This window comes from Aspergillus candidus (assembly GCF_002847045.1).
Source record: "Aspergillus candidus strain CBS 102.13 unplaced genomic scaffold BDW47scaffold_57, whole genome shotgun sequence".
Lineage (NCBI taxonomy): Eukaryota > Fungi > Ascomycota > Eurotiomycetes > Eurotiales > Aspergillaceae > Aspergillus > Aspergillus candidus.
Window position 1 is genome coordinate 18,272 of NW_020194062.1, and position 125,159 is coordinate 143,430.

A 125,159-nucleotide genomic window follows, 5' to 3' on the forward strand; every position below is an offset into this window, starting at 1 on the left:
CTTTAGAATACCTGTGGCAAATATATATATATATATTCATGTTAGTATTCAAACTACTATACATGTTTTGTATGAAGTCATGTAATTTATGTATATCTCTATATATTATTCGGTACGGATTCGGTGCGGATTTTTTGGTTTGGTGATGACACTCTACCTGTGATTCAGCCATGTATATATATATTCCTTACAAAATTCCTACCCGCCTCCACTACTTCTCCCAACAACACCCGCCCCATACACAACCACGCGGATAATTGGTGTCATAATGCATGTCCTTCTTGCGGAGGACAAGTCAGCATCCTGTTACTCTATACTATGCTGCTTCAACTAATCTGATATGTCTCAAATAGCAATGTCAACCAACGTGTCCTCACCAAGTTTTTTAATAAATTCGGCTGCTCGTTTGCGATCGTCAACAATGGTCGTGAGGCCCTGGATTACCTCGCCAGTCCGGCTTGCCCACCTCCAGACATCATTTTGATGGATGTAAATTCCCTAATTTGACATAATTAGAGTGCCCATTTCAAAGACAAAACCAAAGAAAGAAATAACTGACACATCCTCTAGATCGCCATGCCCGTCATGGGCGGTTTCAAAGCCACAGAGACCATCCGAACACAGCTACCATTTATTAATAACCCTAAGCTCCAAATGACTCCCATAATTGCCCTCACCGCTCACATTATACGAGGTGACGGGGAAAGACTATTCCAGAAAGGATTCACTGATGTCTTGTCCAAGCCCGTTAGATGGACACACCTCACCCAAATTCTGTTACAGTATCTTCGGTATCAGCCTACTCCTGTGGGTCCTGGCTCCCCGATGCTCAAGATGATGCCTGTTTGGGGTCCTTTTCCATTCAGAAAATTCCAGGGGCCTAGGTCTCTTCTTTGAATTTCAATGCTGCATGTCTTTTAGTGATCCGGGATTAACATTCTGTAAGATTGATTGGTCATGAGACATTTCGTGTATGAGCGGACAGTGTTATTGATGGTCACACCTGTACTTGTTATATTTGTCTTGAATATTGCCTTGTAAGAGGATCTTACATACAGCGGAGCATATGATACTATTTGGCCGTGGTTAGGTGCATTCGCGCGCGAGAAATCCTTGGACATGGGGAAGGCTTCTGTCCCAGCTTTGGGTACTGGGGGCTGAATGTAGAGTGTCTTAGTTTTTTCCGCTATAAAAGATGCAGCAAATCATAATAACAAGTCTAGTAAGATGCAGAGATTTGTCCAAACAGGTGCGAGCAAGTCGGAAGCCATTCGGCCAATCGTGGATCTCATCCCCGGGGGCCGCTACACATCTGTGATGTGTGGGGGTGTCTGTTTCATACAAGGGATACGTACTCCCATGTTTGTTTTGGATGTCGGCTTGCTAAATACCCCCCAAATCAATCACGCCATGAGGTAGTCTCGGTTGTTGGAGTGGTGCCGGAAAAGGTCACTATTGCAATGTGCAGAGCTATGCAGCTCAGAGCCTAGTCTCCAGGGAATAACCTCTTAAATCTACTCAAACATCTCAAGTGCCATAGAAGCGATCATATTACAAATGGAGCTTGAGTGACAAAAGAGTCTTCAGGGAATCAAGTTCATGCTTGTCTAGTTGTTTCAAAACTTCGTGACAAACAATAAAAAATTCACTGACTCCCAGCGAGATGTGATTCTTCTAAACTCAATTAACTGTTTATAAATGATTTAGAGACCTCTTAATGCAGAATTAATACATAGCCTCTTGTTACCGCGCGGACAACCTATCAGTTAATTCCTACAAAACTCGGGGGTTCTGTCTGGAGACAAAGCACGTGATAAAGAGATTTGTCAATCTTCTTGAATAAAGCAGCAGTATTGTTTAAACTACTACCCACTAGTAAATCTCGAATATTAGAAGTCACTTGATATGTCAATGATAATATGAAGGTTTTCATGCCTGTCACACCTGCTCCCACGCTCGCGGGTTCTCTAAATAAACTGATAAATGTCAGCTTCAGCTCTCACATCAGACAGGGCACACACATGCTCATATTATTAGTTACATAAGGATGGTAAGTCATCCACAGATTTTTTCCTTCTTATGTGAATAGTGGATTTTGATTGATTTGCTGGGACAGAAGACATCGCAACACTTATTCTTCCTGATAGGACTTACCTGGTGGCCATGTCTGGGGATTTTCATCAGGCGCCCTGATCTGTTGCTGGGGCGTCTCTGTCTGTCATTAATAGCGAAATTTCTTGCTATCATGATAGAAAAAGATTATACACATGTCCTAGTTAGAAAATGAGAGCAAAGGGTCAAGACTACGATGGTTTAAACTCTGAACTTTCTTGAAATAATTAAGAGTGTAAGCAATCCATAATCAAGTTTTGAAGTCACAAAAAAGTAATCATACAGAAACAACCAGCAAGTAAACTAGGTATATGAATACTCTCTCAACTCCAGGCTTTGCTTTGTTCTGGGGCTGGCAGTACTTGCACATCAACTCCGTTATCATGTGATAAAAATAATTGCCAACAGGCTCTTCCGCAATTGACTGCAGCCTTTGTACGACACGAATGCAAATTGGGTGTCGTCGTTCTGCCTTGTAAACCTCCTGTTTTTGCGTGCATTTGATTGGTCACATGATGTGGGCCCAACAATAACCTGGGCCGTCCTGGATTCGGACGGAAGCCTGATGTTGCTCAGAGGCAACTTCAGCCAGGTCGCAGTCAGGCGGTTCCATGCATCAAGCGCTGGCCTCCAAACTTGCAAATCTCGTTCATCAAGTTTATCAAAAACCATGATCGCTCCATTAACCCCGGCATAATTCTTTGCAAATTTAAATTGGTCCGTGGTACACATACCCGGGCCAAATTCATTATCGTAATTAGTCGAGCAGACCACTGGCACAAAAAAACTCAGGCACCGTTCCAGGTTGGACAGAGATAAGCCCATGAACATGAGCCCGTTCTTCTCAAGAAGCCCGTCGACGAAAAGCCTCTTCGCGTTCAATACAAACCTTTCCGGGTCTTTGTGATGCTTGCATTTAACACATCTTACTGCCTCGTTAATTCCCAACGGCCGGCAGTTGGGAAATAAATCAATAAGCCGCTGGGTCGCCACGGATGTAGTTACCTGGCGGGGAATTGCAACTGCTGCCACGGTTCTTACTTGCAGATTTATAGGTATTTTCATGGGGACCTTCCCCTCTTCCTCGTACCGGCGCAGGAGGAATGCAGCGGGGTCGCATCCGTATGGGATCAGCACAATCTCATCTTCCAGGACATATGCCGGGTCGTCAAAAAGCCGGACGATATCCGGCCGCCCGCATAAATGGAATATCGTGCGGGCAGGCCCGACCATTTGTGCATGCAACCCTAGGTGTCGTTAGGCTTCAGGAAATAGTGCGTCGGTCTGCTATGTTACCGCAACTTACTATCAGGCCCACCTTCTGGGAAATATTCCAATATTTCCTCTGGGATTTCCCCCGGGTATCCCTGCCCCTGATACCAAACCGGCTCGAAATTGTCACGATCAAAGTCGGTATTATCATAATAAACCTCTTCCTCTTCCGAACTGCTGGGGGAAGAAGCCTCCATTTGCACAACTTGCTCGGTAAACCTCCGAGGCTGGGGGGACACCGAAACAGGTGCTACACGGTCCAAGAGCGTTGTAATTTCGGATGCGTTTGGACTACTGTACGTGGTAGGGGTGCTAGGGATCGCACGTCCGCGCCGACGGGGAAGGTCTGCAACTGGCGACGGCTCGCGTCCGGAAATCCGGCGAGAGCGGCGAGGATTGGTCATAGTGACTTGATTTGACGTAATTATTATGGGACGGTCAGAAATGACAAAAAGAAAAACTTTGTTGGCAGTGAAGTTGTGAATTTTTTGATGCAGTTTTGTCTAATCCATCCAAGTGGCCCGGTTCGACTAGCTTATAGACTCTAGGGGCTCCTTGTTAACCACTGTAAAAGAGTTCAGAGACCTCATCGTGCCATTAAATTTGCAGTGACGATGAGCCGAGGGTTGAAATGGCAGGAACGTATTGGACACCCGCGGGGGATGCCTGGTTACTAGGTCACATCCAGGCCATCTAAAAGGGCCAAAAATACGGGACCACTAATTAATCAGGATGTTATGGCATCTTCGCTTTAGGTAGGGTCCGGGGCTTTTTACAGCAGCTGAGCCGAAAGTATCTGTGGTCCTCTTCCAGGCTGTTGAGCCTTGTAACGTGCGGGAATCGAAGCTAATTTGCTTTACTCGGGCCAGGTCCGCCAGACACCATTGATTCCGTCCACTAGTTTGTCCAAGAAAATCCAGATTACATGACAAATATATAAACAAGTTACTAGAGTACCAGATGCCCATACCCTGGGTAGCTCAGGTCCGTATGATTTCAGCCAATCCTTCACTGGTGCGTAAAGGCTGTTCAAAGGTTCGGAACACACCTTGCGTTCTCACAACCGGGAGGCCTGGGACCACTGAAACAGTGAGCGACGGTGGGCATCCACTTCCGTGTCTTGACCTTAGACGCCGGCAGACTTCATAAGCTTCAGAGTGTACTTTATACGTTCAGATGACCGCATCGTGACGTTACGTCGCTGCCAGCCAATCTCAGTTGGCATGCGTTCATTCCCTACCAGGATAGAGTCATTAGTATTGATGGAATAGACAACCCCATTTCCGCAGGGGGTAGACTTACGGAACCAGTAGTCGATGAACCTCTTGTCCACAGTGCCAGTAGTTCCATCTGCCATAATCTCAAAGAACGAGGCACATTCACCCCAGCTGAAACCGTCGGCGAGCTGAGATAGATCATGCTCGGGATTTGCCTTCTTCGACGTCGCGAGCCGGGCCATGCGGGCTTTGGCAAGCTGGTCCACAGTGATCATTGGTGTGGTAAAGTACGAAGCTGTCTCAGCCCAAACAGTTTCATTGAAAGGGTTTGGGTCAGCGAAATACTCGTCAGAGCGGCTGTTCAATGGCCAAGTGTTAGCAAGAGCATAAAGGTCAAGTCACTGCCAGTAAGGTGCACCTAAGACTAATATCATGCTCCAAGATACCATGGCGGCCAAGATCGGCAAGGTCAAAACTTTTCGCCCCAGGGAAATCTGGACTAGTCCTGATTGCTTGAGAGAATAGAATCACCGCGTCGGCATGCTCGATGTTGAACCCGTCGAGCATGCCATCTTTAAGGATGTCCAAGGTGATCCCTTTACCATTTCGAGGAAGGTATCCATGGTTTGCCAGAGTGTTCAAGCCTGGACAGGGTCCGCGAGCTGCATTTATCACCTGTCAGCGAGAAAATCATCATTTCCCTCCTCTGTTGTGTATCAACTTACAGTCTCCAGGCCCGGGGACTATCCACTCCTGAGGTTCCCAGGCCTGGCGACGTTCCAAGTACTGTGGAAACGCCACCGCCGAGGCCACGAGGCCAACAGCTCCCAACAGAATTGACGTCTTCATATTTTGGGGTAGCTTCTTCGTGTAGCTGCAAGTTTGCCAAACGGATTGTTAACAGCACGATGGATGGAGAGTCGACCTGAGCTGGGGGCGCTTCAATTTATCTTTTTCATCATTCAACACCCTCGGGACTAATCCTGACTGTGTTATGCCAGAGACCTCTACCATCTTGATCTTGAAACGTCAATTTTGAATCGGCTGCCGATATCTTCATACTGGATAATGAAGCTCTAGACACCGAGGCTTAGGTGCCTGGTATTCAGCCCTGAAAGTATAACATCGGGATTCGCTAAGCGAGCAGCCGAGGCCAACCTACTGCCGGAGCGACATGATGCATAACACAGAGCGATCAATCCAGTGATATTTGATACATGGGTAGGCGTGCGTTTGAGGGGTAGCAGCGGTATTCCCTCCGTTTCTAAAGAGTGGTAGTGGTGCATGGACTACTGCACAGTATTCGAATTATCACCAGGATGGAATATTTCAAACTATAGCTTCAGTTCGGCATTTTGAAGAAGTCCAGCAAGGCAGATCAAGCACTTCGTATCATAAACACGCCCCCAGCACTACCAATAGGTCTCCGTCATCAAGGTAACCGCTGTAATACGTCATAATATGGTACGGAAAATTGATTTGTGGGTTTAATCAATCGCGGGGATACCTTCACGATTCCATCATTGCCGAAATTAAAGGATTCATATTCGAATTTGAATCAATAGACGATGGGCGTGCTGTGGAGGCGGGTGAGATTCAAGGAGAGTGGCAGGCGCCCTGGCTACCCTTTCCCTTCCCCGCTCAACTCTTTTGATCCTCCCACGGTGGAAAAGTCGAGCAGGATTATTGGATCCACCCCGCCCCGCCATCAAGCCGCTACGAAACTACCAATGAACAGAGTTATATTGTAAGAACATTGATGGTCAGAGCACATCCTAACCGTATTTTTGTCAGATATGTTGATTATCTTGTTATTATTAGGTCATATGACACGGACCTGATGTACTGACAGAGGAGTTAGTCTTAAAAGTCCCCATCTCCGGCATATGATTATACAGGCAGCTATTGACCTACGATGGGAGTATCAAATTCCCGTCATTTCATCATACAAATATATATGCATCCTCGATCTTTTTGTTGACCCACCATTTGACTGTATCTGCCGTGTTCATAACGGCTTGCAACAGCCGAGGTCAGGAAGACTGCGGGGTGCCTGATTGTTTCGGGACTCGATAGCACACTCCCGACGGCACTTGACAATCCGAAACATAACCCCACTATCAAACAGACAGGGCTAGTTAGTAGGGCTCTTGGGGGGGAAACGAGTCTTGGACAAGGGGCCTTTTTATTAATGAATCAGAGGGCCTATGCCCTCGTCCAGCACCGACGGAAATAATACTCCCTTCCCCCTAGGCAATCGCGCTATTACATATACTTACCGCTATAAGAGATGGTCGGATGCGAGACATCTCTATAAACTAGAAACAGAGGGGGAATAGACTTGTTGATTAACTCTGTAGGGTTAATGTAGGGCTAGCAGCTACAAATACATTTCGGCTTCGTGCTCTTAATCTACTGATGCCAACGCACATCGGCTACATAGATGTTGTCGATGGTGTCTAACGAATATGGATCTGACGCATTTGTTAAGTGTACATGGACTATTAGCTTGGGAGAACTCGGCTGACCGGTTCAGCTATTACCTTGAGCTATCACCCAGATATCACAATTGTTGGATGGAGCAAGCTTTCTCTAGTCACTCGTTCAAATGACCCTACGCAGAAAAGTAGCCAAAACACATTAGTTTGACCTCAGTCTCCCCTCTCCTAGATTCTCGCTAGACAATTTGCTGTGACTTCACTGCCCTGGGCTATGTCCCCAAGTTTCAGAATGTAGTAAATAGGGTCATATTGAAAGGTCTTACCATTCGGTGTATTTCTTCCTGCTGTCTGGCCAGATTGTTTCCATGTAGATCACATTTTCAACACTCTCAATTTTCGTTATCACTGCATCCACAATCTCTCAATATCTCTCAATAGATAAACAGCATATTGGATCAAATATTGTGTTTCTATTATAGATCTAATCATCCTTGGTAAGCAACAATAATGCTCATCCCAGAGACTCCCCCAGGAGCCCTACCTTCCTGCATGTCAAGTCTAGTATCCTCGATCACTAACCTGCTGTTGATTTCTTCGGTGAAGTTGGTTCGCTCGGCAACAAGTTTCCCATGCGTGGTATTGATGGTGTTAACCGGCGACGGACCTAGGCCACATGCGGGATTTCTCTAAAAACAAAGAATTTATTCACTGCGCTGTGATCACCTCGCGGTGCTCACTGTTGTAGTCAACGACCTGGTAGCATGGATTGACAATAGGCACGGTGACATTAAGATTTCTATTCGCCGTAGGGCTCAGAGAGCCCGTGGTTAACTATTGAGACATCAGCCACCCAGTCCTGTCTATTTGGCGTAATGATTTAGTTATACTACTGCAGTTACTTGGTAGGAAAGTTGTCAGTATACTATCGGATCAAGACCGTACCACTCACTAATAAATGTTTTTGGTCAAATGGTCAAGATAAAATACATACTCATAATATATATATTTGCATTCTACCTATCACCTGGATACTTGTATCAAACAACTTCCACTTTTAACATCACGGATGTAGAAAACAATATCTGGGGGTTGATATACAGGGTAAATCTCACGGAGATATCAGTATAGACCAGGTGTCTATAGTGTCCGCTGTAATGCGCTGTAGAGTAACCAGACATGCACATTATCTCCTAATCAGGTAGTTGTGGTGCCAAGCAAGGACGATCATCCATCCGTGGGCGCAAGAACCGCCAAGATTAATATCCACCCTTGGTGGATTCTGTAACCCTGCCAATTGGATAGTTGAGCCTGTGGACTGCGCCCAAATTTGACTTTTTCTATTGGTGGAGCCAAGGTGCATAATGTCAACGACCACACTACGAAGCCGAACGGCATCTTAATCAGGCTGATATTCCCAACATACAACAAAACTAGCGGATTGTATACACCCAACCGTGTGCGTAATAAGGATGCGGAAGGAGGCTGTTCGTCCTAGCAAAGGTTCGGACTACCTGTAAAAATTTTCGCACGTCTCCTGGGCCACCTAATCAATCTAAGTGGTCAATCAAAGCAATTAGAGAGGGGGTTCTGAATTCTGCATTTCAACAATCCGCACGGAGTACTCAAGGCAAGGAAGCCGGACCAGTGAGCAGGTCTAGAATACAGGCGGGCTTTACAGAACGCCATTCGCGATCTTGGTTTTGCAGCGCGGTGAGTCGACAATCATACAAAATATAATCTCAGGGACTTAGCCGGCCATCTTAATTACAACTGGAATATCATGATCCAGGACCAGGAAGCATAATCAAAAACGGACTGAAAAGAGTGGAGAAGAGCGGAAAAGAGGCGAAGGAAGACAGGGTAAACCTTCATAATGCAAATGGATGAGAAGTCGACTCGGAAGCTAGATCATATTGAGGTATGCTGACCAAAGAGTCAGTTCTCTACGTACCATCTAGGTATTGATTTAATTATAGTAGGTGATAGTCTACATCAGGATAAATGTAAGGGATAGAGGCAAAATGACAGCCAACAAGACATGATACCATTTTGTCACCAGCAAAACTTGGTTACCTTGGATTAGAGGCAGGCGCATGATATAAATAACTGGGAAAGAACCATCAAGACATTCGCAGATCAGGTTATAAGCATTACCAGCCATGGCTGACATCATTGTGATATTTGGAGCCCTACTGGTGCTCTCGGTTCTTGTGGCACTGGGCTCCAGCTTCATTCCTGGACTCCGCAGCGCCAATCTCCCCCCCGGTCAGTTTCCTGACCACTTTCTCCATTTGGCTATGCTTCCACCCTGCCTGACAGTCTACAGGACCACCATGTCTTCCAATCATTGGCAATTTGCACCAGCTGCCCACAACTGGCGCGCATCTCAAGTGACTAATAATAATGACCCAGCCAAACCTACAGCCAAAGCTGACCAAGTTCAGATTCACACAATGGGCAGCTAAATACGGCCCTATCTTCTCCCTTAAGCTGGGATCGCGGACGGCCGTTGTGCTCAGTTCTCCGGCGCTCGTCCGGGAACTAATCGATAAGCAGTCCGCCATTTTTAGCGACCGACCCCGGTTCTATATCGCGGACCACCATATAATGCACGGCGACCACCTGATGTTCCTAGACACGGACCCGCGCTGGCGACGGGGACGCCGCCTGTACCATGGGTACTTCAACGAGCGCGCGTGTGAGCATGACCATGTCCAGCTGCAAGACGCCGAGGCGGTCCAGCTCCTTCGCGACCTGAGCATTCACCCCGAGGACTTTATGCGTCACTGCAAGCGCTTTTCCAACAGTGTTATGATGTGTCTAGGTAGGAAGCAACCGGCTCTTGAAGTCCTCATTGCACAGCGGTAACTGTGGTGCAGTGACAGGAATCCGCACGCCGACTCCAGATGCCATTCATATGCGCCGTCTATACGAAGTCTTGGACGGCCTGTCTGAAATCTTTGAGCCGGGTGCCACCACCCTGCTTGATGTATTTCCTAGCCTCCGGTGGCTTCCTGAGCGGTTTGTTCGTCATTGGCGATCGCGGGCGCAGAATGTCGCCCGAACGATGAACGCTGTTTACCGCCCGCTCGTCGACCAGGTCATGAGGCGGCGACAGCATGGGAGGCCCCAAGCCGTCACCAGTTATCTGGACTCCATTCTGGACAAGCAGGAAAAGCTCCGTCTCACACGCCGCGAGATCGAGCTCATGGTGGGCAATCTACTCGAAGGAGGCTCGGACACGTTGTCAACGATGCTCATCGTCTTCATTCAGGCCATGGCCCGATACCCGACGGCACAGCACACGGCCCAGGCGGAGATCGATACCTTCATTGGGAAGGACCGTTCCCCTACCTGGGCGGATTACCCCCGCCTGCCTTATGTTGCGATGGTGATGAAGGAGACCATGCGCTGGCGACCCGTCCTGCCGACGGCCTTCCCACACGCCTCCCGAAAATCCCACACGACCGTCGACGGGCAGACTATCCCTGCCGGCTCGTCTATCATCCTCAATGTGTGGGGACTTCATCATGATCCTGCCCGATATGAAGACCCTGACGAGTTCGATCCCAGCCGCTATGCCGGTCGCACCGCGCTCGCCACCGTGTACGCCGCCTCGGCCGACTACGAGAAGCGGGACCACTACGGCTACGGGTCCGGTCGTCGCCTGTGTCCCGGCATCCATTTGGCAGAGCGGGGGTTCTTCATCGCCCTGGCCAAGATCTTGTGGGCCTTTGACATTGCACCCCAGCGAGGTCCCGACGGGCGTCCCATTCCGATCGTCATTGACCCGGCGGAGGGATATACGGATGGGTTCCTTCGCTGTGCGAAATCATTCCAGGTGGATATCCGGCCGCGCTCCATGCAGCGTTGGCAGACAATAGAGGGGGAGCTTACAGGGGCGGAACGAGTCTTCAGTGGTTACGATATTCCCTGATCATCTGCTGCGATATAGGGCTGTGTTTTTCTCGCCTCGGGGCAGATCGCGTAGGTGGGGCGGCTACAGCAATTCCGCCCCTCACCACTCCCAATGGTTCGTAGATTATAGTATATAGCGCGGATTTAGCGGTGCGACACAGTCAACACTCGCGGATATCTCTATCTGGTACCACAGGTGGTCTCCGCAGAGCAAGCTGTAGCTCACTGAGATATATTGCCACGGCCCCTATATATTCATCACTATGTACACAAAAGTCATGACTCACACCGTCTTCTGTATCCACTATGAAATCAATATATTTTTCTTCAAGGTGTACAGAGAGTGAAAAGTGACCAGGCGGCACGGAGGGATTGTTCGAGGATAGGAGTTAGAACAGATATCGCGATGGCAATTACCCCTGTAGACAGTGGATCAAACCGTAGGTCATTCATGGCCAGTCTTGAATCCTATGCCTGTTAATTTCGCCTAAGGCGCTGCTAATATTCGCCATACCACCAACTTGGGTCCAGGTGCCGGAAGCCCTGTAAGGGTTGGTCGCCAGTGCTACTGCGAAGTGTCTTTCAAAATATTCTTCGCAGTGTCTGGACCGCAAACGAACCCCGTTGATATACGTCTCGCCCTGAATACACAGCGGAGACCAAGGGAAAGGGTCTAAAAGGGATGATAGGTCATATGCCCACTTCAACGATAGCCACCCCTTACTTTTGAACAAGGTTTGCCATCCTGTCAACTGCAAATATTTCTCCATTTGATCGAGATCGAGATCGAGGTTGATGGGACCGTATTTGTCGATCGACATGAGCCAGTGGTCAGACAGTCCCTTGTCTCTTGAGATATATTGGTAAACAGGGCCACCCAACGAAAGCCGCTGGATATAGTTTTCTCCGGACACTGCAAGGTTCCGCCATCTACAGGCAATAAATGATATCTGCTTAACTATAGGGAGGGTTGGGCACCGTCGAGCGGTGGCATATTGCCATAGTATATGGTGGCTTCAATATTTCTCATTGCGGATAACCATATGCGTCTCCTAGAAAAGTGGTTTGAAAAATGGAAGCACCAAGTGTTGGGTAGGTCTTAATCTCTCTATTGAAAAGTGAGACTGCGTAAGGTTCCCTTACATGAGCAATAGATACATTGGGCCTAGACTTGATATGCAACCAAATATCCGCTTGCTTGATAGTACTGCATATCCCCCACTGCTACCGCAGGCCCACTCGGGCATATCACGTTAGTATCGGTCGAAGGAAAGGTTGCTCTAGAAGGACCATTGTCTTGTGGCCGCGACGACTCTAGAACGCATCCGCCGTGATCCCCTAGCTTCTGTGTATCAGCAAAGATCCCTTCGCTTGGTAGTAGTTGAAAGAATCCAGCGGAAAATACAAATCGCTTCTCCAAGGCACGATACGGGATGTTTCTCGACTGATACATATGGCGTACTGATCATTCCGTAGCCGGAAATGGTGGTGAGACCACCGGACTTTGGAGATTCGGTTGATAGAATATGGTTTGTACAGTAAGAAGAAAGCAATGCTCGCGCTGCTATTGCCCAGCCTGCCCAGAGGGAAGGGCGCGACCATATCTGGTTTCCCACTAGCCACCAATTACTCTCGCCAAGGCTACCCTCAACGTGTGGGGTTAATGGTCATGGGTGGGCCCCCAGCTCGGATTCGATCGCCGAACCCTGTATAGTACGAAGACAGTAGAAGTCACCTGTGGATCCCCTGTCCTGATCCACGCCAATACCCGGATCATCGGTAACACTCAGAGGCTGTACTTGTGGCGAGACACGGTTTCATTAGAGTCATCTTGTCTTCTTTGTCACTCAGCAGGCCACCGTGATCTCACCAACACCACTTCCCCCTCTAGCTTAGGCAGGTTATCGCTGATGAAAAATGTCAGTGCCTTCGTTCCTATACTCGCAATTGTTCGTCGGGCTGCCGATCCCTTCCCATGACTTTTCTGGACAGACCATCGTAGTCACCGGCGGCAACACGGGTCTGGGGCTGGAAGCCGCCCGCCACTTCCTCACTCTGAATGCATCCCATATTATCCTAGGTGTTCGGAGATCGTCACCAGGCGAAGCATTCGTCGAGGATTTGGAGCAATCCACCGGCCGAGGCGACCGGGTGCAAGTCTTTGATCTTGACATGGAGAGGTATGCATCCGTCCAGACCTTCGCAGAGGCCGTGGCGGCCCTTCCCCGGGTGGACGTGGTGCTGCTCAACGCGGGAAAAATTGCCCAAGAGTACTACCTGGCAGAAGAGGACGAGAGTACAATCACCGTCAATGTGGTCAGCACCCTGCTGCTCGCATTGCTCCTCCTACCCGTCCTGCGCCGCTCAGCCGGTGCCTCAGGACGGATACCTAGACTTTGCATTGTCTCCTCAGACCGTCATGTCATGTCTACGGTGCCCCAATGGAAGACCCCTAATACATTTGCCACGCTACGCGCCGAAACCTCAGCTGGCCCCAATGACCGGTAACCACGCTCCCTCCCACTTGATTGTACGGGGACGTGTGAGCTGATGGAACGATCGCTTGACAGATACTACGTTTCCAAATTGCTGGTACTCCTGAGTATGCGCGAACTGAGCGCGCAGACAGCCGGCCACAATCCCCGTGTTGTGATCAATGCTCTCACGCCGGGATATTGCGCAACTGGTCTCGTCAAGGAGGTTACTGGGATCTGGGGATGGCAGCTGTATGTGATGAAGCTACTTCTGGCGCGGACGGCGGAGGAGGGAGCCCGGACGCTGGTACATGCCGCGAGCCTCGGGCTGGAGGGACATGGCCAATACCTCAACGATTGTCAGATTGACGAGTGAGTGAATCCAATATTGTGTCTGTCATCCATGATCGGTGGGCTTACAGCGGTAGGGGGGCCTTGTCGGAATTTGTCAAGAGTGAAGAGGGTGGGCAGGCGCAGCGAAAGATCTGGGGGGAGCTCCTCGCCAAGTTAGAACGGGTTGTCCCTGGCATCTCTGATAATGCTGGCGTTGGCCCTTAGACAGGAGCCCACGATCTGCTGGAAGGGGAGTGCAGCAATGATTTGAGACCTTGTGTGATGTGGGGCAGGCCGGTGGGTCTAGGGCTGATGGAGATCACTAATGTGATGGTCTCGAGTGGGTCCTCCCAATAATATTTGGCCATGCAGCCGCCTATTTCTAGTGAATAAAAAACCAATGGCCGGGCTTCGCCATTTCGTTGAGTTCTGTTCATGTGGATGTAAGATTAGATTCCGCATCGCTGGCTAGCCAGCGTAGATCAGAGTGACATCGTGGTCTGGACAATCCTTGCACAAGGCATGATATATCGCTTCTTGGATTGACTGGTGATGATGTATCACTTATTGTACCCACCCGAACTACGCACGCCGGAATCCGGTTGACTTCTTCCAATATGGCGAGGTAAACAGACTAATGGCTCGCACTATTTCGCACTTCCTTTACTTTACTTCCTGTAATAAGATTTTGATCATGTTTGGGTCTTGCCAAGGCCAGTCAAACGCCCTGTTCCGACCCTTACACCCGACCCTTACAGTCCTGTCGACCGACTCCTTGCGTTGTGTATACAGACAGCTGACATCCACCCTCTCGTCAAAAATAGTCTATTTTAGATGCGAAAGCAGGGAAGCACTGGATACAAACGACGCCGTGAATTTTGCGTCTCCTACAATTAACTCCCTTGGTAGCCAGATGATGCCAAGGGGGGGTCAGCTATTATATGCTTCGAGTGGGTCCGTGGGTAGATCGAGACGCTGCGTAAGTGGGCCGTGAATTTCGTTAGATACTTGGCGAGCGAAGATTCAAAGAGGGAAGAACGGATGACCGCAAACGGGAAAGGTTGCCGTGAATGGCTGTAGAGACCATAGGACGAGATTTCCCATACCTCTGCGTGTCCAACGGCCGAGGGAGAGGGCTTCGCGTAGTCTTTATTTAAAATCAGGGCGTTCGCTACCATCCCGTCGCTCCTAGTCATGATCCAGACTCCGCTCGATCCGCCATGTCCTCTCTGGCCAGTTCATGTTTCGGAAGCTCGGATTTCATGTTGAGCACGGAAATGTCTCAAACCAGTCCATCAGTAAGTTCGACTCTTGGGGCCAAGGTCTTCACGCGAAGCGAGCATACTGACATGGTCGGCAGGAGAAATCAACCGATGTTGCCGTCGTGGGCCTCGGTTGCCGTTTGGCCGGGGGCATTCGGAGCCCGGAGGCGCTCTGGAAGTGCCTCTTGGACAGACGAGATACCAGTGGAGAGATCCCTGCCACACGCTGGGCACCTTACCATGGACGAGGGATTTATAACGCCCGGGTACTCGAGCAGATCACCAACCGAGGTTACTTTGTGGAGGACATCGAAAGCTTCGACTGTCAATTCTTCGGAATCTCCCCCAAAGAGTCCGAGCAGATGGATCCGCAGCAGCGCGTGTCACTGGAGGTTCTCTGGGAGGCATTAGAAGATGCAGGTATTCCCGCAGAGTCGCTTCAGGGCACCAATGCCGCCGTCTTCTGGGGCGTGAACTCAGCGGACTTTTCACGCGTGGTCCTGGAAGATTTACCAGCCATTGACGCCTGGATGGGCATTGGAACGGCATATTGCGGCGTTCCCAATCGTATATCCCATCACCTGGAACTGATAGGCCCGAGTATGGCGATTGATGCGGCGTGTGCCTCTTCCCTGGTGGCGCTGCATCTTGGGGCGCGGGCGATCATCGAGAACGAATGCCAGGTCGCTCTCATTGGAGGTGTGAACATGATAGGGGGGCCGGGTTTGACGCGAGTCCTGGATGTCGCTGGAGTTACCTCCGCAGACGGGCGCTGTCGGTCCTTCGATGACGGTGCAGCTGGATACGGGCGAGGAGAGGGTGCGGGAGCCGTGGTTCTCAAGAACCTTGCTCAGGCGATAGAAGACGGAGATTATATCCATGCGGTGGTCAAAGGGAGCGCCGTGGGCCACAGCGGTAAGACACCGGGGATAATGGCACCCAGTCCTCGGGCCCAGGAAATGGTAGCCAGGTCGGCGCTTCGGGCTGCCCGTGATATCGACGCCCATTCCATCAGGTACGTGGAGGCGCATGCTACCTCGACCAAAATCGGAGATCCCGCCGAGATCACCGCCATGGCCGCAGTCTATGGTGCTGAGAGATCAGAGTCCACAGGCCCGTGCTATATTGGATCTCTCAAGCCCAACATCGGGCACCTTGAAGCTGGGGCCGGAGTGCTCGGCCTTATCAAGGCCATACTAACGGTCGAGAAGGGTGTATTTGCACCGCAGACCAACCTCGACGTTCTGAACAGCTCTATAGACTGGGCCCAGTCGGGTCTCCAGGTGGTACGCCAGCCAATACCATGGCCGGACACAGAGGCCCCTCGGCGGGCAGCCGTGTGCTCTTACGGATACGGAGGAACTGTTTCTCACGCTATTGTCGAGGAGGCCCCGCTTCAGGCTCTATCACCCTCTATCTCGGACAGCGGTGATGACGGCCCGGGCCCACATATGATACTCCTCTCATCCCCACAGAAACGGGTCCTGCCTACCATCGCCAAGTCATTGCAGCAATGGCTAATGCAACAAAGGGGTCAATTAGACATTGCGGCCATGTGTCACACCCTAGCGACGCGACGGAGCCATCATGCGTTTCGCGCTGCCATCACTGTAACTGACCTGAAGGATGCTATACAGACTCTTGAATGTATGGGCAATGGGTCGAGGCACGCGTGGGTTACGGAGGATCGGGTCTTGGGGGATACGCCCCGGCAAGTGTTGTGGGTATTCTCCGGCCATGGCGCACAGTGGACTGGGATGGCACAGGAACTCATAGGTGACTGTGCGTTTCAAGCGGCCGTGCAGCCATTGGACGAAGTGGCCAAGCGCGAGATTGGACAGACACCGACCGAGTGGCTCCGAGAGGGAGATTGGAGCTCTGACAAGGTCCAGGTTCTGACGTATATGATCCAGATAGGAGTCAGCGCGGTCTTGCACGCGCGTGGTGTCTTTCCCCAGGCTGTACTCGGCCACTCGGTGGGTGAGATTGCGGCCAGTGTTGTTGCTGGTGCCTTGACGGCCGAAGAAGGGATGCTGATTGTCACCAGACGCTCCGTCTTATACCAGAGCGTCATGGGACAGGGCGGTATGGTGGTCATCAATAGATCATTTGAGGAGGTCCATCGGACCCTCGAGGGGAGAATTGATGTCGTGGCAGCCATTGATTCCTCCCCAACGTCCTGCGTCATCTCAGGGACCAAGGAGGCCGTTGATCGTGTGGGTCGGGAGTACAGCGAGCAAGGTGTGGATACCTTCACCGTCCGAACGGATATTGCATTCCACAGTCCCCTGCTCCATACACTCCGAGGATCTGTGCACAATGCTCTTCACCAAGAACTTCGGCCGACAAAACCAGGCATCAAGCTGTATTCCACCTCCCTCGCCGACCCCCGAGGTCAAGACCCCCGTGACGCTGACTACTGGGTGAGGAATTTGATCCTGCCCGTCCGTCTGACCTCAACTGTCCGCGCCGCCATCCAGGATGGCTACCGAGTTTTTATGGAAGTCTCGACCCACCCCATTGTAGCACACTCTATCAGTGACACCATCCAGTACAGCAACGTCGGCCAGCATGCGGTGATTCCCACCCTTCGTCGGGGACAGCCCGCAGAGAGATGTCTCCTTCAAGCCATCGGCCGTCTGCACTGCAGCGGGGTGACGATCAACTGGGGTGCGCTCATGAAGGGGGCTTGGACACGAGCGGTTCCAAAATATCCCTGGACCCACAATCCGCTTCTAAGAACGTCGCGGGAGATAGTGACACGCACGCCAGTAGACGCCCAGGACCTAAACTCGCATACTCTACTTGGTAGGCGATTGGCAGTCGCCGGCACAAACGTCATTGTGTATTCCACCTCGCTGGATATGGATACGAAACCCTTTCCAGGCAGCCACCCAGTCATGGATAGTGAGATCGTTCCCGCGGCGTGCCTGATCAATACATTTCTTGCAGCGACTGGTCACCGGTCACTACAGGAGGTAGACCTCAGGTCCCCGGTTGTGATTAACAATCCACGGCAAATACAGGTTGTGGTGGATGAAAACGCGGTGAATCTCATGTCTCGTCTCGCCCAGGACCTGTCGGCCGAAGGCGAGGCCTGGGTGACACATACCAGCGCGCGGACGAAGACGTTGTTGGAAGCTTCCGAGGAAAGTGTAAACCATAGGATACCCGTGACTATCAGCCACGCAGAAAAGTTGGATGATGATTTCACCATCAAATATCTCGCAGGGTGCGGTGTCTCGGCAATGGGATTTCCATGGGCCGTTCTCGAGCATTATGGGAACTCGGAGGAGATGCTTGCGCGGGTTGATGTTGCCCCTGGTATCGACAAGTCTACCCCATCCTCCTGGGCCCCATTCATGGACGCGGCAACATCGATTGGGTCAACCTTTTTTTACAAAGAACCGGGGCTGCGGATGCCCGCGCACATCGCGAGAGTGGATGTACTCACGGATGGACCTCCGGCCAAAACAGGGTGGGTCTACGTGCAGAAGGATCCCGCCTTTCAACATTCGTGCCATGTATACATTGCGAGTGAGCAGGGGATGGTACTGCTTAAGTTATCCGGTATGCGTTTTTCGGGCTTTGAGGGGACACGGGATTCAGGGCGCACCATAGACCGTCTTGTGCACCAGATCGCCTGGCCTCCGGTCCATCTTGCGGAAAATCCCATTACCATTCACCAAATAGTTGTTGTATCCCAGCGCCCTGACCGGATGGAGTGCACCAGGATGCTCCCTAAGAATGTTCGATTATTCTATGTCCCAACGCCAGATGAGTTGAAAGACAAGCGGCCTGATCTTCCGCTCGATGACCCGGACACCGCCGTGGTATTTATACCAGACGAGGTACATTCTGTGAGTGAGGTGGCTATGGCGAGTGAACACTTTGCTTGGCAGCTTCTACAACTTGTACAATTCATTGTTCGGGCATCCTTGCGATCGCGAGTGTTCGCCCTTACCATAAAGACCGCAGAGGGCGAAACAGCCTCGGCACTTGCCCACGCCTCGCTTGTCGGACTGAGTCGAATTCTTGCCAGCGAACATCCGGACCACTTTGGCGGGATGATTGACCACGAGGAGCCCATGGTCCCCCTCACCACGATGAGGTATGTCCAGGGAGCGGATGTGATTCGGATCCGGGATGGGGTAGCCCGAACAGCCAGGCTTCGTGGTCTCGAAGCGAAAAGCAAACATACACAAAGTGGACTAATGACACGCCCAGAGGGAACGTACTTGATCACAGGAGGTCTTGGGGCCTTGGGAATGTCGGTGGCTGAGTTTCTATCAGATCGTGGCGCCCAACGGCTGGTCCTAGTGTCGCGTCGTGGATTGCCACCTCGGTCTGCATGGTGTGAGAACCACGACCTACATACCGTGACATCGGCAATCCTCAACTTGGAGAAACGTGGAATTGCGGTGCATACAATCCCCCTAGACATCAGTGAGCCCGATGCGGCGTATCATCTCACCGGGGCCTTGGAGCAACTGGGGCTTCCCCCGGTGCTCGGCGTTGTGCATGCAGCTGGCGTCGTGGAAAGCCAGGTCGTGCTTGACACTAGCCAAGACGCTCTACGCCGTGTCCTAGCCCCAAAGGTCAATGGTACGCTAGCCCTACATCAAGCGTTCCCGCCCAAGACCCTAGACTTCTTTGTCTGTTTCTCCTCCTGCGGGCAACTGTTCGGTTTCCCAGGCCAAAGCACGTACAGCAGTGCAAACTCCTTTCTCGACACACTCGCCACTCACCGTCGCGGTCTCGGAGATAATGCGATTTCCATCCAGTGGACGGCGTGGCGAGGGATGGGAATGGGAAGCGATAGTGATTTCGTCCAGGCGGAGCTGCACGGCAAAGGTATCACGGACGTCACCCGTTATGAGGCGTTTCTTGCCTGGCTATATCTTGCGCAGCATGAAGTTGACCACGGTGTGGTCGTCCGCACTAGACTTTTGGATGCAGGGGAGCCTCTTCCCACGCCAATCCTGACAGACATCGCCGTCCGTCGCCAGGTAACTACGGTCGAGACAAGCTCTAGCAAATTGTCTCGCCCTCGGGAGACTTTGCCGTTGTCAGAATCGGACCGGACAGCGTACCTAGACCGACATACTCGAGCGTGCGTTGCGAGTGTGCTTCATTTTACGTCCGAGGAAGACGTAGACTCGAACACTGTTCTGGCAGATCTAGGGCTAGACTCGGTCATGGGTGCGGCCCTGCGACAGAAGCTCCAGCAGACATTCCAGGTGATTGTACCACCGACATTATTTTGGAACCAGCCGACTGTCACCCATCTAGTGCGTTGGTTGTCTCAGAAACTAGATCAATGAGTTCCCCTTTACGAGGGTTTATTGTATAAGATCCTAAAGGGAACAACACCATGACAAGAAGGCATGTCACTAATGGCACCATCATCTACTTGCATGATGCAATTGACCGTCATGATAATCGGTTGTAACTACATGGGCGTGGAACTGGCCAGCATGAGATCCCCGTACAATGGGGAAAAACACGCACGGTTTTGTGTATATATAATATAATCCAATGCATGTCTAGTAAATTCGTTAAACTTGAATATCATACTGCCGATCAGTATGGCGTCAGGATAGAAGTTAATAAAGTACCATTACCAATGTTCGCTTTGGATGTTACAGCACTGGTGGATTGCTATACTCTCGCTACCATGATACTGACGCTCACCCATTGATATGTTAAAACAGATTGATATGTCCACCGAAATATCTTCCTCTCATTATTAACTTTCCTCCTCACCTTGTTTTGTGTGACCGGAACGGTGCCCGATGCGGGTGGGGATTGGTCTCTCAAGACCCACACAACAGGCTAAAGGATGCAGCAATGTAGGTGTGATTATAAGCAAGGGGTGGTAATGAAGTGCCAATTGCCATAACAGCCACTGGTTATGCCGATTCAGCCGGGAGGGGGGTGGGGGGTCTGCAGACATCATCTAGTCATTCTGCGCATGTGGATAATGGCCCTGTCGGTCGTCGAGCGCCAATAAGCGTGGTTTTGCATTTAAGACCAATATTTAACCAATGAATTGACTATCCGAGTGCCCAAGTGGCCCTTGAACCTGTATCTGGCCGAGATGGCATCTACCTACAGTGACCCGTTAGTGTGAATGAAGAAGCGGTTCGAGGCTCGACACATCACCGCTATTGCATCACTGCGTCGGATCCCAAATAGCGGGCCCAGCAAGAATATTCACTAGGTTCTGGTCGCTCTGGCATCCATCCCTTCGCATTTTTCCAGATCGCACACACCAGGGAACACGGTGTCCCGGTTGTATTCTTCTAATTACTTCTACTGAGTGTTACATCATCCTGAATTATCCCAACGACCTCAATTAAACACCACAGTGGGAGTCAATCCCATTCTCGACAATGGACCGACCGGGTGCTCTTGATGTTGGAAGAAGGCTTATGCCTCAAGTCATTGACAGAATGGCCGTGGAAAGTCCGCACAAAGTTGTCTGCGTCATGCCCCGCAACAGTGACCATACCCATGGCTACATCCCTCTCAACTTTGAGCAGCTTGCCCACGCCGTGAACTACATGTCGTGGTGGATTGAGGATACCTTTGGATCGAGGAAAGGGAGCTCAATGGAGGCGCTTGTATATTTGGGCGCCAATGATGTCCGTTACTTAGTTATGGTCATGGCGTGTAACAAGACTGCTTATGAGGTAAGTTCTGTCGACCTTATCGAAATGGTGGTCACAGAGGTATACTGACGAATGATTCCACAGCCTTTGCTTTTGTCCACTCGGAACTCGCAAGCGGCTCAATCACGTCTACTCGAGGTGACTGGGTGCACACGTGTTGCCTTCAGTACAGAGCGTCGTTTTAATGCAGAAGAGATTGAAGCCGTGGCACCGAATATCTTGAGTAAAGAAATCCCGTCGTTGGAAGAAATGATACACCGCGAAACAACAGGGTACATCTTTGCGAAAGACTTCCGCGAGGTGAAGGACGAGGTAGCCTTCATTGCCCATAGCTCAGGCACTACTGGTAAGCACAGCCAATATTCCTGAACCTTGTTTTATTTCTCTATGGACTGTACTCATATCAACGTGGGTTAGGGTTCCCCAAACCCATTCGTCTCACCTATGGCTATTTTGGAGCTCTGGACCATGGCGCACACGTCCCTATCCCCCCTGGACGTACCGCTGGGGTGCCGGACCGATTGAGTAGCGATGATCTTATTATGGCCACCACTCCGTTCTTCCACCTCATGGGGTTTTCTTTGCTCATTATGGCGGTGTTCCACGGCATCCCATGCGTGATCTTACCGGACCGCCCCCTGTCAACAACGCTCTTGACTTCGGTACTTCGGGACACACAACCAACAGCAGCCCTATTCCCACCGTGCATTCTGGAAGACATGTTGAATTCTCCAGAGTCCATGGACGCACTCGCTGCTCTAAAACGTGTATACTTTGGGGGCGGTCCACTTTCCCCAGACATAGGTCGCCGGGTTTCCGAGCGCGTCCCTCTCATCAGCTTCTTGGGCATGACAGAAGGTGGCTTTGTTCTCTCGCTAGTTCCCCTCGACCGGTATGACTGGAATTATTTTGAATGGAGTGAGACATTTGGAATCCAGATGGTCCTTGTGGGCGACGGTCTATTCGAGATGACGATCCATCGCACAGCTAGGCCTGACCTCCAGCCGATCTTCCACACATTCCCCGATCAAGAAGTATACCACACGAATGACCTCTACATACCACACCCGACCAAAGCAAATTTGTGGAAGTTTCACGGTCGCCATGATGACGTGATAGTTTTCAGCAACGGGGAGAAGTTTAATCCAGTCACGATGGAGAAAATGGTCGAAGGACACCCATTGGTAGCGCGAGCGATCGTCGTCGGAAAAGGCAAATTTCAGACGGCCCTACTATTAGAACCTTCACGGTTGTACTGGGATGGGCCAGAACTGACGCTAGACTCATTCATCGAGAAGGTATGGCCCGTCATCCAAAACGCCAACCGCATCAGTCCCTCCCATGGACGCGTCATGAAGAATCGAATCACCGTGGCCTCTCGCAGCAAGCCGTTTAGTACGACGCCAAAAGGCAGCACCCAGCGCCGGCTAGTGGCCCACGATTATCAGAACGAGATCGAGAGCGTCTATACGCGTCCGGCATGCCAGGACTATTCCCACCCCGTGCCCGCCGACCTGGTCGGTATCACAGTGTTCGTTCGCACCGTTGTCTCCGATTGCCTGGGTGTCTCTGGATTCACTGACGAGACTGACTTCTACACTGTGGGGTTTGACTCATTGCAGACGATGCACGTGAGTGCTGTGCTTCAGCGCGCTGGGTATCAGATTGCTACACCGCAGATGATCTACGGCCACCCCACTGTGGAAAGCCTGTCAAGCATGCTCTCTTCCGCCCCACCTGGATCGAGTCATCATACCATCTCTCGACACCATAGAATCGAGGCTTTGGTCAACAAGTATACCATGGGTCTCTCCGCACCCATTGATTACAAACACAAAATGTGCACGCCGGGCAAACATGTTGTACTCCTAACCGGCTCCACGGGCTCGCTGGGCAGCTACCTGCTCAACGACTTGCTTCATGACAATACGGTGACAACGGTGTATTGTCTGAATCGCTCCTCCGATGCCCCGGGGAAGCAAGTAGAGAGTTTCAGACAGAAGGGTCTCAATACAGCAGCCCTTTGCAGGGTCAAGTTCCTTCAATGTTCGCTAAGTGACAAAGGACTAGGGATTCCGGCAGCGAGCTACGCCGAAATGATCCGGTCTGTTGATATAGTGATCCACAATGCGTGGCAGATGAACTTCAATCTCTCGCTCGATTCCTTCGAGGGGCAAGTCCGGGGATTCCGTTACTTGATTGATTTCGGTTTGCAATGTGGCCGCCCCGCCCGTGTATATTTCATGTCGTCCATTGGCGCTGTGGGTAACTGGAAGGCCGCACGGGGCGACCTGGTGCCGGAGATTGCGATTGATGACGCTCAAGTTCCATTGCGATCGGGGTATGGAGAAGCCAAGCACGTCTGTGAGCGCCTCTGTCAGGCCGCTTCCCAGCGCGCCGGGTTGCCGACAACCATCCTTCGGCTAGGGCAGATTGCCGGTCCGATGAGCGAGGCCGGCATGTGGAATCCATCCGAGTGGCTCCCGGCCATGGTGGCCACATCCAAAACCATGGGCAAAGCTCCTAGCACGCTGGGAACGGCACCGATGAATTGGATCCCTGTGGTATGTTCACTATAGCCGCCATTTCTCTGACGTCTCCCTCTCTGTGCCCTTGGCTGACAAAACCTCCTCGACCCATGATACAGGATCAACTTTCCACCATTATCCTAGAAATAATAAACACTGGTTTTTCCTCTGGATCTGCGCCACAAAAATCTCATTGTCGTGTTTTCCACGTGTCGAACCCCCAGGATACCGCGTGGGAGCCGCTATGCACCTCCATCTGCCAGCATTACGGAATCCACCCGATAGAACTACGACAGTGGATCACTGATCTTGAGAAGAAGTCGCCGTCCGCTGCGGAAATTGCATCCAAACCGGCGGTCAAGCTTCTTGACTTCTACCGAGGCTTGGCGGACGGTGCTGGCACACTCGCAGTGCCGATGAGTATAAGACACGCCCAGGCGGCCAGTCCCACGCTGCGGTCATTGGGACCAATTACTCCTGCCATGATGATTAACTGGTTGAATCAATGGAACTTCTAGAATCCCTGGCTCTGTCGGTATTCGGGACCAGCACTACATAGTGGATAGCAATTAGATTTTGGTGGTCCTCGTGCGTTTTTGAAGTAGAATCTGTGTAGCGATATTCGTGGCTGATGCCCGTAATATACACATAAATCAATACTACTCTTGTGTTTAAGAAAAAATCGACTCATCTTCCTCTTTCAGCTCTCGATTATGGCGCCCAGAAATTATCAAATGTGCCACCCTAATGCCTTGATAGGGCTCTAGGCTGTAACGGGCCCCGAAAGGCACCGGTCCACTTTGTACACGGTAACCGACATATCCAACTACTTGGTTACAAAAGAAAAGCGAATACATTGCTCTAATATGCTGGCTAGTGTCCCGGGTCTTCGCCTGCGGACTCTGTTTTGACCTCTTCCCAATCTTGCAAATCCTATAAACCTTAGAACGGCCCGAAATATCAACACAAGCAAGCATTATTAAATGTTGTGATCGGCGTTCTCCCACAGAAGCCGTGCCTGATAACCAGATATTCCTCTGACTGTTCAATTTTGAAGCTCTGGTTAACTTCTTAAACAATCAGCGATCCCTGCATACCAACAAAGTCGAATCATTTAATATTGTTTTTGTTGGAAACGAAGACAAAATCCATCTTCGCATAGCGGCAGCTAAAAGAAGGTCCGCAAACAACGTCTGATGTTAAGGCACAACGATAATGTCCTCCATCGCTGTCATGTCGCCGGTGTTGCTCCAATCGAGTGACCTCCTACTCGTCAAGCCCTCTGTCATCCTTGCCCTGGAGATCCGCGGCCGAAGAAGGCTGATCCTTGATGACCTTTCCCATTGAATCAATCCCAACGCATGATCCACACAAGAACTTAGTAGCGGATGGCAAGTGGCACTGATCGCAGCACTGCAGTGAGCAACAAGAGGCATAAGAAACCTGAGATGGTGCAGCCCGAGAATGACCCCTCCCAAAACCAACAAGCCGCCGAGGGCTATGACTGGAATGATGGCGGCAGGCGAGGAGCCACAAGTCACAATCTGATACAGTGTGGTGTTCCCATGGATATCCAGTGGCGCGATTTGGACGTAGAAAAAGCTTTGAGATACCAGCCAGTGGAGGAGCGCCGATGCTGCCGGCAAGGGCATCCCATACAGGTACGGAACGGTGAGGTAGTATGTTGAGCGTTAGCTTCCAGTGAGCCAAGATACTCGAAAAGCATTCTTCCTGGTGGCGTATTTGTTGTAGTCAATTGCTATCATCATCGACGTGAGCAGCAAATTGTACAGGAAATGTCCAATCCATTGGATGATCTGCGGCGTGTTGACTAGGAGAATCATGCTGAGCACATCGCGCGCATTGCTTCCATTTCCAATATTCCCCTGGACGTTTGCCGTGCTCGGCTCTCCGAAGCTAGACTCCCAAAGATTGGCTACCCCGAAATTCTCGGTATACGCATGACTCGCAAAAGCAAGACCAACCGCGGCCGAGGCAAGAATGAAACCCCAACTGCCGGCGGCTAGCACGATGGCATTGGCATGAAGCATGTACCGTCGCCACTCACAAACATAAGGTCCCGATCCATCGTCTGTGGCTTAGAACTTGAAACCACCATCCAGAGGGGTCTCTGCCGATGCCATGGCCACCGGATATTCATTGGTTCACAGAGAGGAAAAGATAGCCGAGTCGTAACTGTGGTCCCAATGGAATTTCAGCGGGCGTGCCGTCGTCTCTGAGAGATAGGATCGAGACAAACAAACATCCAATGCATCGGAAGTGACGAAACCAGAAGGAGACAGGTCACGCATTATCCAGTGTGAAGGAGCACGGGTTCCTCCACCACTTGGTAGATTGGCCAGATTGTCACCGAGTCCGGCCACGATCCGCTACAGCGTGGGGGAGAAGTGGGTGGTGCGGTGGGTGCAGTGGGTTTACCTGGCCTCTAACTGACCAGACAGACACTCACAGCTCCATTATGTCGATCCTGCTCTTCGGAAGGGGTCTATTTCACAATGCATGCTTCGGGGACTAGTCGGTGCGAGCCTTGGAACGCACTACCCCAACGGAAAAAAGACCCATCTCTGCCATTATCTATTGCTCCACGCAAATTCGCTGGTATCTTTTCGAAAGCCAGCGACATGACGTGTTGCAGCAGATGGCTTCAACTCGTTTGGGTATCAAACCTGGTAGATTCTCCGTCAACAAGGCCCTTCACGCCCGCCAAGGTGCCATCTCCTCAAGATGACACTAGTGCACATCACCGTGCTTGAGTGGGCTACATCATTGGCGCCGTGCGACCGGGGCGAACAATAAGGTAGTGAACATCGTGTTGTGTGCACGTCCAACAGCCTGGACGGCACCTAATGGAATCGAAACGCAGAGCTTCAGCCTGGTCGCGGCCAAACTCCGTCCATCCTTCCGCTACCACCCGGCTCATTCGGCCTCTCGCCACAAGGTAGGTGAGCTGCTGGGAACGCGGTGTCTTGGTGCGTTTATAAATGGCCAGTCAGGGATGTCCAGAACACGATCTCGTGGCCCCGCGGACTTTCGAATCATCAGGGTCTAGTCAAAGTACGTGCCTAGCAGTATTCTGGCATGTTATACAACATTGCCGACACCGTTGACACCCTCAACATCCACGATAGTTCCGATGAAGATGGCGACTACCATGCGCCCGGACAGTGAGATGCATGATTCGCACCCGAGTTGAGAGCACCACTTTTCGGCTCTTTCCGCCCGTCATCAAGTCTAGAACCATTCAAGCCACCCCGGCCGCCGAGACTAATACGCCAAAGCTTTCTCCGGACTAGCCATGTGTGTCCAGTGCTAGTCCTGAGTGAGTATCTGTCTTTGGGGAGGTAGGGTCATGGAGCATGGAGACTGAGGGAGGACTGATAAAATGGTCTGGATACTTATGGATATTAAGAAATCTTGATGGTTCGTTCGAGCTATGGAAAATGTTGCGAATAGTTGCGAACACATCAAGAGTCGAAAAACAATGTTGGTGGGAAAACCCTGCCAGTCAGCGGACATGTTGGCGGATTGAATGTCTCACAGTTTTACCCCTGAGGTAGTATTGTGTATTTTACTATTTGCCACTTTCCTACTTTTTCAATAGAGTAGCAATGGGCGTAACCTTTTTAGAGAGCCGTTTCCTAACGAATGTATTGCGGCGTTATTGGAAGTTCTTTCACGGCGATCCACGCCCCGTGTCGTTTCCAGAGAGATATATAATATATAGCACTGGGTATCGTATTTGTAGTCTATCATGCCTGTAACAGCCAATATCCCTCCCATGTCGTATCTATAACCGTATTATATGCCAAACCATGACAATCCGAGTGAACCATTCAACTAGAAAAAAAAAAAAAAAAAAAAAAAGGGTAAAGATAATCCATAACAAGATAGAACGAGATCATGCCAATTTTGCGTTCGGCCCCGCCCGATTGGCCTGGGGTTGGGGCGTAGGTCGCTGCACCTCGAGGGCGCCATCGTGCGGTAGGATGGCGATAACCTTCTGGCAGTTGGGGCAGTGGTGGTGGGTATTGTAGGACCACTTGGCGATGTAGGGGATGACGGCGCCGATGAAGCCGCAGAAGATACAGCACAAAAAGGCCGCGACGCTATAGTTATGATTAGCGAGTTTCTCTCCCCAGCGACGTTCTGACGGCCGGATTTGCATTAAAAAACAGAAAAAAAAACACGAACCCTGTTTGACCGGAGCTTTCCTGCACGACACGAGTGACGCCGGCGTGGTGACACCACTGGCATTCCACCAGGGCGGGCGACTCGCGGAGGCTCTCGCGGGGCGTCACCGTGACGCCCCCAACGGTCTGCGCGACTGGGGGCGCGACGGGGGAGCCCACGACCTTCTGGTATGAGGGGGGCAGATGCTCATTATCGTTTTGCGGCGATCTTTCACTTGGCTGCGACCTGTCATGCGATTAACTCTCTGCTTGGTTCGTGGTTTATTCAAGGTGGACACACTCGTTGGCGGGTGGGGACGGCGCGGTGGGGCTGGCCGAGTTGGGCAACAGTTCCACAGGTGCTACGCGGTCGTTGCCGGGCGAATAAGGTTGTGGATTTTGCTGGGGTTGGGTCGAGGGCTCCATGGTGGCAGTAGTTGAAAAGTGTCGATGGGATATGAAGAAGGGAACGGATCGAGAGGGGAGAGGAGGGACGGTCCACATATAAATATAAGAAACGGTCTCGTATTTTCAACCTAGCGGAGGCTCAAAAAGGCTGTGCCCAGAACGGTGCAAACTAGCGGGGGATGACTCAGAGTAATCCAGGGTGCCTCGTGTGAAGGGGGCAGTGCCCGGGGCGAGAACGTCGTTGGCTGTTCCTAGGCCAGGGATGCAATCTATTTTAACCAGATCGCTTGCCTGCGCTGAGGATTCTAGTCGCGTTGGTCGTCTATATATATTCCCGCGCTAGATAATCCTGCGCTAGGGAGACTGGGCCGTGACTTTTACCATTACGAACGGGGTGGCGATCGGACCCATGGAAGGTGCTACCCAGGGTGCCTGGGATAGACCCGCGGTCGGGAAATAACAGAGCAAGAAAGTCAAAAGCTTGAAATTAGGGTCGGTAGAGACTGTCGACCAGGGTCCATCCCGACAGGTTGAACTGGTGAGACGGACACCTCGAGAAAACACGCCATGTTGGATGGCATTGCGCAGGATAGATTCAACAACAGGGCAAGGCCTTCCATTGAAAATATGATCATCCCATGTGTTAATAGTCATCCCCGCGACTGATAACCTCCTTGCCCGACTCGCCTAGAATGATGGTCTACAGTGGATTAGCTCGGCAATTCCTGGGTCAAGAGCGAAGCGTACGTGTTCAAACTGGGCGGAAAACGAGCCCGGGATATCCACCAGAGGAGGGTAGACGTCCATCACCCCTTTGGATACGAGGTTGTTCATCTACTCAATATTAGTGCCGTATCGCAAGACTTCACAGGGTACGTACCCCCGCCAGGTATCGATCCACCCCCAGCCGCTCCAGGTAGCGGCGACAAAAGACCAGCGACCCGAAACTTTGGTTGATGGTTTTGTAGAGCGATCGGGCGGTCGCCAGCGGCGTGATCACCTTCAGAGGGGCGTCGGCACTCCGGCCATACCCATAGACACCGGCCTGTGGTCAGTCAGTGTAGGTCAACAACGCCAGGGATTATCGGGAAACCTACGCCGTCGATCACGGTGCCCCGGCCGGTCGAGCCAAATGTTTCAATGGCAAAAATCTCTCCGGCTTCCATCTTGGTTTGGTCATTGTTCTTCAAGAAGGGGATCGACTTGCCGCCGTGGATCTGATACTGCTTGATGTCGTGACCGCTGAGACCGCGGACCGGTTTCACGGGGAAGGTATGGCCGCGTATCTCCACCTCGTAGCTCTCCATGACCTCCTGGACAGCGGCGCTGACATCGCTGATGCGCACATCGACTCCGGCCGTCTACCCTTCGTTAGCGATCATACGATAGTAGCCGGGTGGGTGCCTACCCGGATGCCCGTGTTGGTCGCATCCTGGACGGCGGCAAGCAGTGGGTCGTAGGTCGGATCAAACGACATGGTGAAGGCGCTATCCACAATCCATCCATTGATGTGCACGCCGAAATCTACCTTCATCACATCCGTCGCCTGCAGCACGACGGGCGACTGTCCCGGGTTCGGGGTGGAATGCGCCACGCAGTGATTGAGAGACAGGCCCGTCGGGAATCCCAATCCCGACCGGAGACCCTCGCCCGGTGCTAGCCCCGCGTTGTCCAACAGCGCGCGGACACCATCGTCGATGCCTACCGCAATGTCCATGAGGGTCTGTCCCGGCCGCACACTGGCCTGGACCCACTGGCGGACCTGGCGGTGGATCTCGCCCGCTTTGCGATAGTTGTTGAGGAAGCTCTCGTCCACCAGGTCGCATCGGGCTTGGTCGCGACTTTCTGCGGCCGTCGTGCGCGCCGTGTTCATCATTGTTCCGTCGCATTGAATTTCCCCCATGGGGTACTGACCCGTCGGGAAGAGCTGATCCACCGGGACACGGGGTGGAGAGGACTGGTGGACCGGACCCGACGGCTTCTTTTTGGACTTCTTCTTCTTCTTCTTCTTCTTTTTCTTTTTCTGGTTTGTCTTCGCAGCGGTCGGTCCAGTCAGGGAGTGGGGAACCGCACCGGGCCCGAGGGCATTATCGTCGTCGTCGTCGTCGTCGGTATCGCCCGTATCGCCCAGACTCCCGTCTCCGTCGCGAGACAGATGCGCACCGCGTGGTTCGCCGCCAGCGGTGGTGACCGCCGCCGAGGGGGCATTATCTGCAGAACGTCAGTATAACCTGTGCTGGGAGTAAGACGATACGTACGGCCGTGGGCCGTGTCTTGATGTTCGGGAGATTTGGAACCCATCGCGACATCGAGGGGGAGTAGATCGAGTCGATGGATGTGAGATGAAGGTAGAGAAAGAGAGTAGAAGGAGGAAGGAAAGAAAAGAGAAGAAGATGCAGGGTTCAAGATTGGCGGCGGAGGGAACCGTCGCGTGGCGGTGGCAGTGTCTGGCGCTAATCCCTCGCTAGGTATAGGAGGAGGAGCCCAAGAAATAGAAACGTATCCCACGAAACGGATGATATATATCAACGTAAGTCTTGTTTTTTTAACTGATATCAGCATGACTTGACGTATTGCGCTGAATCCGGTGGCTTATAGAATACTAGAGCTAGCCTGAGGGCTGGAAACTCGAGGATTTCTCATTCTTTGGTTATTGTCCATTATAGCAAGCGATACTGCCTATATTCCAAGTTTACACCGCGCATGTTTCTATTACATCAGTTCTCATACCCTTAAAGCGTTTTGTTATACTGGACAGATTGAGGGCAATCAGCAACCATGTCAGATGACTAGCAGGGTCTTCCCTCCCACACGTTTCTCTTTTCCATGCTTCATATTTCTTACCTAGTACGATCATAGCTTTCCAAATAGCTTCAAGCTCAAAAATTCAACCATTGTGGGCCGCTTGCATCGGGGTTCGCCTGTATCTAGTACACAGGGTTCTGGGGCACCTAGATGGGAATGATTCTACGTGGCAGGCTATAATACTAGGGCCGAGCCTTGATTCACAAGAACAAATCTATCTTCCATCGAGCGACAACACTCCTCATGGCACTATCAGCCGGGGACATTCATAATCCCTTTTGGCACGAACTATTACAGCTACTAGGCGCATAAACCACTTCATTAATATTATTACTCACTATTGCTAGACAAACAAACAAAGCATCCGATCTCAATCGAGCACCGTTGGAAAGGAGAAAATTCAACAACCAAAGGCCTGGGCAATCATGCACGCGTGGACATCACCACCATAGGGCTTGGAAACGGAAAAAGACGGCGTGGTTCTCACACAGTCACCCGCACATTCTTCGACACACTGGGCACCCCGGCATTGTCCAGGACGAAAAGCATATAATACCCAGGGGTGGCGACTCCGGGTTCATCGGGGATCTCGAAGGAATACGTGTTGGTCCTGCCCGGTTGCGCCGACAGCCTGACACCAAGGCGTCGTTGATCCGTGTTCACCGTGTGCGTCGCGGAGCCGTAGCGGATGATCGATGCCTTGGAATTGACAGGTCGATCGGTCTGGATCGTGATCGTGGTGCCGGGGGGGCCGTCAGCCGGACTGACGCTGTTGATGACGGGACGATCCGTTTTCTTGCTTCCATTGTCATTGACCAGATAAGGGGGGGTGTAAATCTGAGCGTCGAAGTGGTTGGCGTCGCAATCTCCGCAGAGACCACCACCGCCGGTGAAAACCGTCCCGTCCTGCAGAAGCAGTGCAATGCTGTGGTACACTCGGGGCACGTTGTTTGGCTGCAACTCCTCCCATCGGCCGCCCTGCACACTGCTGGTATCGGGAACAAACCGTTCCGGCGTGAAATGGGTGAAACTCTCATTGAACGGCAGCCCGATATCCTGGCCGCCGTGGGTGAAGACGGACCCGTCCGGCAGCACGACGGATGTGTGGAAGGTGCGCGTGTACTTCATCGACGGGGCCTGGTCAACGTGAACGGGAGTCTTCGACTCCGTAAGGGTGAGGATGTAGGTAGTATTGATAGCCGGCTTTGTCTCGTAGTAGCGGGAACCCCCAAAGCCGAGAATCTTGCCGGTGTCGTACATGACCGCATTGCCACACATGGCATCTTGGTCGCCGCGCTGGCCGGCGTGGGTGGTACTCCCCGAGGCACGCGTTCCATACCAATTCATCTGGTCACTGGGCCCCGCTTGGAGAACGTATCCATCCTTCCACCCGAACAGCCAAGCGTGGTTGTCCATTCGATACTGGCGCCGATCCGCCGTAACCATATCGTCGACTGTGGCACCGGGGAGCATGGTGGCCCTGTTGGTTCTCGGATCGTAAATCTCACCGTCTTTACTGTTGCCACCGGTTTCACCAGAAAAGGAACCGCCAATGGAGAAGATCCGGCCGTCAGAGCACATAGTCGATGATTCATAACCGCGCAGGGACGCCATATCCCTCCGCCGCTGCCAATCATGCGAGGTCGTGTTATATAGGCTGATCTTCGCCGCATCATTCCCACCAAACACGAGGACATTCCCCTCCACATCACTCGCGATCCCCGAGCAGAACATATCATGGTCGGTCTCGTCCACCTTGCGTTGGGTCACCGTCTTTCGCTCGGGGTTCCATAGGGCGGTCTGCGTCTTTCCAGACCGGTAACCGGTGAATTGCTTGTAACCCCAGGAGGACCAGACTAGCACCTCGCCCGACTTGGGGTCGACCGCCCCAGACACGGGAACGAGGGGAAAATCAATGGTCGGACCCCAGATGCCCTTTTTGGGGTTGGGGGGGATCTCGTTGCCCTCGAAGATCTTGAGCTCCGCGACCGCGACCGGGCCGTCGTTGAGCTCAATCTGCAAGTATCTCGTGCGCTCGGGTTGAAATACGGACTGCTTTTCGCTGGTATCCGGCCACCATGTCCCATACGCCACCTCCTTCCAGGGTCCTCTATCGCTAGGCCCCACAAACACCGAGTGCCGAGTCACAAAGTGATTCGGCTTATCGGGGGAAGGAACCACGACAAACCCAGTCAGGGTCCTTGGACCACCAAATTCGACGATAATCCTTGAGCTCCCGGAACGGGAGGTCGACCAATCGGTCGTCACAGTCCCATCCAAGATATCCGTACAATCCTGGCCTCGAACACCCTGGAAACAAGTGATCTTCTGCACGTCATGCGAACTGATGACATGTCCCGAGGGTCCAGATTGGTCGAGATTGGCAACTTCGACCCCACCAACAAGATCGACTCCAGCGGTCTTTCCTTCTTGGTACTGCTCTTCTTTGTGCATCACTTCGAGCGCCTGCGGATCCTCATCCTCGACCGCCGACGCAATGCCGAGGAGAAGAGCAGCCAAGCTCCAGTTGAACTTCATGGTGGAGGACAGACGAGCTGCTTGACGACAAAGCGATGGTGTCGGATTAGACCGTCGGTGGGTTGTTCGTCCTGGCAATATGAGATGGAACATGCTCGTGCTTTTATAGAGCATCGTGTATAGCCCTTGCCGATTCTCCCATACCGCACGACCGACTAATATTCCTTGGGCTAGGGGCTGGCATGCCGGGCCCCGTATTCACCGCGAGCCGGGGAGTCAAAATTCCCGGGCGTGATACCGTATACCTTTGCCCAGCACCATCAGCTCCCTGACATTGCATGGCCCGTATGCACAATCTTCATCTGTTATCCCAATGTAGAGGTAGTAATATCCATGGTTGAATCATACAAAGATAACGAATCTGACGCGTGTGGAGGACAGGCACTGCCACGACTTCGTAACCTTCAAGGCTGACACGAGCAATACAACGGACAGCTATGCCGTCCTTACCCAGGAATGCTGGGTGTTGTACATAACTTTGCCTGAAAATAAGAATTCACTACAATATTGGCCTATGTACGGAGCAAAGGGATCGGCAAAAGCACCAGGGGATCTGTTCGCGTCTGTAAAGGCATTTCGAACTGACATGAAGTCATGCAGCTATCCTATACAAAGATCAAGTAATGAATGATGGATTGACATTGTCAACATATGGCGCGGGCGCTTCGGTATGTCAACGCATTGATAGACCGCAGGGTTTACATGCCCAATTGCTATTCCCAGATTACTCGCGGTCACAGGTCGATGCCAACAGGAGAAGGGAGTCCTCTATCTATCATTCAAAGGTGGCCTGCCCATCGAGATCTCAGGAAGTGTTTGGACTTCATAAAAGCCAACAGCCAGCCTACTTTGTATCATAAACCGTGAGAGTCTCCGGGCGCCATCCCAATGGCCCATCCAAGGCATGCCTAACATAGGTACGACCCAAGTGGTCGGTACGGTAACTCTGTCACGCCCACTATACTTGCTGCATAGCCCGCATGTCACGGAGTAATTTTCATTGCCGTCGCATCAGGAGACTTACCGTGGAATCCCCCTAGCGGAATGGCACCCTTCCCTTGTGGAACGCCGGTAGCACCGCAACGGGAACGGAAATGCAACGACCTGCGTTTTACATGATGATCATTCTCATTGAGAGGGACGCCAGCCAGGGGACTTTCGGCCGTAACCTCGGAAAATGGAATTCTCATTGGGAGGGACGCCAGCCAGGGGACCTTCGGCCGTAACCTCGGAAAATGGATGGTCGAATTCTTTTGACCGAGTCTGATCCACGAAGGCTGGACGGGCAACCAGGTGTTAGTGAGAGGATACATGGTTGACGATGAATCATCATGTACTATTCGATGGCTCGGACACTGGCCGTCTTCAGCTATTCAGCTAGCCACGTAGGTGATCTCTTCGCCTTTTGTATTGCTGTCCAGCTTGATGAGGTCACAAGGAAGAGATGTACTGAGTAATCGGACTGACGATTGACCCGCACAATATCACGTTAGATTGTCTAGTTACCAATATTCGAGCCGGTGCGGAAGCTAGTCGGAAGAGTGATGGCCGTTCTGAATAGACGTTTGTATGAAGAATCTGTATCAACCCATATTGTGGATTGTACCGATTGTATATGGTGTGATGGCAGTCATATCCAGGCCGGCCAAATGCCGATTCGGTATCTTGGTGCAGTGGCTGAGAGTATACGTGCAGTTTTCTACCCACGTCTACTATATTTGATGTTACCCCTGGCGACTATCAGTACCCGCCCAATTGGACATGACTTGAACTGCATTGAGGCTCGGCGTAATCCATCTCTAGCAGTTTAGCGTTGCAGACCTAGCTGGTCGGTCTGTAAAAGTCTGTGCATCAGCCTTGGCTTTATGGCATCCGAAACTGCTCCCTGGCGGGTGCCACAGTGGAGAAGTCAGAAGCTTAGGGTGCACCTCGCTTCTTTCTGGATAGACTTGACACCACATTGAAAGCAGGGCCAAACGTCTCCATCCACTCATAGACGGGCTAATGTTAACTTTGACCATGGTAGAGGCCCAGGACAGCACTCAACCCAAGAACAATGCAACCCTGTGAGATCATGACAGGTCTGGTCAAGTAGGGTATAAAAATCGGGATCGGACCCTGGCAAAGATGACTTGATACAGAAGATCCTCGTTCTCAACCTTCTTCAAATGATATTATCTTGAACTTCTATAAAAGATACCTCATCAATTTCAAAATGGCCAACGACATGGACAAGTCCGATATGCAGGGGGATATTTGGTACGCCCGCCGGATCGTGGATCTTTCATCCGTGGATCGTTGCTGATTGGACAAACAGGCCCGGGCTGCTGAAGAAGTATGAGGAGTTTGTCTTGTTCGAGATCAAAGACGCGGCGGATTTCAAAGATCGCCTGAAGGAGATGGTGTCGAAGAAGCAGATTACCACTGCTCAAGATGCGCTGTCTACGCGAAAACGCGTCTCCGGAAGTGGCAAGGAGGTCGAAATGTCCGGCGTCAACATTGCCTTTACCTCCAAGGGAATGGTCAAGGTAAATCTCCTTGGTTCCTTCATGATATACAGGGTGAGGTACTGAATGTGCACAGCTGGACAGAGATGAGCTCCGTGATGACCCCTTTATCAAAGGCATGTACACGGACATGGTGTCGGAGGGCCGAGATACCGACGAGGAATGGGACGGTTGCTGGAGGCAGGACGTCCACGGCGTTCTCCTTATCTGCGGCACCGAAAAGAAAGTCCAAAGCACCAGGGAGAGGATTATCAAGACGTCCCTGGGCAGTTCCATTGCCGTGGTTGGGAAGCCCATGGCGGGAGCTACGCTGCCCAAGAAAAAGGATATCCATGATCCTGAGCAGTAAGTCTTTTGATCTGGATCTCGAAGAGGGGAGCGCTATCGAATCCGGCGTCTAACTATCTCCAGCTTCGGGTTCCGCGATGGTGTCTCCCAGCCCATCTTGAAGGGTCTCGATGATGACAAGATCAAAGAGGAAGGGGTCCAAAAGACTTTCACCGCTCCAGGGTAAATTAATCTCACCAGGCTACCCTGTATCCGATCCATGTGTGCTAACCTCGCCAGGACCATTCTGATCAACAATCCTGGATTTTATGATGACAACAAAAAGTGGTGGGAGCCCGACTGGGCCAAGAACGGTAGCTACTTTGTTCTTCGCAAGATGGGCCAGGACGTGCCTAAATTTCACAAGTATGTCACTGCTACTGTTACGTGGCGCACACTACGTATGGGCATGACCTGACCACCGTTCCTATAGGTATTGTGAGGCGACGGCACGCCAGCTCGGCTTTACTCAAGACGAATTTGAAGCGCGCCTGGTCGGACGCTGGAAGAACGGTAAGCCGCTAGTCATAGTCTATCGATTGATTTGAACTGGTATTGATATAGCTTCGCAGGCGCCCCCGTGGAGAAATATCCGTTCGAAAGCTCCACCTTCGACGGCAACCTGAACGACTGGGACTATGAAGATCCCGACAAGCAGACCAATTGCCCATTTGCAGCCCACATCCGCAAGACCAACCCTCGCATTGGGATCGGCAATACGACGAAGAATCTGATGATGCGTCGGGGGATCCCGTATGGGCCTGTGTGGGAACCCGGGAAGAATGACCAGGTTGAGCGTGGTCTCTTGTTTACCTGTTATCAGAGTGCCATCAAGAATGGCTTTCAATTTGTCATGAACCGTAAGCACACCCTACCCTGTCAAATGATACCGAAGAGCATTTCTAACGCATTGTTAGGTTGGGTCTACAACCACGGATTTCCGCACGACCGGAATGGCCAGGATGCTATCATCGGCCAAGATATCAAAGGCGCGGTCGAGGAAGAAGACAAGAAATTGCGCCTGAAACTCCTGGACAAGAAGGGTCTAGAGCGTGAGATCTCGTTCACGACCTTCATCTCCGTCAAGGGTGGGGAGTACTTTTTTACGCCGCCGTTGCAATTCATCCGGGGTCTGTAGGGCTTGTCCTGGGGTTGGGTGGACATTGTCCAATTAGTTACAACTAGAAAGTGTAGACCTGGTGAATGAACGCTGAAAAGGCTCTTTTTGATGCTAGAAATAGCTGCCTTTCTTCTACCTATCACATTGGAAGGCGAGGAGCCGCTTGACTGCCTTTCTGGCCAGTACCCCCCCCTGTTCTAACATATTTCGTTGAAAACAAAATCTAAATAGATTAAATTACACGCACATCCAAAAGAATATTCAGTGGGAAAGGATGAAGAAGAAGAAATGCAAAGCAAGCGTCATCGCGATCATCCGAGCACCACCACCCACAGGGCCATCATTACCATCACCACCATCGCGATACACCGATTAATATTGCGATCCGCGCGCTCGATGCGGTCCCGAAATAGCTTCTCGTATTGGAGACCCCTATTCAGTGTAGGAAACGGCGTCTGCGGTACAGGCTTGCCTAGGAACCGGCACAGCGGCTCCCATCCATCGTGGATATCCCACTCCAGCAGCCGGTCGGGATGCACGAGGCGTCGCACCCGGAGGCAATGCTCATCCAGGGCCCTGCGTGAGTTCTTCTCGAAGCTGCCGCGGTAGAAGATATTCCAGTTGCCTCGGATGAAGCCCTCCTGCATCCAAAACAGCTCAGAACAGAACCAGCTGCGAAACCAGAACGTCCAGCTCTGGTGCAGGGGGTCCAAGATCTCCATGACACTGCGATGCCAAGCATCCACGTCCTGGCGGATGTTGAGGATCACCTTGGCGTCGGGGTATGCCGCGATGAGCTCCGGCGCAAAAGCCGCGGCGACATGGTCAGTGATGCCGGCGCCGTGTCCGATCACGGCGTCAAAGTCGGCGGCTGTCAGGCTGCCGCCGCGCTCTCGTTTCAGACGCAGTCGGTGCCACGCGAGGTCATCTTCGGGGTGGTCTACGATGTCGAGGCCGTGGTAGCAGTGGTCGTAGCCGAGTTGCAGCAGCGCCGCCCGAAGAGAGCCGGTGCCGGATCGCGAGGGACCGACAGCGAGGACTTGCATGGGCACCGAGCGAGTTCGAGATGGCGCCTCGAGGGCGTACAGGTGCTCCTTGAGGAATTCCATTGAAATGGCCCCTGCGTCTCTCTCTGGCGGGGCATGCGATCTTCATGACTTTAACGCCCGATCATCCCTGCACCAGGAGCCTTGGCAGGCGGGCCCCGCAGATGCAATAGAAATGCACGGCAGAAAAAAAAAAATTCGGTGTGCAGTTGCAACAGGAAGGGTTTCGGTTTATCGTTTATTACATATACCCCGTCGGTGTGCGCAGCCCAGTCATTCCCTTTTCAGGCCATTGACCTATACCCTATCACAGATGGCCTCACTGGCGACCATTTTACAAGCCGTTCGCGTGCGATACTCGCTCCCGCCCGACGAGGTATTCCAATCGGTGGCTGCGTCGGTGGAACAGCACATGGCGGCGTATGACGCCTCTCATGACTTTCACCATGTCCTCCGTGTGACGGCGCTCTCCCAGACCATTCTCATGGGGGAGTCGGGGGCTCACGATCCCACCGCGGTGCTTCTCGCAGCGTTAGAGCGCCTTCCCTTCTGCTAGCGAACCTGCCTGACTGATCTCCGTTGTAGACTCCTCCACGATGTCACCGACAAGAAGTACACGCGTACCGAAGATGGGTCGAAGCTGGCGGAGATACTCGCGAGCGCGAACGTCTCGCCTAGTCTGTCAGCGCGCGTCGTCGAGATCGTCAACAACGTCTCGTACTCGACTGAGATGCGCAACCCAGACCGGACACGGCAGGTGCTGGCCCAGCATCCGGAGCTCGGTATCGTGCAAGACGCGGACCGGCTGGATGCCATCGGGGCAGTTGGCATTGGACGGGCGTTCACTTTTGGTGCAGCAAAGATGCCGGAGTCCAGTATGCAGCGCTCTCGTGAGCACATCAGCGAGAAGCTGGTGAAGCTGGAGGGCCTGATGAAGACAGAGACTGGTCGACAGATGGCCAGAGCGCGCACCGAGAGACTGGAGTTGTTCTCCCAGTGGTGGGATGAGGAGTGCGCTCTCTAGTCATTTATATATAGTTTTGTTTACTCGTTGTCTCTGGACGATCAACTAAATACGGTTTAGATGGCTACAGTCAAATGGAATCAAATTTGCCAAAGGTCAATATGGCAGGAGTCTGTTGTCCTCCTCCCAAAGCGCCTGCCCTGGCAGCCAGTCATCCGGATAGACCGTCGGGCGTCTAGCTGGCTTAAGAGATGGTGCTCATCTGGCGTCAGGACCCATCTACCCAGGTCAAAGTTGGCGGCGATGCGCTCCGGTGTCACACTTTTGGGGATCACGCTCGTTCCGCGTTGGAGACTTCACATTATGCTGTCATGGTTAGCACATATCCCAATCATCCCGGAAGGGGTGTAAGTGCCTACAGGATTTTCTGTGGCGTCTTGGACGCGCGCTCGTACAGCTGGAGCAAGCCAAAGGCCAGCGGCGAATAGGCCGTGCAATGGATCCCTCGTTGCCGGCAGAAGTCTACCAAGCGGTCGCATAGGCAGCATGCGTGCAGCTAACTTAGATTAGCTGGGAGATCGGCCCGTGAGAGCAGCCCAGGAGCATACCTCGATCCGGCTCACAGCCGGAACTACATGGCACTCCGAATGGGACGGCAGCTTTTCCATGCTTCGGATGCCAAGATTGGACACCCCGATATTGGGCACGCGGCCCGAAGCGAGGACGCGCTGAATCTCCTATCAGGTCTGCTAGGGTCCCATCTCGGCAAGCGGGTGGAGGTATCCTCGGGCGACACGGCGATGGGCCAGTCCATGAGAAAAAGATCGATGCAATCGAATCCCACCGCGGCCAGGGACTGATCCACCGACTCCACTACGCGGTGGTGCCAGGGGTTGTCCACCTTGGTGGTGATCCAGACGGTCTCGCGCGAGAGCCCCGAATCCCGCACTGCCTCGCCGACCTGGTCCTCATTATTGTACTGAGACGCGGAGCCGATGTGTCGAAAAATCGGTTTCAGGGTGCCCAGACCCACCGACGGCATCCCTGCCAGTGTTGAGCCGGAATCGCTGCCGCTGTGTGGTTGCTATTGTTGTGGGAGGACGGTCATGCGAACCAGAGTCAGCGCAGATTTGAATTGACAGGCCTCGGATGGAGCTCTCCTGGGGCAATTGGTAAGCGATGAACCGCTTTCTGAAGATGACCCGGGCCAGATTCTAGCAGATAAATAGGAATTTGACCAGACGGTGGTGGGACTGGGTCACGACCGGCCAAAGATTTCCTTGTTGCACTTGGTAGTAAAGGGGGGCTTGATATAGGAATACCTTCATCGGGCAACGTCCTTATGTCTTCATATACTGACCTGAATTGTAGCGAGCCAAGCCACCCTGGCAACCCCACATTCCTACAGAGCGACGGAATGAAACCGACAGCCTCGTGGGGACCAAAAGCCCTACCGCAAGACTGGACGAGGCTATCCACATGAGGCTGTACTCCATGCTTTATATCATAGTAGCAACTCTCTTCCACGCTGCTCGGGCCCTCTCGCGTCTACCATTAGGAGGTGGTGACCACCTCCTGCTATCACTCTCAGCCAAATGATCTGCGCACATACGCAAGTCTTTCATGGCTGGGCCTGCCCGTGGGAACAGTTCCATGTTCGCCGGGGCCGTGCGGAAACGCGATGACGACCAATAATAGAAAGGGAGAGAAGGATGACGTTATAAACTGGGACCTCCTTGGCATCCCGCTTGTTTGGGATTGATTCTTCGACTATACTATGTATGCTCAAAGAATTCTGATCGAGCAATGGAGAACGTTGGTCTTCTGGGAGTGTTCAAAGATTCTTACACCAAGACAGACTACATGCCATACAATGGTCAACGGAACAGAACAAGCGTAATGGATACGTAATAAAATCTATTGCTCCCAGAAAGCGCCCAATAATAGCACAGGATCTAATCCCCTCACACCTCAACCAGTTGCTCCGTTCGACCTTTCCGCGCCCGCTCAATCACATCCTCCCAGATGGGCGGCCGCACCAGGAACTCGGAACCCGCCTCCTCTGCCTCCAGCCCCCACTGCAGCAGTGCCGCTTCGTCCGCCCAGTCGGCGTGCCCCATCAGGCCGACAGGCACAGACCCCGGCTCACCCGACTCAGTGGGCACCTCTCCCTCGACGTAGCCGGCCGGCACGCTGAGCGAGGGGACGCCGGCAAAGTTGGCCAACCAGACATACTCCATGGTGCGCAGGGTGGTGTCACCGTCGCTGAATCCGGAGCACATGTCCACGGTCGAGGCGATGGGCCAGCCGGCGCAGGCGGTGGTCGGGGTGACGAGGATCATGCCGGGCCGGTCGCGCCACAGTGCCGCCAGGTGGGCCATGATCAAGCGGCGGAGCTTCTGGGCACGAAGGTAGTCGGTTGCCGGAGTGGCGCGGCCGATGCTTAGCAGGATACGGTTGGCGGGCGCGATGTTGGCGGTGTCGGTCAGCACGGCGGCCGCGTCGGTGAGGATGGTCATGGCGTGAGCCGTCTGGCCCTCGGCGAGGAAGGGGATGTCTACAGGGACGACGGTATAGTCGTGCTGTGTCACCAGCCGGTCCAGCAGTGCGCGACACCGTCGCTGCACTGGCGGGTCGGCGCGCGCGAACCACGCCTCGCACACGCCTAGGGCCTTCTTCGTGGCGCCGGGCGCCGGGGTGAGGTCGAGCCGGCCGGGAGCCGGGAAGTGCGTGTCGGGACCGGGAGCGGCGACGAGCTGATAGACGGCGGCCAGGGAGCGGAGGTCGGCGGCCAGGGGTCCGATGACGCTGGTGGTGCTGGCGTAGTTGACGCCCGGGTAATGCGAGAGGCGGTTGTGGGAGGGCTTGAGACCGGTGACGGAGCAGAAGGCGGCGGGGATGCGCACGCTGCCGCCGCCGTCGGTGCCGAGGGCGACGGGGACGAGGCCGGCACTGACAGCGTAGGCACAGCCCGAAGAGCTGCCGCCGGTGTAGTAGCGCGAGTGATAGGGGTTGACAGGAGTGCCGTAGTGGATGTTGTGGCCGTTGGGGTCGAGACCAAACTCGTGCATGGACAGCTTGCCGACAAGAACAGCGCCGGCGGCCTCGAGCTGGCGGACACACCAGTTGGTGATGGACGGGTCGGTCTCGGACGGCTGAGGCGTGTAGTCGTTACATGAGCCGAGGTGGGTGGTGTAACCGTCGACGTCGAACTCTCCCTTGACGGCGACGGGCACGCCGTCAAAGAGGCCCCGCGGACGGTTCTCGCGGTACCGCTGAGTGGCGGCCTCGGCAGCGGCGAGGACGAGATCGACGCGGGAGTCGAACCAGGCCACGGAGTGGGGGCTGGGGTTGGGCACGTCGCGGCGGATGAGCGGCAGCAGGGCGCGAGCGACATCCAGCGGGGTCAGCTCGCCACTCTTGTAGAGGGCATGATAGTCGGCGACGGAATAAAACGGCTTCTTGGTGGGCTGGGGAGGAGCGATGACGCGCTCGGGGGGATCATCAGACCGTGGCGGTTCCTCGAGTGGGATCACCGTCGGGTCATAGCGGGGCTCCAGCAACTCGAGATGTCGGTCGATGGTGCGCAGGGCGCCGAAGCCCGCATTCCGCCAGATGAGACCAGGGAGAAACCAGATCCGTTCCATGCTGGGGGATATTAGCTACTGTCTTCTTCTTCCTTTTGCAATCCCGGCATGTGGTGCACTTACAGCCAGGCAGCCACGGTCAGCAAGAACCCCCGCAGCACCGGGTTCGATTTGCGATTGTAGTGCGGAGAGACATCGGGTCTAGTCAGTCAGTTTCGAATCATCAACCTCGTAAGATCAGGCAGAGTGAGGACAGGGTCCGGAAGAGGGAAGAAGGGTCAGCTCACCCCGTCTTGGCCTCGGGATAATCCCGGAATCGGACGGACATGAGGATGCAGGTACGAATACGCGTCTATCCAAGTAAAGTAGAGGAATAATCTAATGCAGTGTGATTGTAAACAAAAAGGAAGCAAAAAGAATGAAATCAAACTGAAGACAAGAGAGAGAGAGAGAGAAGAAGGAAGGAAGAACTACTTGGGAGTCACGAGAAGTTGATGTTTGTTGATCTCCGGTTATGCCGATCGGTCACCGCGGCCTGATGACTCATCTATCCACTTATGCTTCCCTCTATTCTTCTGGACTTCTATATCTCTCTCGACTTCACTTTGACTTCACTCTCGACATTCTTCACCGTAGATCTATTGTTCAACCCCGTCCGATGCAGCACCGCCTGCACCAATTCCTCGTTCACCGGTGTCGCCACCCCCACTTCCCTCCCCCGTCGCACCCAGTAGCCATTGATGAACCGCACCTCGGTCTCACGGCCAGCGCGCATATCCCACACCATTGAGCACGTCGTCTCCGCGTTCTGGGTGAGGATGTGACTCACTGTCGTCTCTAGACGATTCACGGCAAATCGCTCCCGCACGCCGGGCACCCCCTGTAGCTCAGGCAATGCGAGGACGACAGCCGAGATCTCGGTGAGAATCGCACGACGCAGTGCCGGCATCGTCACCAAGAAGCCAGTCTTCGCGTCGTGCAGGGCACACGTGGGGTTGCAGAACGCGTTCAACGCCAGCTTTTCCAGCTGTGTCTGGAAGACCTGGGTGTACGCGTCGGTACGGGCATTGAACCGCGGGGAGCGGGGGAGAGTCGCCAACAGGTCGTCATCGCGAGCGGGCGCTGGCGTCCGTCCCGGTGGCGGAGGCACCCATCCCAGGGCCATGGCGGCGGGTCCCGTGTGTGTAACGTGGAACGGCTTGGTGAGCGCCACGCCGTGGGAGACAACGCCGACGGCGTAGTGGGGACGGGTGGTGGGGTCGGGAAACAGGTGCTCGGTGACAGTGTCGATCATGCCGCAGCCGTTCTGGAGGAAAAGGACGGTGGAGCGGGCGGAGAGCCGGGCGCGCAGGGGTGTCAGCGCGGCAACGGTCTGCGGGGCTTTGACGCTGACGATGAGGTGGTCGATGTTGGTGGTAGTGGTGTCATGGCCCGTCTCGCCGTGCCAGCGCCCGTCGCGGAGGACTTCGAGGTCATAGCCCGTCTGCGGGATCACGGTCCCGTCCGCAGTCTCGAGCTGGATCTGACGCCCGGTGGCACGGTAGGCGTCTGCCAGGCTGGCGCGGTGGAGGAGCAAAGTGACCGGGGGTGGATTCGGCATGGCCCGCAGCCCGTGCGCGGTGAAGGTCCCGATACTTCCCATCCCGAGGACATGGATGCGGGGGGAATCCGGTGCGGAGAGAGAAGTTTTGGGGCGGGAGAGGGAGGGGTGGAGATGCCGCGATGGGGCCGGACCACACGGACGCGACATGGCGGGGAGAAATGAGGGGCGAGGGCATCGCATACCTGGAAGAAGGCCCGTCATCAGGGTAACAAGAGGGAGAGGTCGGTTGCATCTAATTCCAGACGGCCGTGGGCATCAAACGCGCCAGTCGTGTCTCGACTCGATTGATCCACCATGGTGTCTTGGCATCTGGCGATGATCCCAGGGTTGGGCCCTGGTGGCTTTCCTACAAGGTGGGCATATGATAGTAAACAATGGCGTTCGAGATTAAGTGTTTAGTATATACGCTGCTCATGAGGGGATGATTCTTGTTACAGTACTAGTATATATACATCTATGGTCAACCCCTCGCCTCAATAAACTACAATAGATGATGTATAATACAGACTAAGTCAACATCAGCTCCCCTTCCAGAAAACACGACCCTCCATCAATCGCCGCGCCGTTCGATAGACCGTGGCATGACGGAGTGTCCCATCCTCCCCATACTCTGCGCCCACCACCAATCGCCCACTGGCATGACCCAGAGTTAACCCCGTCGAACTGACCCGTGCGGCGCCCGTCACGTCCTCCACGACACTGCCTGGCACCTGCGCCGCCGCCGCCAGGGCCAACGCAACAGTAATAGGCACAGCTTTGTGCGGCTGCCCGACTGAGAGCGCCCGTACGAGCACGTCGACCTCCTTTGGCGTCTGGCCAGCCTGGACAGCCCGATCATCGGACAGCGGGGATGACACCAGGCCGATCTTGGGGACACTGCCGGGGACATCCTCCAGCTGATCTGCCAGACCCATAGCCACGCCAGCCTGGCGCCGGATGGAGTCGAGCCGCCGAAGCAGCGTCGGGTGTGCGTCGATCTCGTCGGGGGTGAGATTTCCACGTACGCCCAGGTCTTCCGCACGGACAAAGCACGCGGGATTGCTAACGTCGATGCAGGTAGTCGCCACACCGTCGAACGTATCTGCCACGCGACCCGTAGGAAACAACCGGCCGGTGCGGGAGCCAGCCGGATCAAGAAAGTCAAGCTGAATGGGGTCGGCTGTGCCGGCGACACCGTCAATAGCGAAGTCACCTTCGGCGGCAGCCTCGCCGTCGACGACGCCGAAGCGCGCGCGGACGACCTTGCCGGTGTTGGTGTTGTGGATGCGCAGGTCGACGCGGCTGCTCGTGTCGGGGGACACGGTGACCAGACCGGCGTCGACCGCGAAGGGACCCACGGCGCTGATCATGTTTCCGCAGTTGCTAGAGTAGTCGACGTGGTCATTGCGGACCCCGAGCGCGATGAAAGTGTAGTCGATGTCGGCGTCGGGGCGGGTGGGCGGGCCTACCACGCACACCTTGGACAGGCTCGACACGCCGCCGCCTAGACCGTCAAGCTGCCGGCCGTAGGGATCCGGACTGCCGATCACGCGTCGGAAGATGGGTGCCCATTGCGATTGCTTGGGGGGGAGGTGGTCGCGCTGGAAGAAGACGGCGCGCGATGTGCCGCCGCGGTAATAGGCGGCGGGGAGACTGCATTGGGTGGACAGCGAGCGCGGGGTGTTGAGAGTAGATGTCCATGGTCGAATGGAGCGTTGAATAGCCCGAAACGGGCTGAATCGCGTACTCAACATGATGGATAGGGATGTGGAAGAATCCCAGATAACAGAAGTGGGAGAGAATCGGGTGATCGACATTATTAAGACTGCGCCTGCGTCACATTAACCTCGGATCAGCGACTCCCCACTACATCCTATCACCATCCTCCATTCCACCATGGCTTCATATTTAGTAACTGGAGCCTCTCGCGGACTTGGCCTCGCGCTGGTTCAACAATTAGCAGCCCGTCCCGCGACCGAGGTGGCCTCTATCGTGGCGACAGCACGACAACCCCGCGAACTCCCGTCGCTGGTCGAGTCCTCGCGCGGGCGCATCGCCTACGTGCCTCTTGACACGACCAGTGCGTCCAGTGTCGCGGAAGCGGTGGAACGCATTCAGCGAACCCATGGTACTCTAGACGTATTGATCAACAATGCCGGCGTGGGGTCCTACACGCGGGGGGGAGTCACCGAGATGTATGACCCACCAGATGGTCGACAGCGCCAGACTAACTCCATCCAGGGATGCAGACAACCTCACAGCCGTGATGAACACAAACATCACGGGGACACATCGAGTGACGCAAGCCTTCCTACCTCTGCTACGACGGGGAACCCGCAAGACGATAGTCAACATGTGTGCCACCCTTATCCACTTCTGTATCCAAATCCAGCTAACCAACCAACAAGCTCAACAACAATGGCCTCCCTTGACCGAGCCAAAACATACAATGATATGCCCGTCCCAACCTACCGAATCAGCAAGACTGCGCTGAACATGATGACCGTGCAATACGCGCACGCTCTCGCAGACGAGAGCTTCACTTGCTTTGCCGTTAGCCCCGGGGTACGTCCATCCATTATCCTCCCATACACCAAACTGACAGCAACAGTGGCTCCGGACGGATCTAGGCGGATCCCGCGCCGACCTTTCCGCAGAGCAAGGTGCCGGCGCCGTCCTGGATATTGTCCGCGAGGCGAATCCCGCGCAGAGTGGGAAATTTCTTAATGTCCGTGTGCCGGGGTGGGAGAACCATGAAGGATTGAATCAGTATGATGGGAGGGAAATTCCGTGGTAGGTTTGTGAGGTAGGATGTATAGTAGATATAATTGACGGACTACCTGGTTAGCAATACTAGGGTATGCAAAGACTACGGATAGTATCGATGTGTGCATGGTCAGGTTGGGATGCACTTGAATATGAACCGCATCTACGAGCTACAGGACAGAGTTATAGGCATGTGTATCATGGGTGTGTATCATTGTTGGTATCATGATGGATTAGTGGGGAATGGAAGAGGTCTGCCTGCAGAACCTACTCCTGAGACACCTCCCCGACAAAGTCCATCAACCCCGTCCCCGTTGACTCGGCCGTCCAAGTCCGCGACCGCGGCGTCGCCGTTGGATCCGGCGTCGGGCGACCGAAGGGATCCAACCCCCCCACGGCAACGGCTTCGACGCGCAGCGCGTCACGCGACAAGTGGACGGTGAGCTTGCGGTTCTTCGCCGACGGCCCGCCCGCGGTGATGAGCTCGCCGTGGTGCGGAGCGGCTGGCTCCCAACGACGCGCGGGCGGCACGGCAGGGGCGGCGGCGACGGCCGCCACCACGTCCAGGAGCAGGACGTGCGACAACACCGCCTCCGCTTCGCTGCGCAAGCTGATGCGGGCCGGGGGCTGCACGTCGGGAAAGGCCGGCAGGTGCACGGCGAGGTCGAAGACGGTACCGCCCGGCGGACCGGCGACGGTGGTGCGGACGGTGACGTGGATGGAGGCCTGCGGTGCAGCGAGGGGCCCGCCGAGGGTGGACTCGAGGGGTCGCAGGAGGGTCCGGACGAGGCTCTCGACCGCTGGGACGCCCGGGTGGGACGCGGGCGGACGGACCGAGGCGAAGGGCGTGACGGTACCATCGCCGGGGAGGCCGGCGGCGCGGCGCACGCGGTGCAGGTCGCCCAGGACCGCCTCGAGGGCGCGCACGTGGGCGCGGTGCTGTAAGCCGGCCAGCAGCGGGCGCAGGATGTGGTATTCGGGGGTGTGGCGACGGCGGGGGGTCAGCGGTGGCGGGGGCTGCTCGCGTCGGTGTCGGTTCTGCCGGTGTGCGTGGGCGAGGAGGATGCGGAGGGCGTGGGAGAGCGCGTCGGCCAGCCGGTCGTCCTCGGCCGTGGTCTCGGGGTCTGCCGGGGGGGAGGAATCCCCGTCCGTGTCCACCAGGTCCAGCCAGATCTCCTGTACGTCCGAGACGGGGACGCGAACGAGGTTCTGGCGGGTGGTGACGCCGTGGGGGGCCAGGATGCGAGCCTCGCGCGTCATCTCGTGGAACAACTCCTCCTCGTATACGGTGTCGCGCGCCTGTCGGATGCGTGCTTCGATGGCGTCGGCGTCGGATGTGGGGGGTGGGGGGGTGCGCGAGGCGCCGGTCCAGCGGTCGTCGGTCTTGACGCGCACGCGGACGCGGCGGGCTTTTTGCGGCACGAGGCCTTGGTTGAGCAGGAGGCTGCCATCGTCGGCGCGGCGCAGGCTGGCCAAGCCGCGATCGCGGAAGATGGGAGTGGCTGCCTCGTTAGCACTCACCCACTGCGAAGTAGGTAGGGGAGATGGGGGCGGAAGAGAGATACCTTCTAGGAAACCGTATTGGACGCCTAAAGCCTGACGATCACGCGGCAGACGACAGACCTTCCAGCCCTGGTTCTGGATGGAGAGGACTTCATTCCAGTAGCGGGTCTCGGCGGCGACTTCGGATTCGAGACGGGAGGCCGCGTTCAGAAGTTTGTTGGCGGCGGAGTTGAAATTCTGCAGGCGCCAGCCGCGAGAGACGGCCTCTGTGTCGCGACGGACGGCGTCGGGCTTCGGAGGGGGATCAACGACCTCGGGGGTGAGGGAGCCCATGGGGGCGACCTGTTTGAGATAGGCAGACATGGAGGTTTCGGCCTGCCGGGGGGCATGTTGGGAGATGAGGAGGGAGACGAAGTCGAGGGCGAAGAGGGCTTCCATGTGGGCCTGGCTGGGAGGGGTCAGTACGGGCGGGGGGGTTCGTCTCTTTTTATGATCACCTCGCGTGAAGATGACCTACTGGGCAAACTGGGTGATCTCGGCGCGTTTGCGATAGAGCTGGTCTAACCGCTCGGTGGCGTCGACCTCTGTAGGGGATTCATCTTCATCGTGGTCGTCGGAGGCATCATCGGACTGATCGGCGATGCGACGGCGTAAGAAGTCCTCGGAGACATGACGGAAACTGCCCCATTGGGTGTTGATCTGGGCGATCTCGACGGGGAGGGGATCGGGGGGGTCGGGACGATCGAGACGGGGACGGAGGGGGAGGGAGAAGGAGTCTGACATGGTCGAGGTGGAGTTTTGGGGGGGGGGTCTAAGGTGCGAGAGGAGGAGGGAGAGGGAGAGGGAGGGAGAAGAGAGAAGAGATGAAGTTATCCCGACACTCGGTGTGCCTCAGGCATGATCACGTGATATTTATATGCGGACTCCATGCACCTGACACCACCGTACGGAGTCAAATGAAGTAAAACCAAAAGAGATAAAAAAAAAAACAATCAAACTCCAGAGCAATACCAGGATGTGTCCTGTATCTCCGTGGTTATCCTGCCACGTCGCTGTCGCCGCACGGTTGGACCCCGATGGCCTGATCGGGGCCAGGATATATATTGCCTGAGGGGCCCCTCGTCTCAGCCATTGCGCCCTCCACGTCTTTCTTCTCCGTCTACAACTTGATATCCACCATCAATTCGATCCGAGCATCCATTCGATCGCAAAGAAATCCATCAACAGAAAGAGAAAACAGAGTGACATCACCCTACGCTAACCGGTTTGAGACGATCTCTCTCCCCGCACTAACCCAGCTCGGACTAGTCTCGCTCTCTACTACTTCCTTCTCTTACTCTCACCTCTTTCTATCTTCTTACTTTCATTCTCTTCTTCGTATCTTCATCTTTAATCTCCTCGACTTGCATCAATTCTCATCCCCCTCATTTGCTTTCGCATCATTCCATCCGGTTGTTGGTTCATCAACTCTAGCATCAACCGTGACTTCATACTAGCCTTCCGACTAGCTTCGGCGGGGCCCAATCCGACCAACGAGTCTGTGACGTACGACCGACGACCGGTTTCCACTCCCTCTTTCTTCTCACCGGTACCCATCCACCCCCGAAGCTAATGCTGCTGATCTCATAATGCTCCGGACGACATTCTTCCTGGCTGTATACTAATTGCCGCAATTCTCCCTCATCCAGACCATTCCCGAACTCCCCTTATACCTCCCCCCCCCCCCAAATCTCCTCTCCCTCTCCACGTTCGATCCCCATCATGCCTCCGATCGAACTCCCCAAGCGCCGGCGCATTGCCGTCCTCACCTCCGGAGGGGATGCCCCCGGCATGAATGGCGCCGTCCGCGCCGTCGTCCGCATGGCCATCTACTCCGACTGCGAGGCCTACGCCGTCTTTGAAGGCTACGAAGGCTTGGTGGCCGGCGGCGAGATGATCCGTCAACTACACTGGGAGGACGTCCGCGGCTGGCTCTCCCGCGGCGGCACCCTCATCGGTTCCGCCCGCTCCATGGCCTTCCGGGAACGGCCCGGCCGCCTGCGCGCCGCCAAGAACATGGTCCTGCGCGGCATCGACGCCCTCGTCGTCTGCGGCGGCGACGGCTCGCTCACCGGTGCCGACGTCTTCCGCGAGGAGTGGCCCGGTCTGCTCGACGAGCTCGTCACCAGCGGCGACCTCTCCACCGACCAGGTCGATCCCTACCGCTCCCTCAACATCGTCGGCCTCGTCGGCTCCATCGACAATGACATGTCCGGCACCGACGCCACCATCGGCTGCTACTCCTCCCTCACCCGCATCTGCGACGCCGTCGACGACGTCTTCGATACCGCCTTCTCCCACCAGCGGGGCTTCGTCATCGAGGTCATGGGCCGCCATTGCGGCTGGCTCGCCCTCATGGCCGCCATCAGTACCGGCGCCGACTGGCTCTTCGTCCCGGAGACGCCCCCTCGCGAAGGCTGGGAGGATGACATGTGTTCCATCATCACCAAGGTATTCCCCCACATTTTCACAGACCGCTAGAAAAGAAAGCTGACCAGGTAGAACCGCACCGAACGCGGCAAGCGTCGCACTATCGTCATCATGGCCGAAGGCGCCCATGACCGCCAGCTGAACAAGATCTCCAGCAACACCATCAAGGATATTCTGACCCAGCGCCTCGGCCTCGACACCCGCGTCACCGTCCTCGGCCACACCCAGCGCGGCGGCCCCGCCTGCGCCTACGACCGCTGGCTTTCCACCCTGCAGGGCGTCGAGGCCGTCCGTGCCGTCCTCGACATCAAGCCCGGCATGCCCTCCCCCGTCATCACCATCCGCGAGAACAAGATCATGCGCACCCCGTTGATCGAGGCCGTCGACATGACCAAGCGTGTCGCCGCCTTCATCGAGCGCAAGGACTTTGACGGCGCCATGGCCCTCCGCGATTCCGAATTCAAGGAATACTACTGGGCCTATCGCAACACCGCCACGCCCGATCATCCCCGCATGCTCCTCCCGGAGAACAAGGTACTTCCCCCCCCAAACATTTCCCACCCCCCACTCCACACACAAGCCGAGAGAGGGTGCTGACCAACCAGCGCATGCGCATCGCCATCATCCACGTCGGCGCCCCCGCCGGCGGCATGAACCCCGCCACGCGCGCCGCCGTCTCCTACTGCCTCGTCCGCGGTCACACCCCCCTGGCCGTCCACAACGGCTTCCCCGGCCTCTGCCGCCACCACAACGACACCCCCGTCAGCTCCGTCCGCGAGGTCCACTTCGTCGAGGCCGACCCCTGGGTCAACGAGGGCGGCTCCGACATCGGCACCAACCGCAGCCTGCCCGCCGAGGACTTTGAGACCACCGCCCGCTGCTTCGAGCAGTACCGCTTCGACGCCATCTTCGTCGTCGGCGGCTTCGAGGCCTTCACCGCCGTCAGCCAGCTGCGCCAGGCCCGCGACCGCTTCCCGGCCTTCCGCATCCCCATGACCGTCCTGCCCGCCACCATCTCCAACAACGTCCCCGGCACCGAGTACTCCCTCGGCAGCGACACCTGTCTCAACACCTTGGTCGAATTCTGCGACGCCATCCGCCAGTCGGCCTCGTCCTCGCGCCGTCGCGTCTTCGTCATCGAGACCCAGGGCGGCAAGTCCGGTTACATCGCCACCACCGCGGGCCTCGCCGTCGGCGCCGTCGCCGTCTACATCCCCGAGGAGGGGATCAACATCAAGATGCTCTCCCGCGACATTGACTTCCTGCGCGAGAACTTTGCCCGCGACAAGGGCGCCAACCGCGCCGGCAAGATCATCCTGCGCAATGAGACCGCCTCGTCCACCTACACCACCCAGGTCATCGCCGACATGATCAAGGAGGAGGCCGACGGCCGCTTCGAGTCGCGTTCCGCCGTGCCGGGCCACTTCCAGCAGGGCGGCAAGCCGTCGCCCATGGACCGCATCCGCGCCCTGCGCATGGCCATCCGCTGCATGATGCACCTGGAGGACTACGCGGGGAAGTCGGGGGCCGAAATCGCGGCCGACGAGCTGTCCGCCTCGGTTATCGGGATCAAGGGCTCGCAGGTGCTGTTCTCACCGATGGGAGGCGCCACGGGACTCGAGGCTACCGAGACGGACTGGAAGCGCCGTCGTCCCAAGTCCGAGTTCTGGCTGGAACTTCAGGACACGGTCAACATTCTTTCCGGACGGGCCACGCTAGGTGAGGGAAAGACGCTGGGCGAGGGAAAGATGTCATGGGCTTGCTACGAAAGTATGTTTTTTCCTTTTTTTTTCCCTTTTTTCCCCTGAATATCTTCCCTCCTTCGCCCACCTTAGATTGTGGAGACTAATGAGAACAGATATCATGCCACCCGCATCCCGACCAGGCTCACCATAGCCACCATTCCCAACGCAATGAAGTGATGATGTATGACGAAGGCGGCGTGGTTTTACCATTCAATCCAGTACAGTACAGTAATTCTAGTTTGATATTCTGTAGATGCAGACGACCCTGAATGCAATGCAATGTTCTTTAATTTTCCTATGCTATCTTATGCGCACCTGTCCCATTCATGTATATCCATCACACCCCGTTCCCTCCGGCAGCAACATTCTGCTCGATAGCGTCTAGCTCGTCCAGGAGGGAGACCGTCTCGGCTGGACTGGCGATCCATGAGGTTGTAGAGGCGAGACGGGCCTATCGCATTTGTTAGACCTTTTTCTCTCTTTATATGCAGATATGGTGTTGCTGGCAACGTTTAGAGATGAAGACTAACCTTGAAATCATTGGCACCAGCCGACAGAAATTGATCGCCCACATGCAGTGTATGAGACGCCCCAATCCCCCCAAAGTAGCGCTGACAGGCGCGCACACCCCAGGACTTGTCGCCGATGTCGACGAAGACGTCGTTGCCGCCTATCGTAGTTAGCCTCGAGTATACGGGGGACGAAGGATGATTTAGGATGGGGCGGGATTTGAATGAAGGCAAAGGAGGATACGGCATACCGTTGAATGCACAGAAAGGAAGACGGGACCCAACAGCCGTCCGCTCCAGCGTGTTCTGCACGACCAGCACGGTCTCCTCGAGTTGTTCGCGGGCGATCTTGGCCCGATCAACGGGATACACCCCTACAGCGCGGTCCTTGCGCAGCACGGCGACGGGTAGCTGCAAGTTCGCGGCACAAGCCCGCAAGGACGCTTCGGCCAGATCCAGCAGGCCCGTGATGTCATCCTCATGCCAAGCGGTCATCTCCGGGAGTAGCCACTCGTCGCGGGGCACGTACGTGAGCCGGTGCGGCGAGGCGGCGTCAAACCGGAAGAGGAAGTTGCTCTCGCCGCCCATGACGACGAGGCCGGCCTGTTGATCGGCGGGGAGGTCGCGCACGGCGTCGAGAAGCCCGTGCAAACGCTCGTAGTACTTGGCAGCCTCGGTGTAGCCGGCGGCGGTGACGATGCCGACGCGGCGGCCCTGGCGCAGCAGGCGCAGGATGCGCGGGAGGGTAGGGTTGTCCGGGGTCAGGTTGGCGCCGTCGTCGTAGAGGGTGACGTCACCGTCGAAGGTGACGAGGTCCGGACCATTGTGAGCGCGTACGAGGCCCAGCAGCTGGGCGGTGTTGAGAATGAGACGGACGTCGTTGAAGGAGGGGGCGACGAAGCGACGGCGGCTGATGACGCGGGCGCGGTCCTGCCGCGTGAAGGCGTCTTCGAGGTACAGGGGGGTGAAGAAGGAGCCGATGGTGGGGACCAGCAGCTTGAGCTTGGATTTACCGGGGGCGCCGATGCGGGTGTGGTGGGCATGGTCGTGGATGAGCTGTTCGACGTCGCGGAAGATCTCCGCATAGCGGTAGTGAGTGTCGGCGGCGACGACGGTCAGGGACTCGCCGCCCTGGGTGAGGTCTAGAGCTGTAGGTTGCGAGTGGAGGACGAAGGGGACGGCCAGGAGGCCTTTGATCCATTCGATGAGTTGATCTCGTCGGTGGGACTGGGAGGTTTAGCTGGGGATATAGTATGTGTTGTTTGACCATCTGACCTTGAGGGCGTCTATCTCGTTTAGTTTTGGGTCATGGGGATATTGTAGGGGAGATACTCACATTCGACGCGATAGCGGGTGGTCATTATGGGGATATGATGATGCAAATTCCAGTAGACAGGAAGTTGAAAAGGGGAGAAGAGGCGAAGACAAGGGAGAGCAAGGAGAGAGTGGAGATAAGCGGAGTGAGATGAGGGGGAAATGATAAACAACAGATAACGTGACCGATAAGAGATACCTGAGATCTCAGGACCCGCTTATGTCATGCAGATCACCCGTCGTCCCAATCGGGAAGGTCTCGCCCTCCAATCAGAGCGCCAGGATGATCCTGCCCAATTGGGAGCCCGCGCTTTCAGGCTCCCACATTCGATACGCTCTCGATGCGGCTGAGAGACGGACAAAGGAACCGGAGAGAGGTCAATTGGGAGATGACGACGACATTTATATTAATCGATCGATGGTATGACTCACGGAGGAGTCAGGGACGCAGCCGACTCGACACAGCGTGTCCTGACTCACCGATACCACTGAGTGGTTAATTCTACGAATGGGGGTTTTGACAGTACGAAGAAACGGGGATGCCTGAGCTGCACGGCAAAGGTACGGGGGGGTATTTATAGAGAGGGAAGAGACGTTGGGAAGTAGTAGGTGAAGAATATACTCTTAAGAAATATCTTCTCAGTCAGAACGAAACTTCCACAAGACAAAAGCCCACATATAATCCCATCAAAAAGAGAGTCAACAATGAATCCACCTCCGTACTCGCCTTCCTCCTCCCCCGCTCTCCCCCTTCTCGACGAAAAAGTCTCCTTCTACCCGGAACATCTCCTCCAGCGCGGGCTCCAGATCCCCTCGCGAGATGACCGTCCCTCCTCGGGCTTTCCCTATCCCACCCTCCTGACCGCATACAATGTGACGCCCCACCACTGGGAGCAGTTCACTCGCGAGATCACCGACGCCGCCCGCATGACCCGTCGCCAGTGGAAGACCGTCGTCGGCCAGGGGCTAGGCGTCCTGGCCGTGGGCGGCCTGATGGTCGGCGCCCTGGGGGCCATCCCCGCCTGGTGGGTGACGCGACGGGCCCAGCGTAACCGGGAGGAGCAGAATCTGATCCACGCGACGACAGGATCGGCGTCGTCACCAGTGCCGGGCGAAGAGGAGGATGGAAGAGTAGACCGCGAGGTGATGGCGCTGGCCGACAAGATCCAGCAATGGAACGGCACCTTCTTTGAGCCACGGGGAATCTTGGTGCGTGTGGACCTGCCATGGGAGGCACTAGAGGATTTAGAAAACATGGATGTTAGTCTAAAGGGCAAGCGAGGCGAAGCGGAGAACGTGTCGGCGACAAATCCGGAAAAGTGGCAGGGTAAGGCGTCGCGGCGGGCGCGGATTGTGCTGATTCCGTTGGATAGAGGGGTGCAGTAAAGCCAGAAAATTGCAATAAAAAGTCAAATCGTCACGTCGTTGATACTTGTAGTCATGAATAGTTCTCAGCGTGCTGTTTAACCAGCTACACCTTGGTGGAGCGATCCACCTGCGTCGTGCTCCCCTTCTCAACCATCTCCATCTTCTCCGACACGTTCTGATCGCGCTGCGCGGCATCGCGGTTGCCGTACCGCCCGATCTGGTACCATGGCAGCTCGAACAGGCGGTCGATCGTCTCGAGACTGCGGCCAGCCGTCTCGGGCACCGAGAACCATACCCACACACCGCCGATAAAGGTGACAACGGCGAAGAACCAGAAGGTTCCCTTGGGCGAGATCCCCCCGGCCTCCGGGGCCATCAGCATGTTGGGCACCGCCCGCGAGTTGCCATACTGGTTGACGAAGTGGAGGGTCATAGCGATCGACGTGGCCAGGGCGCGGATACGCAGCGGGAACAGTTCCGCCGTGAGCAGATACTGCATGGAGTTCCAGCCCAGTGCCCACCCCGCCCCCGAGACGTAGATCATGGCGATGGCACCGCGGCTGACGCCCCGCTTCGACTCGGGCAGCTCGAAGGTGTCATCGATGCCCATGCGCGGCACATCCGTCAGAAAGACCGCGACGTACAGCATTGCGATGGCCTGCAGGGTGATGCCTAGCAGCAGGGCGCGCTTGCGACCGATGACGTCGACCAGGAACAGGGCACAGATGATGGCGGCCACGAGCTTGACGATGCCGAACACGGCGGTGACGAGCAGGGACTCGTTGTTGCCCGTGATCCCCAGCAGGGCGAATAAATCGGGCGCGTAGAGTGTGATTGAGCCGGCCCCCGACCACTGCGACAGGATCTGGGCCATGGAGGCCATGTACAAGCGGTACAGGTTGCTGCGGACCAGGAATGCCTCCTTGAGCACCCCGAGCGGGCCCGCGCCCATGGTGGCTTCCTTCTCCGCCTCGTGGGAGGTGTGGATGGCGGTGATCTCCTGGACGACGTATTCGTGGTCGGGGGGAAGCTGGCGCACGCGTGATAGGTTGGTCAAGGCCTGGTCGAACCGACCTTTCTTGATGAGGAAGCGCGGCGACTCGTATTGTAAGAAGGACAGGATGAATATGAGGCCGGCAAAGATTATGTGCAGGCTGGTGGGAACTTCCCAGCGTTTGTGGGTGTTGTCACCCATGTGCAGCTCGCAGCCATAGTTGGTGAAGTAGGCAAGCACGATTCCGAGATAGACGAACCCCGTAAAAACGCAGGTGCAGAGGCCACGAACGGATGCGGGGGCCTGTCCATCGCAATACATTGTCAGTCGAGGGGTAGTATGCGAAGGTAGTAGGAGATAAAGAAACCCACGATCTCAGCCAGATAGACCGGGGCCACCACAACCGTCTGACCCACTCCCAGTCCCGCCACGAAGCGGCCGGCGTAGACAGCTCCCAGGTTCCCGTTCGAGCCCATGAAGATCGTGATGCCGACGATCCACAGCACGCAGAGCTGTCGCGTAGCCCAGAGTCGTCCGATGCGATCGCACACCACGAAGGCACTGCCCATGGTCATCAAATTAGTAAAGGATCGCCAGCACCGGACAAGAAGACTCAACGTACAAGAGGGCACCCCCAACGGACCCGATCTGGACCATGGCAGACACATTTCCCTTGATATTGGTACGCTCGACCTCGGTGTATCGGTCAAAGTGGATGGTTCGCTGGAAGTCTTTGGAGTTGAACGCCCCCGAGATCAAGCCCTCGTCGACCCCCCGGGCGGCACCCATGAGACCAAAGGAGAGCACAGCAAACCATAATCGCCAATTGAACACCTCGCGGGGATCGGGGAGATCCCGCAGACGAAACACATTGACCGGCTTCTTGATTCCTGCCATGATGTAGACCACGAGAATTTAGGGAAGATGAGGGAGAAAGCATCGCAACCCCAGGAAGCGAGGGGCTGGATGGCTTATATCAATCAGTGTGCCGGAAGTTGTCCGTGACACGCAGCATCTGACCTATGCGGGGGTTGACCCCCTGCATGCTCATACTTTCTTTCTCCCTGTCTATGGATAGGAACTCTCCCCGCAAAGGAGCCAAGAGCCAGGAATCAAAGAACCAGGGTGCGAAGTACGTCGGATTTGCGGGTTATGCAAGAGGGGTGTGGGGTTAAGGATCCATCCGTCTTATTCAAAGCTTATACCTGTCATGATATCGTTTGTGTATCCCTAGGCGTCCCATGACCCTACACGGTGTGACCTATCATCCAACCAGAAACCAGATTAACCACCGCGATAGAATCGGTGGCTGGGAGTAACGTTTCCGCCACCGACCGACTCGCTTCGCCCGCGTCCGTGATCGCCTGAGGGGAATCAGCCCACTGGATTTCCCCAGGTTCCTTGGTAAATCAAGTGGTATGGGGAAGTTGGGGTAATTGTCGGAATGGGTCCGTGTCGGTTATTCAGGCGGTTTGGACCGCCGTGGACAGCTTGAGATGCCGATGATCTCGAGAGAATCCTCTCCTTTCTTGTCATGATACTGCGGGGAAAAGACCCCAATTGGCTCGTTGGACGGGTGGTGGTACCCCTACTGATGGTAATGGGGATAAGCTTCCTCTCGTAGCACGTCCTACAGGATCGCGATCCTGGGACAGTCCATCACTCAAGATTCTTTTCATTCCTTGATAAGGTTTTCATTCCTTGATAAGGAAGGATTAGCAATAGAGGATGTTCGGAGACGGTCCGAAGATCGGGGAATGACCGAGATCGTAAACAAATTGATGAACTTAATGGGATTGAAAGGGACGAATAGACGGAGAAGAGAGCGACGATCGGGAGAAAAACAGAAGCATACACGAATGATCAGGTGACCAGGGGGAATGATGGACGGATTTGTTGTTGATACCGGACAGAGGTCATACTTGAAAGATTGAGCAAATACTGCCATTGAACAGATATATACTACGTTATATATATTGATGTCTCCAGACAGCCGTCTCCACCACATGATTATTCCCATCACCACCATAACCAAGAGGGATGATGCCATATTTGGTCGGTTATATATACCGCATGACACGTGCCAGGAACCAGCCCTAAACCACGGGAACAGTACTCAACAACACCTTGCAATGGTCGCAGAATGGAACATTGCCATATTCAATTAATAAACTAACATCATCCGACCGGAGCATGCTGCGGGAGAAGAACTAGGCAGCCTTTGATGTAGATCACGACCTCGGCATGACGCAAGGACAGCGATACCCTGTGTGAACAAACCCGCCTCAACCTCAATGGTGGATGCCTTTGCAGAAGTGTCTATGTATATCAGCCACGACATGATCAAACATCCCTTCGAGCGAGAGTGTGGTGTAGGCGAGACAGACATCACCAACGGTCTGCTTCTATGGATAGATTGGTAGTTGCCTGTCGACTGACCACCGGGTTTGCTCAGAGAATTCAAAGCCGATTCCCCTCGATGCCGACCTACCCAGTGGAACTACCGACAAAAGAAACAGCCTGGAAAAACTCCGGCTGATCGACGGTGGATAAAGCCACAAAAATAGAAACGCAGAGCCAATCATCTCCATCTCTGTCTGCATGTCTCGGGTATTCGATCCGGGCGTTTCCACGGTTGATATGCGCGGAATGAGGAAAATCCTCAACATCTCCATGTGGTGCGCGTTTCCACTTTGGATTTTCTTTGGTGATCAACATACGGAAAGACCCCGAGCCGATGAGAGAACCCTGGCTCGACGGAGTAGAGATTCCCGGATCGAAGAATTTCCCGTGTGGAATGGCTAGGGAGACTGCAGCAGCCACAACATGTCTCACCTAAATCGAGTTTTAGCTCCCCATGTGGGTCTCGCGCTTCTCATCCGCTCGACAAAAGCGTGATTGAAGAAAATATAGCAATTTTGCCACCGGGACTATATATCTAGTGATGTTGACCTGGAATTTTTCAATCCATTCGTCCATTCAATCCTCTCATTCCATCACAAACACCATGAAGCTCTCCCTTGCCTCCATCGCTACCCTGCTCAGCGCCGTCAGCGCCGCCGCCGTGCCCGCTGTCTCGGCTGCTCCCGCTCTGCCCAAGGCCTTTACCCTCGTCGCGGAGGGCGGATACACCCTTTTGACCAACGGAGGTATGTTTACAGCCCTATCCCAATCATGAACCCATCTAACAATCCCCTCAGAAAACATCTACTTCGGCGGCAACGGCACCGACAAGGAAATCCTCATCCGTAAGTCCATCCACCGTCCATTCTATTTGTTCAACAAGACAACTGACAAACGCAGTGCATTCCGGCCCGAACGGCGCCCTTTCATACACCCAACAGAACGCCGTTCCCACCGCCTTCCAAAACCTCTTCATCGTCGAGAAGGAAGTCTCGCCCCTCGGCTTGACCCGTCCTCACTCGGGCGCGCTGCCCGAGGGCGGCAACATGACCGCCTTTGGCGTTAATGAGAGGGGATTTTTGACCCAGGGAGGCAATGACTGGTTTGCTGTTGAGGGATACGGTGATAATCCTGTCAAGGAGGTGTACTGGTATGGACGGCACAGCTCGACGTATAAGGCTGCGCCGTTGTGGGTGAAGGAGTGCAGGGGTTGTTAAGGGGCCACTCGCGACCGTTCGGGCGAGTGGCATATATATGTGGCATTAATATATGAACATCGTGTACAAATAGGGCAAGCGGATAGAGCCGCCCATGAATAATACAAAAGTCAACAAGTCAGCTGCATAAATCGTGCGTAGGCAGGTATATGCTCATGCATAGGTAGGAAGACGATGAGCTAGTAACCGTTCTTCTCGATGGTATGATCGACCGGGGTTGCATCGTCGAGCGAGGTCGGTGATTCCCCCCGCTTTTCCTCGCGGACCGTCTGCACGAGAATAGCAGTCGTCCATAGGGCCAGGGCGATCGAACAACCGATCATCGCCCACATGCCGCGGGTGAAGCGCGGCGCCAGATCCGCCGAGTAAAAGACCACGCTCCACCACGCGTTGATGGCGTTGTTGCCTAGGTTCATGCTGGCGATCACCACAGAGCGCTGACGTGCATCTTGCTGGCGCATGGCATCGTTGCACCAGGCGAAGAATGTCGCCTGGCAGGCGTAGACCGCGCCCGCCCAGTAGTACGCCGCGAAGACCGTCGTCGTGGAGTCGAAGCAGGCGAGGATCATCGCCGAGGTGACCACCCCCGTGATCCCGATGAAGTAGCCCACGAGGTAGCGCTTCCCACCGAGCAGGTCGGTCAGCGTCGCCCAGAACAGCGTCGACACGATGCCCACGGCTGGCACTCCGGTCGGGTAGTTGTTCAGCTGGGCCACGCTGTAGTGGTTGGTCGGATGCGCCTTCATGTACAGCGCCAGCAGCGCATTGCTGGAGAACGACTCGGTCTCCCCGGCGATCACCCACAGCATGACGAACCCCCACCAGTACCAGGAGGTGAACAGGCGCTTGAGGAAGGCCTTGTTGAGCGGGCTGCGCGCCGCGTTGGTATCCGGGAGACGGGACACGGCCAACTCCTTCTCCGCGGCGGTCAGATATGGCGCTGTGGTGGTGGTCGGAGTGTCTGGGAAGAGGAAAAGCCCGTAGAGGGCAATGGGGAGAGTCATCAGTCCGTCGATCTACCGTACATCAGTTACCGTGACGATTAGTAGGAAGACGGGGGGTTCATACGATGAATAACCACCGCCACCCGGAGAGTCCCCGCACCCCGTCGAGGGAGGAATGGATCCCCGTCTGGATAAAGCCACCGAACATGGTCCCTGCCAGCCCCGACGCCGTGAAGAGGCCACTGCGCTTCCCCAGCTCGCGCTCGGTGTACCACGACCCTAGGATGTAGTGCGTGCCGGAGAAGGTACTGGCCTCGGCGATTCCCAAGAAGAAGCGGACCGCCATGATTCCGGTGGGCGATGACACCGCCGCCGTGACCATGGTCAGACCACCCCACATTAGGACCATGGCTGGAAAGAATATGCGCGGGCGCCAGTACGTCAGCGCCAGGTTACAGGGCACCTGGCCCACAACATATCCCACGGTGAAGATGGCGTTGATAACGGTCAGCTGGTTCCCCTGGAAGGAGAGCTCCTCTTTCATCCCGGAGACGTAGGCATTGTTGAGGTTGGAGCGGTCAAGGTAGTTGAAGAAGTAGGTGACACAGCAAAAGGTCAGGATGAAGAAGTCAATCTTGAAGAGGAGCTTAGATTCCGCCGATTTCCACATCGTGACCAGGTCCTCGTCCCTGAAGGCTGTGTGCGTGCGTTCCCCCAATAAAGTGGACGAAGCGATTTAGAAAATCAAGCAGGAGGAGAATGCGCCAGTCGACTGCAGATAAAGGACTTCCTCCGGTGCGATGTCGGCTACCTCCGAGGGTCACTCGATGAGGGGGGAACGTGGCGTGTGGGGACCCCCATTTACGAGCAATAAACCTAGAGCAGATCGCGCGGGGAAAGAAATTGGAGATTGGAGGCCGAGACTGCTGAATTGATTCTAGCTGAAGGATCCGTTGGGGTCCTTCTGCTTGAATTCCATTTGTCGCGATGTTCTTGGTCTCCGTAATTGGCCTCGGCTATCAGTAGTCACGATAGTACCCCGTGAATCCACTCAACTGATATGGATATGGAGGATGCAGAGGAAGAGACCTAGTGAATCTCGAGGGTATAAAGAAAGAGTCACCGAAGTGGGGAGAGAGAGAGGGAGAGAGAGCGCGCGCGAGAGAGAGAGACTTCATCCTGCGGCGTCAAGATCTACTAAGGCGGCGGTGGGGCGTCACGTGGCGGATGTACATAATGACTCAGCATTTTATCCCAAGGCGGTGAGCCTCGTGACGCCAACCAACTCCGCCGTCTTTTGTTCTTTTCTCCCCTTTGCTCTCCACGTTTTGTCTGGCATTCCGTGACATTCTTGATCCTGACCAGGATGCTGACCGGTCCGCCCGTCCGACTACAATTGGTGACACATGTGAGATCGCACGGTTCTGTCTGAATCCGCTCGCCATGGGGTTGTTGGCACCGTTTCGTGACAACCACCCTGAACGCCGGGCGGGTGTCGAGGAGAAAGCGACCGTGGTGGAGCAGCCCACCCGGTATAGTTTCTTCACGACCCGCCTAGAAGCGCCCCTCTATGCCGGCAGTACGCACGAGCTCGCTTCGACCTATACCCCGTTCGAGACATTGTTGGATACGGGGGAACACAGTGGTCTGTGGTGGCTCGATGTGGCGTCTCCCGCGGAGGGGGATATCGAGAGCCTGTCGCGCGCATTCGACATCCACCCGCTGACGACGGAGGATATCAAGATCCGCGAGTCCCGCGAGAAGATCGAGCTGTTCGGGCCCTATTACTTCCTCTCGCTGCGGCCGCCGCAGGTGCAGATGGACACGGCGTCGGGCGTCCGCACCTCGTCGCTCAACGTGTATGCGTTGGTCTTCCGGGGGGGTGTCATCACCTTCACCTTTGGCGATTGCCCCCACCCGGCGCATGTCCGCTCTCGCATCAAGGAGCACCGCAGCCATCTAGCCCTGACGAGTGACTGGATTTGCTACGCTCTTATGTACGTAAAGTGACGATGTTTCGGTTGTAGTGGGTGCACATACTGACAATCATAGCGACGATATCGTCGACGGCTTTGCCCCCTTTATTGATCGCATCGAGTCCGGCGTGGAAACCATGGAGGACAGCGTGTCGATCACGCGTCCGGACGACATCGGGATGGCTCTGCAGAATATCTACCATTGTCGCAAGGAGGTCACCCGCATCCGTCAACTACTGTACGACAAGACGGACGTCATCCGGTCGTTTGCCCGCCACTGTGACTCCTTTGGGGCCGCGTCGACGCAGGTGGCACTCTATCTGAGCGATATTCAGGACCACGTCCTCACCATGATGGCCAACCTGGCCAACGCCGAGCAGATGCTCTCGCGGTCGCAGTCCAAGTACCTGAGCCAGCTGTCGTTCGACTCGACGCGCATGCGCAACTCGATCGTGGCGGCGCTGAGTCGGCTGACGGTGGTCGCCTCGTGCATCGTCCCTATGCAGTTCATCACGTAGGTCTTGCTCCCGGGCGAGAGAATTCTTGGCATCTATTTACTGACTCGACAGGGGTTTGATGGGCATGAACGTTACCGTTCCGGGGGAAAATGCGAACGGGTTAAATTGGTGGCTAGGAATTCTAGGCTTGATTTTAGGGTTGATAGCAGTTTTTCTGGTGATCGCCAAGAAGACCCGATTCTTATAATGAGACAACTTCCCCATCGACATTCATTTCCTATAACGATAGTTCTCCACTTGACGCCTACTCACGGTGCACCACTTTAGCCGGCACGGTGTTCACATGCAAATTCAGCAGATCCGGCCGGGAGTAGTGGCCCACCGGGTCACACATGTTTTTGGCGCCGTCGATTGCGGCCAGATCGACATCCGCCGTCAGGATTCCCTCCTCTCCTGCGGGCATGGGCTCCACCAGCGGGCTTCCATCCGGCCCAAAGATCATCGCAAAACCACCGCCGTCCTGTAGTCCCTGTCAGTGCTCTCCTCGTCGGGTCCGCCTCCGCTTGCAGGGTGACAACATACCCCGTGGAAAACCCCTCGGTCTTTCACCCCCATCAGCTCGTGGGTCTCGGCTTTCAGAACCCCCGTCGCGCAGAGGACAAACGTCTGGCCCTCCATCGCGACCATCTGACTCAGGCGCTGACTCGCCTCGCCCGAGTTGCTGTATGGTAGCGGGAAGTTGACCTCCCGCGGATGTGCCGCGAACGAAGGCCACGCCGCCACGTGAATTTGCACGTTTTGGCTGTACTCGTAGAACCGGAGGAGGGGCTGCAGGTTTTCCCAGCAGTTCAGGGCGCCAATCCGGCCGTGCTGGGAGTCGACGACACATTTGAGGGAGTCGGCCTGGCCTTCGCCCCAGAGGCTACGCTCGACATGGGTGGGCTTGATCTTGCGACGGTTGTGGATGATTTCGCCGGATTCGTTGATGAAGGCCTGGATAATTCGAGGGTGAGTGGATGTGATCGGGAAATCTTGGTTAGGAGGGGAAAGGGGTGAAGCGGACCTGAGCCATGTAGATACTGCCATTGTCCTTCTCGCTGTACCCCAACACGACAAACACGGAATGCTCCTTGCAAGCATCCTGAATCCGTCTCATCTCGGGCGAATCTCTGGGCAACGACTGGGCGATGTACTTGGAGACGAACCCGGCCGACTCGAATGGAGATTGCGCCCAGATGGGCCTGTACGTTCGTTAGAACCCACTTCATCCATTGAATTCGCGTACAGCGACTCCCGAGAGGGATTACCAAGGATACCCTCCGATCCAGACCTCCGGAAATGCTAGGACCTGCACGCCTTTCTCCGAAGCCTCTTTAATGAGCTTGATGGCTTTGTTGACGGCCCCCTCCCGATCCAGGTACACTGGCTCGGCCTGAATGGCACCCACACGGACAGTAGGCATATTGAATAATGGAAATCGTCAATTTTCTTGGAAAACCGAATTGAAAAAATAATTCCAGGGAGGTGGGGTGAGGGAACAACGTGTATATATACATACATGCCCCTCACGTCCCGCCAATGTGACACTAGAGTTCGTATGACAGGCGATCGGCGGGGAATTTACTTTCTTCCTCTTAGTCTCCAGTCTTTCTCCTCTCACCTCTCCTCCACTTCCATCCTAGTCGGACTAGCAGCATTAGTACTGCGACCATGTTCAGCCTCGTCCTATCAACGTGGTAAAGATAGATACAAGTGCATATGGTATGTGAAGATGATCGTCCCCGTCCACTCTTGACATTATCGTTACGTATTATTCTGAGTGCATCGCGGTCCACTCCGTATAGGATGAGGCTGTGGACACTCAACGAGTCTACCGCCTCAATACTCGCCTCGCGACTTTAACTACGGCATTCATCCCCTTACCCAGCCACCGATAAACAGGGATGACCGGTTTCCCGACCGTCCGTACCACCGCCGCAAACCAAGCATCCGGAAAACAGCGAACGGCGATAGCCCAGGGCCAACTGATGGCAGCAACCAGGACGCAGATCGCCCACTGTTCCCCGTAGATCGGCACGATGCTGAACGCGGCCCCGCCAAAATAAGCGATAATGATTTGACCGCCCACCATGAGACAGGTGATGCCGATGAAAAACCAGTTGCGGTGGAGGCCCGTGAAGATATTGAACTGGTTGTCCAGACGCCGGTTGTTGAACTCGTTGAAGATCTGCATCCACACAAATGTGTTGAAAATGATGGATCGACGTTCGGCATCGGGGTAGGGTAGCAGTTTGTGGCCAAAGTGCAGGGTTAGGGTCACCGTCAGCTGGAAGATGGATTGGCCGATGATCATTTTCCACATTGTGGTGGAGATGAGAGGGGCGCCTTTTTGGGCGGGCGGTCGGTCGAGGATCTCCTCCGTGGGAGGATCTGTCGCTAGAGCCAGGGCGGCGAGAGAATCCCTGGAACTGGGGTTAGATAGTGTTGGAACTGGGAGAATCAGACTTACATGATTAAGTTGATCCACAGGAGCTGAACGGCTGTCAGCACTGACCGCATCTCTGGGTCGGACACAGACGATATGAACGTCAACAAGACGGCGGTGATATTGACCGTGACTTGGAACTGTAGAAATTTCCGGACGGCATCGTTGACAGCCCGTCCCCACATCAATGCAGTCAGAATCGAGGCGAAATTGTCGTCCATGAGCACGATCGCCGACGCTTCCTTGGCGACTTCCGTTCCGGAGATGCCCATCGAAAACCCAATATTGGCCGCCTTGAGCGCTGGTCCATCATTGGTCCCGTCGCCGGTGACGGCTACGATCTCTTCCATGTCGCGAAGTCGGGTCACAAGGATCTTCTTGTCCTCGGGCGAGGAGCGCGCCAGCACCTGCAGATGGGGGAGTACTTCCTTGAATTGCTCATTGGATAGCGTGCGGAACTGCGGCCCCTCCATGATTATGCCCCCGGAGTAGATGCCACAGTCGGTGGCAATCGCTTTGGCGGTTACCATGTTGTCGCCGGTGACCATCCGAACGGTCACACCTGCATGCTGGCACTTGGCCACGGCCTCAGGAACGCCCGGCCGAATGGGATCCTGGATCCCCACGATCCCGATTAACACCATGTCTTCGAGAAGTAACGCTAGGTTTGCCCCGTTAGGATCATCTCCACTGACAGCTTCGACTGGTGGCCATGTCGAAAAGTCCCGACAAACCAGTGATATGGTGCGAAGAGACTGTTGCGCATAGTCCAAGATGAGGTCGTCCAGACGGCTCCGTTGGCTATCTTCCAGGTCATCAATGTCCCCAGAAGGCGTACAGATCCGGGCGCTATAGCCCAGTAGGATCTCCGCAGCACCTTTGACAAAGAAACGATATCGTCCGTCAGGGAGTTGGACGACGGCACCCATGCATTTACGACTAGAGTCAAATGGCATAAACTGGACGAGCTTTGCGTTCGCCCGCTCTTCCGCTAGAGAACCCATTCCGAGGACATCGCGTGCGAATCCTAGCAGGGCGGTCTCGGTTTTGGAACCGATGAACCCCAGTGCGCCGTTTTCCTCACCCTCAAATGCAGTCGAGTTTATGGCGACCGATTCGATCAGCAGACGCTTATACTGTGGAGCTATGTCGCGCGCGAATGCATTCGACCGGTGTTCATCACCGGTCTGATTCTTGTCGTCGAAGCCGTCCCCACCGAGCGTCCCCGTGACGACAGTCATGCGGTTTTGCGTCAAGGTTCCAGTTTTGTCGGAGCATACGGTGGTCGCGTTTCCCATTGTCTCACAGGACTTGAGAACGCGGACTAGGTTGTTGAGTCTCACCATGCGGGTGGTCGCATAAGCGAGAGCCAAAGTGACGGCCAGAGGCAAGCCCTCGGGAACGGCCACGACAATCACCGTGATAGCCACGATGAGAATATCAGTGAACTCAGACGCCCTTTCGGTGCTGCTCAGATGATTGCCAGCGAGGGACCCTAGAAAACGGAACAGCAGGACAAAAAATAGAAGGATGGCGGCGGCGCTCCCAAGTTTTGCAATAGCGGTGGCCAGGCCATCCAGTTTCTTCTGTAGCGGGGTGGCCTCCATATCTTGGCGCATCGCCATGAGGATTTTGCCGTAGCTGGCATTGATGCCAACTGACATGACCAAACAGGTGCCAACGCCTTCGAGAACCTTGCTGCCGGAGATGATAAAGGGATCTAGATCTCGGAGTCGGGTGTGACCCTGCTCTATCAGGCGCACTACCTGCTCTGCTCCTGTCTTTTTCAACTGATCGGATTCTCCCGTCGCAGACGACTCGTCACACTTCACGTTGTGCCCCGTAATGAAAATCGCGTCCACAGGGACCAGATCGCCTGGTTCAAGGTGTAAGATGTCGCCAACCAAGACGTCATGGACAGAAACGCGGACAGCCTTGCCTGACCGAGTGACCGTCACCTCCCGGTCTTCCTTCTTTGCGTTAAGCTTCATAAAGGCCCTCTCCTTCTGGTAGTCGTTCAACGACCCCACCATGACAACGATCACGATGGCAACGCAGATAGCACATCCTTCGACCCAGTCGACGGACATGCCTTCGCCCGGCTTGTGCGTCCCAAAAGTCTCATATAGCCCTAATCCCAGGGATATAATGGCTGCTGCTGTCAAGAGGATCAGGATTTTATCGTTATAAGCTATCCACACCAGCTTCCAGAGCGGCGTGGGTTTCTTTTCAGGAAGGACGTTGCGTTTGAAGACACGGGTTCGCTCGGCGGCGTCTGGAGATGAACCTGGAGCCGCGTGTTTCGGCCCGTCACTGTAATTGTGTTGGTTTGTGGTGGCCATGGAGAGGCCCGTCACAATATCAGTGTGGATCCCCTTCGCCAGTCCCGAAAGTCCACCGAGGGCCATGAGCGCCGGCAATGACTTAGGGTTAAAAAGCTTGTTGAGCTGGCCCGGCGAGAACGAGAAGGGGTTGTTCTCCACCAGGAAGTCGGACTCGCAGCCAGGATCGGGTTCCAGGGCATTGTCCTTTTCCTTGATCGAAAAGATACTAGATGCCGAACTTGACCTTCGCTGCTTCTCGGAGGGAATTTCCAACCAGGATCTGCTGGGCGCGACAGTGCTACCGCTCATCGCCCGATCTCGACCAGCGTATTCGCCTGCGCTGGGTGCCAAGCTGCTTGAAAGGTGTTGCTGAGTCGCTCCGTCCGTCCATAGCGCCTCGCGCGGGCCGTCGAACTCGACAAGTGTCGTGTTGATTTCCTAGACAGAGGTCAGTCTCAAAACAGTATCGAGAAAACGACCCTTGACTGACGGGACCATGGACGGCTATCGCCGGCACTGGTACCTCCTTCGAGGCATCTTCGGTGCTATCCGCCGGCCGCATGATTTGGGTACCTTAGGTATGCGTTTTGGGCTTCCATGAGAAAATCTTCCTGAGATCCCTGGTGTCTAAACATCGGGAGAGTAGATTTAAAAGAGGCCTGCACAGCCCCCTTGACTAGGATCTAGAGCCGTGGGCGTGAAACCTTGTCAACGCAGCACCTGTGACCGAGTGATCCCAAGAAGCCCAACGCGGAGCCAAGCCCGCTCTCCCACCGGACATGCAGATCATATCTCCCAATTACCGTCACAGGATGATCGTGGCACTAGCATATCATAATCAACTTACGATGACCGTGAACCCTCGACTGTGCTAGCTCTGTGGGGTTCCACGGACCCCGGGCACAGCCTCTCATCGCATGTGGCGTATTGCTGTGGTTACCTAGGTCCTAAAGTGCGGCTTTATTAAGATCCGCACGCATTGCCGGAGCACTGATGTCATCACAACAGCTAGCAGGGGATACATTCTAGCACTGGTGGAGCCTTGAGCCTCAAGCACACCTTTGTGGAACATTCGACATGTTGGAGGTGATAAGGTACCCACTTCCTGGACTGATAGCCTCTGCGGGTAGCTCCTGGCCTCGCCCGCGGGGCCGGGGCCTTGCCCGAGCCATGATAAGTCGATCGCCCTTACATTCCCCCCGAGGGATTCGCGGCGCAGCCTTTCCAGAAAAAAAATTTAATGGGGCGGAGCGAGGCTGGTCTGTAATTTTACTCGGCCGGAGACTTGGGATTGGGTTTTGCAGCATGTTTTCCAAGACTCAACAAAGGTCAACCACATCCGGCAAATGGTCAGGTCCACAAGAAAGGAATCGAAGCAACATCTGAGTGAAGGGCTGCTCGATATCCGCGGTCCAGTGATTCGTTGTTGGGAAGTAAGTCATACCAAGCCCGGTCAAAATGCCGCTCGGGATTCTAGTGCCGTGGCTGAGATCACTGGAGCCAAACTTTGAACAGACACTATACGTGGAGCGAGGGAAGGAGGATGCCGTGTGATGAAATCGTTGACTCCCTCTGACTGCGGTATGTTGGTGGCCTTGCTCCAAGAGGAGACTCATTGACGAGGCCAACCGTGGCTAAACTGCACAAATGGCATGCGGACTGAACACTGAATGGTGTATTCCCCTACTGTGCCACCCAACGGGTGTTACAAATGACAACAGCAGGATTAAAGTCCTCGTCAAAGCACCAACGTCTGCTCTATTTAGCAAAGACCGTAGATCTGCTGCGGTCTTGAGTGAGCCAATCACTGGATCCGCAGGGTCTTAATTGGTCCTTGTAAATTACTCGTTCTGGATCTCAATCAGTCACAGCTAGGCCAGTCGATGAAATCGACACGTCATGCGATGGGAATTTATCCTCGATGCTGTCGTATTCCAGCGCAATTCTCCTCCAGAGCCAGGTCATTTCCTGCTTGTTCAATGTTGAACTCTGACTCAATGCGAGGATGGCATTTAGACTTTGGGCCGATCGCCGAAACAACCCCGACCCAAGCCAACTTCTTCCCTGCTACAAGAAGATCCCACCCCTGACCATGGTCTTTGGTTAAGGAAAATGCTCACTGGCAGCTTTCTGTGTAGAGCAAAGCTGGATCGGCGGTGCGAGTGGATCGCCGAGGATGGTCGTGGTGGCAGTGCTCTTGTCTAAGCGGGGCATGCTGTACCCCTCGATATCTCACGTTGCATCTACCAGCCAAACCCACGAAGCATTGCGGTATAATCAATGTGCGCAGGTGTTGATGAGTCACTTCCGAGCAGCTGGTTACTAACTTGTCGACTGTCATGGTAGGCCGGCCGATTGAATTGTTGTTGCTGTGCTGACCCGCGCATGGTGAAGCTGCGTTACTACCTTCGGTCACGAGTGTTGAAGCAATGGATGTGCCGTCAACTTCGCCCGAGTCGAACTCCCCAACCACTCAGCAGCATGCGACGGTAGAGAACCATCCGCTAGGGACGTGGTCACGTCCCAGACCAGTTACAACAGCTTGTGAGCGTTGTCGGAGACGAAAGATTCGCTGCGATGGGAACACACCCTGTGCTACCTGTCAACGGTTCTCCATGGTTTGTATTCGCCACCGCAAAGGGGAGGCACAAGCTGCCTTGGAGAAACGGGTACATGAATTGGAGACACAGGTCGCTACGCTCAGTTCTATTTTCTCAAGCATGCAAAGCGAATCCGTCACTGAGGATCTACCAGTGTGGCCGTCGTTCCCGGTTGACCCAAGCCCCACAGATTCCATGCCATCCCCATCTGGATGTCAATCAGTTGAGGCACGCGTGCATGACGGGGACACGCCGCCTTTCGACGTTCCCCGGATACAGATCGTGGAGTGTGCGAATTCGACACCCATGCAAACGGCAATGACGCCATCCGGAATTCCGGTGGCATCGGACTCAGGCACAGCGTGTATGACTATAGGTGCTCAGCTGATGCCGTTGCAGCTGGGCGCCAATCTCACACCGCCGCTGTCTGCTTCCTCGTCCCCAACATGGGAGGCGCAGTGTTCTCTCTCTCCTGGAAATTTTGCGCTGTCCTCCCCTTCGCGAAGGTCATCTGTATCGTCGTTGGTACTAGATACCGACTTCGATCTTCCAGGTGTTTTCTCATCACAAGCGGGTGAATCCCTGACGGATGTTCAGGGAATTGGAATTTCCGCTCCCGCCGAAGAACTAGAGTACTTTACTTTACCCACTCGTGCCGAGGCCGATAGTCTCTTAGATTTCATTTGCGACAAAGCCCCTGGATTGGGCGTCCCGATCAGTCGAGAAGCCCTTCAAGCGTGTCTCAATATTATGTGTGATCACAGCGAGACACTGGCTTCTACCAACTCCTGCTCAGCGTCGATGGCCCGGTTTCAGGTATACATGGCCATGGCAGCTGCACTGCGGTTGAGGCCGGATGTATCAGATGGGGAATGCTCACTGCTCGACAACTGCTACCGGCTGGCCTTGGAGCAAATACAGTCTTCTCTGTTCTGGACGCAACCGCTGGTCAATGAAGCAGCGTTGTTAATGGTACTATTCGCAAGAGCTAGCCAGGAGTCCGTCGGCCTTGAATGACAGTAAACGCGAAGAAAGATCATTGTACATTTAAATGAAGACTATATTCATGCCGGTCAAATTATGCCCAAAGCGCTTTTTATTGGGATATCAGTCATACCATGGCCGACCAAAGATACCGTTCGGTATTTTGGTGCAGTGGCCAAGTCTTTTCATGCAGCGCCCCGTTAACCATACTATGCGCGTATCTCCAGTCCCAGAGACTTTTGATGCTCCTTAACCCCATTCATCAACACACTGAGGTTCTTCTCTGTCAGCTCCCACTCGCTCTCCATCACCTCCCGAGCATGCTCGCTTCGCGGCTCAAAAACCACCTGGAACGGGTCTGGAGACGATACGAACCCTGAGCCAAACGCGAGATCATCTACCGGAACGGGTTTACCCCCTGGACTTTGGGGCAAAGAAATTTTATATCCCCAAAGAATGCGCGCAATAAGCATGAAGAGTGAGTTTCTGGCAATATGACGCCCGGTGCAGATGCGACGGCCGAAACCGAAATAGTTCGTGAAGCGGTCGGGATCGTCGGACGGGGTCAGCCACCGCTCAGGGAGGAACTCCAGGGGCCGTTCGTAGTGGCTCTCGTCCTGGCACATGGACCACAACAAGGGAACGATAGTGGCCCCCTTGGGGATTCGATATCCCCCATAGGTGTCTTCTTGCGTTGTGGCATGAGGAACGCCCTGGGGTGCGAGCGGTCGCCATCGTAGCGTCTCCTCCACCACGGCCTGGATGTATGGGAGATGATCTTTATCTTCCGGGCCAGGCAGTCGATCATGCCCGACTACGCGATCGAGCTCCTCTTGGGCACGGGCGACGAATACTGGATACGCCTGAGTGGCAAGGATAAATATGTCCATGGCGGTGGAGGTGGTCTCAAAGCCAGCATTGACCAAAATACCAAGGTCGTATGCAAACTCGAGGCTGTCCATTTCTTTGGACTGCTTGGATTTTGAGAACTCCTTGGTCCAATTCCAGGAGTCGCTGGCAAGGGCGCGGTTCATGTTGCCGATGTGCGCCTCGGATTCGACCTTGTACAGCTTTTCGGCGAAGCGCTTCCAAGGCGCCAGGCGCGGCGGCAGGACATTGAGAATAGGGACTGCATCCACGAGCCAGGTGCCTACTCGCGCGGCGAAGACAAAGTTATCCTGTACTTCACGGGCCCAGTCGAGCTCGGGCTCGGTGCCTTTTTCGATACGAAAGCCGTAAGCGAGGGCGAACAGGAGGCTGATGCTGTAGCGCTCGAATGCATGCGAGAAGTCGTTGGACGAAAGCAGGTCGCGTAGCAGCTGCTTGCTTTCGAGATCTTGGATGGGGAGATATGTGGAGGAGGCGCGGGGAGCAAGCACCGGGGCCTCCATTCTCTGATGAAGCCTGTAACGGTCGTCATAGGGACGCAGCAAGAGATGCATGCCCTTGGTGACGTTGTCGCGGGCCATGACCAGCCATGGCCGGTCGCTGTAGATGTTGCCGCGTTTGTCGAGGAGGTCTTTCGCCATGGCGCCGTCTGAAATGAAAATAGTGGTCTGGCGCCCGAACTGCGCGCTCACAATAGGACCATATTGCTTACACCAAGCGTCGAAGGTGCGCCAGGGCAGCACTTGCGGTGCCTGGTGGAGGTTGCCGATCAGTGGCAGCCGACGCGGACCAGGAGGAAGGCCACGGTCGCGACGATATTCATACAGCAGTCGCCAGACGACCAGAGCAATCAGCACCGTGGTAATAGTCAAGCTCATTGTTGCTGAAGCCGAAAGAGGTCTTCGTCTTCACATCAAGCGTTTGAGAACGTGCAGATGGGCAAAGGGCAGTCACCGGGTTACTTATGAGACCCAGCATTTTCTAGCTCGCTGGCCAGCAGGGGATCGTCGCGCGCCCAAACGGAGATGGGTGACATAGTAGCCCATCCGAGCTGGCTAATTCATCCATTTCGCCAATACGAGTGCGGCGGCTGTACTTGCGGAGTTGGCTTAGGACAAGGCTCTAACACCGGTTGCGGGCTACTCGCAACACGGGCCCCTATGCTGGTGTCTCGAGAATCTCTATCTCAAGAGCCGGAGGGACGCGGCGTCTTGTCATTGGAGTCCAAAAGTCCGCCGTTGGCACTAGGGTCCACCCGCTGTCACTCTGGGTGTGCAATCATGCAGAGTAGTGGAGCCCAGCGACATATCGATCTGGTAATTGGCGGAATAATCAGGCTAAGGCTGTCGAATCCTTCAATGCATGCAGTTTTTTGCTGCCAGAAAGACCCAGTTCTGGGCGTTGATTTTAGTGCAGTCAACGTGCCAAAAATCAACACGCGTCGATAGCATTTTCGACTGCGGGCACGAGAGATGACTCGATGGGTGGGAAGTTGGCAACAGGCCTGAAATTGTTCATTCCGACGATAAGACATGCCGGGGATGAGGTTTCATGTCGGCCAGCTCCAGTAATGAAATGCACTCGGGATTTAGAATATCAATATCATGGTCGAGCCGATGGACACCTACACCTGTTGGTATGCCGTGTACGTTAGGATCAAGCGAAGTACAGTGCAGCACTCCCCACGGGCCCCCTACCCCCCTCTCTAAATTTAGTGCTTCCGAATAAGGGAAGTGAATAACGATCTGGGAAGAATCGGAACCCCGAGATCGAGCCGAAGCGCGCATTCCCGTTCGACCAGACGCAAGGGGTTGCGAAATCATATCAGATAGACGTATATTATCTTGAGCCCTCACCGGAGAAAACATTGGACGCGAGATCCACCAGCCTGTTTAAAAGGAGAAAGGATGCTCGTCTCTGGACTTCTCTGAGGAATTGAATCATACATCAGGGCAGCGATGTCCGGCCGTCCTATCATGCGTCTATGTGCTGTGACATTGTTAACAGCCGCCGTAGTAGGCACTACCATTCTGGATGGGCAGATTCTGACCCTCAATGGCATCCCCTATTTTGTCAGTGGCATTCCGGTCTCGCGGTTCCAATGCGACTTGGTCGATTCCCCATTTCCATTCAATACGAGCGAGGGGATGGGCGTAGTTCCCTTCACTGTTCTCCCCGTCAACGCCAGCACGCAACTCAACTCTCTTCTAGCCTCTTTCCGCCAACAAGATGATGTTTTTCAGGATGCCTTTCTCGGTGCTGTCTATCTGGCGTCGAGCCACCCGGGCGATCATGATCTCCCGATGGATGACTTTATGTTGACCCTCCAGTCGGTAGGCATGGAGACCCTGCTGGCGGGACCCGGGGTAGCCGCTGGGCCTTGGGTTTCCGTCAACCTTACCATCGACCTTCCCCCGGGGCCCTACTTTGTTTTCCAATACACCGGAGAGGTGTTCCGCGCATATCGAATTTACCCCGATCATAACATGGCCTTTGTCCAAGCCACGATCAGCGACGAGAAGGGGGGCTTTATGGCGTTTCCCGCCATCACGGAGAACGCCATGACTAAGGATGTTGCCGTACCCTCCCGTTTGTATTCGACCCCCACGCGTGAACAGCCTCTGGCGGGCCTGCGGGTGGGATTTAAGGATATCTTCCACATCAAGGGGCTCCGCACGAGCGGGGGGAGTCGATCGTACTACTTTCTTTATGGGCCGCAGAACGTCACGGCGCCGTCCATTCAACGGCTGATCGACCTCGGAGCTGTTGTCGTGGGCAAAACCGGCACGGTGCAGTTCTCCACTGGCGATCGGCCCACCGCCGATTGGGTCGACTTCCACTGTCCCTTCAACCCGCGTGGGGATGGATACCAAGCGCCGGGCGGGTCGTCGTCTGGGTCTGGAGCGGGCATTGCGTCGTATGAATGGTTGGATCTGGCCGTGGGCAGTGATACGGGTGGCTCTGTCCGCTCGCCCGCAGCGCTGCAAGGTGTATACGGGAACCGACCGTCGACGGGGGCCATCTCGCTCGACCATGTCCTTCCCCTATCCTCGCCGCTAGATACCGCTGGGGTGTTTGCCCGTCACCCGGGACTGTGGGCACGGACCGTGCAGTCGTGGTATCCAAACTTCGAGCGCAATTACACGTCGTTTCCGCAGCGACTGTTGCTCGCCGATGATGGGTGGGATGGCGCCGGGATCGGTCCCCACGCCCATCATCTCCTCACCCGTTTCGTGGGCCAGCTGGAGGAGTTTTTGAGGGTGCCACGGACATTAGTGAACATCCAGCAGCGGTGGCGCGACACGCATGCCTCCCCACCTCTTGAGCTTAACGATCTGTTAAACGAAACCTACGCCATCCTCACCGCAGTCGACCAATACAATCGCCTCGCAAAACCTCTGTTTGCGGACTACGCGGCCATCCATGACGGTCGACGCCCCTTCATCAACCCCGGCCCGCGCTATCGCTGGCAATGGGGACAGGACCACGGCGGGGATGCGGCCTACGAGGTCGCCCTGCGCAATATGACAATCTTCCGTGAATGGTGGGAGACAATTGGCTTCGGGCGATTCGACGAGGCATCTTGTTCCGAATCTCTGGTAGTCAGTATGTTTTCATCCGGCGAGGTCGACTACCGCGACGAGTACTACGAGTCAACGGTGCAGCCACCGGTCGGCTGGAGTACGGATTATGCCTCCGTCATGGCGGGAGCGCCAGAGGTAGTGGTGCCCCTGGGCGAGATCCCCTACCAGAGTGCGATTACCCTCCATGAGGAGTACCTCCCTGTCACGGTGGCGCTGCAGATGGCGCGCGGATGCGACCATGTCCTAGCTGATTTGGTAGCCGCCTTGGGCGAGAAGGGTATATTGCAGTCTGTAGGGGTCGGGCCTCGTATGTATTCTACCTAGGCAGTCGGCCTTGCTGTAATGCACCGTGACTGTGGTTTCAGCGCTTGGAGGCCATTGCCCTCTTAGACTAAACCTATCATATAAATTTCGGGATATTTCGTGGATACAACAATTACTACCCGGGAATGGGGTCAGTTCGCCCTTGCGACTTTGTATATGTAACAGTCCAATTCGTTTGCGAAGCAATGTGTCAAACTATACATTTTTGTGGCCAACTTCAGCCGTTGACTTGTGATTAGGGTGGGCTCAATTGGTATTTCCTGAAATTAACCACCTCCAAGGGCGGAGTGAACGTTTCAATATCCTGAATTCCTGCTTTATGAATACTAATAAAACAATACTTTATCCCACGCAATTATGGCCATTCAACCTGGCAAGTATACTAGGTCCAACCCGGAGCCACCGACGGACAGGCTCATCTATCCCTACCATACATATCGGTCTCTAACCCCACGTCGTCTTCCTTGGTGGGGCCCTTCGGCATGAAAGTGTACCGCACACATCCGGCATCAATATGACCGCCAGTGCCACCATTATTGCCTGCGAAAGTCAGTCTCATGTTCTTCGTATCGATCAAAAAGGGACTTACACTTCAGATAGTTGTTTATAAGGAGACTCCGACAGGTGACGCTGCTATCATTCGGTAGTGGTTGCTGCAAGCTTTGGGAGTCGCCCTCGGCCTTACATCCCTTCATCCACACTGCTCCAGTCCAGATAAAGGGGTTGTTGAAATACCCGTTTGGCATCGCGGTGATCATCTTGTCCGGCGTGACCTTTGCATCGTCGCCAAATTCGTCGCACGAGTTCTTGAGGATCTTCTCCCACCAGTCGCTGTCTTCCGAGTAGGAAGGCACGTCGTTATGCCTCCACTTTTCAAAGCACACCCGCTCACTCAGCTTCAACTCGGGTTCCGGTTCAGGCTCGGGCTCTTCCGGGCGACTGATGGAGAAAGAGTATGTCCCGCAGCCGACGTCCAATTTGCCGCCCATGTACAAGTTGTTTTGCGCTCCACACGACCCGCTCAGCTGGTAGAATGCTTCGCCGCATTTAAGTTGACATTCCCCGCCATCCTTGTTGGGCTCATAGCCGAGGGTAAACTGGGCAGGGTCGTGCGTCGGAGGAGGCATGCGTTTGTTCAATGTCTTCCCGTCCTTGTCGACCGTGGTCTCCGACTTTTTGTCCTTCGAGACCTTGTCGCAGAATCCCCCGTAAATCTTGTCGGTGAAAAATTGCATTCCAAAATCGGAGGGCTTGTCCTCACATTCGGCCCGCGGCTTACTCGTCGCCGTCGCCAATGGGTACGGGATGGCCGTCCAGGGCTTGAAGGCAGTCGTGGTCGTCGCTCCGGAGGTGCTGGTGCATGCGGTCGCGCGAGAGCATTTGGTTGAGCACTCTACCAGTCGGCCAGCGGCCTCGCATCCAACGTTGCAGTTGGTGGCCGTGTGCTTCTTGTCCTTGTCACACTCGTCCTCGTGCTCCGTGTCAATCGAGTCTTTGGGGATGACATTGGTGCCTTTGATGGCCTGGCCATTTACCATCTTCTGCCATACCAGAGGATACAGGAACTCAGCCACCTTGGCGGCTTGATCGGCTGTCATTCGCAAGCTTCCGGAGTGGCTACGGACAAAGGCAATGGCCTGGTTCATGGCCCGGACGGCATCGCCCCTGATCCTGGGTGGGACCTGTGTGCCCATAATGGTGAGCATTGTTCCGGCGATTGCGTTGTTCATCATCGTGAGCTCGGCTCCGCACACGGAGCCCGAGAGCCCACCCAGTTGGCGTGCCTTCTTCTTCTTCTCGAAAGACTCGCCGTCGGGACAGCTACTTGTCTGGTCTTTTCCCAGGTAGTCGTCCAGAATCCGTGCGATATCTTCGGGGATGATAATCGCGACATCGCCCTTGTCGTGGCCGTCAGCGCTATCTTTGTACGTGGTAACCGTGGCGGTGGCAGTTCTAGTCGTGGTCTGTCAGCGATATTATGGTACAGTAGGTGAGGGGGGCTAGTACGCACGCTGAGGCGGTGGGAATCGGGGAGGCAGTGATGGTGATGGGTTTCGCGCCCTCAGTGGGAATCACGACAATCTCACTGGCCGTCGCCAGGGAGGAAGCAGTGCTAATGACATGAGGAGGAACATGGAAGGGCTGGTATTTCTCTTCAGACTTCTCCAAATACCACCCCACTCCAACGGCCATCAAGGCCCCCAAGATGGCCAGGGGCACCAGAGGAGCAAAGCGCGTCTGCAGCTCCGTGTCCTGGTGCTCTATGATCTCGCGGATCTTCACGAAACATTCCGAGGTCAACTCATCCTTGCAGTCATTCTTGATAGTTTCTTGGATCTTCTTTTTCATCTCATCAGAGATCGCTACATCGACCCCGTAGTCTTCTTTGCCGTTCCCCAGGATCTCGAGCGTATCACCCGTGGGCACCGCGATGTTTGTCTGTTGAGATGTGAGTATCTTAAACTCTGGCACAAAGGGGGAAAACATACCCCGGTGACTTGATAGTCGTTTGGGTTACCTAGTGTGAAGGTGACCGCATCGCCCAAGGCGAGGGAAAAGAAGCCCGCCAGGGCGAGTAGCGTGTGCGTGCCTCGCATTGTGTTCGGTTGGTGCTGGTTGTTGTTCTTGCGATGGGTGAGTCAAGAACGGACCCAAGGGGATTTATATAGTTGTCTGGCGACGGACATATCCCGTAGTGAACCTGTTGATTCGAAAATAGCACGCCTGATGGGCTATGCCCCTCGATGAAGCTTCCGACACACCCTCCCCTTCGCCGTGCCTACATGATATTTTGGCCCCCATACCAATCCTGCCATGCCACCATGACCAGGGTCGATGCGACTAACGCTCGTATTCGCGCGATTTAGTATCGATTTAGTATCGATTTAGTATCGATTTAGTATCGATTGAGTATCGATCGAGTATCGATTTAGTAACACTAGGAACCAGCCGGGCAGTGTCTGCCTTGAGGATCTTGATATCGAGCCTTCGCATTAAGATCCGCGACGAATAGTTCGTCAAGAAATCAGATAGGGTGGTATCGGTTGCACAGCCCACTGTTCTTGCATGGTAAGCTGACGGTGTTGTTCTCCCATCTCGTTGGTCCGTCAGCCCTGCTGGTGCAGGGGCCAAGCAACACTAACCCTAACGATAACCTTAGTATTCTGCAGGCGCGCCAGTGGCTTACCGCCATCATTCCTGCAGCCTGCAGGGATCAGGTACAGCCTTCTTGTACGGCTGAGACATCGGTCATTCTTCAGCTACACTTTAAGGTTGCAGGAAAAGCCACTAAGTCTATTTCCAGTCGGATGGTGCGCTCCTGCTGGATCGTGCACCCTGCCAGGTAGGATCCAGCGAACACGAGCGTGGGGGCTATGCTTATGGTTGGGGGCCTGAAAGATGGCCTAGAGCCTGTCGGACTGTTGGACGGTGAAAGAGACGGGGATGGCATACAAAACAGGATGACATATAAAAGACATCAAGAGTCGCCGACTTGGTTGGGCTCATCAACTCGAAATCCTTCACGGTACCCACCACCATGAAGCTCACACGCTTTCTTTCTCTCCTGGCTATTCTCCAGCCAGTGCTGGGAGCCCCGTATGGATGTCAGTCTTCCCAGTCGCTCCCCTACTACGCCACCGTCCATTGCTAATGCGTCTCCTTTGTAGGTGCCAGAAAACTATGTAGTCTCGAATCGCGCTCGTCCCGCCCGGACGCTCCTGTCGCCCTTGGGCTGGTTAAGCGCGACGACGGCGACGATGACGCGACTTGCACCCATACATGTGGACCCCTGGTGCGATACCCGGGACAGGGCGACCCAGCGAAGCGAGACCTTGGCATCATCCAGGTTCACGGCACCCCCGCTTCATCGGATGAGAACACCTTGGAGGCGCGCACGTTGAACATCCCGGGAGACAATCGACTGGCCGGCTACATCAACGGCCAGATCAGCCGGAAGTCATTCGACTTGATCGTGTGGGATCGTCACATCCCCACGGGCGAGGAGGAACCCGAGGTGGAAGGCATGGGGACGTCGCGGGCCCGGGAGTTTAAAGATCAAGCATTCAGCATGGGCACCGACGGCCTCACTGGCTGCACCGTCATGGCCCTCGTCAGCCGCTCTGGGGCCTTTATGGGTCACTGGTTCGAGGACATTTCCTTCACTCCGACGACATGGACCGTAGGGGAGGACGGCAAAAAGACTCCTGGCTGGCTCAAAGAATATAAGACTAGGGACAAAGCCTTTGAGCAGACGGTCGTCAAGGGCCTGCGCGAAGGCATCAAACAGAGCGAGGACACGACCGAGCCGGGTAAGCCCGAGCAGGTTCCAGTGAGCGACGTACAGGATGCCCTTGAAGACGGCCATGCTAAAGGCTACATGATGGTGCCCCTGGACGCCTGCCCCGGTATGAAAGACGCGGGCTATCAGAAGTACTATGTGAAACGGTGGGAATCGATGAGAGAGGTCGTCAAGGGGATTGTTCCGGCCTTTGCTGACCAGGGTCTCTGGAAGGAACACAAATACAGGAGGGACGACCCTGAAGATCCAAGGAGAGCGGTGGATGGGTCAGTGCTGTTGCAGTATGACCCGGACGACCGGTACAAGGAAGGAGACAAGACGATGACTCGGAAGCGCGTGGTGATGTGGATGGGGACGGAGAAGATGCACGATGACGAGTGGGAGAATAAGGAAGTGCCCAACGGGCAGTAACTGGGGAGTTGATGGAGAGACTATATAGATGAATCCGTACGGAGTGATATATAATTTGTGGGAGTGGCTGCGATCGGCTGGCATGTTAACCAACTTGCAGAACATTTCGCACACTCTTTGACTGTTTGTATTTTTGATAATTATTACAACCTCTCGCAACCTTGTCTATAAAGAATATCCCCAAGTTTTTTTCATCATTTCCCCCATGGTTGAGATATATATTTGGAACGTGGCAGTGCTGAGATCAGATGCCAAGCCTTGCCCTAAATCCGCCATCGTCAGTTCTACAAAAACCCCGACTTCCCCCGCTTGATGTTTTATCGCCATCCTCAATATATTTCCATCCCATCATGACCTGGTCGCGCCTCCCATTAGAGGTACTCGAGACTATTTTGACGTATCTGGACTTGGCAAGCATCAAAGCTCTGCGTCTTGTCGACCGGGAGCTTAGCGTTCGCTGTCTGGGACCCCACTTTGTCCGCCATGTAAGGGCCAGCACAGACTTGACCAGGGACAATCTCGCCTCGCTGGACGCACTTGGTCGGAACCCCGTGCTACGACAGCACGTTCACGACTTAACAATTCAGGCGGTTTATTATGCGGCTGATGAGGCGAATGTGCGACTCGGTCGTCAGCCGTCCCCGAATGACTGGCGCGAATGGGAATGGACGGCACCGAACCTTGAATCAGACGTGGACTGGCTTGAGAAGCAACGCGCGGCCCAGGAAGAACTGTCCTCAGAGGAGGTCATAAATTCGCTGACCGGGACTCTTCAGCGATTCAAGTCTACGTCCTTGAAACGGATCACATTGGATGTGTCGGTGGTCCTGGGTCCGGGTATGCGGACCAACACCCGGCACGGTGTCTGGCTTGAAACCTGGACCACCGCCTCGAAGGTGTACAAGATGACCATGGCCGCCGTTGCAAGAAGCGGCATTGATATCACTCATCTTGATATATACCGACAGACACCAAATTGCGCCGTCTTCCTTTCGAACTATACCCGCGTCGGAGGACTGGACTGGAAGGCCATTGGGACGACTCTGCAGCATTTGCAATTGAGCCTGTGCACCGACATCGATGATGGGACCTGGGAGTGGGAGTATGGCCGTGAGACGAGCAGCAAGGTCATTGACCGCACCTTTGGGCATGTGGTCGAACTGCCACGGGGAACCAAACCCCAGGCAGTCCCCGGCCTGATCCAGCTTTTGCAGGCAACCCCCAACCTGCGCCATTTAGACCTGCACCTTTATCGCTTCCCGGTGAACTTTGATGAGTATCATTCCATTTTTACAGCACTAGCCGACCAGGTCACTCTGCCGCATCTGCAGTCCTTTGCGCTGTCTGGGTTCCCTGTCATCGAGTCGTCCTTGCCCCGCTTCCTCTCCACTCATGCCAACCTGGAGTCTCTGACCTTGCAGGAGATCCACGTCGTCCAAGGGACATGGTCCCCAATTTTCACCTACATAAACAACATGGCCTCTTTAACGACGGTCAATCTCGCGAGTCTCTGGTGGAATGTGGGGACAGCGCCCCCAAGCGACGACGCGGGACCGATCGCTGCCCCAAAGAAATTGGTGAATTTGCACACAACATGGGATGAGCAAGACCCTATTACCCCATCTAAACGGTTCTCCCAAGATGGCGGAGACCACTTCTTCGCTGGTCCAGGCAACTACATTGTACACCGGCGCAGCTTCGACCAGGAGGATATTCGCAGAGGGCTCGTTTTCCGGCCAACTCCTAAGCTGGGGATGGGTTCAGCCAGGAGGAATGCGTGGAAGAATCACCGGCATCAGACATATGGTCCTCCAGAGTTCAATCTGCTTGTGCCGCCCAGACGAGGCTAAATCTCTGTCTACGCATAAATCCCGCGGAAAGACCGATGGAAAACAGTGAAATCGATGCCACAAATTGATGGCGTTGGAGCTATGAAGAACTGTGAAATAATTGCAAAACATGAAGAAGGAAACAGCATGTTTATGTGGATCATTATGGGAGCTACCCAATATATATAACATGGACCAACGCACCCCCGACGCTCTCATTGTGCTCGTAGATATATCACCGACACCTGAGGCAGCGTGTTCATGTTGACCCAGGCACTCAGGCACTCAGGCACCCTGGAGTCACTGCCTTATCTTCTTCTTCTTCTCTCTTCTCCTCCCTCTATCTTCTCTCTCACCCCTCGAGCTACGAACTCTGGTTGAAATCGACCACCATCCGCCCCGCTACCTCTCCTCGGCGTAGCTTTTCCACTGCCTCTGGGAGTCGATCGATCGGATACACTTCGCAGATCTGCTTCAACTGACCCCGACGCGCAAAGTCCAATGCGGCGGCCGTGTCGCTTCGACTTCCTACCAGGGTACCCTTGACGGCCAGGTTCTTGAGAATGAAGACGTTGGGATCGCCTCCTACGGTCATTGTGCCAGCGGGAGCCAGTCCTATGCACATGATGATCGCTCCGATTCGGTCACCCACGTACGAAAACGCCGTCTTATACGCTGCTGGGGCCGTGACAAACACACCGTGCGCGCCCACACCATCGGCCGCGGCGATCACCGCCGCTGCGACGTCGGGAGTCTCGATGAAATCAATGAAGGCCTCAGCCCCCATGGTGAGCGCTAACGCCCGCTTCGCAGCACCCGTGTCGACAACGATCGGCCGCATCCCCATAGCCTTGGACATCTGGACTCCTTGGATGCCCACCCCACCGCCGCCTCCCGGGAATACCGCCCAGTCGCCGGGCTTCAGGCCAGACTGGGACAAGGAGCGATAGATGGTCGAGGCGCTGCACATGATGGGCCCGGCCACTTCGTCCGGCACTCCGTCGGGAATCGGCGATGCGTAGCGAGCGGGCGAGACGATGTATTGCTGGTATGTACCTGTATGTATAGATGGGTCAGGGGGTCGACCATAACAAAGTCCCGCGCCCGAGCGCGCTCACTCACCGGGCGCCATGAGACCGGCGTGGGTGGCCTTTGGACAGTGGGTCTCCTTGTCCCCCCAGCACAACTCGCAGGACCCACAGGTATCCAGCAGCGGCTTCACCCCCGCGCGGTCACCAAGCTTGAAGTTTGTCACATTTTGCCCGACCTTCACCACCACGCCCGCCCCCTCGTGGCCGGGGGATCGCACGCCGAAGTAAGACATGGGGGGGAAACCAAGATCGCCCTGCATCATATGCAGGTCGGACGAGCACACCCCGGTCACATTCAGGCGGAGCAAGACATCATCCGGTCCTGGGAGGAGGTGGCATCGTCGCCTGTGTTAGCGAAGATCGCGAGGCTATTTCAATGGTAGGCAGTATTACCTGGTTCCGGAACGGGTACCATTTCCACCCGGAGTTCAAAATTGGGCCCTTCATTGACCACAACCCCGGCATTGCAATGGGTGGGAATCTCGAATTCTGGATTTGCCATTGCGGGAGCCATTATGTCCAATCTGTCGAGTAGATGTCTTGTCGGATCCAAGATATCAAGGTAAGGAGCATGGTGATGTGCCGGTTTCTGGGCCAGTTAAAAAAAAAACAACCACCCGAGGCAGGGCGGAAATCCTCCGCCGGTGGTTTTAGTGCCCCTCACTAGATCGTCTCTCGACGGTGGAGCTATTCAGCCCCTCCTTTGACCGGGTGACAGCTCGCCTATTGTGTGCAGCACTGGCGCTGTACTGGTTATGACCTCTCGGCACGACGCCGCGCCTTCATATTTCACACACTTGCTCCGGTGTCTTGTCGTGCTTTGGATGGTGCTTGCAGGACTATTCTCGGCGTAGTCCGAGATTGGAAGATCTAATGATAGGACACTCTTCACCACCCACCAGTTGGCGCCCCACTACAGCAAGGAGAAAGCTGTCCAATTCCTGTTGTGCTTACATGGTGATTACATATTTTACAAGACAAAAAGCATCCCCGCACGGCATAAACGGAGACTCACGCATCAGTCATACAGCAACCACCCTGTCGTCCCACTCACAAATAGGGCCATCAGGATGGTCAAGATGCCGGCCCCCGCACGGTCGGCTGTCGTCACACGCGTCGTGAAACGTCCCGGTGTCTGCTTGGGTGGCTTGGCGCCCCCCTCAGGGTTGCCCTTACTCGTACCACCAGTGTCGTCGGTCACGGGGGGATCCACTCGAGCGATGAGGGTCGACTGCATCACCTCTAGCGCCGCCATCTGGCTCCCGACATCCCGCAAGCCATCCCACTTTTGGTCTGACCATTTCAGGCCGCAGGTTGTGTGGGATTTTCCTCCCGTGCAGGTTTTGGCTGCCGCTTCGGCGGACGCCCGCAACTTGGGCATCACGCGGTCGTAGGTAAACGGTGCCATCTGCGTGGTTTTGGCCATCCACCGGGCCAGGTAGCCCTTGAAGGACCGTTGATCCACCTCACATGTGTCGATCGGTTCACATGCCCGTTCGTACATGACATCTTTGGGATCGTCCTTGAAGAAGACATCGGTCGCCTTCAGCAGGTTCTGCGTCCGTTCCTTCCAGACTGGGTCGCCCTTTGTCTACGACGGTCAATGTGTTACTCGCCAAGCCGGGGGATTTTGAACTCACCAAATTATACATCGTGGCTGCTCCGTGAAGGTACACTCCCGAGTTGTACGTCCACTCAATCTGGTTGAATTGGGTACAGTTACTCCGCTCATCCGCCCCGTCGTAGAAGAGGAAATCTTCGGTCATCAACCCGATATCCATGGTCCAATCCCAGACACGTTGCGCCCACTCGGTATATGTGCTGTTCCCCGTGTACATGGCCAATCGCGCCGCCAGGTTGAAAAAACATCCGTTGGAGATAGTGTTCTTGTAATGGTATCCGTTGTTCCAGGTGAAGATTTGCCATCGCAAGCCCCCGCCGCAGGTTTTGGCAGCCCATCGGGCAGCTTGCGTGTTGAATACTGCTTGGACTTGGCCCAACCAGCCTGGGCTTCCTTCAGGCGGGTTGGGAAAGTTGCGCTCGGCCGCCGACATGGCGGCAAATGCCCAGAAGGCCTGGTCGTCGTTGCCTTCGGTGCGAGTCTGGTTGGTCGGCATGTAAGTCCCAAGGTCGCCCGCCTGCCACAGCAACCCTTGCGTCGTGATTTCGTTCCACGTATCATCTCCCGTGTAGAACCAGTAGTCGACCAAAGCCGTGAACATGGCACCGGCTGTCATATACTCTGGTAAGCGGGTTTCTCTTCTTCCGTTCGTTTCGTCGCGGGCTGTGTAGACCTACCCTCCCACCAGTAGTACGGGTCCGGCAAATTTCCAGGTACGTCCCCAGGATTCATCCCCGTATAATGGGTTAGCATGTCCTTGGCTACAGCACGGCATGCTTTCTTAACGTTTTCTGAGGCTATTAGTGTCGTACGGACCGTCATCCCCCGATTTCACACTCACCCGGATCGTCCAGATTTAAATCGATGGCCTGGACGCCGGCCAGCAGCGCCAAAATCGTGAGCCAGGGTCTTCGCATTGTCTCTGTTTTTCGAGCGGTGCAGAGGCAGCAGCAGCGAGGGAAGAAAGTGAGATCAGGAATATCGAACTCGACAGACAATGGTTAATAGCATACCGGACAATTGCACCGGAGGAATGTCACATTGGCATAGAAACGCGCTCCACATGGAGCCTTCATTTCTTCCCCTCGATGCGACCCCATCGACTCAGGGAGTTCCACAATGTGATTGATCCTTCTTCAATCCGAGGGTGGCATTGTTGTCGCATCAAAGGGTTGTTTTTTGGCAGGTTCATCAGCCAATGACGCGGTCATGATGTGTGGGCGGAGGACCGATCCAGGGGTGGCTGGCCGCATGCGGTCATCGAGCATTCCAATAAGTCTTCTTGATTTGATCGGACCTGACTCGGTGCCATTTTTGTTCTCGGGTCCTATGAGTTTTGGTGGTTCGGACCTTGATCGTTTACCCCTGTGCCCCTTGTTCCTCGATTGAGCCCCTCTAGTGGCCTTCCCTCCCTTCCTCTCCCTGGCGACAGCGTATTCTCAGATCGGCGCAACCGTGTTTTGTCTGAAGCGCTCAAACAATAAGTTCTTGTACAGATATGGCGCTGGTATGCCGTCCAATCAGGGTTTGCCTGCCAAGTCTAACTGCAGTCAACTTCCACACATTATTGTGATGCGTGCATATTGCCTTGGCACCCAAACCCGGGGGGTGAGATGCACCATCTTTGTAAATTGATTCTATGGCGGTTATGTCGCAGGTGGCTCCAGGAGGGTCGCGAGTCCAGCTAAGCTTGTCGCTTAGAGAACATGGACTCCGCTACGGCATCAGGACGCCGGGGATTAAACCACACATATTGTCAGTCGACCGCGTCAACTCCTCTATCTGTACTCTGCGCATCATGCGATTAACCCCAATTTGGATTCTATCGAAGATGCCATTGATGGCCAGGGGAAGAATAGAAGAATGGCAAGACCGTGGGCGCGCCCATTCACGCTTGTCAACGCCTCGACTCCGTGTAAATGTACTGACGGTCTCCAGTATCGCTGCTTGTTGGTTACGCTGTATGGGAGGATTTTGAATCTTCGAAGGTCGTCCCAGATCCTGCGGGCGCGTGTTGAGTTTAATACTAGTAGTCCGTCCGTCCCGGGTTGTCGATATCCTAGGTTACCAATTGACCGGCCGGCTCCGGCATCGTTCACGACACTGTGGCTCAGTCTGCATGCTGAATTAGTCGGTGTTTGATTCGGCGGAAATATCCCGGTACCACGAACATCGACACCAATCGTGGCCATGGAAATTCGAATTTGTCGTCGGTTCCATGAACTGCCTGGGAACTAAACAAGCCAGCTTCTCCAACAGCCGCCGACCTGATGATGATCGACAGGGTTGTAGCTGCACTTGAGATCCCTGCACCTAGCCATCCCGCACGCTGGCCACGATGTAACCCCGGCTACAATCGTGTTGTTTGAGAGCGTATTCAACGATAATTAATTCCCCGACGGAATCCAGTGATTTGGCGAGATCGCCGAGTCCCAGAGGCGAAACTATCTAAATACGGAGTATATAGGCTGGCCACTACCCCAACTCTCACAGACCCGCCACTGCACAGTCGCGCCATTTGGTTCATGATGAATATCCGATCGCTCCTTTCATCCCTGGGGGTGGTGGTTGGGGTTGGGGCCGCGCTTTCAACTCAGGGCGTGACCACTATTCCAGGATGGCATATTCAATCCAGCGCCCAGGTATCCCAAAACATCAGTGATCTTTCATTGCCCGGCGCAAACATCAGGGGATGGCATCGCATGGGACCCCGAGGAACCGTGATGGCTGGAATGCTGGAGAGTAAAGCTTACGGGGAGAAGGAGATATTCTTCTCCAATAACTTGGATAAGATCGACGTGTCGGATTTCCAAGTCCCCTGGCTGTACCGTGAAGAGATCACGCTTGAGAAACCCGCCAAAGGACAGCACGTCTTCCTCGTCACTCACGGCATCACTTCGAAGGCCGATATATACCTCAATGGAGAGCAAGTGGTTGCTAGTAAGTTGCATCAAGGCTCATACGGTGGCCATCGCTACGACATTACGGGTCTCATCAAGTCTGGACCGAACGCATTCCTGGTGCAAGCGTATCCTACCAGCTATGTTCGCGACTTTGCACAGAGCTTCGAGGACTGGAATCCGTATCCCCCCGACAATGGGACGGGGGTCTGGCGAAGCATGGAAGTGCAGCACACCGGTACCATATCTATGTCTCCCGTGCGCGTCACAACCGACTTCATTAAGCTGGGCACTGAGGAGGTCACTGTTGATGTGATCGCCGACCTTACGAATCACGCAGACACCCCCACTCATGGAGTCATGCAGGGCACAATCCAATCTGACGATGGATCGCAAATTGTCCCTCTGTCCCATGATGTTGAGCTGGACAGCAGGGGGAAAACCACGATCAAAATCACTGTGCCCCTAAACAACCCACGAGTATGGTGGCCTGCCACATGGGGCAGCCAGCCTCTGTACACCGTTCATCTGAACGTCTCCCTGGCGGATGGCGAGATTTCGGACAAGGCAGAGCCTACTAACTTCGGCATTCGTCACGTCGCATCTAATCTCAACAAACATGACGACACGTCGTTCACCGTAAATGGTTACAAGTTTCATGTTCGGGGAGCGGGATATACGCCCGACATGTTCTTGCGATTCGATCTCGAGCGTGTGCGAACGATCTTCCAATACATGCTGGATATGGGACTCAATACGGTGCGCCTGGAGGGCAAACAGGAGCACCCCGAGCTGTACGACCTGGCTGACAACATGGGACTCATGGTAATGGCTGGGTGGGAGTGCTGCACTAAATGGGAGGGATGGAAGGTGAGCCTGCCCATTTTCAGTGGTAGATTACTGGTGACGCGCTAATTTGGACAGCACAATGACGAGGGGTCGGGCGACCTGTGGATTGACAAAGACTACGCAATCGCACAGGACGCTATGGAGCACGAGGCCCAGATGATGCAGGCCCACGCCTCGATGTTATGTTTCCTCGTCGCATCAGACTTCTGGCCCGATGATCGCGCGACCGCCATGTTCGTGGACGTCCTGGATGGCATGAACTGGCCCAACCCAATCATCGCATCGGCCAGCAAACGGGGCTTCCCCAAACAACTTGGTCCGTCGGGGATGAAAATGGAGGGGCCTTACGACTGGGTACCTCCGAACTACTGGTACGAGGACCAGCTTGGCGCGGCGTTCGGGTTTGGCTCCGAGTTGGGGTCAGGCGTCGGCACACCCGAGCTCGGCAGTCTCAAGGAATTCCTGTCGGAGGCCGACCTGGAGGACCTGTGGAAGGAGCCTCACAAAGACCTGTACCACATGTCGAAGGAGAGGTCGAAGTTCGCCAACCGGGCGATCTACAACGACGCGCTGTACGCGCGGTACGGGGCCCCAACCAGCCTCGAAGACTACCTCCTCAAGGCGCAGATAATGGACTACGAAGCGACGCGCTCGCAGTTTGAAGCCTACGCCGCGAGGCAGGGCGCCAAGAAACCAGCCACGGGGCTCATCTACTGGATGTTGAACGGCGCGTGGCCAAGCCTGCACTGGCAGCTCTTCGACTACTACCTGCGGCCGGCGGGGTCGTATTTCGGGGCGAAGATGGGCGGCCGCACGGAACACGTAGCGTATGACTACAAGGAACGGACGGTGCACATCATCAATCACAGCGTGGACAAGCAAGGACCGCGCACAGTCACAATCGACCTCGTCAATACGAAGGGGAAAACCATCGTGTCGAAGAACGCCACCGCAGACACGGCCCCTCTCTCCTCGAAGCAAGTAACGAAAATTCCAGAAATAGAAGAACTCAAAGACGTGGGGTTCCTCAGGCTCGTCCTGAAGGACACCACTACGGACACCAATCTCAGCAGAAACGTATACTGGGTGACAGCCGACAACGACGTTCTCGACTGGGACAATTCCACCTACTACGTGACGCCCGTCACAAAATACATCAACATGCAAGCGCTGAGCAAGCTCCCCCGCGCGGAAGTGACGGCAAAAGCGGCTCCGCTGCCGGGTGAGCATAGGGACAAGTCGACAAAGGTGCAGGTCACTCTGGAGAACAAGGCGGATACGCCCGCGTTCTTCCTCCGGCTGACGGCAGTGGACCCCGAGTCGCACCAGGAGATCGCGCCTGTATACTGGTCGGATAATTACGTCACGCTGCTACCTCGTGAGAGATACACTGTGACAGTGGAGTTTATTAGTGACCAGTGGGAGGTGGAGCTGTCTGGGGGGAACATGGATAAGAATGTTATTGGGCATAGTTGATAGATGCTGAGAGTCTAATTGGAGCTTTGTGCAGTAGCTGTGTTCGTGAAATGCCATGATGTTGTTGCTTCATAATCGTGGTTTAATGGTATCAGATGAGTAAACCAACTACACTTGCACACTCATGCCAACACTTTCTCCACCGTCTGTGCATACCGCAACAAGGCTTCATCCTTCATTCTGCGCGCAATCAACTGCACGTGGCAGGGAGCGCCTTCAACTTCGTTGGGATGGTCTAGTGTCGTCAGTTGGGTTACCAGGTGTGGATGGGCTACTTACATTCTGGGACGTATTTAACATCTCGTACAAAAGTGGCGTCGTCGGCCTCCTTCGCGCGGCCGAATGGGACTATACACGCGGGGTACTAAATAAATTAGTATCGTTACCAATGTGGAGGAGGGCGAAAAGGACAGAAGGAAAGAAGGAAAGTCACATACATCCAACAGATTTGACAACGTGGTATAAACCGGCAGACCGAAGGCATCGTGTGGCGGAGCGCAGCTCTGGAACGCAGGACCGAGAATAACGTCCAGTCCGTTCTCCAGATAAACATGACGCATATCGGCTATGAACTGGGCCCGCGCCACGTTCAAATCATACAGCTCGCGCAGGGTTGGCTCGGCGTCCGTTCCCACCAGGTTATAGGTGAATTTGAGGGACGGGATGAATGGCTCTCCGCCATCAAGGATGTTCTTGACCTGTGTCTTGTCCGGGTCCATTTGAAACAGGCGCCAGGCGATGCTGGTAGATTTACTCAGCGGAGGAATCTTCCCGGTAAGGTCGACGAGCTTGTGTCCTGCGGCTTGAAGTTTGGAGGCCGCCTCGGCGAGAGTGCGCCGCATGGGAGGGTGTAGCGGATAGTTGGGATCCTCGGGGAGGAGACCAATGGTGAGAACTGGTTGGGTGGGAGTTTGTTGCCACGGGATCCCGAGAGCGGCGTCGTCGAGGTCTTCGGGGTGGGCGTTGAGGACCGTCTGGACGAAGAGCTCGGCGTCGCGCATGGAGTGGCACAAGGGGCCCGCGACGGTGAGAATCCCCGTCAATCCAGGACGCCCTGCGATCGCCTGTCCGGCGGTGGGGATGCGGCCGACAGTGGGCTTGAAGCCAGCGAGACCGCAGCAGAGGGCTGGGATGCGGATGGAACCGCCAATATCGGTGCCGACGCCGAGGAGGGAGCCACGGAGGGCGATTAGGGCACCCTCGCCGCCAGAGCTACCACCGGCTGTCAGGTTTCGACGGTGGGGGTTGAGGACGCGGCCGAAGACATTGTTGTGGGAGTCAGCGGTCATCATCGTCTGGGGGATGTTAGTCTTGACATAGAGGACGGCGCCGGCGGCGAGGAGGATATCGACAAGCGCCGAATTGGTGGTCTTCGCGGGGTGGTCGAGGAAGGAGATGTAGCCGAGACAGGTCGGCACACCGTTGACGTTCAAGTTCTCCTTCAAACTGATGGGTAGGCCGTGGAACGGGCCGATGAGGTTCCCAGTGGTAGCGAGGTGATCGTCCACCTCCTTGGCGCGCTGGATGGCGATGTCGAAGAACGTTTCGGTCAGACAACCTGTGAGCTGCTGGGCAATCGCGGCGCGTTTGCAGAAGGCGATGGTGACTTCGGAGGAAGTCAGCTCGCGCGATGCTAGACGTGCCAGCAGGGCCGTCGCATCGACAGTCTCGGTGATGTCGAGTTCGCGCTGGGTCAGCAAACCGCATTCGCGGGGGACACCGAGCACGCTGACTGCGGGGCCTTGCTGTTCCAACTCTTGGAGCAGTTTCTCGGGCAGAAGCCATTCGGCGGGGATCTTAGCTGCGGCGGCGGCTTGTTTCGCCTGGGCCTTTTGTTCCCAAGTATTCATCGTCATGGTGTAGACTGGTGAGTGAGAGATGAAGATGTTGTAATCTGTGGACTGGACTGATAAAATAAGCCCGGGTATATTTATGGCCTCGGCTTCCCCGCAGCGGACATCGATAGACAGTGAGGGGCCGGTCCCGCAAGAAGCGGGGCCAAACACTTGGTCTCACTCGACATATCAACAACGAATAGAAAGCTACAGCTGTCCGCCGCCATTTTCTTGTCTCGCATGGCGTTTATGTGTGAGGCTAGCATGAAGCTCGTCTCAAACGAGTGGCAGTGCGGAATTTGCTGGTTAGCCAATGTCTTCATCCAGGAGACCTATTCTTCCGAGATATCAATACTATCACTTCTTGTGGTTCTTTCCATGGCCTGGGGTATTGAGGTGCAGATCTTGTGATCGAAGGTGCAGTAGAAACAGGGAATGACTATGGCGCTCTTGCGACTGCAAGATACACCTGTCAGATGGCCCAATATCAGCCTACTCGGCGAGTATACCTATAGCTAACCAGGTCAGTAATTTGAAGGACCATTGGGAGCGCCATTAGATATGTTGAAATTTGCCACTGGCGGCAAATAGCTCACATGAGTCAATCTGGCACAGTGACTGTTTTATTCGGGACAGAACAAGCCTCACCAAATGCGAGGCCATTTTGACGTGGCCGACAATGATACTTCTGAGAAAAACATGTTCGAAATGATCGATGCCGTCTAGGAGTGGGAGATAGTAAGGAAGATAAGTGAGGACTAAAGTTTGGAGGCGCAAAAGCACAGGAAGAAGTTATGCCTGGGTTGGTCAGGTGACGAAAGATTTCCTGATATTCTTGGGAACTAAAAGTCGCTGCGAAACGCCCCTCAGATTGAGTTCCACCGTCTGGGCAGCGTCCCTATTCTCCGTGGACGCGTCTATTTCAGGGCAATTTGACAACTGAGGCGGGCGTTGCGGGTGCCCTGCCTCGTAATGGGTCGAGCGAGGATATGCGTGGCTGACTCCTATCACGATTGGGCCAGTGGACCGGCCTTGAGACCAGACACTTTACTCTCTACATTGGCACGTGAAGAATCATTCACAAAACAACGAAATGCGCCATCAGAAGTCAATATCCGCAACATGACCTGAGGTAACAGCATCGAGAGTATCACGAGGTATCTCGTATTGGCATCTTTTGCGAACTCAGCCTGGACGAGTTCCTCGCCGTAAGGATCAGTAGATCCACCAACCTAAAAAAAAACCCAGGGCACAGAGGCCGTCTATAGTACGTGCTGGCGTTTCCTCAAGATCACCAGGTTCCAGTCATTGCTAGCCTGTCCGAGTCCCGCGGTGCACACCATAGTCAGTAGTGGTGAACTCGGCTGTTCGCATCTCCTTCCCGAAAGGGTAGAAAGAGTGTTGGAGGTCCTTGAGCGGGTCATAGGCAGCAGACAGGTTCGAGGATGATTTGTACGGCATGAGGGTGTTGACCTTAGTTCATGCAAAACCCACCTGTGTTCAATGCGGGTATAGGTATATGGTCGTCGTTTTCACGGCTTTCAGTGGCTTACATGTAACTTCCAGGCCGTTCTTGGTTACCTAAAAGGCCCAGAGGTATCGATTACCATCTACATAATTTGACTCCATTCTCTGATCGAGACTAGTCAAAGACGGTTTAGCATTAAAGGGATGTGGGTGGCGAGGTAGGATTGATCTCTCCGGCCGATACCTCTGCTATAAACTATCGTCTATAAACTGCACATCGCAAGAGTAAGACATAAGAAGCCCATTCCAGCTAAGACGTACTCAAGAGGAACATTCTATACAATCAAAAGGATGTGCTATATACATGATATCATGTCTACATAATACTCTACCAGCAAATCCGGCTGGCGGATTCAACGCAAAGAAAATAACGCCGGGAAATCATGTGTTTACCATCTCACGTTCCATGACCTGGCATCCACACCGTGGACCAGGCCATCTGTACAATCTGTATCCATCATCGTCCACATCGCTTACTTCGTTCACTCTCTCAGAAAAGAGGCATGTCAACCTTGTGATCCCAGTCGATATTATCTGGCGTGCATTCGACACGGTCTCGACAGGTTCCGAACAACCGATCCCACAGACGGGTCTGCTTGCCGTAGTTGGCGCTGCTCTTCCAACCCTTGCGGTGGTGAAGGTCGTGGTCCTCGATGATCAGTTCCGCGTTGAACAGGCGCAGGGCCCAGCTGAGGGTATTGGGAGGAACACTGTGCAGGCGCAGTCCACTGTGCCCGGCGAGTTCGGCAAAAACGACGTACTGGTGGCAGACCCACCACTCGTAGAAACCCATGGGCATACCCATGAGCTTCATGGTAAAGTAGGTCATGAGCGGGATTCCGGCAATGTCGAAAAACTCCTGCTCAAAGTCGGCGTAGAGGGTCAAGAGCGGGTTAGGGTGCTTGGTGAGGTGGTGGGTGCGGTGGTACTTCCACAGGGCGTCGACATCGTGCATCAGGCGGTGATACCAGTAGAACCAGAAGTCAAGGATAATGCCGTAGAGGCCGGCCTCGAGGGGCAGCCAGCCCCAGGCCATGTCGGCGGGGGAATGGCTAGAGCGGTAGCTGAGGAGGACGGTGAAGATGGGCCGGATGGAGGAGGTGGAGATCAGTGAGTGGACGACCTTGGCGACGCCCACGTCGGGCACGCCGTCCCGCTCGTGGAGATCGCCGTCAAGGAATCCGAGCTTATGGCCAATACGTCGCAGGGCATGCAGTTCGTGGATGGCGATGAGCTTGAAGGCCGCCGAGTAGAAGACAAAAGCGGCGAAGGGACTCAGATTGTGGCCGGTGTAGACGGTGTAGAAGTGGTGGAGGATCAGGGGGATGGCGGAATGGACGATCACCCAGCGGTGCAGCTGCCACTCCGGGGTGTAGGGCACCTTTTCGTCTTTGCTGTGGACGGGGACCTCTTTATCCAACGAGACCGGATGGATGCCCAGCAGCTCGTAGAACCAGTGGAAGATGGTCCAGTCGCCGCGGTCCTGGCGGCGCCACGTCGACTTCATCGAGTCCTTGGGGTTCCCTTGGACGCTCATGGTGGAAGACTGGAGTTAGATGGTACTTTCTCCGTTATGATGGGTGACTGGGTGGTGATTTTGGTGACAATTAACCCGTGGGGCGAGTGTGACACAGGCATCCAGGACCAGGGGTTTATATCTATCCTGGTCGGATGGGCCCGCGCTCGGCCCATGTGAACCATCCCCAGAACCATTTGTCGGAACGTTATGAATCATTCCCGATGATAATCATTGGATCATTCTGGGCACAGCGTCGTGGTCGGGTTTCGTCTGGTCTCTAGCCTGCAGATCACTGTCCGGGTCCTGGGGGGCGAGGCCATCCGCATCGCAGCCAGTGGAGAGCTGTATCCACCGGCCTCATGATGTCAAGCCACGACGAGCCCCGCACTGAGTTTCCGGCTGTGGGTTCACAATATGACTGGTGGATGGGCCCCTTAGTCCGTCTTAGTCCAGATGTTGTCCCCAGATTGCCTGTTCGTCGCCCCTCCTTGGGTTGGCTCGTCTTAACACCGTCACGATTATGATCGCCTGCAGAGACGATCCGTCCCAGTACCGTTAGAAAGACCATGATATCATATTCATTTGTCTCTTATGACCAGGGAGTATATCTGGCCATCGTTCCGTCCCGTCTCGCTGCAGGCAGCGACATAACACCGTATTGACGACCAGAAATTCCATTCAATCCACCGAATTGGTAGGATGTGCGGGAATGGCCCACGTGGACCATACTTCAAAGAGTAATGGTTGCGATGGACGATTGTTGGGATCGAGAAAAGTCTCTTCGCGCGCGCAAACCGTCTAAGATGGATGGAGTAAGGATGGACGTGGGTTAAGCCCTAATTTCCCTTTTCGGGAATGCTCTGCGAAGACTTGCTCTCTTCACTAGTCTCGCTCGTGGTTGTCAACCAGATAGTTCGCCTCAACGTTGTCGAATCGCATCAGACAAGGCAGCATCAAGAAGGAGTTGTTAGATGCTTATTTTCCCGACCATGTGAAGGAGCTTGGTCCTGCAGAAACAACAACTCCGTCCGGCTCCACTTTCCATATCAGCGAGCGAACAGGACAACAAGCATTGGCACCGTCATTTGGCAGTAAATGGTCAGAGGCAGTATATGTGGAGACATCGTTAGTAGTAATCATCATGAGGGTTTGTATGCTCATCTTAAAGGGTCGGTCCAACTGGACTGATGCCTCAGGCTTCTGTGTTGTAGCGCTTGTTTGTCCGTGGACCGATAACATAGTATGGGACCTGAATAATTACTTCTGGAGAAGGGTGTTTTATATTAGCTAAAATCATGTCGCTGGTTTATTGTTTGAAGGTTACGTCTTAAAATGTGTCAAGTATAAACAATCCCTTTCGGGGGATATATATTTCTCTTAGTACAGAGCGTGGTTCTCACACACGCGACATAGTGACCACGTAAACACCCTCTATATAATTGTCTGTCCTCCAACAAACTTACAGAGTGTACTGCACAATACGGTAGAAATGGACACCCCCCGACTCGAGATTGTCCCAAACTGTGCATCTTTATCGGACACGCTTGAAATAATATTAGATATTATCGGTCTTTCCCCCTTGAACTGCCGCCCTTGCGTATAGACCTGAACCTTACTGTACTGGATCCAAGGAAGCCACAACCTGGGTTAGAACCAAATGCAGATCTGCGACTGTCAATGTTGCTATGAAAAATGAAAAATATAAACCATCGCTCCTGCTGCGAGGACTGACAACTCGAGGATAAAACGAAACGGCAGTGGGAGCGGTGTTGACCATCACTGACGCGCCTCACATTCCATTCGAGTCACAATCCATTTTAAAGCTACAGCTAATACACACTTCTATAGTCCCATCAGTGAGCTTGTCGTTATTACCCCAGCCAATGTGAGGGCACACCGTCAAGCATATATGCATTGGACTAATACCCTGCAGATGGCGTGCAGCGTCCTGCTCACACTGCTCCACATGGTTGTCATCGCCATGGGCGCCGCGATCCCGTTGGACGGCAGATTGCTTGCGCCTAAACAGACCTTTGAATACATCGTGGTGGGAGGCGGTACTGCTGGTAATGTGGTGGCCACCCGACTGGCGCAGCGTGGGTTCCGAGTCGCCCTGGTCGAAGCCGGGGGTCTTTACCAGGCCCAATCCCTAGAGGCTATCCCAGCAGCTGCGACCTTGTATATCGGAACCAGTCCACACGTTCGATCGGCGATCGACTGGGGGTTCGTGGCGGAGAATCAAGAAGGGGTCAATGGACGATCCCTCCATTACGCAAGGGGGAAATGTCTCGGGGGATCGTATGTGCCAATGTACCGACACAAGGACAGCGACTGACCAAAACAGATCTGCGATGAATTTGATGATATACCAGCGGTAGGTGGGGATAGGGGGCCCACCCAAGAGGAAGGGCCGCAATATCTGACAATGGTGGATCTCTAGACCCTCACGAGGCGCCATGGAGCAATGGGCCAGCGCTGTCAATGATAGTAGTTATACCTTCGATCAGGTGTTGCCGTACTTCAAGCGCAGCGTCCATTTCACGCCTCCCAGCACCAGGAAACGATTGCGCAACGCCACCACCAGCTACAACCCGGACGGGTATGACCCTCATGGCGGGCCACTGGAGGTCTCGTACCCAAACTACGCGTCTCCCTTCTCCACGTGGGCGCAACGGGGCTTTGGTGCAATTGGAATTCAGCACACGCAAGACTTCAACACTGGGACGAACATGGGAGGTCAGTTCTGCAGTATGACATTGAACGCACGATGGCAAACTCGCAGTAGCTCTCAGGCGTCGTTCCTGGCGACTCTCCAATCCTTCTCTCTGACAGTGTATTCCAATTTTCTGGCCAAACGGGTGGTGCTGGACCGTGACAACAGAGCCACTGGGGTGGTCGTCCAGGGATTGTTGGGGAAGCCATTTACTCTACAGGCTACCCGCGAGGTGATCCTCTCAGCAGGGGCATTTCAGTCGCCACAGCTGCTCATGGTGTAGGTGTTTATCTCTATCACCGAAAGAACGTTGCTAACAATGGAAAGGTCAGGCGTTGGTCCCGCCGCGACTCTACGGACCCATGGAATAGGACTGCGTGTTGATCTCCCCGGAGTCGGACAGAACATGTGGGATCACATCTACCTGACGGTCAACTACCGCGTGCGGGTCAGCACTATCAACACGATCCTCAACAATCTGGTGGCGCTCGTGAGGGAGGCACTCAAGTGGGCCTTTTCCCAGGTCGGTATGCTCACCAACCAAAACAGCGACTACATTGCCTTTGAGAACCTACCTGACAGTGTGCGGGGTGGGCTATCGAACCGGACGCGAGAGGATTTGACGGAGCAATTCGCCCCCGACTGGCCCGAGGCCGAGGTAAGTTGGTGAAACTGGCCCGATGACCCGCAGACTGACAACCGAGCAGTATCTCACCGGATCCGGGTTTGTCGGGAACAGCGCGGACTTCTTCCTGAATCAACCCAGAGACGGACACAATTACGCCAGCATCCTGGGCACACTCCTGACCCCCTTCTCACGCGGCAATGTGACGTTGCGATCGGCTGACACTGCCGACTTGCCGGAGATCAACCCCAACTGGCTGACAGACCCCGCGGACCAGGAGCTGGCCGTGGCGATCTTCAAGCGCACGCGCCAGTTCTTTGAGAGTGCACCCATGGCGGGCGTCTTGGACGGCGCAGAGTACTATCCGGGGAGTGATGTCCAATCAGATGAGGAGATTTTGGAGTACATCCGGAACACGATGAGCCCGATATGGCATGCGTCCTGCACGTGCAAGATGGGCGTGTCGAGCGATCCCATGGCCGTGGTGGACCATCAGGCGCGTGTCTTCGGGGTGCAGGGGTTGCGGGTGGTCGATGCCAGTGCGTTTCCCCTCCTGCCCCCAGGACATCCATCGTCGGTTGTTTGTAAGTTTCCCCAATTTAACGGATGTACATGTGTTGATGGAGAGATAGATATGTTGGCGGAGAAGATCTCCGATGCGATTATCCAGAGTCGGCGATGAGAGGCTTGTTGACTGGGAGGATGTGGACCGGAACGGAGTGGGGGGAAATTTGTATAATTAGGCTGCGGCCAGTGGACGGAACCGTGTTTGTGGATGTAATAGATTTATACTGTATGATTTTGGAGGGGAGAGCAGAGGGAGTCGTTGTTATTTGAATCAAGCATGGTTGATTATCACAATGTACGCCTGTAGAGAATCGTGTAGGGAAGCGGGGTGTAGCGGCGAGTGGTTGACCAAGACTAGTGTTAGATACAAACCCTACAGGGGCACCGAGAGCCCTAGCTTATCTGTATATCTCAACCTCTGCACCAAGATACCGAATTCGGACTTGGTCGGGCTTGATATTACCGATATCTCAACATCCAGTATAGGCCTTGAGGGCATGAAGAGCGTAAGGGTCCCTTCCCTGCGAAGCAAAGAAATCTGATAGTATTATCTGTCGCCGAGGGGTAATTCCTTGCAACACGGTTTAGATAGGGGTGTCTCAAATTGTCAAACAGGTAAGCTGGCTAGTTATATTTAGTCTTATTGACTAGTGATATATTTAATGAACCCAGAGTGCAATACAACACATACCCTCTGTAGACAATGCAATTAGACATTATGATTATTCTATGAAATTGATTTTTTTGTACACACGGGAATATTGCGGGAAACAATTCCGCTTCCCATGTTGAGGCACGACGTGCACAGTATAGATTGGGAATGATCAGCCATTGACTATTTACCTGTAGCGGGTATGCTTCTACCACAAATACTCGCGGTGAGAAGCAATCCCACCCAGCTAAGGTGAACGCACAGCTGGTGGAACCGGTGACTGATGACGGAACGGTCGAACAAGAAGCCTGAGCGTGGGGCCGAGTACTTTTCGGCACATATAGGCTCACCTACATGGGACGAAACCCCGACTATCATACCAGATCACCCATGAAAACGTCGCGATAGGAATGTCATTTTAGAATGACGCTGCTTTGCTAGGAAATTATCCTCCGCCTGAAGGAGCACGGAACCTTGTGGTCGTTAGACTTAATGTCCGGGTGATAAGGGAGGCGAACCTACCTAGAGTGAAATCCACGAGTGAGTCAGGGGTGATCGTGGCCGGAGCCGACACGGAGTCGTTCCCAGCCCACGGCCCGGTTTCTCGCTGGACGACGGTCACCAGCTCGCGGAGCAGGGCTAGGTCAAAATACGGGGGGATGTTTTGGCTGGGTCTGTGGCTGAAGATCCGTCTGTCGATGGCGGATGGCTGCATGACCAGTTGACGGGGGGTAGTATCAACCTGAATGTAAATGATCTTGTCAGGAGTTTGAGAGATATTGAAGATGGCAGGCGGACTAACAAAGTTTCCTTCCGGGAGCGCCTTAATCCGATCGAGATAATCCCTGCATATCTGAACAGGGATGTGCTTATCATGGTGGTGTGGGGACGCATGGCCGAATGCTTCGGCCGGTAGAACCGGGAGGGACGAGGGTCCGGTCCGGCACTCGGTATAGAGAGGGCTGATAGGGAACTCCCTCTCGAGGTGAGTGTCGCAGGCGATACCGGGGGCGGCGCGACCATGGCAAAGGTGATCTTCGTGGATGCGCGCGAAATCGCAGTAAACCTTAATAGGGGGAATCTTGTGGTTTGCAGAGGGGTTTCGTAATGCGGCAATGCTACCGAAGAGGGCCTCCATCGCGTGGTAAACGGGATGGTCGTGTGCGACATGGGGGAGGTGATGATGATGCGGGTGCGATACGAGGGGGGCGAACACCTTATTCAAGAGATCGAGCTGACCTTGGTGTTGGATTGACGGGGCTGTTGTGTGTTTGAGGGCGTGGAGGGTGGCTAGGGCGCTCTGGGCCATGCTCATGGTTTGGTCCATGCCGCGGTGGATAAGAGCATGATTGTCTACAGGTCAATATTAGTAGGTTTAGTAAGAGGTTGATTGTCTCCAAGTTGAAACTAGCGACCTGAGCATACCACCTTGCTTGTGGGCTGAGCCACAGGACGAGTCCACGGTCCATGAGGTGACTGGGGTGAGGGAAACAGCAAATAAAAACAGCGAGCGGGCTCTCATCGCGTGGGAAGGAGGGGGTGTATCAAATCAAAGGATGTCATCGAGGAAGGCGTTGACCATCCAGAAGATAGTTGTAATGACACAGTCCAAAAGCATGATGGGAATTAGCAGAAAGAAAACAACAAGAAGAAGAATGGAAGAAAATAAGATATAGAAGCTACTGCAAGCTGCAAGTCCAAGGGGCAGGGGATATGCGGGCGATCAGTACCAAACAGTCCAATGAAGGCCACTGAATTGAACATGAGATGTTCACCATGGATGATCGACAGGGTCGACCAGAATAAGCACCGGTAGGAGGGACTAGTCGGGTAGTTAATAGTGTGGTTCGCTGATGGGGGAATTGGGATGTCACATCTCATGCCACGATGGACGGTGACCGTGGCCCACAGCGGGTGACTGAATGACGATCACCATGGGCCGTAGTCAAATAACGCAGGGATCGACAGGTTGTCTGTGCAGGGATCGATGGGAAATTTTCTTGTCCCTTGGGTCTATTATGAGGTGTTGGTAGTATTTATTTTGTGGCTATATGGCGAGCTTATGTATCGATCTACGGACAGTCAGAATAACCATTCTAGATGTTGTTAAACAAAGGGCTAAAGGGCTGGAATTTATTGAAAAGGGAAATGAACAAGCGTTCATTTTTCAGTCACCTATCCTATTCCATTTCTATATTCTATTTCGTTTATTGAACACACGGTCGAAATAATGGTTATAAGACTTCTAATCTAACACAAGAGCGCACACGGTTGCAACCTTCAAGGAGGCACGCTGCCATGGCTTTCGCAGCCATCCGAAAACAAGGCTCGTCCCCGATATGTACTTTGAACTAGAATAGGATTGCGGAATGAGAGGGTTAGGAAAACATCTGCCGACGCTGTGTGTAAATATAGCGCACAGTGAAATAGTACAGTTACCAGTCAAACATACTCTAGAGCATAAATAGCTACTTTGAAGTATTTGGATGATCTATTGGTCAGTGTTGATGTCCAGGGTCCTGCGGGCAGGTGACCACGAGGACCCTAATCCTGGTTCCATTCCCATCATGTCCGGTCCCTAAATCCAACTCCAATGCTTGGTGTATAAGATCCAGAAAGATCCTCCTTGGCATCCGGGCCAAGTGTACCTGTCGGCAACGGATTAGATCCGATGATCTGCATCCAAATGTTGGGACCGAAATCAGTCGAACTTCCGGGTAGCCCGATGGACCGGGAAAGAATCCCTCCCGTCGTGGATCAATATGAATATGTGGCACTTTTGGGAGACCGAGAAGACACAGACATACCGTGTTATCCCCTAGCAACAGGACTGAAGCAAATACCCGTCTTCCTGGTCTTAACAGGCGCGCACGACCCACTTATCCACCGTCATCAGGGGTGGGAAAACAGTCTGAAGGACGTATTGCTTATTAAAGAGGTGATATAGCAATGCTGGGGTCTAGGAGAATAGACTGAAAGGGTAAGAAGGAATAGTGAGGTATCAGTATGAACCCATAGGGGCCAGCGTGTACGGTGGAATACTTCACCTCAGCACCACGAGGGGGCCATGTCAAATAGCATTATCATTCGCGGGCGGAATGCAGCGACGTAGCGGTGAGAAGATTAGGAACGGAGTATGGGTATGGGCAAATAGATCTATGTGATAGAAGGCCCGTAGTATCGGGGATTAACCACGGCCTGTGCCATTTACCTGAGTCAATATATAGAACAAATAATACCGAGTCCAGAGAATAGACCCCATAGCGCGCCCCTGGTCACAGTACCTGGATCACGGTATCCCTTCGAGCCACTCATGAATCCACACCTCTCATATATTCAAGGAAGGTCTCAGTTTCCGGTCAAGATGGAACACTGGACCATAGAGGGACATGGAGGATATTCGGGGAATACTTCAAGTATCCATGATTCTTTGCGCAACTGCTCTCTGTTGAAGCATCCACGCTACGGAACCTAGCCCACAATGTGGGGATGAACTTCGTAGACGAACGAGATGCAGGCCACTGTCGAATTTGTCAGGCCGCTGTTGTCTGTCCCAGACTCCGCCCGTACAAGTGTGGGAAACTCGTGAGGAGTTCAGAGCATTCCAACCATCTCCCTGATCAACGAGCTAGCTTCCAAAATATTGACGTCCCAATCCATCATTATACTCTCTACATAGGACTGCTGCTGCGAGGAATCGACTTCAGAATTTTTAGCAGGACCAGCAGGGCCAAATCACAATCTAAACAAATGTTCTACGGACCCAAGTGGGTCTTATCTATAGAACAGTCAATCTTATTCTTCCCTAAAATTAAGAATCGAGGATTTATCACAGGCTGGTGGGACAGGCGTTTCCAGTCACCCACAATGAAAATGTTTGGACTTGCACAGCATCACACAATAAGACTCACTTATGCCCAATTCCATCTCACGGTCTCCTCATCGCAGTAGTCCCTTCATCCGGAATAGTAAAACGGAGACATGTGGATCAACGGGCGTAGGGTAAAGGCTGTGCCAGACTATGAGATGATGACATACGCACATTCGACAATTTGATCCTATCTCAAGAGAACGAGAACCACCACTCTCCATTGGTAGGAAAGCCCTGTATTAGACCTAACGTTCAACTGAACACATCACAAGCAGGCAAAAACATTCAACGCTCTAGCAATTCACAATGGATATCACAAAAACAAACCATCAACAAGAAAAAGGAAAGCATGTATATATCAATACGGAAGATCAATTCTGCCCCTCACCCTTCAGACCCTCTGGAGCCGCTTCACTAAGAGACGGGGAAGAAGAATCGTCGACCGTCTGCTTCTGCTGCACCCCAGCACCACTCCTCCACACACGGTAAGTCTCGGCAATCTGCTGGAACCCGCCGTCGATAACAGGGTAGAAGATGGCGATGAGCATGGTCAACCACAGCCAGATGATAGAGACGACGACCCACGCGGCGAAGAACTATTGGACAGTTAGTTGACCTGTCCAGTGATAATAACAACAATGATGATGTAGACATACCTTCCGTTCAAACACATATTTTGAGCCATACATAGGCAGCGGCCATATAACCCAATGACCCAGGAACGTGGCAATGGACCAAAACGCAGCAATGCGACCCCACCGCTTCAAGTCCTTGGCCTCGAGTAAAGCCTGCGCCTGGGGGCCATCTTCCAAACGATCACCAGCATCCGAAGAGGGGACCGAGGACGCCGTCTCCTTGTGTTCGTGGTGCACAGTAGTGAGGTTCGCGTCGAGATTCTCGAGGGCAAGTTTCTCCTTGCTGAACTCGGTCCAGTCGTAGTTCTGGGGTCGGATGGCGGTGATGACGACGGAGTAGAGGATGGGGGAGCAGGCAGATGCGACAGTACCGTAGACACATGGGAGAATCTCACCGGTGGCGGCTACGGAGACCGAGCCCGCGAAGTGGTGTGCTGTGCCCAGCCAGACGGCGATACCGGTGGCGAAGCCCATGACGGGAGCGAGGATGGCGGCTGGTTTGCTTTGGCGGCGCCAGAGGATGGTGAATGCCATTGGGAAGACGCCGGGGCAGGTTACAACGCCTAGACAAGCCTGGTTAGTTTTGGATCAGCGTGGCGATCCTGGTAGTGCACTTACCGAGCATGTATAGGGTCCAGCCGAGGTTGACGCCAACGTAGTGAAGCATAGTGCTGAAACCGGCCGAGAAAGCGGCGAAGAAGATAACACCGCAGTGGCTGGCGCGGATGATCTGGCGGTCGGTAGCGTTGCGGTTAAAGTACTCTCGGTAGACGTCGAAACTGAGGATAGAACTGACGGCGATGACTTGGGCGGAGAGTGTGGAGGTGACGGCCATGAAGGTCATGAGGAGCACGGCCGCGGCGCCTCCTTTACCAGCGATTGCCATGGCGGCGTACGGCAAGACCAGGCCGCCACTGACTTCGCTCGACGTCATTCGCTATGGAAACATAAGCAATTGGATCCGACAAAGGCCTGGAAAAGGACTAACTCGGGGATAGGTAGGGAAGCTGGGATGACTCTCAAGCCCAACTGCAACGGAGCTCATGATGGTGCCCAGGGCCCAGGGGATGGCGAAGTAGGCGATGCCACCGATGGTGTATCCCGGCACGACGGAGGACGGCCCAGCGGCGAAGGCCTTGATGAAGTAACTAGTGTCCATCTGGGATGGTCAGAGAGATTATGGACTGCGAAGGTGGAGCAAACTCACGATGACGAGGCCGAAATTGGAGCAGATGTGGAGGATACCAAACAGGATTCCCTGGGAACGTTAGGTACTGGACGTAAGGTCTGTGGTGGGACGACTCACCCCCTTAGATGTCATGGTCAGATACGATCCTTGAGGGTTTCCGGACACGGGATGGTGCTGGGCTGCTGTAACCACTAGGTTGTAGAGACCCTCGATGGATCCGATCTCCTCGTATGTAAAGGCCTTGATGGAAAAATAGCAGGCGATGATCAGGATAATGGCCGTGTGGAAGTAGTCCGTCAAAAACCTGGCTCGTTAGTACTGATATGTAGACAGGGGGAGAGATACTCACGTCGCCTTAATGCCTCCCACAAATGTATAGACCGTAACACCAAGAGGAAGCAGGAAGGTTGCTGCGATGACATGCATCCCGGTCCTATGAATTCGGGTTAGCAAAGGTGTCGTGACCAAGCTCCCGCATTCACTCACATGGCGGAGATGACGGCAGCGGCACCCAACAACATGTTGGCGCACGCGAAGATGTTGTTGACCAGACACAACGCCATGTATACAATGTGTGCGGCTCGCCCATATCGGATGCGAACCACCTCGAGCGACGTATGAGCCTCGGGGATCTTGCGCTTGCAGGAGATTCCGAGCAAGGCGAAAAACACGATCATGGGGCTGCACCCGGCAGCGAACCAAAATGGACCCGACAAACCATAATCGTATCCGACGAAAGACGATCCTAGCAGGGCTGTTGTCCAAAGCCATGACTACAGAGGTGAGCGGGATAACGGAATATTGAGGAGATGACATACCGATATGACTGCCGAAGCAGTGAGTCCCCTTCGAACCGACCGATTTGCAGTCATGAACCTGATCCATGTCAATGATGTCGCCCACAGAGCGCTAAGAAAAGCCATACATTTCTGTTTTGCTATTGTCCTCTCCAGCGGTCTGCTTGAGGAACCGCGTCACCAACATCATCGCTGGAAATGTCAGTGATTTGCTGCCCACTGACAACATTGACAAGAAAACTTACCAAAGGCGATGACCAAACCGACGATGACCACAATGACATATCCGACAGCCTGGGAGAGCGGCGGCTGCACGGTGCCACTGCTACTCCGCGCTTGGAGGTCAACCATACTGGATGAAAGACGTGATGAGATTACCGACCACTAAAGACACACCAAATACCAAAGCAAGAGTGATATTAACTGGTAGCTACCTAAGCCAAGCTTCTGGACGCCGGGTGGATATCATCCAGTTAAATAAATCAGGCACACCCCTAGGCACGCAGGACTAAACCACAGCGACGCACAGGGACCCTACGCTGCAAGGATTGATCCCCTGGACAAGCTTATTCTTTGGTAGCTGTCATAGGCTGGTCAGACCGCCCCGCAATGATATGATGGACTATATGAATGAGGTGCTTCTACCCAGGAACCCGGTTCACGGGCCTCTGCTACATTCTTCATGCTCGCTGGGGGGTCGATCCCGGACATCATAGATAAGCAAGATCCAGGATGAAGTCATTGGAAGTGAAATGAGAGAAACCTCGAATTTGAACAGAATTATAGCTGTGATGGGGTCGAAATGTCATCTGGCTGCGAAACCAGACACTTTGCGGGTACTAGGTCCTGTACTGCGACTTAGACTCACGGTACTAGCAATATGCACCATCCACCTGTACCCTGGCCAATTTCTCTCCTTGGCATTTGATCTCAAACTTCTCCCCTATTATTGGGAATCCATATATCTCATTTCGGTCGCGAATGTGAGGTGCGTGAGTTTGCGGATACCAACCAGAGGGGAGTGATTGCGTGATAAGGCGGGTGGGTGACGGGACGGGGAAGATCTTCATCAACGAGCGAACCACCACCGCCAGATCCACGTCCTGCGGCGTCTCCAGCTCTACCGATTTGCGCATCCCTGCATCGCGTCATCGCGTCCCACGCTGATGCCAGTCGGGTATACTGCATCTCTCGGGCGATAGACGCTTGGCCACAGTGTCATACATAGTATCCTATTTCCCACCTACTCAGCCCTCCCCCTCCTCTCCCCGATTGGAAGAACAAACTAGTCTTTCTGATCTCCTGCTATTGTCCAAGTATTCTATTAGACTGCCTCCACAAGATCGAAGGGACTCGATTCGTGATTTTAGCCTGCGATACGCAATCAATCGATTCCGCGCATCCTCAGCCACATCACCATGGCCGAGTCAGCCCCGAAGAAGTCGCTCATCCTCAATGCCTTTGTGGAAATGTGTTCGTACTCCGCCTTCTTTGGATACAGGACCCAGCTTTTTCCTGAGTCAGACCAAGCTCACAACATCCAGGTAGTGGCCACCAGTCGCCCGGACTGTGGCGGCACCCCGAGGATGAGTCGCACCGGTTCAACGACATCGAGCACTGGACCGAGCTAGCGCAGATGCTGGAAAAAGCCAAGTTTCACGGCATCTTCATTGCCGATGTTCTGGGTATGTGTACCTGTCGACCCGACTTGTGGTTTGCATGCTGACCCGCCAGGCTGTTATGATGTATACAAGGGCCCCAGGAACCAGGGCCCCGCCACGGTCTCCGGCGCCCAGTGGCCGGTCAACGAGCCCATGTCGGTTATTCCGGCCATGGCGGCTGTCACAAAGAGCATTGGCTTTGGCGTGACCGTCACGACGACATATGAGCAACCCTACCACCTGGCTCGACGTCTGTCCACGGTGGATCATCTGACCAAGGGACGGTATGTATCCCATGCCCTTCTTCAATAGGTGTATACTAATCTTGCATCACAGTGTCGGATGGAACGTAAGTTACTTATAACAAGGGACGACCGTGAGCTCCACTGACAGGGACAGATTGTGACAGGCTACCTCGACTCCGCCGCCAAAAACCTCGGCTACGCGCAACTCCCCCAGGTTAGCCCTTCTCACCCTCCCTCGTTAACTATTTGGTTAACACCATGCAGCACGACGACCGCTACGCCGTCGCAGAGGAATACGTCAAAGTTGCCTACAAGCTGTGGGAATCGTCCTGGCGATCTGACGCCGTCGTCCTCGACCGCGAGAAGGGAATCTACACCGACCCGGCTCGTGTGCGGGAAATCAACCACGAAGGGAAATACTTCAACGTGCCGGGCCCCCACATCTGCCAGCCCAGCCCACAGCGCACGCCCGTCATCCTGCAAGCAGGCACCTCCAAGGCGGGCAAGACGTTCGCGGCGCAACACGCGGAAGCAATCTTCGTGGCAGGCATGAGCCCCGCCTCGGTGGCCAAGAACGTGGCGGAGATCCGCGAGCTGGCGAAGACCGAGTTCGGTCGCGACCCCAAGAGCATCAAGTTCCTGGCGCTGCTGTGCCCGATTCTAGGCAAGACGGAGGAGGAAGCCGTCGAGAAGTTCAAGTACTTCCGGAGTTTGGGGTCCATCGACGGGGCGCTGGCGCTGTTTGGAGGGTGGACGGGGATTGATCTCGACACGTACGCCGAGGACGAGGAGCTGCGGAACGTGCAGAGCAATGCGATCCGGTGGGTCTCCTTTTGCTCACTGTCGCGATCTATAGTGAAAGAAGCTAACAAGCGTAGGTCTGCGGTCGAAGGATGGTCCAAGGCTGAGCCTGGCCACGCTAAATGGACCAAGAGCACAGTGGGTCAGCACATCACGGTCGGAGGGCTAGGCGCGACGCCCGTCGGCACGCCGCAACAAGTGGCGGACGTGATGGAGCGGTGGGTGAACGAAGCCGACATTGACGGCTTCAACTTGGTACGTATTCCCTTCATATCTACGCAATAGAACACAACGCTAACCCAACCAGGCATACGCGATCAAACCCGGCACGTTCATCGACGTTATCGAGCTGTTGATTCCCGAGCTGCGCCGTCGCGGTCTCTTCTGGGACGACTACGCCGCGCCCAAGGGCACCTATCGCGAGAACTTGTTCCAGCGACCTGGACAGAGTGGCCCGCCGGCGGACCACCCTGCGTCCAAGTACCGCTGGAACGCGGGGGTTGACGCGGCCGACGCGCCTGTTCCGAGCAACTGAACGGACGATGAATTTTGTTATGAGATGACGATGACCCTGTACATTGCCCGGAGATGTTCCTGAGACGGATATATGTAGTTACAAATTACATAGATGGAAAATCTACCTTTCTCCCCAGTGCCTTGGCAACCCAGTAGCCCAGCGCCTTTCGGGCAATATTGTTCGATGACCAATTTCGGTCTGGATGGACACGGTTTGCGAATAGCAGGAAGAACGTGTTTGTCGGGCGGTCGATAACGAGCGTCGTGCCGGTGAAGCCTGTATGACTCGCCGTCTGTCAATTCCATTAGCGCCGCCCACCACAAACCCAACACTCGGGGTGAAATAGATGACGAACCTCCAAACTAGCCATCGGACCAGCAGTATAGTACTGATTGAGCTCGAAACCCAACCCATGCTCATCGCCTTCAAAGCGCTCATTAAAGTTCTTAAACAGCAGATCAACGGTGTCAGGCTTCAGCGCCTCGAAACCCCCATACGAACCACCATTCAGGATCATCTGGCAGAAGATGGCCGTATCGGCGACCGTGGAAAACAAGCCCGCATGGCCCGACACGCCCTCCAGCGACCAGGCGTTCTCATCGTGGACGACGCCGCGGACGGGCTGGGCGCGACCCATGACGTCATCGGGTTGGAATTCCTGGGCCGCGACCCGGGGATACGGAGCGAAGGCGGAGCCCTCGACGTTACCTCGGTTGAAGAAGGTGTCGCGCATGCCCAGCGGGGCGGTATACTCGTTGACGAGCTCGTCGAGACCTTTGCTAGTCACAGTTTCAAGGAGAATGCCGACCGTCATGAAGTTGAGGTCTGAGTAGAGGAATGTCGACCCCGGGGTGTCAGTCAGGGTGTGATTGACCACGGCAGCCTTGCGGTCCTCAACCGTCTTGTATGCTTTGTCGTACAGCGGGGGATCTGGGTCGGCGGGAAAGCCCGACGTGTGAGTGAGAAGCATCTGGAGGGTGATGTCTTCCTTGCCGTTTGCTGCAAAACCCGGCAGGTAGGAGGCGACGGGTGCGTCGAGGGCGACAGTGCCTGCGTCGAGCTGGCGCAAGGCTGCTATCGTGGTGAAGATCTTGGTGAGGCTGGCCATGTCGTAGATGGTGTCTGGCTCGGCTTGGATCTGCTCCGACTCGGGGAGTTTCGTGCCATCGATGTCTGCGTATAGCAGCATCTGACCGGACGCGAAATGCGATACGATGGTGTTGTCGTGGCCGACTGGGGTGAATGAGCATGGCCTCTACCCATCTACTGTGAAGGCATACTCACCGATAACAGCGGTTGACGGCTGGATGGGCCGGACTTCACCGTCCGTAGAGTCCCCATAGTTGGCTGGTTTCTCATACGCCGAGATGTTCTTCTGCATATCCTTTAGGGCCTCCGGGAGAAGACCGACCGATTCGGGCGTCCCGGGGTGCAAGGTATCGTCTGCATGGCGGGTGGCGGCGCCAATCTGTGGTAGGAGACCTCCGAGGAGGAGAGATTTGGCTAGACGCATGGTGATGTTATACTTGGCTGATCACTGCAAATTATCTATTCCCTGCGACGTTCCTGATCATTGTTTATGTACTCTGCTTCCCCGCCCCTATTTCCGGTGGCGGGTGTTGCCGCCGTGGGGATGGCCTCAATCGGTAAGGGAGGTTACATTCAACGGTCGTATATACGAGACGGTCTAGTGATAGTGGATGTTTGATCTCGTGTTTTGATATGGGCGTCCATCGGAGATCCATCCCAATATCTATAAATATATTGATGAACGCATTGTTACCCAAATGTCTCGTGTTTGAACTCAAACAAATGCAGATCAGGTCAAGGCGATTGTATGTCCTCAGTTGCCAAAGCCACAACCATACTAACGATTCAATTCGCGAGGCAACACAATACGAGTCTCGAAGAAGTCCATGGTGGTGTCTTCTCGCACTACTGTAGTGTTGTAGCACGAGACTAGCTGTCTCCCAATCCAAGACATGGTGATTACAACCGCGAGCGCAAGGACGTCTCTCCGTAATTACACTATATTTGCAGGAGTATGGAAATGTATGGTAGCAGGACGGAGCAGGTGATCGTCGAAGCCCTATCCATCCCAACCTCGAGTTTGTGCCGATCGCAACATTAATCACTCATTTCTATCACAACTACCAAATTTCCAATGTCTTGAGGGCCTATATGCAATCCAAAAAGACGAGTCTATGGTGCTAAACCCACACCCAATCTTCAGGCTCCCTCGCCGGCTCATTAGAAGCAGGAATCATCCGAGCCGACAAGTTTGGAGGATTGGGGAATTCCTTATCAAACGGCCACATAGGACGACGAATACGACGATGATCCAACCGTTCCAGATCCTGATCGACCCCTCCTGGGGTCAGACCCAGCATCCAATCTGCCGCCATATTGTGGAGTTCAGGCTCCAGGTACCCGATCTTAACGACCACAATGGCCGCCGAACGCGGGTGCAGTTGTAGGTTTGTGAAGTCGTGCTCATGATGGTACGGTTTCCGCAGTTGGGTCAGGATCGCGAAGACGGTGCCCACCTGGAGGACAGCTTCGACGATAGCATCTCGGTCACCGTGCTTGATAGCATGCACCCGTCCGGTCATGGTGATCGGGCCAGCGTGTAAATCGTCGACCTCGGCTCCAGCAGTGACCGTCACGGTCGCGTCCACCCCTGCCTCGACCATAGTCTGCACCGCCTTGGGCCCTAGCACACTAGCATAGATGACAGTCGGACCGGAAGGACCCTGAAATTCAGAGAACGCCAACAGCTGCGTTAACCCCCACGTGACGTCGCCTGATCCACCAGCGGTGGGATTATCGCCCGAGTCGGAGATAAAGAACGGTCGCGCGGGAGAAGCCAACGCCGTGTTGATACATTCGGCGAAAGACCCCGCAGGACCAACAAAGTGGAACTTGTCGCGATCCTCCCAGAAGTGTTGCGCGAGTTTCTCAGCACCACCGGCCACTGTCTTCCAGTCCCATCCGGTCACCACGACGGCGGCGCGGTTGCGCGGCTCATCGGCCCAGGGATATCCAACCCAGATAGCGGCGTCGATGACATGCGGGAGGGTCTCCACTTGAGGCACGAGCTGGTAGAGGCTTTTGGCGGGGTCCACACGGGTGGATGTTTGTTCCCCGGGAAGTAAGATTGGGACGGGGACCCATGCTTTCAGCGGTCGGGGGATTGGCGGGACGCGACTGAATAGATCGACGAGGTTGCGACAGGCACGCTCTTTGGTCTCGAGCTCATCCTCGTGCGGTGCCGACCGATAGCAAGTAATCAGGTCCGTCTGGTGGGCTAGATCGTGCGACACGTTCCCGTGGAGGTCCATGGAGGCAGAGACCAGGACGTCGGGGCCAATGACCGACCGAACCCGGCCGAGGAGGTCTGACTCCGCGTCATCGAGATCCTGGACGCACATGGCGCCATGGATATCGAGCCAGAGGCCATGGATAGCTGTTGACGCGACTATCTCCCCCAGTCGGTTCAGAATTTCCTCGACCAGGGTCTCGTACACCGATCGCACGACGACGCCCCCTGGGAGGGCGTGGCCGATGAGGGCGCCATGCCAGCTGGCAGCATCACCGAGGGGCCTACCACTTTGCAAAAAGGGATACTCGGTGATAATTTCCTGTCCACGCTTGGGATGGAATGCACCCGGGGTTTTGGTTCGCGCGGGAGAGAACGTGGATGTTTCACAGGCGAGGCCGGCAATGGCGATAACCGGACGTATGGACATGATGGGGTCTCCTTTGCGGAGTTGAATGGATGAGTAGTTGCCTATAGACGACGGCTAGGTTAGATGGCATGAATCTGTGGTGTAGAAGGAGGGACATCAGCTCCCAGAGGCATAGGTTGGGCCGCCGTATCTACCGATCTTGATGACATGAAGCATGCCGTGGTGCCTTCCCCGCACTTATCTCATCTTGCGTCTTCCCCTCCACTTGGTCAAGATGGTGATACCTCCTTCGTTTATGATCCAGAGAATTTTCCGTTAGTCGTCATGGGCAGTTTAAGGCGTTTCAGGCCGCAAGGGTGGCTAAATTAGAACAAATGGAGGCAGAAAATCACTAGCTACTAGCGGTGATGATCTCTGGTCAGGGAAGTGTGGACACGTGGTGTTGAAGCATGTTGACAGTTAGATGGAACATTTCATAATTGTTTTGCATGATATGACAATGTTATAGCTAGTTTGTCTGCTGCTAAACTCATCTTCCCATCAAAAGGTAGTTTGCTGGCTATTTACACAGCCTCATGTCTTAGCCCTAGTTGCAGTTTTCCACCATGATCCATGATGTTAGTTGTCCAACTTTTATGGAAAACCTGTCGCAGCTTCAAGTAATTCTCCAGCGAAATACCTTCCATTCAATCTGAAGCCTACTGACTCGCAAGACATGAATTATGTTACCGTCTTATATGGCATAACGTTCACTTTCGGAGCAACAGGTTGGAATCTACACGCCCGCCATGAACTTTCCTTCTACACAGACGGAGAATATCACACACTTTGGTCAAGTTTGGAGATCACTTGAGAACAGAAAAACATTGTTTACATCAAATTTGGGCTTCTGCTCATGTTCTTTGACAGACGTTTTCTTTAAAAATTTCACGTGCTATTAAATCTGTTTTCAAGGTGCTTTTCATCTTTGAATCACTCTATGGGTGCCATCAATCTCCACGGAATATCTAGCGTTTGATACAATTGACTGCCCATTTGGACCTGTATTATCAAATAACTCGAGTCGTTAACGGAGTGTCCCAGGGGCGTGGATACCCCATCTCAGCTGGTATTCTCACACTCTCTGATAGTCCCTTCCAGAAGACTTGGCGGTTTTCAATAAGAACTAGCGGCTGAAAGTGATAGTGCTTGCAAAGTGGTAATCTAGCTACCAATAGATATCTGATTCAAGTTTGTGACTCTTTACAGGGTGTACTATCTAATGACATCTTTTATCTCCGGAGAGGGGACTGTCGGTGCTTGCCTCATCCCCGCTCCTAAAAACTCACACAAATCACTTGCTATTCCGAAGATCCGATAGAGGTTTATCAAGCCATGATGCTTGAGACTCTTTCTGAGAAAGTCTCTTCCACGCGGGCAGAAACGGGATCCCATGCTAACAATTGAAGATCCAGCTCTCGTTCGAACTTTCGAGTCTAGGACCAAACTCGATCACACATCGGCAATATCGGCCCACCTTAACAAGTAGATGCATAAGTCCACCCCAATATTCAACGCCTAGATGACATATTCCATCTTAGTGGGTTCCAGCTGTTTCGATTAACAGGAACATACACTTGACGATTGAATTCGTCAAAACAGGCCTTTCAGCTACCTAGGTACAGTGTACGAAGTACACTATCTTGCACGTAAACTCCAGAGGATTAGGTGGGTCCAGGGTCCACCGGCTCGGATAGAAGTCAGAAGAGGAAACTACTCGCAAAGCGTGGTCCCCACTTCTTGATAATCCCTAACTGGTGTGCTACGCTATCCGCGGACAGACAGGAGTCTACAATATAGAGACTTATCCCGAGCTTACCTCATTTTAACTACCTGCCGAGCGAGACAAAAAAGAAGAAGAAGAGAGATAACAAGAAAGGGGGATTCTCGCAAGTCTTTCTATGCAATTCCGGATCTATCATATTCTGGACGACCAGGAAATGACGCTGGACTGGCAGTGAACTATCGCTAGATGCAAGAATTCTTTGTTGAATATTCTTGAATAATCCCATGCATCACTCTTCAACCTCCCATCACAACAGGTCCACACGATTGCTGTCTATAAAAACAGCGATATTGGCAAACTTCGGCCCGAATTCAAAATCCACCGTTGTACCCTTTGTCAAGTAGATGAATTGCCCCGCATTGAGAACAAAATGGTCACCACCATGAACATTCATTCTAACCCACCCCGCAGTCACGTAGAAAAATTCATCGCACGGGTAGGTGAGAGTGGCGGTTCCGGATTCTGTAGCAGCAGCAGCGACAATATTCCCGTCTTCCGAGCGGTAGATCACCGACTTGGAGCCGCCATACTCGGGCAACGGCTCCCAAGGAAACGAGGTATAAGGACCATAAGGAATAGACGCGGGGGATTGGGACCCATGCAGATTCGGAGTCGAGGGCGCCATTCTGAATATAAGCCACTTGGCCGGTTTGAAGGCTGTCTGGAGGCTCGTCGAAAGTGATCGTATGGGGGTATTTGGTTTTTTTTCCAATGGCTGGCATGATTCTATTTAAATAAACATCAGGATGGCCTTTCGCATCCCATACACATGTTGCATCTGTTCCCGATCGCTTCGCACCTAGAATTGGAAGGTGGTAAGGGATGAAACGCACATGCGAGCCGGTCAGGCCCCACCACCACGATCCAACCACCTACGTATCGCGAATTGAGGCATTGCTTCTGTATAGGATACTATTTTGGTTGAAGATTTTGCCTCGGCTACCTCACACAAAATTCCACGTTAGAATGCTCACCGTGTCGCGCCACGACGACAATTGTCTCTTTCAATGGCGTCTCCTATTCAAATGTAATGTGACAGACGGATCTCCCGAATACAAGGTCATCCCTGAGTGACGCGTCTTGGCTATGTGAGTAGCAAATATACTGTACAGTCATCTGCAACAACATCAGACAAAAGCGCTTCGCTTATAATCCAAAAAGGGAATATCTACTTCAAGTGTGGGGTTCCTAGTGCGGGGTCACCTGGCGACCCCTTGAGCTAGAGGGGGACCCAAGCTGACATTGGCACACAAATCATAGATAAGTGAATATGGGAGGACTGGCATAAAATGGTCAATACCATCCTATCGTTCTCCCAAGGTCCTATGGTGTTGGGCTTTCCTGTGTCTCTCCAAAAGTTAGCTTGTGCCTGTGGCGTATGATGTTTATCTCCCCGCACTTGATCAGACTTGCCTAAAACAGTCAAAATGCGATGGGGATACCAGTTGGCGCGGACATATGCAGCAAGTAAATCCACTCTCATTCACACTTTCCATCTTGAGCGATCTGCCGTATGTTTCTAGTGGCCCTATTATGGGTTGATGGTCTTAACCGGTCAGATAATTCAACACGAAGAACAAGGTATTTATGAATGCGAGTCTCCAAGCGCCATCCATGCCCAACTGGTCCAAGTCTGAGAAAGAACACACGTTGCGGCCCAGTATGAAGATCGCAATTGCCGTTGTCGGAGATCTTGGAGCTTGTTTCATTGAGGAGCTCAGTAAATCATCACATGAGGTTGTGATGCTGACCCGATCTGCCGCAAAATCATTTCAAGTCCCCAATGTTCAAGTCAGAGCTACCAATTATACGGTGGATGACTTGAAAGAGAAGCTCGACGATTTTGATGCTATCATTTCTACCCTCGATGGATCCAACGATGAAAATATCACATGCTTTCTCGCGATCCTCGAAGCCTCCCGTTTGACTCCCAGATGCAAGCGCTATATCCCTTCGGCGTGGACGATCAATATGCAAGATTTCCCGGATCAAGAGTTATATCTCTCGAGGTCACGAACGGCCGTCCTCGAGCGTTTACGGAAGCAAGCTACAATCAAATGGTCATTCATCTGCAATGGATGGTTCATGGACTATCTTGTACCAGCGTCAAAGCGTTATTAAGGAGATATTGGGAATGAGTGGATTATGAATCACGAAGAGCGAATCTTCGATCTATACGGGGATGGGCTGCAATAGATCACCTTGACATCGGCTCGCGACATCGTTCAGGCGGCAGTCGCGCTTCTGCAGGCGGACCATACTCCCTAGGCGGAGTTCACCTATATTGCTGGCCAAACAGTGACACCAAGGGAGCTTTTTGCTATTGTGAAGGAAGATCCCAAATTGACACCTCGAAAAAGCTATCTAGAGGGCATATGGATGTACTTTGATTGAAGTTTTGTGAATTATAGCATCAAGTGCCGGGAGGCTTTCCGAAATTGGTGTTCGAACACCTTGATATGTACATATGGAGGAAGTGCCCATGTAATTAAGGATTGGTTGACACTACAAGGAAATGTACCTGGTGAAAGATCGTACCAAGACCCAGATATTGTGAACATTGCAAAGGGCGGCTGCTTGGTCAAGTATGCTGGCGCCTGTGAGTAAAATATATATGGACACGATTAGGAAAATTTGTCCAATAGATAGATCCAGAACACGTACAATTATAGTAATATATCGTAGAAGAGTAATAAGATAAGACAACCCAATTACTTATAGATAATAGAAAGTCTGAAGAAGTAGTACCCTAACCAACAAAAGAAGCAGAATGTATATTCTCCGACACGCGTGTGTGTGTATATAACAAGGATCAAATTTATGCATCATGACTAAGCTAGATGCCCATAACAGCCACTAAGAGCAGTTCAAATTCTGCATTAAAAAAAGCTTTGTCACTATGCACAGGAGAAAACACCACGCTAATCCCCCCTGAACCCACAATCCGATCATGTGGAGAACAGCCATTTCATCTCCAAGATGGAACCCCCCAGACCAAGCTGAGATGCCCCCAATCCGCCTGCACCGGCGAAGCGCCGTAATGGCCGCCGCGGCTGCGGCGGCAGGCATGGCGGTGGCATACAACGTAGGCGCAGCATTAATCGCCCATTACGTGCAGCAGCGGGGACGACGGCGGCTGCGCGATGACGACTCCCCACCGCGATGGGCGCCTCGGGACAAAGACGCGCGCCACCGTCCGCGGTCAATGAAGGATTTGGACGACGCGACAGCGACTACCACCACCATGTCGAACTCCGCGCTGTTGGAAATCGCTTGTTTTAGCGGAGAGTCGGCTTTGATTGCTGCGAGGGCGGGGGCCGATCGGATTGAGTGCGTGGTTCTTCCTTACTTTTCTCCCCTCCCCCCCCTCGCTGCCGAGTAAGGGGCGGCGGGGTGGTGACCAGTAGCCCAGAGGTATCAAATAACTAACCCCTAGCAGGCTATGCTCGGACTACGCATCCGGGGGGCTGACACCGTCAGCGGAGACGGTCGCGTCGGTGAAAGCCCAGGTTACGGTTCCGGTGTATGTGATGATCCGGCCTCATGCGCGGGACTTTTTCTACGAGGAGGTCGAGTATGTAGAGATGCAAGCCACGATGGCGAAGATGAAAGAGGCGGGCGCCGATGGGTTTGTCTTCGGGATTCTGCGACGAACAGACGCAGATGAAGGAAGCCCGCTGGTCGACATATCCAGGAACAAAATGCTGGTTGACCTCGCTGACGGACGACCATGCACTTTTCACCGGGCATTTGACCTGATCCCGGAGGCAGAGTGGGAGCGTGCCGTGGATGACATTGCCGCGTGTGGGTTCCAGTCTATTCTTACGTGTGGAGGCCCTCCAGGGAAGAAGGCGAGCGACTGCGTTGAGCCGTTAGGGAGACTGGTCCAACGGCAGCAGGAGCGGCGCGAGCAGAACTCGGAGTCTGAAACGGTCATTCCGCAGATTATTGTCGGTGGGGGGGTACGGTCGACTAATGTGTCGGGGATTTATCGCTCGGTCCAGGCTGATGCGTTTCATTCTGCGGCGCTGGAGGGCAAGAAGGCGTATGTGAGCCGGGGAGAAGTGCGCAGGATACGAGGCGCGATGGATCGGGTGATACGCGTCCGGAATTGGGAGTCTTCGGTTGAACCCTGGAATGAGGATGCCCCGACTGATGCGGTGACAATTTAAGATGATCAAGTATGTCTATATCATTCCATGTTGGCGTCAATTCTGTTAATACAAATACCTTCGAGTGTACATGAGTATAGTTCTCCCGTTATATACCATGAACAAACCACCACAGAAAAATATATTGAGCCTGAATTCAATCAGACAGCATATACCAACCTAGCGCTAAGTTCTGAGATTGACCGTGTAAGTCGTTCTCGTATACACATTTGGAAATGTCACTGTCAGAGCCAAAATGCAAGGGCTAGGCAGCAGTGCTGTCCAGGCCCAAGTCTCTGATCTTCTATATCCGTATGCTCCCGACGCGCATGTTAGGTGGCAAGCATGTTGCCACTGGGGATTTGCAATATACTCAAATTGGAAAAACCATCACATCCAAGACAGACATTCGGGACAAATGTAACCCGTGGAACTATTCTAGTCCGATGAAATCTTTCGACCTAACCTGGGGTCAAGGTGGGAGCAAGAGCGGTGTCGTACCCGTCAGCCAACCATAATCCCGCGGTGTCCCAGCCGCAGGGCGTTGTTAAGGGATATCTGCCCTACCGGATATGCTCCAATTGGAGACACTGTCAAACAGTCTATGGTGTTTGGATATGTTTGCCAATGCAGGATTGTTCAAATGGGCAGACGCCTGTAGCATCGATGGATAACCGAACCAAGTAGCCAGCAGTAATAAGCTGGGAAACAGTAAGGTTCATTCTATTGTGACGGTACACAGCATAAGTACTTATCATTTGAATATGAAATTAGAAGGAAATCAGAACAATATTAGAATAAATCCAGAAAATGTCATTTCATGTAGGCGGCTTCCCCGAAGTGGACATCCGGTCGTGGCGCAGGATGACATCACGACCAATCAATTGATACACTTCTATCTGCTCATCAGAACATATAACACAGTCCAATGAACCTAACGAAAAGCTGGCCAAGGTACTGGTAAAATATCCAATTTCTGCGCCGTAAATGAAAAGGCTTGAAAATACCGCAGTCATCCCAAACAACAATGCCCATAGTGAATCCACACCCCCATTTTTCTCTCCAAGAAAGGCATGCCAAGCGAACCGTCTGACGATCCCAAGGCTTGATTTCGAGCCATGGCTCCATAGGACGCGAATCGAAGCACAATTGAGGTGATGCATTTGCCCCCGATGATGTAATCCTCATGGTCATGCTGATCAGTGATCAACGCATCCTGTGAACGGACCCTAGTCTATTTCGTGAAAACCGTCTATCTCAGGGGATCTCCCCTCATTCGGGTCTAATCTATTTCAGTACACCCCTTATCCCCTGCTGATTATGGGCGAGACTTGATAGGATATGATGAAGGAACGTAGCTGCCTGGTGGCAATGCACTGCCTTCAGCGTCCAGACGCACGCCACTGTCCAACCACATAGACATGACTGACCATGATGGTATGCGAACAACGGACCAGTCAGTGGGCGTAGTTCGTGCTTAACCATGGCACCGACCCCAGCACGAACCCTAACTGAACTGCGAGGGAGTCCGTCATCTTCCGTTGTTGGGTTGCGTCCACTCGGCCTTTTCTCGTAAGGATTTATATGAAATGAAACCCCACCTGGGGATGCACCTCCGACTGGAGAACGCCCCCGTCAATGTTGTCGCCTCCGGATCATACCCGGACAGAGCCACTTCGTTCGAATGGGGATATTTGTACCGTCCGCAATAAAAGGATCCTTTCCTGACGATCTACGATCCACCCTGTCCGTAATACCGCCACAGATATTGAGATTTACCTTCTGTCAACCTCTCTCGATCCTCACCCCCAAGGGAACACCCGTATACTACATGGGACATACATACCTCTCCCTACCAACATGTCGAAACACACAGGTGAAACGAAGCGCAAAGGCCGCGCCGGCAAAAAAAGCCGTGGCAAGGCCAATGCGCCCAAAAAAGAGACATTAGCAGAGCAGATCGGCCGTGATCTCGCCCGACAACTCTTCAACACCGACCCCCACTCCCCGGACAACAGCCTCCTCCCAGACAGTCCGATGTACCCCTCCAACAGCAGTACGAGCAGCCATAACACACAATACGACTACAAATCCAGCTCATCCAACGCCTCTCTCTACCGATTCAACTCGCAAGCCGCCGAAGAATCCTCAGCCACCCCCGCCAGCTCCGACACCTCCCTCAGCGACGCCCCTATTCGCCCGCAACAACAACCTACACCACCTTTGAAACACGCCCCAACGAGCGTCCCCGCATCCGACCACAGCGCACACGCCGCGATAGAGCACCTCGCCTCGCGGTACGGCCGCGTCTCACACATGGGCCTCCTCGACCGCAGCTACCGCGTCTTTCTCAACGCACAACGCACAGGCGCACTAGCTTACAAGCTCGAGAACCACGTCGCAGTCGTAACTGGCGACCCACTATGTGATCCATCACTCTTCGCCTCCGTGGTATGCGAGTTCGACCGCGCGAGGCGCGCTGCCCACTGGAGTCTGGCGTTCATGGGCTGCAGCGTGGGGTTCCTGTCGCACATGGAAACGCAAACACAGCACCAGCAGCAGCAGCAATGGACGACAATGCAGTTTGGTGTCGAGCGGGTCGTCGATCCCACGACGAACGAGGTGTTAGCCGAGCGAGCAGGGAAGCGCATCGTCAGCCAGTGCAAGCAGCTTCTGTGTCCCGAAAAAGGCGGGACTACACTGGGAGTGTACTCGCGGACGGCGGGGGGCGAGCGAGACGATGCCCTGGAAGCACAGTTACAGGAGATCTACGACGGGTGGCGAGCGGGACGGAACGAGCCGGCAGCTACGACGAAGACGCCGCAGGCGTTTATCACGGTTTACGAGCTGTTCGACTACGCGCGGTTGATGACGTTCGTGTACACGCGGGGAGCGGACGGGGTTGTCAATGGATTTGCGGCGCTGCGGTGGATCGGGGCCTGCGGCGGGTACCATGTGGACCCCTGTATAGCGGGGGATGGGGCAGCGAAGGGAACGAGTGATCTTCTGCTGTTTGCGGCAATGGCGCTGGCGAGGCAGATGGGTGTCTCGTATCTGAGTTTGGGATACGAGCCGATGGGGGAGCTGGGCGAGGTGAGTGGGATGGGGGCGTCGCTGGAGAAGGTGACGCGGTCGGTGTATGCCCACAGTGTGCGTGGGTTGCCTGTTGGAGGCAAGAAGGCTCACCACGATAAGTTTCGGCCTGACGCGAGTCGCGAGTCGGCGCTATATTTGATTTTTCCGGCCGGGTTGCCTGGGGTCCGGCGCATGGTGGCGATGGCGCATGTGGCGAATATTAGTGTGCGGCAGTTGGCGTATACGCAGTCCAAGTCGAAGTTGTTGGGACGGGGGAGACGACGGAAGGAGCGACAGGAGGGACATCAGACCCAGTCTGTGGAGAGCTCATGACGATTTTAATGGATGGCGTGGCTGGAGTTGTATGATACCTTTTGCTTTGGTTTGGATAGAGATTATGTTTATAATATTATCTTTGAGCACAGTACAGACCTGGAATCATCTATATCTATATATCACTCGTATCAATCTAGGTACTGTTACCAATGACTTTATATTTAGGGCACGTCCCATGAGAGTGTGACAGAAGGAGGGTCAGTGACATGCCTAACCCTAAGTGCGTCAAGGAATATTCCATTCACTGAATTAACTAACCACCATATATACAACAAATATGTACAGTCTAACC

The 125,159-nt window shown here is 54.3% G+C and overlaps 49 protein-coding genes across 49 annotated transcripts; 21 read left to right on the forward strand and 28 right to left on the reverse strand.

The window, feature by feature from the left end:
• The first annotated feature begins 251 nt into the window (after positions 1–251).
• Positions 252–942, forward strand: BDW47DRAFT_111536 (response regulator). The gene is made up of 3 exons (XM_024813974.1): positions 252–294; positions 354–489; positions 571–942. Exons 1-3 carry the CDS (start codon positions 269–271, stop codon positions 895–897), a joined length of 489 nt encoding a protein of 162 aa, XP_024668734.1. The 5' UTR covers positions 252–268; the 3' UTR covers positions 898–942.
• Positions 943–3,082: 2,140 nt separating this feature from the next.
• BDW47DRAFT_128748 (uncharacterized protein) lies at positions 3,083–3,788 on the reverse strand (the record flags this gene model as incomplete). The annotated part of the gene is made up of 3 exons (XM_024816901.1): positions 3,083–3,152; positions 3,203–3,359; positions 3,419–3,788. 3 exons carry the CDS (start codon positions 3,786–3,788, stop codon positions 3,083–3,085), a joined length of 597 nt encoding a protein of 198 aa, XP_024668735.1.
• Positions 3,789–4,510: 722 nt separating this feature from the next.
• On the reverse strand, positions 4,511–5,450 carry BDW47DRAFT_134044 (peroxidase family protein; the record flags this gene model as incomplete). Its single annotated transcript, XM_024818001.1, has 4 exons — positions 4,511–4,620; positions 4,687–4,958; positions 5,020–5,263; positions 5,327–5,450. The coding sequence occupies 4 exons, from the start codon at positions 5,448–5,450 to the stop codon at positions 4,511–4,513; spliced, it is 750 nt and encodes a 249-aa protein (XP_024668736.1).
• Positions 5,451–9,201: 3,751 nt separating this feature from the next.
• BDW47DRAFT_134046 (cytochrome P450) lies at positions 9,202–11,177 on the forward strand (the record flags this gene model as incomplete). Its single annotated transcript, XM_024818002.1, has 4 exons — positions 9,202–9,307; positions 9,369–9,432; positions 9,487–9,866; positions 9,922–11,177. The coding sequence occupies 4 exons, from the start codon at positions 9,202–9,204 to the stop codon at positions 10,977–10,979; spliced, it is 1,608 nt and encodes a 535-aa protein (XP_024668737.1). The 3' UTR covers positions 10,980–11,177.
• A 1,695-nt stretch (positions 11,178–12,872) lies between these two features.
• Positions 12,873–14,144, forward strand: BDW47DRAFT_111540 (uncharacterized protein). Its single transcript, XM_024813975.1, has 3 exons — positions 12,873–13,464; positions 13,531–13,806; positions 13,863–14,144. The coding sequence occupies exons 1-3, from the start codon at positions 12,878–12,880 to the stop codon at positions 13,990–13,992; spliced, it is 993 nt and encodes a 330-aa protein (XP_024668738.1). The 5' UTR covers positions 12,873–12,877; the 3' UTR covers positions 13,993–14,144.
• An 843-nt stretch (positions 14,145–14,987) lies between these two features.
• BDW47DRAFT_128752 (type I polyketide synthase) lies at positions 14,988–20,353 on the forward strand (the record flags this gene model as incomplete). Its single annotated transcript, XM_024816902.1, has 2 exons — positions 14,988–15,065; positions 15,128–20,353. The coding sequence occupies 2 exons, from the start codon at positions 14,988–14,990 to the stop codon at positions 20,351–20,353; spliced, it is 5,304 nt and encodes a 1,767-aa protein (XP_024668739.1).
• Positions 20,354–21,095: 742 nt separating this feature from the next.
• On the forward strand, positions 21,096–24,820 carry BDW47DRAFT_111547 (putative NRPS-like enzyme). The gene is made up of 4 exons (XM_024813976.1): positions 21,096–21,724; positions 21,788–22,049; positions 22,121–24,267; positions 24,351–24,820. Exons 1-4 carry the CDS (start codon positions 21,425–21,427, stop codon positions 24,747–24,749), a joined length of 3,108 nt encoding a protein of 1,035 aa, XP_024668740.1. The 5' UTR covers positions 21,096–21,424; the 3' UTR covers positions 24,750–24,820.
• Positions 24,821–25,319: 499 nt separating this feature from the next.
• On the reverse strand, positions 25,320–26,078 carry BDW47DRAFT_71483 (uncharacterized protein). The gene has a single exon (XM_024819676.1). It carries the CDS (start codon positions 25,881–25,883, stop codon positions 25,431–25,433), a length of 453 nt encoding a protein of 150 aa, XP_024668741.1. The 5' UTR covers positions 25,884–26,078; the 3' UTR covers positions 25,320–25,430.
• A 2,072-nt stretch (positions 26,079–28,150) lies between these two features.
• On the reverse strand, positions 28,151–28,847 carry BDW47DRAFT_128754 (LITAF-like zinc ribbon domain-containing protein; the record flags this gene model as incomplete). Its single annotated transcript, XM_024816903.1, has 3 exons — positions 28,151–28,358; positions 28,444–28,668; positions 28,723–28,847. The coding sequence occupies 3 exons, from the start codon at positions 28,845–28,847 to the stop codon at positions 28,151–28,153; spliced, it is 558 nt and encodes a 185-aa protein (XP_024668742.1).
• Positions 28,848–29,054: 207 nt separating this feature from the next.
• BDW47DRAFT_134051 (peptidase) lies at positions 29,055–31,130 on the reverse strand (the record flags this gene model as incomplete). The annotated part of the gene is made up of 6 exons (XM_024818003.1): positions 29,055–29,529; positions 29,577–29,663; positions 29,710–29,874; positions 29,927–30,190; positions 30,238–31,040; positions 31,088–31,130. The coding sequence occupies 6 exons, from the start codon at positions 31,128–31,130 to the stop codon at positions 29,473–29,475; spliced, it is 1,419 nt and encodes a 472-aa protein (XP_024668743.1). The 3' UTR covers positions 29,055–29,472.
• A 987-nt stretch (positions 31,131–32,117) lies between these two features.
• On the reverse strand, positions 32,118–34,088 carry BDW47DRAFT_120087 (galactose oxidase; the record flags this gene model as incomplete). Its single annotated transcript, XM_024815441.1, has 1 exon — positions 32,118–34,088. One exon carries the CDS (start codon positions 34,086–34,088, stop codon positions 32,118–32,120), a length of 1,971 nt encoding a protein of 656 aa, XP_024668744.1.
• Positions 34,089–36,387: 2,299 nt separating this feature from the next.
• BDW47DRAFT_120088 (Dyp-type peroxidase) lies at positions 36,388–38,144 on the forward strand (the record flags this gene model as incomplete). The annotated part of the gene is made up of 8 exons (XM_024815442.1): positions 36,388–36,431; positions 36,490–36,700; positions 36,756–37,024; positions 37,091–37,189; positions 37,247–37,372; positions 37,440–37,519; positions 37,579–37,866; positions 37,924–38,144. 8 exons carry the CDS (start codon positions 36,388–36,390, stop codon positions 38,142–38,144), a joined length of 1,338 nt encoding a protein of 445 aa, XP_024668745.1.
• A 120-nt stretch (positions 38,145–38,264) lies between these two features.
• Positions 38,265–39,220, reverse strand: BDW47DRAFT_111556 (sulfotransferase family protein). Its single transcript, XM_024813977.1, has one exon. The coding sequence runs from the start codon at positions 39,170–39,172 to the stop codon at positions 38,438–38,440; it is 735 nt and encodes a 244-aa protein (XP_024668746.1). The 5' UTR covers positions 39,173–39,220; the 3' UTR covers positions 38,265–38,437.
• A 180-nt stretch (positions 39,221–39,400) lies between these two features.
• BDW47DRAFT_71544 (HD domain-containing protein) lies at positions 39,401–40,292 on the forward strand. Its single transcript, XM_024819677.1, has 2 exons — positions 39,401–39,703; positions 39,758–40,292. The coding sequence occupies exons 1-2, from the start codon at positions 39,486–39,488 to the stop codon at positions 40,194–40,196; spliced, it is 657 nt and encodes a 218-aa protein (XP_024668747.1). The 5' UTR covers positions 39,401–39,485; the 3' UTR covers positions 40,197–40,292.
• A 259-nt stretch (positions 40,293–40,551) lies between these two features.
• On the reverse strand, positions 40,552–41,178 carry BDW47DRAFT_120091 (NADP-dependent oxidoreductase domain-containing protein; the record flags this gene model as incomplete). Its single annotated transcript, XM_024815443.1, has 3 exons — positions 40,552–40,692; positions 40,745–40,873; positions 40,933–41,178. 3 exons carry the CDS (start codon positions 41,176–41,178, stop codon positions 40,552–40,554), a joined length of 516 nt encoding a protein of 171 aa, XP_024668748.1.
• Positions 41,179–42,062: 884 nt separating this feature from the next.
• BDW47DRAFT_71557 (amidase) lies at positions 42,063–44,152 on the reverse strand. The gene is made up of 3 exons (XM_024819678.1): positions 44,011–44,152; positions 43,847–43,924; positions 42,063–43,784 (listed from the first exon to the last, which is right to left on the reverse strand). Exons 1-3 carry the CDS (start codon positions 44,049–44,051, stop codon positions 42,101–42,103), a joined length of 1,803 nt encoding a protein of 600 aa, XP_024668749.1. The 5' UTR covers positions 44,052–44,152; the 3' UTR covers positions 42,063–42,100.
• A 136-nt stretch (positions 44,153–44,288) lies between these two features.
• On the reverse strand, positions 44,289–45,168 carry BDW47DRAFT_111562 (ketopantoate reductase family protein). Its single transcript, XM_024813978.1, has one exon. It carries the CDS (start codon positions 45,015–45,017, stop codon positions 44,307–44,309), a length of 711 nt encoding a protein of 236 aa, XP_024668750.1. The 5' UTR covers positions 45,018–45,168; the 3' UTR covers positions 44,289–44,306.
• A 601-nt stretch (positions 45,169–45,769) lies between these two features.
• BDW47DRAFT_111564 (DUF453 domain protein) lies at positions 45,770–47,048 on the reverse strand. The gene has a single exon (XM_024813979.1). It carries the CDS (start codon positions 46,673–46,675, stop codon positions 45,845–45,847), a length of 831 nt encoding a protein of 276 aa, XP_024668751.1. The 5' UTR covers positions 46,676–47,048; the 3' UTR covers positions 45,770–45,844.
• A 130-nt stretch (positions 47,049–47,178) lies between these two features.
• On the forward strand, positions 47,179–48,178 carry BDW47DRAFT_111565 (SDR family oxidoreductase). The gene is made up of 4 exons (XM_024813980.1): positions 47,179–47,500; positions 47,547–47,660; positions 47,714–47,870; positions 47,917–48,178. The coding sequence occupies exons 1-4, from the start codon at positions 47,202–47,204 to the stop codon at positions 48,100–48,102; spliced, it is 756 nt and encodes a 251-aa protein (XP_024668752.1). The 5' UTR covers positions 47,179–47,201; the 3' UTR covers positions 48,103–48,178.
• A 160-nt stretch (positions 48,179–48,338) lies between these two features.
• On the reverse strand, positions 48,339–50,551 carry BDW47DRAFT_134062 (mediator of RNA polymerase II transcription subunit 17; the record flags this gene model as incomplete). The annotated part of the gene is made up of 3 exons (XM_024818004.1): positions 50,092–50,551; positions 49,637–50,022; positions 48,339–49,573 (listed from the first exon to the last, which is right to left on the reverse strand). The coding sequence occupies exons 1-3, from the start codon at positions 50,355–50,357 to the stop codon at positions 48,339–48,341; spliced, it is 1,887 nt and encodes a 628-aa protein (XP_024668753.1). The 5' UTR covers positions 50,358–50,551.
• Positions 50,552–50,595: 44 nt separating this feature from the next.
• BDW47DRAFT_111570 (ATP-dependent 6-phosphofructokinase) lies at positions 50,596–54,076 on the forward strand. The gene is made up of 4 exons (XM_024813981.1): positions 50,596–52,064; positions 52,116–52,577; positions 52,649–53,813; positions 53,902–54,076. Exons 1-4 carry the CDS (start codon positions 51,336–51,338, stop codon positions 53,937–53,939), a joined length of 2,394 nt encoding a protein of 797 aa, XP_024668754.1. The 5' UTR covers positions 50,596–51,335; the 3' UTR covers positions 53,940–54,076.
• Positions 54,077–55,959, reverse strand: isn1 (IMP 5'-nucleotidase ISN1). Its single transcript, XM_024813982.1, has 5 exons — positions 55,634–55,959; positions 55,573–55,583; positions 54,549–55,524; positions 54,319–54,458; positions 54,077–54,239 (listed from the first exon to the last, which is right to left on the reverse strand). The coding sequence occupies exons 1-5, from the start codon at positions 55,656–55,658 to the stop codon at positions 54,126–54,128; spliced, it is 1,266 nt and encodes a 421-aa protein (XP_024668755.1). The 5' UTR covers positions 55,659–55,959; the 3' UTR covers positions 54,077–54,125.
• A 121-nt stretch (positions 55,960–56,080) lies between these two features.
• BDW47DRAFT_71649 (uncharacterized protein) lies at positions 56,081–57,039 on the forward strand. Its single transcript, XM_024819681.1, has one exon. The coding sequence runs from the start codon at positions 56,317–56,319 to the stop codon at positions 56,995–56,997; it is 681 nt and encodes a 226-aa protein (XP_024668756.1). The 5' UTR covers positions 56,081–56,316; the 3' UTR covers positions 56,998–57,039.
• On the reverse strand, positions 57,040–58,997 carry BDW47DRAFT_71648 (putative MFS quinate transporter). The gene is made up of 3 exons (XM_024819680.1): positions 58,596–58,997; positions 58,345–58,534; positions 57,040–58,276 (listed from the first exon to the last, which is right to left on the reverse strand). Exons 1-3 carry the CDS (start codon positions 58,868–58,870, stop codon positions 57,083–57,085), a joined length of 1,659 nt encoding a protein of 552 aa, XP_024668757.1. The 5' UTR covers positions 58,871–58,997; the 3' UTR covers positions 57,040–57,082.
• A 1,950-nt stretch (positions 58,998–60,947) lies between these two features.
• On the forward strand, positions 60,948–61,703 carry BDW47DRAFT_111581 (uncharacterized protein). Its single transcript, XM_024813983.1, has 3 exons — positions 60,948–61,122; positions 61,174–61,221; positions 61,277–61,703. The coding sequence occupies exons 1-3, from the start codon at positions 60,981–60,983 to the stop codon at positions 61,591–61,593; spliced, it is 507 nt and encodes a 168-aa protein (XP_024668758.1). The 5' UTR covers positions 60,948–60,980; the 3' UTR covers positions 61,594–61,703.
• On the reverse strand, positions 61,704–63,685 carry BDW47DRAFT_111583 (putative MFS pantothenate transporter). Its single transcript, XM_024813984.1, has 2 exons — positions 62,662–63,685; positions 61,704–62,609 (listed from the first exon to the last, which is right to left on the reverse strand). Exons 1-2 carry the CDS (start codon positions 63,205–63,207, stop codon positions 61,773–61,775), a joined length of 1,383 nt encoding a protein of 460 aa, XP_024668759.1. The 5' UTR covers positions 63,208–63,685; the 3' UTR covers positions 61,704–61,772.
• A 194-nt stretch (positions 63,686–63,879) lies between these two features.
• BDW47DRAFT_71687 (magnesium transporter CorA family protein) lies at positions 63,880–65,344 on the forward strand. Its single transcript, XM_024819682.1, has 3 exons — positions 63,880–64,534; positions 64,590–65,027; positions 65,083–65,344. Exons 1-3 carry the CDS (start codon positions 63,981–63,983, stop codon positions 65,216–65,218), a joined length of 1,128 nt encoding a protein of 375 aa, XP_024668760.1. The 5' UTR covers positions 63,880–63,980; the 3' UTR covers positions 65,219–65,344.
• Positions 65,170–66,536, reverse strand: BDW47DRAFT_71695 (carbon-nitrogen hydrolase family protein). Its single transcript, XM_024819683.1, has 4 exons — positions 66,288–66,536; positions 66,035–66,212; positions 65,554–65,964; positions 65,170–65,491 (listed from the first exon to the last, which is right to left on the reverse strand). Exons 1-4 carry the CDS (start codon positions 66,431–66,433, stop codon positions 65,276–65,278), a joined length of 951 nt encoding a protein of 316 aa, XP_024668761.1. The 5' UTR covers positions 66,434–66,536; the 3' UTR covers positions 65,170–65,275.
• Positions 66,537–66,625: 89 nt separating this feature from the next.
• Positions 66,626–70,358, reverse strand: BDW47DRAFT_111589 (cation-transporting atpase). The gene is made up of 4 exons (XM_024813985.1): positions 70,281–70,358; positions 67,481–70,228; positions 66,816–67,433; positions 66,626–66,732 (listed from the first exon to the last, which is right to left on the reverse strand). Exons 2-3 carry the CDS (start codon positions 70,087–70,089, stop codon positions 66,842–66,844), a joined length of 3,201 nt encoding a protein of 1,066 aa, XP_024668762.1. The 5' UTR covers positions 70,090–70,228; positions 70,281–70,358; the 3' UTR covers positions 66,626–66,732; positions 66,816–66,841.
• A 1,329-nt stretch (positions 70,359–71,687) lies between these two features.
• On the forward strand, positions 71,688–73,485 carry BDW47DRAFT_71732 (Zn(II)2Cys6 transcription factor domain-containing protein). Its single transcript, XM_024819685.1, has one exon. It carries the CDS (start codon positions 72,210–72,212, stop codon positions 73,395–73,397), a length of 1,188 nt encoding a protein of 395 aa, XP_024668763.1. The 5' UTR covers positions 71,688–72,209; the 3' UTR covers positions 73,398–73,485.
• Positions 73,486–75,322, reverse strand: BDW47DRAFT_71709 (cytochrome P450). The gene has a single exon (XM_024819684.1). It carries the CDS (start codon positions 75,128–75,130, stop codon positions 73,574–73,576), a length of 1,557 nt encoding a protein of 518 aa, XP_024668764.1. The 5' UTR covers positions 75,131–75,322; the 3' UTR covers positions 73,486–73,573.
• A 1,113-nt stretch (positions 75,323–76,435) lies between these two features.
• Positions 76,436–78,206, forward strand: BDW47DRAFT_111607 (glutamyl-tRNA(Gln) amidotransferase, subunit A). The gene has a single exon (XM_024813986.1). The coding sequence runs from the start codon at positions 76,556–76,558 to the stop codon at positions 78,158–78,160; it is 1,605 nt and encodes a 534-aa protein (XP_024668765.1). The 5' UTR covers positions 76,436–76,555; the 3' UTR covers positions 78,161–78,206.
• Positions 78,207–78,575: 369 nt separating this feature from the next.
• Positions 78,576–79,395, reverse strand: BDW47DRAFT_120108 (uncharacterized protein; the record flags this gene model as incomplete). Its single annotated transcript, XM_024815444.1, has 2 exons — positions 78,576–78,700; positions 78,750–79,395. The coding sequence occupies 2 exons, from the start codon at positions 79,393–79,395 to the stop codon at positions 78,576–78,578; spliced, it is 771 nt and encodes a 256-aa protein (XP_024668766.1).
• Positions 79,396–81,683: 2,288 nt separating this feature from the next.
• BDW47DRAFT_111609 (uncharacterized protein) lies at positions 81,684–82,999 on the forward strand. Its single transcript, XM_024813987.1, has 2 exons — positions 81,684–81,765; positions 81,829–82,999. The coding sequence occupies exons 1-2, from the start codon at positions 81,699–81,701 to the stop codon at positions 82,869–82,871; spliced, it is 1,110 nt and encodes a 369-aa protein (XP_024668767.1). The 5' UTR covers positions 81,684–81,698; the 3' UTR covers positions 82,872–82,999.
• A 222-nt stretch (positions 83,000–83,221) lies between these two features.
• BDW47DRAFT_134067 (F-box protein) lies at positions 83,222–84,877 on the forward strand (the record flags this gene model as incomplete). The annotated part of the gene is made up of 1 exon (XM_024818005.1): positions 83,222–84,877. The coding sequence occupies one exon, from the start codon at positions 83,222–83,224 to the stop codon at positions 84,719–84,721; it is 1,500 nt and encodes a 499-aa protein (XP_024668768.1). The 3' UTR covers positions 84,722–84,877.
• Position 84,878: 1 nt separating this feature from the next.
• On the reverse strand, positions 84,879–86,467 carry BDW47DRAFT_71763 (zinc-dependent alcohol dehydrogenase). Its single transcript, XM_024819686.1, has 3 exons — positions 86,185–86,467; positions 85,823–86,113; positions 84,879–85,756 (listed from the first exon to the last, which is right to left on the reverse strand). The coding sequence occupies exons 1-3, from the start codon at positions 86,303–86,305 to the stop codon at positions 85,065–85,067; spliced, it is 1,104 nt and encodes a 367-aa protein (XP_024668769.1). The 5' UTR covers positions 86,306–86,467; the 3' UTR covers positions 84,879–85,064.
• A 303-nt stretch (positions 86,468–86,770) lies between these two features.
• On the reverse strand, positions 86,771–88,505 carry BDW47DRAFT_71772 (glycoside hydrolase family 76 protein). The gene is made up of 4 exons (XM_024819687.1): positions 88,254–88,505; positions 88,090–88,203; positions 87,432–88,021; positions 86,771–87,382 (listed from the first exon to the last, which is right to left on the reverse strand). The coding sequence occupies exons 1-4, from the start codon at positions 88,327–88,329 to the stop codon at positions 86,810–86,812; spliced, it is 1,353 nt and encodes a 450-aa protein (XP_024668770.1). The 5' UTR covers positions 88,330–88,505; the 3' UTR covers positions 86,771–86,809.
• A 1,601-nt stretch (positions 88,506–90,106) lies between these two features.
• Positions 90,107–92,637, forward strand: BDW47DRAFT_134069 (putative glycosyl hydrolase; the record flags this gene model as incomplete). Its single annotated transcript, XM_024818006.1, has 2 exons — positions 90,107–91,182; positions 91,237–92,637. Exons 1-2 carry the CDS (start codon positions 90,115–90,117, stop codon positions 92,635–92,637), a joined length of 2,469 nt encoding a protein of 822 aa, XP_024668771.1. The 5' UTR covers positions 90,107–90,114.
• Positions 92,638–92,759: 122 nt separating this feature from the next.
• BDW47DRAFT_120114 (putative general amidase) lies at positions 92,760–94,493 on the reverse strand (the record flags this gene model as incomplete). The annotated part of the gene is made up of 3 exons (XM_024815445.1): positions 92,760–92,872; positions 92,917–93,001; positions 93,075–94,493. The coding sequence occupies 3 exons, from the start codon at positions 94,491–94,493 to the stop codon at positions 92,760–92,762; spliced, it is 1,617 nt and encodes a 538-aa protein (XP_024668772.1).
• A 1,828-nt stretch (positions 94,494–96,321) lies between these two features.
• Positions 96,322–98,226, reverse strand: BDW47DRAFT_111621 (sterol desaturase family protein). The gene has a single exon (XM_024813988.1). The coding sequence runs from the start codon at positions 97,534–97,536 to the stop codon at positions 96,490–96,492; it is 1,047 nt and encodes a 348-aa protein (XP_024668773.1). The 5' UTR covers positions 97,537–98,226; the 3' UTR covers positions 96,322–96,489.
• A 1,273-nt stretch (positions 98,227–99,499) lies between these two features.
• BDW47DRAFT_134075 (GMC family oxidoreductase) lies at positions 99,500–101,538 on the forward strand (the record flags this gene model as incomplete). The annotated part of the gene is made up of 6 exons (XM_024818007.1): positions 99,500–99,816; positions 99,863–99,892; positions 99,959–100,510; positions 100,559–100,889; positions 100,939–101,440; positions 101,489–101,538. 6 exons carry the CDS (start codon positions 99,500–99,502, stop codon positions 101,536–101,538), a joined length of 1,782 nt encoding a protein of 593 aa, XP_024668774.1.
• Positions 101,539–102,459: 921 nt separating this feature from the next.
• Positions 102,460–103,390, reverse strand: BDW47DRAFT_128787 (uncharacterized protein; the record flags this gene model as incomplete). Its single annotated transcript, XM_024816904.1, has 2 exons — positions 102,460–102,548; positions 102,598–103,390. The coding sequence occupies 2 exons, from the start codon at positions 103,388–103,390 to the stop codon at positions 102,460–102,462; spliced, it is 882 nt and encodes a 293-aa protein (XP_024668775.1).
• A 2,834-nt stretch (positions 103,391–106,224) lies between these two features.
• On the reverse strand, positions 106,225–108,918 carry BDW47DRAFT_134076 (sodium:solute symporter family protein; the record flags this gene model as incomplete). The annotated part of the gene is made up of 11 exons (XM_024818008.1): positions 106,225–106,542; positions 106,603–107,144; positions 107,200–107,518; positions 107,570–107,740; positions 107,789–107,839; positions 107,888–108,074; positions 108,120–108,203; positions 108,257–108,543; positions 108,589–108,646; positions 108,696–108,759; positions 108,813–108,918. 11 exons carry the CDS (start codon positions 108,916–108,918, stop codon positions 106,318–106,320), a joined length of 2,094 nt encoding a protein of 697 aa, XP_024668776.1. The 3' UTR covers positions 106,225–106,317.
• An 823-nt stretch (positions 108,919–109,741) lies between these two features.
• On the forward strand, positions 109,742–111,887 carry BDW47DRAFT_111627 (LLM class flavin-dependent oxidoreductase). The gene is made up of 8 exons (XM_024813989.1): positions 109,742–110,040; positions 110,112–110,252; positions 110,302–110,512; positions 110,565–110,577; positions 110,628–110,687; positions 110,738–111,294; positions 111,352–111,529; positions 111,582–111,887. The coding sequence occupies exons 1-8, from the start codon at positions 109,986–109,988 to the stop codon at positions 111,807–111,809; spliced, it is 1,443 nt and encodes a 480-aa protein (XP_024668777.1). The 5' UTR covers positions 109,742–109,985; the 3' UTR covers positions 111,810–111,887.
• A 7-nt stretch (positions 111,888–111,894) lies between these two features.
• Positions 111,895–113,172, reverse strand: BDW47DRAFT_120119 (serine hydrolase domain-containing protein; the record flags this gene model as incomplete). The annotated part of the gene is made up of 3 exons (XM_024815446.1): positions 111,895–112,083; positions 112,147–113,024; positions 113,076–113,172. The coding sequence occupies 3 exons, from the start codon at positions 113,170–113,172 to the stop codon at positions 111,895–111,897; spliced, it is 1,164 nt and encodes a 387-aa protein (XP_024668778.1).
• Positions 113,173–113,965: 793 nt separating this feature from the next.
• On the reverse strand, positions 113,966–115,540 carry BDW47DRAFT_134082 (M81 family metallopeptidase; the record flags this gene model as incomplete). Its single annotated transcript, XM_024818009.1, has 1 exon — positions 113,966–115,540. One exon carries the CDS (start codon positions 115,538–115,540, stop codon positions 114,002–114,004), a length of 1,539 nt encoding a protein of 512 aa, XP_024668779.1. The 3' UTR covers positions 113,966–114,001.
• Positions 115,541–117,552: 2,012 nt separating this feature from the next.
• On the reverse strand, positions 117,553–117,930 carry BDW47DRAFT_128792 (uncharacterized protein; the record flags this gene model as incomplete). The annotated part of the gene is made up of 1 exon (XM_024816905.1): positions 117,553–117,930. One exon carries the CDS (start codon positions 117,928–117,930, stop codon positions 117,553–117,555), a length of 378 nt encoding a protein of 125 aa, XP_024668780.1.
• Positions 117,931–120,309: 2,379 nt separating this feature from the next.
• BDW47DRAFT_128793 (copper homeostasis protein CutC) lies at positions 120,310–121,477 on the forward strand (the record flags this gene model as incomplete). The annotated part of the gene is made up of 2 exons (XM_024816906.1): positions 120,310–120,635; positions 120,745–121,477. The coding sequence occupies 2 exons, from the start codon at positions 120,310–120,312 to the stop codon at positions 121,475–121,477; spliced, it is 1,059 nt and encodes a 352-aa protein (XP_024668781.1).
• Positions 121,478–122,436: 959 nt separating this feature from the next.
• ergS lies at positions 122,437–124,925 on the forward strand. Its single transcript, XM_024813990.1, has 2 exons — positions 122,437–122,912; positions 123,370–124,925. The coding sequence occupies exons 1-2, from the start codon at positions 122,896–122,898 to the stop codon at positions 124,862–124,864; spliced, it is 1,512 nt and encodes a 503-aa protein (XP_024668782.1). The 5' UTR covers positions 122,437–122,895; the 3' UTR covers positions 124,865–124,925.
• Positions 124,926–125,159: the final 234 nt, after the last annotated feature.

What these genes read in the sequence shown, in the direction of transcription:
- BDW47DRAFT_111536 (XM_024813974.1), top strand. Translation starts at nt 269, where the DNA reads ATGCATGTCCTTCTTGCGGAGGACAA. An exon ending in GTCCTTCTTGCGGAGGACAA is followed by an intron (nt 295 to 353) that starts GTCAGCATCCTG and finishes TGTCTCAAATAG; the next exon opens with CAATGTCAACCAACGTGTCC. An exon ending in CAGACATCATTTTGATGGAT is followed by an intron (nt 490 to 570) that starts GTAAATTCCCTA and finishes CACATCCTCTAG; the next exon opens with ATCGCCATGCCCGTCATGGG.
- BDW47DRAFT_111540 (XM_024813975.1), top strand. Translation starts at nt 12,878, where the DNA reads ATGTCAGTGCCTTCGTTCCTATACTCGCAATTGTTCGTCGGGCTGCCG. An exon ending in TCAGCTGGCCCCAATGACCG is followed by an intron (nt 13,465 to 13,530) that starts GTAACCACGCTC and finishes ATCGCTTGACAG; the next exon opens with ATACTACGTTTCCAAATTGC. An exon ending in AACGATTGTCAGATTGACGA is followed by an intron (nt 13,807 to 13,862) that starts GTGAGTGAATCC and finishes TTACAGCGGTAG; the next exon opens with GGGGGCCTTGTCGGAATTTG.
- BDW47DRAFT_111547 (XM_024813976.1), top strand. Translation starts at nt 21,425, where the DNA reads ATGGACCGACCGGGTGCTCTTGATGTTGGAAGAAGGCTTATGCCTCAA. An exon ending in GTAACAAGACTGCTTATGAG is followed by an intron (nt 21,725 to 21,787) that starts GTAAGTTCTGTC and finishes ATGATTCCACAG; the next exon opens with CCTTTGCTTTTGTCCACTCG. An exon ending in CCATAGCTCAGGCACTACTG is followed by an intron (nt 22,050 to 22,120) that starts GTAAGCACAGCC and finishes AACGTGGGTTAG; the next exon opens with GGTTCCCCAAACCCATTCGT.
- BDW47DRAFT_71483 (XM_024819676.1), bottom strand. Translation starts at nt 25,883, where the DNA reads ATGCCCTTGCCGGCAGCATCGGCGCTCCTCCACTGGCTGGTATCTCAA.
- BDW47DRAFT_111556 (XM_024813977.1), bottom strand. Translation starts at nt 39,172, where the DNA reads ATGCAAGTCCTCGCTGTCGGTCCCTCGCGATCCGGCACCGGCTCTCTT.
- BDW47DRAFT_71544 (XM_024819677.1), top strand. Translation starts at nt 39,486, where the DNA reads ATGGCCTCACTGGCGACCATTTTACAAGCCGTTCGCGTGCGATACTCG. An exon ending in ACCGCGGTGCTTCTCGCAGC is followed by an intron (nt 39,704 to 39,757) that starts GTTAGAGCGCCT and finishes TCTCCGTTGTAG; the next exon opens with ACTCCTCCACGATGTCACCG.
- BDW47DRAFT_71557 (XM_024819678.1), bottom strand. Translation starts at nt 44,051, where the DNA reads ATGTCCGTCCGATTCCGGGATTATCCCGAGGCCAAGACGGG. An exon ending in TATCCCGAGGCCAAGACGGG is followed by an intron (nt 43,925 to 44,010) that starts GTGAGCTGACCC and finishes CTGACTGACTAG; the next exon opens with ACCCGATGTCTCTCCGCACT. An exon ending in CTGACCGTGGCTGCCTGGCT is followed by an intron (nt 43,785 to 43,846) that starts GTAAGTGCACCA and finishes AATATCCCCCAG; the next exon opens with CATGGAACGGATCTGGTTTC.
- BDW47DRAFT_111562 (XM_024813978.1), bottom strand. Translation starts at nt 45,017, where the DNA reads ATGATCGACACTGTCACCGAGCACCTGTTTCCCGACCCCACCACCCGT.
- BDW47DRAFT_111564 (XM_024813979.1), bottom strand. Translation starts at nt 46,675, where the DNA reads ATGATCAGCGCCGTGGGTCCCTTCGCGGTCGACGCCGGTCTGGTCACC.
- BDW47DRAFT_111565 (XM_024813980.1), top strand. Translation starts at nt 47,202, where the DNA reads ATGGCTTCATATTTAGTAACTGGAGCCTCTCGCGGACTTGGCCTCGCG. An exon ending in CGGGGGGGAGTCACCGAGAT is followed by an intron (nt 47,501 to 47,546) that starts GTATGACCCACC and finishes AACTCCATCCAG; the next exon opens with GGATGCAGACAACCTCACAG. An exon ending in GCTTTGCCGTTAGCCCCGGG is followed by an intron (nt 47,871 to 47,916) that starts GTACGTCCATCC and finishes TGACAGCAACAG; the next exon opens with TGGCTCCGGACGGATCTAGG.
- BDW47DRAFT_111570 (XM_024813981.1), top strand. Translation starts at nt 51,336, where the DNA reads ATGCCTCCGATCGAACTCCCCAAGCGCCGGCGCATTGCCGTCCTCACC. An exon ending in TGTGTTCCATCATCACCAAG is followed by an intron (nt 52,065 to 52,115) that starts GTATTCCCCCAC and finishes CTGACCAGGTAG; the next exon opens with AACCGCACCGAACGCGGCAA. An exon ending in GTCATGGGCTTGCTACGAAA is followed by an intron (nt 53,814 to 53,901) that starts GTATGTTTTTTC and finishes TAATGAGAACAG; the next exon opens with ATATCATGCCACCCGCATCC.
- isn1 (XM_024813982.1), bottom strand. Translation starts at nt 55,658, where the DNA reads ATGACCACCCGCTATCGCGTCGAAT. An exon ending in TCCTTTCTGTGCATTCAACG is followed by an intron (nt 54,459 to 54,548) that starts GTATGCCGTATC and finishes TAACTACGATAG; the next exon opens with GCGGCAACGACGTCTTCGTC. An exon ending in CTGGTGCCAATGATTTCAAG is followed by an intron (nt 54,240 to 54,318) that starts GTTAGTCTTCAT and finishes CAAATGCGATAG; the next exon opens with GCCCGTCTCGCCTCTACAAC.
- BDW47DRAFT_71649 (XM_024819681.1), top strand. Translation starts at nt 56,317, where the DNA reads ATGAATCCACCTCCGTACTCGCCTTCCTCCTCCCCCGCTCTCCCCCTT.
- BDW47DRAFT_71648 (XM_024819680.1), bottom strand. Translation starts at nt 58,870, where the DNA reads ATGGCAGGAATCAAGAAGCCGGTCAATGTGTTTCGTCTGCGGGATCTC. An exon ending in TCCGTTGGGGGTGCCCTCTT is followed by an intron (nt 58,535 to 58,595) that starts GTACGTTGAGTC and finishes GACCATGGGCAG; the next exon opens with TGCCTTCGTGGTGTGCGATC. An exon ending in CGGTCTATCTGGCTGAGATC is followed by an intron (nt 58,277 to 58,344) that starts GTGGGTTTCTTT and finishes TGCGATGGACAG; the next exon opens with GCCCCCGCATCCGTTCGTGG.
- BDW47DRAFT_111581 (XM_024813983.1), top strand. Translation starts at nt 60,981, where the DNA reads ATGAAGCTCTCCCTTGCCTCCATCGCTACCCTGCTCAGCGCCGTCAGC. An exon ending in CACCCTTTTGACCAACGGAG is followed by an intron (nt 61,123 to 61,173) that starts GTATGTTTACAG and finishes CAATCCCCTCAG; the next exon opens with AAAACATCTACTTCGGCGGC. An exon ending in CGACAAGGAAATCCTCATCC is followed by an intron (nt 61,222 to 61,276) that starts GTAAGTCCATCC and finishes TGACAAACGCAG; the next exon opens with TGCATTCCGGCCCGAACGGC.
- BDW47DRAFT_111583 (XM_024813984.1), bottom strand. Translation starts at nt 63,207, where the DNA reads ATGTGGAAATCGGCGGAATCTAAGCTCCTCTTCAAGATTGACTTCTTC. An exon ending in GGTGGCGGTGGTTATTCATC is followed by an intron (nt 62,610 to 62,661) that starts GTATGAACCCCC and finishes GATGTACGGTAG; the next exon opens with ATCGACGGACTGATGACTCT.
- BDW47DRAFT_71687 (XM_024819682.1), top strand. Translation starts at nt 63,981, where the DNA reads ATGGGGTTGTTGGCACCGTTTCGTGACAACCACCCTGAACGCCGGGCG. An exon ending in TGGATTTGCTACGCTCTTAT is followed by an intron (nt 64,535 to 64,589) that starts GTACGTAAAGTG and finishes TGACAATCATAG; the next exon opens with CGACGATATCGTCGACGGCT. An exon ending in GTCCCTATGCAGTTCATCAC is followed by an intron (nt 65,028 to 65,082) that starts GTAGGTCTTGCT and finishes CTGACTCGACAG; the next exon opens with GGGTTTGATGGGCATGAACG.
- BDW47DRAFT_71695 (XM_024819683.1), bottom strand. Translation starts at nt 66,433, where the DNA reads ATGCCTACTGTCCGTGTGGGTGCCATTCAGGCCGAGCCAGTGTACCTG. An exon ending in CCGGAGGTCTGGATCGGAGG is followed by an intron (nt 66,213 to 66,287) that starts GTATCCTTGGTA and finishes ACGAACGTACAG; the next exon opens with GCCCATCTGGGCGCAATCTC. An exon ending in GCAGTATCTACATGGCTCAG is followed by an intron (nt 65,965 to 66,034) that starts GTCCGCTTCACC and finishes CGAATTATCCAG; the next exon opens with GCCTTCATCAACGAATCCGG.
- BDW47DRAFT_111589 (XM_024813985.1), bottom strand. Translation starts at nt 70,089, where the DNA reads ATGAGCGGTAGCACTGTCGCGCCCAGCAGATCCTGGTTGGAAATTCCC. An exon ending in CTGTGGATCAACTTAATCAT is followed by an intron (nt 67,434 to 67,480) that starts GTAAGTCTGATT and finishes CCCCAGTTCCAG; the next exon opens with GGATTCTCTCGCCGCCCTGG.
- BDW47DRAFT_71732 (XM_024819685.1), top strand. Translation starts at nt 72,210, where the DNA reads ATGGATGTGCCGTCAACTTCGCCCGAGTCGAACTCCCCAACCACTCAG.
- BDW47DRAFT_71709 (XM_024819684.1), bottom strand. Translation starts at nt 75,130, where the DNA reads ATGAGCTTGACTATTACCACGGTGCTGATTGCTCTGGTCGTCTGGCGA.
- BDW47DRAFT_111607 (XM_024813986.1), top strand. Translation starts at nt 76,556, where the DNA reads ATGGATGACTTTATGTTGACCCTCCAGTCGGTAGGCATGGAGACCCTG.
- BDW47DRAFT_111609 (XM_024813987.1), top strand. Translation starts at nt 81,699, where the DNA reads ATGAAGCTCACACGCTTTCTTTCTCTCCTGGCTATTCTCCAGCCAGTG. An exon ending in GCTGGGAGCCCCGTATGGAT is followed by an intron (nt 81,766 to 81,828) that starts GTCAGTCTTCCC and finishes TCTCCTTTGTAG; the next exon opens with GTGCCAGAAAACTATGTAGT.
- BDW47DRAFT_71763 (XM_024819686.1), bottom strand. Translation starts at nt 86,305, where the DNA reads ATGGCTCCCGCAATGGCAAATCCAGAATTCGAGATTCCCACCCATTGC. An exon ending in GGTACCCGTTCCGGAACCAG is followed by an intron (nt 86,114 to 86,184) that starts GTAATACTGCCT and finishes ACCTCCTCCCAG; the next exon opens with GACCGGATGATGTCTTGCTC. An exon ending in CGCCGGTCTCATGGCGCCCG is followed by an intron (nt 85,757 to 85,822) that starts GTGAGTGAGCGC and finishes CTATACATACAG; the next exon opens with GTACATACCAGCAATACATC.
- BDW47DRAFT_71772 (XM_024819687.1), bottom strand. Translation starts at nt 88,329, where the DNA reads ATGCGAAGACCCTGGCTCACGATTTTGGCGCTGCTGGCCGGCGTCCAG. An exon ending in TTTAAATCTGGACGATCCGG is followed by an intron (nt 88,204 to 88,253) that starts GTGAGTGTGAAA and finishes TAATAGCCTCAG; the next exon opens with AAAACGTTAAGAAAGCATGC. An exon ending in CAGCCACGATGTATAATTTG is followed by an intron (nt 87,383 to 87,431) that starts GTGAGTTCAAAA and finishes TGACCGTCGTAG; the next exon opens with ACAAAGGGCGACCCAGTCTG.
- BDW47DRAFT_111621 (XM_024813988.1), bottom strand. Translation starts at nt 97,536, where the DNA reads ATGAGCGTCCAAGGGAACCCCAAGGACTCGATGAAGTCGACGTGGCGC.
- BDW47DRAFT_111627 (XM_024813989.1), top strand. Translation starts at nt 109,986, where the DNA reads ATGGCCGAGTCAGCCCCGAAGAAGTCGCTCATCCTCAATGCCTTTGTG. An exon ending in CAATGCCTTTGTGGAAATGT is followed by an intron (nt 110,041 to 110,111) that starts GTTCGTACTCCG and finishes CACAACATCCAG; the next exon opens with GTAGTGGCCACCAGTCGCCC. An exon ending in ACATTGACGGCTTCAACTTG is followed by an intron (nt 111,530 to 111,581) that starts GTACGTATTCCC and finishes TAACCCAACCAG; the next exon opens with GCATACGCGATCAAACCCGG.